We start from the raw sequence: 131,835 nt of genomic DNA, 5'->3' as shown, positions 1-131,835 counted from the left end.
GATAAGAGACGATGGAGTGATGAATAGACGAGGGAGTGATGAAGAGACGAGGGAGTGATGAATAGACGAGGGAGTGATGAATAGACGAGGGAGTGATGAAGAGACGAGGGAGTGATGAAGAGACGAGGGAGTGATAAGAGACGAGGGAGTGATGAATAGACGAGGGAGTGATGAATAGACGAGGGAGTGATGAATAGACGAGGGAGTGATAAGTGACGAGGGAGTGATGAATAGACGAGGGAGTGATGAATAGACGAGGGAGTGATGAATAGACGAGGGAGTGATGAATAGACGAGGGAGTGATGCATAGACGAGGGAGTGATAAGAGACGAGGGAGTTATGAAGAGACGAGGGAGTGATGAATAGACGAGGGAGTGATGAAAAGACGAGGGAGTGATGAATAGACGAGGGAGTGATAAGAGACGAGAGAGTGATGAATAGACGAGGGAGTGATGAATAGACGAGGGAGTGATGAATAGACGAGGGAGTGATAAGTGACGAGGGAGTTATTCAGAGACGAGGGAGTGATGAATAGACGAGGGAGTGATGAAGAGACGAGGGAGTGATGAATAGACGAGGGAGTGATGAATAGACGAGGGAGTGATGAATAGACGAGGGAGTGATGAATAGACGAGGGAGTGATAAGAGACGAGGGAGTGATGAAGAGACGAGGGAGTGATGAATAGACGAGGGAGTGATGAAGAGACGAGGGAGTGATGAATAGACGAGGGAGTGATAAGAGACGAGGGAGTGATGAATAGACGAGGGAGTGATGAATAGACGAGGGAGTGATGAATAGACGAGGGAGTGATGAATAGATGAGGGAGTGATAAGAGACGAGGGAGTGATGAATAGACGAGGGAGTGATAAGAGACGAGAGAGTGATGAATAGACGAGGGAGCGATGAATAGACGAGGGAGTGATGAATAGACGAGGGAGTGATGAATAGACGAGGGAGTGATGAAGAGACGAGGGAGTGATAAAGAGACGAGGGAGTGATAAGAGACGAGAGAGTGATGAATAGACGAGGGAGTGATGAATAGACGAGGAAGTGATGAATAGACGAGGGAGTGATGAATAGATGAGGGAGTGATAAGAGACGAGGGAGTGATGAATAGACGAGGGAGTGATAAGAGACGATGGAGTGATGAATAGACGAGGGAGTGATGAAGAGACGAGGGAGTGATGAATAGACGAGGGAGTGATGAATAGACGAGGGAGTGATGAAGAGACGAGGGAGTGATGAAGAGACGAGGGAGTGATAAGAGACGAGGGAGTGATGAATAGATGAGGGAGTGATGAATAGACGAGGGAGTGATGAATAGACGAGGGAGTGATAAGTGACGAGGGAGTTATTAAGAGACGAGGGAGTGATGAATAGACGAGGGAGTGATGAATAGACGAGGGAGTGATGAATAGACGAGGGAGTGATGAATAGACGAGGGAGTGATGAATAGACGAGGGAGTGATAAGAGACGAGGGAGTTATGAAGAGACGAGGGAGTGATGAATAGACGAGGGAGTGATGAAAAGACGAGGGAGTGATGAATAGACGAGGGAGTGATAAGAGACGAGGGAGTGATGAATAGACGAGGGAGTGATGAATAGACGAGGGAGTGATGAATAGACGAGGGAGTGATAAGAGACGGGGGAGTTATGAAGAGACGAGGGAGTGATGAAGAGATGAGGGAGTAATGAAGAGACGAGGAAGTGACGAAGAGACGAGGGAGTATTGCATGGCGATTATCCTACACTCTCCGAGGACCATATTGTTATTAGTACGACACAACACGGTTTGTTCTCCAACATGTTTCGTGGAGAAGTGAAGAGACTATTCAACACATCAATGTCTGCAACAAAACGAATGTATTCAACCAGTTAGTATCTGTAACAACATGAAATCATTAACACATCAATGTTGTTAAAAGCACGTGCATTCAACACACCAATGTCTGTCCGGATGCTTACATTCCACACATAAATGTCTGTAGCATCATGAATGTATTCAACATATCGATATCTGCAACAAAATCAATGCACTCAACGAGTTAATGTCTGTAACAACATGCATATATTTAACACGTCATTGGTGTAACACGTACATGCATTCAACACTCCAATGTCTGAACCATATGCTTTCATTCAACACATTAACGTCTGTAACAACCTGAATGTATTCAACTAACGATGTCTGCAACAAAACGAATGTATTCAACGAGTTAATGTCTGTAACAACATGAATGAGATAACTCTTACTGTTGACGAGAGCGGTACGGTCGGAATTAATGCTGGAAGAGAAGACAAGACTAGTGATATCACCACACTATTGAAAGACATTCATAACGAAGTTAGAGAAACGAACAGTAAGTTTGACGCTTTGAATTTGAAAGTCGAAAAGATGGCGACCGACTTGCACGTGCAAATTGAGAATGTCATGCAGGAGAACAGACAACTAAAACCCTCTCTCTCACGTTTGGAAGGGAAATTAGAAGATTCAGAGTGTCGTAATAGGCGGGATAATTTAGTATTCAGAGGTCTTAAGCGTACTAAAGGTGAGACGTTGGAAAAAAGTAAAGAGATAGTTCGAGAGTTTCTCGCTAACGACTTGGATATGGACAAGGCAGACGAGATTACAATTTTAAGGGCTCACCGTTTAAACCCTAGAAGAGAATCGTCTCCTATTGTAGTAAAGTTTCTGTTTCTGAAAGAGAAAAGTGACATTTATAAACGTAGCCGTGGAACACTCCCCAAGGATTCAGACAAAAGAGTATCCGAGGATTTCCCTCAGAAAATCAGGGAGGACAGGAGAGCTTTATCTACATTATTTGGTCTTGCTTTGAGTGATGGGAAAAAGCCGAAAATGCGTGTGAACAAGCTAATTGTGGACAATGATGTGTTCATGATTGACCGAGAGAAGAAAAAAGTTGTCAAGATTAATGATATTGCATGTGATATTACTGATAATGAGGCTGCTGCAGCTGAGGACTGGCCCGGTTATCAATCCGGTCGCTCAAGGGAGGTAACTCCACGGGACAATACTCGAAGAAAATGAAGAAACGCCCATGGCCCTTTTGACTTTCGTATTCTTTCATGGAACATTGAAGGATTAAGGAAACACTATAATGAACATTCACAGGTAAAACTCTAATGTCACGACTACAACATAATAGCATTCGGTGAATCTTTTGCTACAACTCCTGACGATTTCGCAACTTTCATGTACGGTTTTCGATCTTTTAACAGTGAACGCCGGAAAACTAAACGTCGTGGCCGACCTAGTGGTGGGGTGACTGTTCTTATAAAGGAATACTGGATTTTACATAACTAAATATCTAGAATTTATGATGGTTTCCATGACATGGTTGTTTTCCTTTTTAAAACCACTAAACTTTCATGGAACTCTGATACGGTTATGATATTCCTATACATTTCTCCGGCAAATTCCCCTATATATCACAACAACGATGATGGCATGGTTGTGTTTGAACAGTATTTGGAAACTATTGTAAGTGACCATCGTGATAAAGAAATATATATCGCTGGCGATTTTAATGCCAGAACAAAGGATTTTCAGGACTACATTCCAGATAATAATATTAATTTTGTATCTAGTAATGGTGATAGCATTGATGGATACCCAAAGGACGATTTTTGTATGCCTAGATCTAATAAAGATACTTCTCATAATAACTATGGTAAAACATTGGTCGAAACATGTTGTACATTTGGTATACATCTATTCAATGGCAGATTGTTTAATGACAAATGTGGTAATTTCACTTGTTTTACACATAATGGCCAGAGTATTGTTGACTACATGATGTCATCAACAGCTATCTTTTCTAATGTATCAGATTTTGGTATAGCTATGAGTGATGCATCAAATCATTTTCCATTGTACTGCTCGTTAAGAATTTCCTTGGATGATATTAATAATGAACATGAAGGTTGTGTAAGTGAGTTTTTTCTGATACTGATAAGGGTCCTAATGTTGTCAGTGAGTGGCCAAGATATATATGGAATGGCAATGAATGTCAAGTATTTATGGAGAACTTTATATGAAACCTATCAGATATTTATGATGTTTTGGGTGATCAGATTATCAATGATGCAGAAGTAGTTTTAGACTCTATTGTCAAGATATGTCAGTCCTCAGCAGAACAGTTTAAAAGAATATATAAAGGATGCCCTATAAGAATACGTAATCAACCACCATGGTGGGATAGCGATTTAGAAGATTTAAAAAATAGAAAGTATCATGCTCTTCGGGCCCATAGAGACCAGGGTTATGACTTTAGTGAATTTAGAAAGTTGCGCAACTTGTTTAAATCTAAATTTAGATTTAAGAGATATGTTTACCAGAATGATATGAGACAAAATTTAATTTACTGTAGAAACAATGCTAAATTATTTTGGAGAAGGCTAAAACAGGCTGCTTATGGTGAAAGCATTTCACAGCAAATTAGTAGCTATGATTGGATACAGCATTTTAGTAACCTTCTGTGTGTAGATAACATATTCACTGAGGGTTTTGATTGTGACATATGTAATACGGAGGTAGAAGAGGCGTCTACATTTAACTTAAATGGCCCTATTACTATGAAGGAAGTTTTGTTTCATATTGAAAAGTTGGGATAAAATAAATCCCCTGGTGCTGATGGCCTTGCTGCTGAATTTCTGAAAGCATCATCAGATTATATTCTACCTGTGATGGTCTTATTGTTTAACAACATATTTGATAATGGTGAATTCCCTAAAGAATTGGGGGAAATTATAATATGTCCTTTATTTAAGTCAGGAGATAAACACTGTATTGATAATTACCGTTGAATCTCCTTGATAGATATTATTTGTAAAGTTTTTTGCTCTACTCTTAACTCCAGACTGCAGCTTTGGTGTGACGAACATAATGTCATTTATGAAGCACAGTTTGGCTTCAGAGCTAATCGCTCCACTATTGATAGTATTTTCTGTTTGCAATCTATTGCCCAAAAATATGCCCATAGGAAAAAAGGAAGATTTTATTGTTTATTTATAGACTTTTCAAAGGCTTTTGATTCGATTAAACATGACGTTTTGTTAAAAAGCTTAAATGAAGTAGGAGTTAGTGGCAATTTTTTTAAGATAATAGTTTCAATGTATTCAAATTTAAGTGCTTGTGTAAGACTCTCTGGTGGTTTATCAAATTATTTTAGGTGCAACATTGGTACGAGGCAGGGATGTACCTTAAGTTCACAGTTTTTTTAATTATTTTTATAAACAGGTTAATGTACTTCATGCAAGAAACTGGTGGCAGGGGTATCTATGTTTCACCTTCCTTTAAAGAGATGTTTGTTTTGATGTATGCTGACGATGTGTCATCTATGGCAGATTCGTGTTTACAGTTACAAAAAAGTATATATGCCTTGGAACACTTTTGTGATGTAACGGGGATGAAAGTTAATTTGAATAAAACAAAGATAATGTTTTTTCGTAATGGAGGCCCTTTGTGTGCATATGAGAAGTGGTATTTTTATGGGAAACAGATTGATGTTGTATCGACATATAGATATCTGGGTCTGGTTTGTACGCCCAAACTTGTTTGGAGTAAGGCACATCTTTCACTTACCGCCCAAGAACAAAAGGCTTTATTGGCTATTTATACATATTCCAGGAAATTTGGTAATTTATCATGTAAAGATTTGTTTAAAATATTTGATGCTACAGTTGAACCCATTCTTTGTTATGGTGCAGAGATATGGGGTGTGAATTACTGCAGGAGAGTTGAAAGTGTACAGATAAAATTATGTAAATGGATACTTAAAGTTGATAAAAGTACTACAAAAAATATGGTTCTTGGGGAATGTGGAAGAATTCCTCTCCAGTATATTTGTATGACAAGAGCAGTTAAATATTGGACTAAACGTATTAATTTAATGTCAATAAATTACCATTTCAATGTCATAGCATGATGTAATCACAGGATGAGAGTGGAAGAGTAAATTGGGTCACACATATAAAACATATTCTGTTTCAATTTGGATTTGGATTTGTTTGGGTTGCACCGGATGTGGGTCATATTGATACATTCATTTCAACATTCAAGCAGAGATTGTTTGATAATCTCCATCAAACATGGGTTGCAGAACTAGGTAGTTCTTCAAAGACATATTATTATAGGCAGTTTAAGTCATTACTCAATGTTGAATTGTATCTATGCTATAATCTACCTTTATCTATCAGGACAGCCATGTCAAGATTTAGATGTAATTATGGACTTGCAACAGAAACGGGACGTTATAATAATATTGAATACTTAATGCGATTGTGCCCTTTTTGTCTCAAGGTAGGTATTTCACCTATTGAAGATGAACATCATGTATTACTTGTGTGTAAACAGTATGATACCTTAAGTGAGTGAGTGAGTATGGTTTAACGCCGCTTTTAGCAATATTCAAGCAATTTTACGGCGGGGGACACCAGAAATAGGCTTCACACACTGTACCCATGTCGGGAATCGAACCCGGGTCTTCGGCGTGACGAGCGAACGCTTTAACCACTAGGCTACCCGACCGCCCCGATACCTTTAGAAGTACGTACATTGTTAAGCACTTTAGATCAGCGTCATTACAGGCGTTTATTACTATTATGTCATCAGATAATTATAATGTTATTCATGATACTTGCCAGTATTTACATAAAGTTTATAAACACAGAATTGCATTCTTAAAGGAAGAGTGATATTTATAGTTCATTTAAACATAATGTTTAATGTTAAACAACTGTTGTCAACATTTGAAACATGTACCACACTTTCTTGCTTAAGTATTCTGTCATCATATAATTATGTTATTCATGATACCTGTCAGTATTTAAAAAAACAGAGCTGTACTCTTAAAGGATGAGTGATTTTTATAGTTCACTCAAACATACTATTTATAACGTTAAACAACTGTTGGTAATATTTGAAACATGTACCACACGTTCTTGCAAAAGTATTAGGTCATCAGGTAACTATAATGTTATTCATGATATTTGTCAGTATGTACATAAAGTTAATAAAAACAGAACTGCACTTTTAAAGGATGTGTGATATTTATAGTTCATTCAAACACACTATTTATGATGCTAAAGAACATGTACCACACTTTCTTGCAAAAGTATTAGGTCATCAGATAATTATGTTATTCATGATACTTGGAGGTATTTACAGAAAGTTTATCAACACGGAACTGCACTCTTAAATGATGAGTGATATTTATAGTTCATTGAAACATAATGTCTCGATGTCAAACAACTATTGTCAACATTTGAAACATGTACCAACTTTCTTGCATATGATTGACACTGTACATCAGTAAGCGCAGTACATGTTAATAAAATCAAGCATGTATTATGGGCCTTTGGCCTTTATACTGTAATAAAGAATCTGAATGTATTCAACACATCGATGTCTGCAACAAAATGAATGTATTCAACGAGTTAATATCTGTAACAACATGCATGTATTCAACACATCGATGTCTGCAACAAAATGAATACATTCAACGAGTTAATGTCTGTAACAACATGAATGTAATCAACACATCGATGTGGCGGGGACATCGATGTCTATACATTCCACACATTAATGTTCGTAGCATCATCAATGTATTCAACACATCGATGTCTGCAACAAACCGAATGTATTCAACGAGTTAATGTCTGTAACAACATGAATATATTTAACATGTCAATGTTGTAACACGTACATGCATTCGACACGCCAATGTCTATACATTCAACACATTAATGGTCTGTAGCATGATGGTATGTCTGATTATATACAATTTGTCAATGTCGGTAAGAATATGAATGTCTGTACAAACATTTCACCTAGGACATGTGAGCACCATGTGACACAAGAAGATCCATCAAGTCTCCTCGTCCCTGTGATGATGCTATGTTGGCTGCTGTTTTACGTTTCTTATTCTTGGCGTTGACGTCAACAATAACTTTGGAGACGATATACTTCACCACCTCCATCTGTCCCCTCTGACAGGCTAAGTGAAGGATGTTGTTACCGCTTTTATCCACGAGTGACGCATCAGCTCCTTTACTTACGAGTAACTCTACTACTTCTTTATGTCCTTTTTCTGCTGCCCTCATCATCGGTGTTCGCTTCATTAATCCTCTGCTGTTAACGTTCAGTGTGTCCTGTGAGAGCAAATACTTCACCACATCCACATGGCCATTAAAACAGGCCAAATGAAGGACGTTGCTACCAGCAGTATTATATGCTAGTGACAAATCAGCTCCTTTATTTACGAGTAACTCTACTATTTCTTTGTGTCCCTTTTCTGCTGCCCTCATCATTGGTGTTCGCTTCTTCCACCCTCTGCTGTTAACGTCCACTGTGTCCTGTGAGAGCAAATACTTCACCACATCCACATGGCCTTTAAAACAGGCCACGTGAAGGACGTTGCTACCAGCAGCATTATATGCTAGTGACAAATCAGCTCCTTTTTTAACGAGTAACTCTACCACTTCTTTGTGTCCGTTTCTTGCTGCCAGCATAACAGGAGTCTTCCTCTTCCGCCCTCTGCTGTTGATGTCAACTATGTCCTGTGAGAGGACATACTTCACAACCTCTATCTGTCCACATAAACAGGCCAAGTGAAGGATGTTCTCATGTCTTTTATCCACGAGTGACATATCACCACCTTTATCCACAAGTAGCTTAACAATTGCTATATGTCCTTTCTCTGCTGCCAGCATCACCGGTGTTCTCCTACAACTTCCTCTACCATTGATATCTACCATGTCATGTGAAAGGACATACTGCACAACCTCTACATCTCCTCCCCGACCGGCGGAGTGAAGGATGCTGTTACCGCATCTATCGACAATTGACACCTTTGCTCCTTTACTCACAAGTAACTCAACCACCTCTTTATGTCCATTGCCAGCTGCCCACATCACCGGTGTCCTACCAATCTTGTCTTTACAGTTTATGTCCGTCCCTCCCTGGGACAAGATGACTTCCACCCTTGACAGGTCTCCCATCTCGGAGGCACTATTGAGGTCGCAGGACAAAGGTACTGTAACACAAAGTTTTCCTTGATACACATCTTGGACATCATTTTGAGAGGTACAAGATTGATGTTGCAGGACATCATATGATGGCGAGAAAGCGATGGTATTTATAATTACCAAAAAGCGTCCTTATTTTCGTTGTTGAAAGAAATAACCATGACAATAAATATTGATTAACTGGTGTCCGCTTATAAACCGAATGAAAAGTATTATTGGACATTCAATCACATTGCAGCTTTATTTAAATGCAGGTGATACTGATGTTGTGCGGTGTGGTGCAGCAAAACTATGTACAACTCAGCTTTTTAATAATAGCATACGCGTTGATGTTTCACGGGGAGTGCATAATGTTTTCTGTTGAACCCAACTGAGGAAATCTTATTTGGCAGTTGAAGTAAGCAAGCAGATCGAGGAGTTGCAACGGTGACATGGGCTAATCGGCAACTGGGCTATATCAAATCATTTAGATCTCTCAATCATGACGTGCCAACCACACGGTGTTATGAAGGGGTCATTTTTTTATTCAGGGTGGTTAAAACAGACAATTACGAAGTACCAGACACAAATCGTCTTTAGTTTAAAGATAGTTTTTTTTTATAAAAGCATATATAAACCGCGTCCGTGGTCTAGTGGTAGAGCATCCGCCCAGTGAGCGGAAGGTCCAGGGTTTGATCTCTGGCCGCGTCATACCAAAATAAGTTAAATGATGGTACTTGTTGTTACCTTGTCTGGCGCTCGGCATTGAGAGCCTAAAACAAAGACTGTTCAGCATGGAGTCAGTACACTGTGTCTGAGTGGGGTATTTATTTTAAACTGAGGCTTGGTATTTCAGTGAGCTGACACCATAAATCGGCATTGGTCTGGACTAGTACAAGTGTCCTTCCATCTCATTTCAGACATGTTCTGTGAGGAAGAGGTCCGGATAAACAGCCTGCCATGGCAGGAAAGCAATGTTATGCTTTCTCTAAAAGTCTGTAACAACACGTTCAACGTTTTGGACGGGCATTATCCTGCTGCACAAAGGGGAGAACATGATCTGGAACCATATCGTCCTGGTAGCGTTTAAATTGCCATTAACAATGATGAGTTCTCCCATGGAAGTTGATGCCTCACAATACCATCACACTTTTACCCTCAAACTGACTTTCTCCTGGACGCCTGTAGACCCTAGCACGACAATCAGAGCTGTCAAGATGAAACCTGCTTTCATCTGTGGACAGCATACTTCGCCATTCTTGTCTTCTGAACCTCAGATACTGTATACATCAAACAAGACATGAAAGAAAAACTGGGCGAATTGCTTGACATCGGTCTGATATTTTGCTCCCTCAACAGGTTGCGTACATTTCTGCTACTGATTGGTCTCAACCCAGGCATTTTCCGAGCTGTTGGTGTGGCAGTTTGGTATTGATTCCGTAGATGCAACAATAGAATATTGATGTTTACTTGTTTATCACTTGTTTAGAGATGATATTGTGTTTTGAATTGTCCATCAACTTAGTTTTTCGCCATTCCTGTTTGCAGCATCGCACGGTGTGCAGACGTTGTGTTCAGCAAGCCTGGGCATTGTACCGTTACAATCAGTATTTTTGTGAGTACCTGGTAGCTAAACAATTAATGTATGCTGTTCACATTAAAAAACGGACTAGTTAGTGATAAAAAGACGAAGAGTGATGAAGAGACGAGGAAGTGAAGAAGAGACGAGGGAGTGATGAAGAGACGAGGAAGTGATGAAGAGACGAGGGAGTGATGAAGAGACGAGGGAGTGATGAAGCGACGGAGTGATGAATAGACGAGAAAGTGATGAAGACATTAAGGTTAGATGAAGAGACGAGAGAGTGATGAAGAGACGGAGTGATGAAGTGACGAGGAAGTTATTAAGAGACGAGGAAGTGATGAAGAGATGAGGGAGTGATGAAGAGACGAGGAAGTGGTGATGAGAGGAGGGAGTGATGAAGAGACGAGGTATTGACGAAGAGACGACAGAGTTATGTCAACATGAAAGAAGCCATCAGAAAATATCTTTTTGAAGACTGCCATTATATGATAGGATGGAACCAATGTATTGAGACTGCCAAATAATTCCATATGGAAATAAAATGTTCTTAATATGAACATCCGTCCGTTATAGAAGAACCTTAATAACGACATATCCTACACAATCTGCCTCTCCTCACCTATGAAAATTATAACTTGTGTTAATGCTGTCATATACATAATACATACACTTGTAACAATATACATGAAATGGAATAATAAAAGAACAAGGAGAAAAAGCAACATCCGCCTGTTTGCTGTATCTATGATATATATATCCTCATAACGATCTTCAGTTAAAACGAACTAAAATTAGTGGTCCCATATAAGTTCATTATAACTGTAGTTTACTGTATATTCGTCCTAATGGTGACTAGGAGTTTACTAATTGTGCAATTATTGTTATCTTACGATATCACTGTACAGTATTCGCAATTCATATGTTTGCTCTGGTAAGCTTTCCATTGTTGTTTTCCAGAAGTTAATACGTTGTTCTTGGTATTAATCATTTATATCTGATCCGAAAGGTGGTGAGGTGAGGTGAGGTGAAATTGGGTTTAACATCGCGTCCAAGATTATTGCACTTATATAGCGACGTGCATGCACGTGTGTGTGTGGCTGCTTGTACTATTCGGGACTGATGCTGATGCATAGTGCTCACTGAGATGCCGCAGTTTAACATGAATACACCACTCAGACACATTATTCTGACTCGGAGCCGGGCGGATGCTCTATCTCTAGACTGCGGAGGCGGTTAATAATGATTTACATTTTATTTGAAGGGTCACATAAGGGCTGACTACAGAACATATAACAAACGTTATTATATATCAAAGATGACACAAATAGAATGTTGTCATGAACATCCATAAACTCAAATGTAAGAGAAACTTGTAACATTAACATTCCATACCTGCCTGTATCAGGGTCATGTGGAGAATCTTGCCTCTCTATGACTACGAAGTGAATTATTTATTTAGGTGTGTGTTTTATGGCATATGTACAATGCACAGGGACATTTTGAGAATAAATTGATGTTGGTATGATAAATCAATGTTTCGTCTGCCTGTCTGTTTAACGTCAAATGTATAGTTTAATAGTTTGTAAATTGCTCATTCTTTACTGATTAAAATACTAGATGTAAATAGTCATTATTGTGGGAGAAAATTGGGAATAAATACATGATGATTAATTATAATTAAAGCATCAAGAGGTGACTGTCCTACAAATGTCATAGCGATTTATTTACGACAACGATTCTGTATGAACATTGATTTCCAAAGGCTAAATAATTACCCTAGAGCCATGACATCTATATGCACTGAAACACTTAATTGCCGTTATTTATCAGATGCTAATCCCCATTGTATTGAACATCAATTATCTGCCATCCTGGACGAGATGCGCAAGTATGTCACTGATAAATTATACAATAATCAACGTCAGAACAATGCAGGACATTATTCAGCCGGACATAAATCAGTTGGACGTTAATCAGCCGGACATAAATCGGCTGGACATACACCAGCTAGACATAAATCATCCAGACATAAAGTAGCTGGACATAAATTAGATGAACATAAATCAGCTGGACATCGATCAGCTGAACATAAATCGGCCGGACATAAATCAGCTGGACATAAATCAGCTGGACATAAAGCATGACATACATCTGCTAGACATAAATCAGCTGAACATAAATTAGCTGGACATAAATCAGCTGGACATAAATCAGCCGGACATAAATCAGCTGGACATAAATCAGCCGGACATAAATCAGCTGAACATAAATTAGCTGGACATAAATCAGCTGGACATAAATCAGCCTGACATAAATCAGCTGGACATAAATCAGCTGGACATAAATCAGCTGGACATCGATCAGCTGGACATAAATCTGCTGGAAATAAATCAGCTGGACATAAATCAGCCGAACATCTATCAGCTGGACATAAATCAGCCGGACATAAATCAGCTGGACATCGATCAGCTGGACATAAATCTGCTGGAAATAAATCAGCTGGACATAAATCAGCCGAACATCTATCAGCTGGACATCGATCAGCCGGACATCAATCAGCCGGACATAAAACTGTTTATTGTAAATAGGGTTTTGGATCGATGGTCAAGGTTTGTAACCCCAACTCTTGCTCTAGTGAATAAATTGATAGAGACACCAACCTTCCAGACAGACGTGTTTACATCCAACCATCACAGATCGGGAAGTCAGATTGCAGACCTCGTATCCACAGGGATTAGTGTGGACCTTGAGTAAGCAAAGAAAAAAATATATTGTGATATATAACTGTTTATGGAAGGTGTAACGTGGACCTTATATCGACATATAGGCAATGCAAGGGAATGCCTCTAGAATCGCCGTTCAGCTCTTCCACAATGACCCCATGATGTTGCAATGAAATGACAATCACACTGATATTTCTGCCACTAACGCTGGTCAACTGTACTCTTACAGTCATACCGACTCCGTGGTCAAGAAGATAGATTGAATGCAAGGTCGTTGGTTTGATCTCCGCTGTTCAACTGCCGGCATCGAAAGATTTCAGACTTTTCAAATTATAATTACTAATAGCACTGAGGTTAAGTGAAATGGGGTTTAACTTTGCGTTAAGGATTATTGAACTTAAATAGACATGTGCATGCACGCGTTTGAGTGTGGCTGCTTGTACTTGTCCTGACTAATGCTGATTTGATAATGCTTTCCCACTGAGATACCATACCAAGGTTAACGTGAATACCCCACTCAGACACAGTATTAATGATTCCGAGCCAAGTAGTCCTTGTGTGAGGGAAGGGTGGTGAGGGAAGGGTTGTGAAGGAAGTGTTGTGAAGGGAGTGTTGTGAAGGGCGGGGTGAGGGGAGTGTTGTGAGGGACGGGGTGAGGGGAGTGTTGTGAGGGACGGGGTTAGGGGAGTGTTGTGAGGGACGGAGTGAGGGACGGAGTGAGGGAAGTGTTGTGAAGGACGGAGTGAGGGAAGGGGTGAGGGGAGTGTTGTGAGGGACGGGGTTAGGGGAGTGTTGTTAGGGACGGAGTGAGGGACGGAGTGAGGGACGGAGTGAGGGAAGTGTTGTGTGTCAATCCTTGTTCTAGTCCCGACTAATGCCTATTTTATAGTGCTATCCCACTGAGAAACCATGCCGCAGTGTATTCGGCTGTATCATAAAAAAAAACAGGCAGTCATAACACATACATGTTTTAACAAATCATTATTCTACTAAATAACCATTTTTTTGTAGGTTTTTATTTCTTCCAAAAGAGCTCAGAATTGAATTCAGTGACATGACATGTGGTTCCTATGATGCTTGGCAAGATCAGCACGAGACCCACATACACACACATTCATTTGACCTAAATACAACTTACATGGGGATGACTCTTTGGACGGCCACTGGGTACGCCCGTATTCTCCTTGGATTCATCAACTGATAGACGACAGGACGCGAAAACGAAGGAATCTTGGATGCATTCAAGTTGACACAACTTGAAGTCAATATTTCTAAAAGTGACAGATCTGATCTTCAGTTTCTCTGTCATCTGAAGTTCACATTGGCCATTTGTTCTGTATGTTGAAAGTACCAACATGAAGTAAATAGCCAGCTGCAGACTGCTACTTAAACACAGTGGCATCGTCTTGACGTGTTCACAGAGCACAGGTTCAACAAACTGGTTAGACGAGTACCAGAGACTGTAACACAACCAGCTTGAATGACTCCTGCCCTTAAGCAGGACTGTTGCACATGACGACGATGACTCAAAATATAGCCTACGTGTCGATTTGCTGACATGGGTCGTTTGGGTCATGCTTTAATTAATACATGTTGTTGTACTACATTGGGGTCTACAGCTAGGTAAGTGAGGGATTTCAGTTCCATCATCTACACAATCAGACTACGATCCCATCACTTACACCACCATCAGCCTAACAGTCCCATCACCAACACCACCATCAGCCCAACATACCCATCACTTACATCACCATCACGTCAAAAGTCCCATCATCTACACCTCCATTAGCCAAGCAGTCCCATCAGCTACACCACCACCAGCCCAACAGTTCCATCACCTACACCACCGCCAGCCCAACAGTCCCATCACCTACACCACCACCAGCCCAACAGCCCCATCACCTACACCACCATCAGCCCAACAGCCACAACGCCTACACCACCATCAGCCCAACAGTCCCATCACCTACATCACCATCAGACCAACAGTCCCATCACCTACACCACTGGCAGCCCAACAGTCCCATCACCTACAACACCATCAGCCCAACAGTGCCATCACCTACACCACCATCAGTCCAACAGTCGCATCACCTACACCACCATCAACCAAACAGACTCATCACCTACACCACCATCAGCCCAACAGTCCCATCACCTACACCACCACCAGCCCAACAGTCTCATCACCTACACCACTATCAGCCCAACAGTCACATCACCTACACCACCATAAGCCCAACAGTCCCATCACCTGCTCAACCATCAACCCAACAATCGCATCAGATACACCACGATCATCCTTCACTACCAACTACCAACAAGGTCCACAATTTTTTTCCCAATGTTTCCATAAGTTAAAAGCTGAAATATCTTCGACTTCTCTACACATTTGCCGAACAGCTTTCTTTTATCTGAAAGTATACTATTTTAACTGAACATCACACTTTTCATGTACTTCACGAAGTGTTTTCTGCCATGCACATACTTTACATAGATCCACCATGTCCACCATTATTTCTTCATATTCCTCCTCATATTTAGCAGAAAAAATGGTAATTTCTTATCTACCTCAACATTATTGACAAAAACAAGTTCGTTAGACATATTATCGAAATATGAGTTCCAATTCATCTTTGTCAGCATGGAAATAATATCAACAAAGGGGGAGATATAATATAAACACTTCCAAAGTCATAGGTATGTTATGTGTGTAATGTGTTATTTGATATGGCATATGTGTTGTATCATGTGATATGTGACACGTGTTGACAAGTGTATGATATGAAGATATATTGTGTGTTTCCAAGTCTGTTCACATTAATTTATAATGCACTGTAATGTATATTCTATTTCTTGTAAAATCTAGGCAGTGAAAGTCATCGACATCCACAAAGTAGCAATCGATCAATTGTAAACACGCCCTAAAATTAACAATATTTTCCAAACAATCAATGTCTGTCTGCCACCCCTATTGAATTGAACTGGAGTATCTTAACACATATAATAGTATCATTTCAATAATTCAAAAATAATTATCAACCATTAAAAATCTTCTTGTCCCGTTTGACTTGGATTTTTAACCCCTCTCAATGTGTGAACCTTTTGTTTACTCGCCAAAGTGTCATAGTGACAACGTTTACGTTAACACTAAAATGTTCTTTTCCAAGGGAACAATCCCTTCATCATCGCTGACAAAAGTGAGGTGAGGTAAAATGGGGTTAAACGTTGCGTCCAAGATTATTGCACTTGTATAGCACGTGCATGCACGTGCGTGTGTCTGTGTGTGTGGCTGCTTGTACCAGACCGGTCTTTCCATGTGAGGCTCAGAATTTGTAAATTCATACTTATACATACTCCTCATCTACATGCATACAATGGTAATTTCATGGCTCTGCTGTTAGTGAAATAGTACAGAAATAAGACATAGAAATAAGCTAGTGATTTGTGTATACTTTCGATGAATATAATCCAGTGTATCATCCCGAGGAAGTGATAAGAGATGAGGGAGTGACGAAGAGATGAGGGAGTGATAAAGAGACGAGGGAGTGATGAAGAGGTTATATTTTGAAATAACGCAGGATGCACAAAACCCCATATATCCCGAGTGACCCTACTACAACTTATATTTGTTGACAACAAATATAAGGAAACTTGACGAATGTTGTTGCCAGAATTGATATTTAATATAAATCATCCCCAGAAGAAGCATACATGCAACAATCAAACTTCATCTGTCTGGCAATTTCAGAGAAGATGTTTTCAGTACAAAGAAATTCAGTTTGAGTGAGTGAGTGAGTTGGGTTTAACGCCGCTTTTAACATTATTCCAGTTATATCACGGTTATTCAGTTTGAAAAAGAAGATAACATCACAGTCGATGTGAGGGCAATAGGTGTATTTTCATCAAAGATATATTTAATCTCGAACAAATGGGCGAAAATGGAAATATAACAACCGTTTGGTAATTATGTCTTATGAGTGAAGCATTAATGGAAATGGGGCCCAGGTGGCCCAGTCGTCTAAGACGCCTTGATCTGCTGTGAAGAGTTGCGGCCCTTGGGCACGCCAGAAACCAATGATTGTTGGTTCGAAGCCTGGTTCGCCCCGATTAGGTTTCTAGTTTTGTCAGCACCATACCCGTGCTCGTTGGTTTCACTGAAGTGATAAACGTCTGAGACCTGCATCACTTCAGGCAGGAAGTATATAACTGGAATACTGTTAAAAGCGGCGTTAAATTCACTCACTTACTCACTCATTGATAGCTACACAAACGTCTAAGACCTGCATGACTTCGGGCTTTCCTCCCACATCAGATATGCCGTGCATAATTCGCAAGAAGGGCAATACTACCATGGAGAGACGTAAACGAAGGAAAGTGAAATTAAACTCCGGTTTGTTGTAACTGCCCTAAGAAAGAAGCCAGTTTGCCTTATAAGGTATACACAAATATATTAAGAACACTTTGCATTGATACTGATGACTAAAAACTTACACTAAAATATACTGAACCAAATTAAAAACTTCACAATCCTAAAATTTTTAACATTTTGACCAGGTGTCATTGTGAGCCCTTATTGTGTATTTATACAGTAATGGCCACGTATTGTCTTCAGATACCACCCGTTTTTGTGCAGGTGAAACGATCAAAATCATGTGCACAGCACTATAGTGGCAAAAGTGTTTTTTCACGTGAAACTGGCCATAATACAGCACGTGTTTTCAGCCATACTTGTTAGCAGTCATTAACAAAAAAAGAAAAACACAAGAAAACAAAAGTATTTAAGGCCATTTGCATGCCACGCCTTTCGTCCACCATTACCATCTGCCCAATATGTAGCGGAAAACATGGTCCAGGGGACTGAAGGGCAACTTCTGTTTGGTCAGTAGTGTATCTCACATGATTGGTCACTTTATGATAGGACGCGACTGCAGGAGTACACTTACTCGTGAAAACTACGACAGATGACTCGGGTTCTTTTGCAGTGAAAGAGGTATTGGATGGTGTATGTTGGAGTACAAACTAGGTGAGTTACTTCTCTTTACCAAATATATAAACATGTTGGATTAACATACTATGAATATTAACACCCTCGACAGAAATCAGTTATACAAGAACATGAATTTGTGAAAAATCGCCTCAGTTTATGATATGCAAGTTATTGTTGAAACAGCACTTTATGACCTCTACAACTCAGAAACATTCCCGACGGACAAAAAGCTTTGAATAACGACACAGCCAATGGACATTTATGAAACTCAGGAGATGAACATACACATGTAAGATCGATTACAACAAATACTGGGGAGAAAGTCTTAGTCACCCATTACAACAAACACTTATGAGAAAGTCTTTGTCATCCATTACAACAAATACTGATGAGAAAGTCTTTGTCACCCATTACAACAAACACTGATGAGAAAGTCTTTGTCACCCATTACAACAAATACTGATGAGAAAGTCTCAGTCATCCATTACAACAAATTCTGATGAGAAAGTCTTAGTCATCCATTACAACAAACACTGATGAAAAAGGCTAATATCTCATTTTATCTATCTGTTTATTGCAACCAGCACTGCCACAGTGCAATATCAGCAGCGACACGGACACCAACGCACTGGAACCTGGCACTAATCTCACTCTGACAGTAGACATCCGGAACTACTACTGATCTCACTCAACAAGCTGGATTTACACTGACTACTGGTGCCGTTACAAATTTACTCCTGGAGAATATATGACGTTAACAGATGGCACCGTACCTGGCGCTCTGCAAAAATAGTCTGAAACACGAACTGGTTGTTTGTTTGTTGTTTTACGTCGCACTCACCAATATTCCAGCTTTATGACGGCGGTCTGTTAATAATCGAGGCTGGACCAGACAATCCAGTGATTGACATCATGAACATAGATTCACGTATTTGGGATTGATGACATGAATACATATTTCTTTATTACCATTGTCTGTGTATTTGTTAATGTTTTCATGACCGATTTACTTGACTTTCCCAGCAATATTATGGCGGCTTCCCGCATTGTATCCATTTGGGGAATCGAACCTTGAAATGGGCGTTACCAGCGAATACATTAACCATTAACTTGTTTGACTGGTCCAAGCTCAGTCTATCGTTAGTACCTCACAATACACCAAGGAGCTAATCTACCGGGAATGCATACGGTGCTTGAGGTAGTATGTCAATACACCACGGCGTGGATACACTCTACATTCCTCCATCACTCGTGAATACATCAGTAAATCAGCCTAAAGAATAGCTAATAGGCTATATTAGAAAACTATTCCACACAATCTCTTTATCGCTATTAATTATGTTGTTCATTCATTCATGACTGACAATTTCATTTTTTAGATGGTACAACGTCCACGCCCAACAGATCGACGTCCACGCCCAACAGACCGACGTCCACGCCCAACAGACCGACGTCCACGCCCAACAGACCGACGTCAACGCCCAACAGACCGACGTCCACGCCTAAAAGACCGACGACCACGCCCAGCAGACCGACGTCCACGCCCAACAGACCGACGACCACGCCCAGCAGACCGACGTTCACGCCCAGCAGACCGACGTCCACGCCCAACAGACCGACGTCCACTCCCCAACAGATGTTTTTCACCTGTAGCGAGCTGTGTTACATTATCTCGACGGTTTTCGTTAAACGTCATTTGGTATTTGCTTGGAAGGCTATTTGGTACGAAAGCCTCGTCGTGCGAAAGCCCAATCAAGTTGTTTTTTTAAATCAAAATTTCGCGTTCTTGAAATAAACCTAAAATAACGAAAAACTAATTGCAATTACGTGAAACCAATCGAAGTATCGAGATAAAATAATTGGAATAACAAAAATGTTCGATTATAACCAAAACAAGAGAATGGCATCAAAGTGGGACCATTAGGCTTTCGTAATTTGAGGCTCAAAAAGAAGCTATAGTGTCGAATGTGGCCATGTTTAAATTATAATAGAAAGGAGGCATATTACACTGGATAATCGAGGGTGATATGAACTAGATATGTTTTGTTTGATCAAGCATCACACAGGGACAGGGTGCAGTTGTGTCTGTTTGTTAACACAGCTGTCAGTAATATTCCACCTCTATCAAGGAGGGGACAGCCTGGCTGTATTCGTTTGTTCACATTGCATTCCGCAATATGACAGCTGTATGAAACAGCGGGCATGGTGTGGCTACCTGTATGTTCGTTTGTTTACACCGGATTCCAACTCTATCAACTCTTTAAATAATCGACGACCCATGCCATCGGGGTGCGATGAAACGCAATCAGCCAAGTCAAGTCCGATCCAATATAGTCAACACTATCTTTGTTTGTTTAACGCCTCACTCAGCAATATTCCAGCTATATGGTCTGCGGTCTGTAAATATTCGATTATGGCCAGACAATCCAGTGATTGATATCATAAGCATCGATCTACGCAATTGGGATCGATGACATGCATCTACCAAATCAGCGAGCGTGACCACCTGATCCCGTGAGTCGCCTTTCACAAGCACCCACCCCTAACTACCAGCATTAAGCTGCTGATGGCCTGTTTCTAAGAGGTTTGAGGTTATCAAGGAGTTTCAATGAGCAGATTTTTGGAAGCGCAGCTGCTGTAAATGAAATAGGGCATCATAAATATAGATTGATATGCCGCGTGTCTATGGTGAAGTTGACATGAGGAAAAACTATTGCAAAATATAATTCATATCTAGGAAGCTAACGGGATATCGCCGCTTTGAAATGTACTTAAACTTTATGAATGAATTCACTTTCATATGGAAGGGAAGCCCGAAACGAATCAGTTCTTTCCTGAAACCAGTTATCATTGTTGTGGCTGGGAGGGGACATCGCGTTATTGAATTCCATTTCGGACGCTAAAAAGCGATAATACGAAACAAGAACGCGAAAGCATGGGGCAAATGAAACAAAACCACACAGCTTATTATTTTGTGTAAAAACATACCCAACAATCATCTGCTTCAAAAAGTATATTCAACATCAATAAAAAATCTCGACCTAATATAGCGATATTTTCTCTCGGTCAACATAGAAACAAAACCATACAGTTCATTATTTTTCTCGGTCAACATAGATCACACATATGACGCTGACCACTGAAAAAACATAATCTGAGAGGATCTGGAATTCATTGCCATAATCTTTGGATCATGGTAAGGGACACAACGCAGCACAGCCAATCGCGGCGCCTTTCGTGACTGTAGGACACATTGCCCCTTACAGGGCATTGTTTGTATGTTTATTGTTTACCTTAAAATATATGTAACGAAGACCTGTCAAACTAGGGATTGAGAGTATAAGGGACGTCCGACGGGATACGATCACACACAATCAGTGAGTCAGTGAGTCTGACCACCCGGTCCAGTCAGTAGCCTATTTCGACAAGTATATAGTCTTGTCACCACAGTATTTTACTATCAACTTGTTCTTAATACGGTCATCACTTCCACTATTCTCCTTGAAAAAAGATAAATTTCTTCGCTGATTCCACAGCATTGATCCAATGCCATGACCGGGGCACCAGGGAAGGGTTTGATTCCATGTATGGAAGTAAAAAGCTGGTGATCCACGGGACCAACTACCTCACGCTCTTCTTGATCTAATTCTGTGAGTTTCCACCTCATCTCTGCACATGCCAAACATGACTTTCTTAAGCCAACAGGAGTTACTTCCCCTGCTTTAGAATATGACTGAGCTCATCGGCCCATGCTTCAACGGCTTGAGTCGAGGCTTGACAAAGAAGCGTCTCAAATTAACTCAAACGAATAAAGGCAATGTTTTCTTCTTGAAGACGAGACACTCGCCCAAATTCCTTTCTTCCTCTTCTTTCTCATTGCTTCTTCAAGCCTTTGTCCCCATGGACAGGGCATGTTTCCTGTATAGTATATACTACCGACAAAAATAAAGCAACTCATGATTTGAATGTAGCTATGGCTAAGGTGTACATTTTCAAAACCGTGGCGTTGCATCTAAACACAACATCTAAGCACAATGAAATTTCGAATTATTGGTACAAGAGAGTTGAGGTGACGTGAGGTGATTTGAGGTGAGGTGAGGCCGCCTGAAAGCATACCATAGGCGGCAAAGACTGGGGTGGACTAGGCAAAACCAGGGACGGGCTGCGCGCAAGTGGTTCCGACTCAGATAGAAGAACACGCTGTTTGGGAAGTAGCAGTATGATCGGTACGGATTGGTTGTGTCATGGTGTGGGGCGGTGTCACATATGATAAACAAACAGATTTGTGTTTTTTGGGAACTGGACATTTGACCGGCCACCGACATGTTGACGACATTTTGCAAGGTAGACATTTTTTTATGGATAACAATACTGTAAAAAGCGACGTTTCGGTATAGATCCTTATACCGTTGTCAAGCAAGAATGAATGAGGGACTAGGTACAGAATATATATGGTAGGTGGAGGATTAACAGTAACAACAATGACATATATGATCGGGATAACACAGATAAGGTTATTTCATTCCACCCGCCTACTATGAACTTATAAAACAATAATCACTTATTTATTGGCTTCATGTCCTTATTGGCTTCCACGTATGTGTTCTCTGTCCAGTGTGTTGTGACAGCATCATCCCTTTGTTGTCAACACCTACACCTACCAATGTTATCCCATTCATGTACGCAATGACATGAAAACCACAAAAAACGTACGGCCAAAAAGAAAATGTGTATATAGATGACTCCCTTCAACAAATAGGGGAACTGATGAAATGATAGTGAAGATGTAAAGGCGATAAATGTCTGAATTAATTTTGGGCGTGTAGATCAATATCTGGCGTGTCCACCATGTTGTGCAAGACACCTTGATGGCATACTTTTGATTTCCTTGCGTACGTTCGCCCTTGGTATTGCCCTCCATTCCGCCTGAAGTCCTACCCAATGAGGGACATAGTGCAGAATATATATAGTAGGTGGAGGATTAACAGTAGAGGATTAACATTGTAACAGTGCAATTCATCTTCAGAGGGTCGGACGAAACATAACATGAAAGCAAAATAAACTTGAAAATGCAACTGATAAAGCCAGCGAATAAAAACGATATCCATTGGCTTCATGTGCGGATAGTAATGAAAATATCAAAGGTCAAGTAGGTACTTTCGGTGATCGAATCAGATTACGGATAAATCACTGGGATAATTGCTATTATTATCAAAGGAAGAGTCTGATATCCTGAATATCAGTGTCTAACTGTGACGTACACTACATTTCAAAAGTCACTTCCCCTGTATCGCGAAACTATTTCGCTATTCGTTCGCGATAGTGCCGTGAAAGTATCGCGAAAGTGACTCAAAAGTGGCGCGATAATACCGCGAAAGTTGCGCGCTAATGCCGCGAAGTTTCGCGTAAGTGGCGCAAAAGTGCCGTGATAGTGCCGTGAAAGTGGCGCGATAGTGCCGTGAAAGTGGCGCGATAGTGCCGCCAAAGTCGGTAATAGTGCCGAGAAAGTGGCTGCATATTTGTACACTGCATGTACACTTCAGAAATGCTGTCGTGCGTTACTTCCCCATGTATGTCGGATGTATGTTCAATCTAACCTGGAGCTATATAAGCATGTTGCTCGTGTTATATTTAAAGAGGTGTAGGTGCTAGGTCCATTAACAGTATAAAGCTTTACATGGATAAAAAAATATGTTCTTAAAACTGTATTTTTTCCGCAAGGATGCATGACCTATTCTATATTAATCAATAAGAAATTAATTGACAAATGTTTATATTCCCTGATGTGTGTAACTCATTTTTATAAGTTATCAATAGTCTTCTGAATTGGGAGAAGTGTATGAGAACGCAATTCCCAGTGGTGCCTGCATACACATTTTTTCTAGATTCACCCCGATTTTGGTCCTCAGTTCATCTGATTCATATACAATAAGGACTTGCGTTCGTCCGTAAATGCCTGAAATGCTGAGTGTTAACAGCGGCTATCACAGTCTCTGTTTAGCATTTAGCATTCAGGATTAAATATATGAAAATACATTTCGGTTTGATGTGCTTATGAAAACGGAATAACTTTCCTCAAAACGAAGTAGAAACCAGGTGATACACGGATGATACATACATGTAAGGAAGAGAATTTATGGATGGTAACTTTATTATGAGGAACTCAATGTTTCGAAGTAAAATTTACTCTTTCATCAGGTGAAGTAGTAAGTATAGACTCCAAAACATTGTGTTCCCCAAATTAAAGATGTCTTCCTCATGTGTTGAACTTGTAAATGATTTTCAAAGACATGTTCCATAGACGGTTGTAAAATGATAGGTCAAATACTGTGTTGTTTATCTGTTCCACATAGTGGTAAGTTGTAAGATGAGTTTCAGCTAGTTAATCAGACAAACTACTGCTACACGTGGTTTGTGCAAAAGTTGATGCATCTGTGGCATGTTACACGTTTTGGGAACTTTGGAGATATAAATTGCGAAACAATTGGGCGAGGACACTAGCCTAGCGCCAGCAGCATGATCACTTTCAATACCTTTGCTTGCAGACCTCTACGGCTTGGAACATTTCCCCCACATTAACACTGTTGGATTTGGCCGAAATGTGTATGAATTGTTACCTTGTTTCGTTTAGTTGATGTGTGTTCATCTGACTGCAACGTTATGACCGGACAGGCAGACTTTAAACAAACGTTACGTTTCATAGACTAGGGTTAGAGTAACTTCCCTTTGATAAAGGGCAGTTATTCTGACGGACAGACCAGTGGATTGCCGCGAAAGGAAAAGAGAAACAATTTGTGTAGGCAATTGTTGTTGTGCCTATATGTCGTTACGCTACTGTAAAAGAAAGAGGTTTCAGATGGAACTACATTGATTGTCGTCGCTGTCCGACGGACACGTCACTAACCTTCTGACGTACTACATAGTATTGCGCACATTCATGGAAAACGTTCAATGTTTCGGTAATGTTTGTGAGAGATGGGAAGAGAGTTTTCGAGGACAGAATTGGAAAATGACATTATAAGAGAAAGAGGTCATCAAGCCTGTGTGTTAGGCGATGGTAAATGTCCTGTATTAGGAATAAACACTATTTAGCTCGGCAAGGCTAGAAGATACAATGTTTATTCCAAATACAGAATATTATTATCATTAATATCTCCAAACACACTCACTCTGTGAAGAGAAACCCGTTGACTTATAATACAGGTTTAGTAAACAGCGTTTTATCACGTCATGTACCATGGGACCATGTTTTGCATCAGGTGGTCGTCGGAAGCACTGTACAACTGGAATCTGCAAGACCTGCTCTACTCCTAAACGGGCAATCTACTCCCGATCGACACAAATATTTTTCACTAGACACCAGAGATGCGTACTGAGTGAGTGACTGTGGTCCCTTCTAGTGACACGAGTGTAGTCACACAACTATTCTTGAAGAGGCCTTGTTTATTGTCCTCATTAGCTTGCTATACACATTTCTGTCCATGACCCTCAGCGTCAATCTGTCAAATAGTGACGCCAAAGTCAGATGTGATCTGGGCATTGCAGCAATGTCATGAGCAGCGGGAATTCCATAGAGCTGACTATTTCTTTAAGGCCTCTTGAAGAACTGATTTGTTTCTCGCCTGAAATATGCAAATACATACGTTCGGTAAATAAGCACATGTTTGACAAATTATGACTTGATGGATACAATAATGGTATATCTGAGGAATCTTAATGTGCCTGTGACTGGCAATTTGGGCAAAAGCTTTGTTTATTGGCCTTATTTAAAAGAGTGAGTGAGTTAAAATCTTAAGACACATCAGCACTATTTCAGCCACTATCAAGGTAGTGTGTGAATGAGTTGGTTTTAATGCCGCTTTTAACAATATTCCAATTATATCGGAGCGTGTCAGCTTTATGTGGGAGGAAAGCCCGAAGTGATGCAAGTCTCAAACGTTTACCACTTCGGTGAAACCAACGAGCACGGGTAAGGTGCTGACAAACCTAGAAACATAATCGGGGCGAACCAGGATTCGAACCCACAATCATAGGTTTCTGGCGTGCCCAAGGGACGCAACTCAGCACAGCGAATAGTTGCGCATTAGACGACTGGGCTAAAAAGTATAGACTCTAAATATAATGTTCAATGCAGACTGGTAATCAGAAGTTGGGAGAACATGAGAACATGCAAGTTTCATGGATAATACAAGTTGTGAGAATGAAGAAATAAACATTTACTTCCACAGCAAGCATTACATGTGCGGGATTCGAGGCAACAGGCAATGTGCGATAGAGGGGAGGTAACTATCACTATACAAGTGTGTCCTGGTTATCAGGACATATATACAGATAACTAAATGGTAGATGAATTCCCTGATGATTTCTTGCCGGGCAATTCAACTCAAACGGAAGATATTGGAGATATAATGTCAAAGATTAATTATCCTTGTGTTTGTAAACTTTGCAATAAATGTCTTATTTGATGTATGCAGTAGACATGGAAGGTCGGGAAATTGAACATTTGAACACATAATTTACCTGGCATGTCCAGGTAAGTTGCTCTTGCAGCTTACTGGCGTTGTTGAAATGGGGATCGTGTGTTTCAGCTTTTGGGAATCTTATGTTTTCTGGATACTGTTAAGTCGCAAAATGACATCTGGTGATGATGTCTGGGGCGATGATGGTGCAGAAGAAGGCGTCTCCATGCTGGTAATGATTGAAGAAGAGGCGATTGATAACAATGATGCTGACGATTGAAATTGAATAAAAAATCTTGATGACAGCTGCCTCCATTTTATTTGCAACCATGCTTCAAAATAGCGTGTTTGACCGAAGGATATAATGTGATCCATATTTCAAATTATGTTTAACATTGTACACACGATAATCTGCATATGTGTTAACTTTATTAAGACATATTTGTTTTTCATTTCTATGTCCAGTTACTTGTTACTGGGTGCCTTATACAAATCTGATCTAAATACATAGTCTACCCCCTGTGAAGATTCTGGGGTAGAATAGGTGTTCAGCAACCCATGCTTACCGTAAAAGGTGACTATGCTTGTCGCAAAAGGCGACTAACGGGATCGGGTGGTCAGGCTCGCTGACTTGGTTAATACATGTCATCGATCCAAATTGCGTGGATCGGTGCTCATGATATCAATCACTGGATTGTCTGGTCCAGACACGATTATTTACAGACTGCTTTCATATAGCTGGAATATTGCTGAGTGCGGCGTTAAACAACCAACCAGCCAACCAACCAACATAGTCTACAATAGAATCAGAATAATGCAGGACATTTTGACATCACTTATTGATAAATAAGATCAACAGGTGATCTGCTTCACCTAGACATTTGACATCATTGATGTTTGTCCACCTGGGGTTGTATAGGATGTCACGATGATGGACCAGACAATCTTGTGATTAACATCATGAGCATCAATCCACGCATTTTGGACCGATGACATGCATTAACCAAGTACTGACCATCAGCCTGACCACCCGATCATAGCTGCCTTTTGCGACAAGCATGGGTTGCTGAAGACCTATTCTACCCCGGATCTTCATGGGTTGAATATCCATTTGGAGAGGTGAGATACATATAATACTCAATCGATCAATAGATGAAATTAAGCGCTAAAGTTAGTTCGTAAACGTTCAAGTTATGAAATGCAAATATCTTTCAATAGGTGTATTTTTATCAAATATTCATTTATTCTTGAACTAATAGGTGAAAATGCAAATATGTCTGCTGTTTGGAAATCATGTCGATTGTTTGAAGCATTAATGGAAATAATCATAAACATGCAGTAAATCAGGGACTTATAGAAAGTAAGGCAGAAAAAGATAGACAGTATTTCATATATTTCGTACAGCGTATCTGGTAAAATCGTGAGATATACATGATACCATTTACATAGCAAGAACGTAGCCCAGATGCCATGGTCTCACTGTCTATACGATTTGTTTCTGTAGCTTACATTAGGAACAACATAATAATTCTTGACAATAGCATTGAGCCATTAAGTAGTCTTGCGCTAGTTTTGCTCTACCAGTGTGGGAGAATTCAACACCAAAACGTTATGCTGCGACCGCCAAATCTGTCGACCTACATATACAGCTGTCGGCAATACATGCATGTCAACATTGGTACACCCTGGTTCTCTGTTCATGTCGCCACATTATTATCCAGCATTGTATTGACACAGAACTATTCTCTTTCACTTTATACACTCACTCACTCACTCTGATAACCTGAGCTCGGCCAAATCAACAGCAGCACACCATGTTCGAACAGGACCGAAGGGTCACTTATTTATAGACAACAATGAACGTCACTCAAGGAGTTATTTTATGCTAGCTAGTCCCTGTAGACTGCACTTCCTCGTGAGGTGGACCACAGGGTAGAGATGTCGGATGGTTTATGTTGGAGTACACAATTTGTGAGTTATTTATTTTTTATCTAATATAGAAATATGTTTGATCAATATAATATGTTCATAAACAAAATCGACGGGAAATAGTCACACAAGTATATGAATTTGTGAAGGTAACGTTATCACGCTTAGCTAACTCTACAAGGTAGAAAGTATTCCCTAAGAACAAAAAGCTCACTGTATAGACTGTATATCTGGCTAAAATCTGTTGTGGAAGGAATCATTGATTTAAACAGAGAAAATGTTTTATTTGGATTTTAACCCATTAAATAATGTACTTTCAATAACAAAACAAGTAATATACAGACAATGCAGGAAAGGATTTAGGCCACATTTTGAACACATCCAGCATGAGATAAAAAGTTAGTACAATGCTACAAAGGTAATGTCATTCACAAATTGTAACTATGCAAACTTTTTCAGTTTTTGGTCTTCCTTCCACACTTTGTTAAAAACTGAACAGTGATACACTATTTATTGTATGAAAAAATGTACATTTTTTAAAACTTTAAAAACAATGTACCACAATTGTATTGACATGACATGTATATATAAATGCTGTACCTGCTGAGATGAATAAAGAGGGAAAATGAAAATAAAAAATATGCTCACCAGTGAAGATCCGGGGTAGAGTAGGTCTTCAGCAACCCATGCTTAAAAGGTAACTATGCTTTTCGTAAGAGACGACTAACGGGATCGGGTGGTCAGGCTCGCTGATTGGTTCAGGCATGTCATCGTATCCCAGTTGCGTGGATCGATGCTCATATCAATCACTGGATTATCTGGTCCAAACTCGATTATTTACAGACCGCCGTCATATTTCTGAAATATTGCTGTGTGCGGAGTAAAACAATAAACACATAACTATAAGTGTAGTTATGAAACTCATGAAATGAACGTACACAAATTCTATATAATTATCTAATAATTCATTTCCAAAAGTACCTACATGCCCCGAGGGTAAATTGAAAAGTCTCTTGGTTCTCAGATATTTCTTATTGTGGTGTAAGTATTCGACAATTGGATGTCATAACATAAGTTTACACTGATCACCATATCTGATTTCAACAAGTCAGCTAGACAGGGGTGAGAGAAACTTCGACAACAGAAAAGTCTGAGAAATGAGCTGTGATTATGTACCTGCCCAAATAGGGCATTTCACCAAAGGAAGCTCATGGAGATATTAGAGTGAGTGAGTGAGTATGGTTTTACGCCGCTTTTAGCAATATTCCAGCAATATCACGGCGGGGGACACCAGAAATGGGCTTTACACATTGTACCCATGTTGGGAATCGAACACGGGTCTTCGGTGTGACGAGCGAACGCTTTAACCACTAGGCTATCCGATCACCCCGGAGATATAAGAAAGCACGCATGGGATCAAAAGTTGAATGGGCTACAGTTGAAGAAAATAGAACAGCAAAGAAGATGACTTCGTTCTGGGGATCCGCCAAATTGACATCATGCCAAATCTAACTCCACCAAATGGTTATGGCTAAATCGACATGTTACTATTCAACGTATCAATGACACTGCTGGGATCTGACACATTCCACTGGAGGGAACGGTTTGCAAGGTGTCCGTCATGTTGACACTAGATTAGAAGGTGACCCAACAAAACAAATCCAGGGACTTTGTGACCTTTTTCATGCGAATTGTATATCACGAGCAAGCAGTGGAGATGTATGGCCCCAATCACACCAAACATGTGTATAAGCTGGTGATGTCCGTTGACAACTGACGAGCAAAAACTAGCAACATGGGATACAACGTCAGAGAATAAAGTCAAAGAAAAACGTCAAGGAGAGCTCTGTTCATATTATGCTCTACTGGTAAAGAACAATGTGTATGTGCACATACGTGGCAATGGTTTCAGTAGCAAATTGTGTCTTTGCGTTTCCACCACATGCACCGCCGCTGACTTTTTATCACTTCTCTAAACTCAAATCACACCTCTACGGTAGAGTTTTTACCTGAGGAGAGTGTAGCCATCAGACCTTGTTTGGAACCAAGATGACGTCTCCAACAGGGCAGCGATAACAAAGCTGGGGCATCGCGGGCACTAGGGATTGAGGTCAAGTTGAATTGAAATTGAAAAACAACGTGGATAAGGCTGTTTATGTGAGGGCACGAAATGCTTTGTTTATCGTGGCGCGCTTGACAAGAGCTGGCTCAACTAAACTGGAAATTCTTCCTGAATAGCACACGAGCAGAATTCATGTCCCTGGTATGATTGCATTTGCAAGAGGACACTCTGAAATTTAGTCTTTTTTAAACTGATGAAGTTGACATGAGTGAGTGATTTGGGTTTTACGCCGCTTTTAACAGTATTCCAGTTAGATCACGGCATGTCATCTTAATGTTGGAGGAAAGCCCGAATTGATGCAGGTCTTAGACGTTTACCACTTCAGTGAAACCAACGAGCACAGGCATTGTGCTGACAAACTTTGAAACCTAATCGGTGGGAACCTGGATTTGAACCAACAATCATAGGTTTCTGGCGTGTCCAAGGGACGCAACTATGCACAGAGGATCGCGGCGCCTTCGAAGACTGGGCCACCTTGCCCCCCGAAGTTGACAAGAGCATTTGTATTGCTTGAACAAAACTGAATTCTTGAAATTGTGTATTTTGTTCATGATTAATCTACTGAATTTGTATTGCAGAATATGTGCTTGTGTTATTGTCCTCTGCGTTTAATGAAGGCTAGATATTATTTTACTAAACAATAATTGTCCTTGTAATGACACATATCTTTAATATCAATCAAGGCAGAAAGCCACAACCAATTTTACCTCTTATCTTAATATATCCCTTATTCTTCATATAACGAATCATGAGCATTTGCTTCAGGCTGAAAATAAAATATATTGCATCCTGGAATATATAGCTCTGAATTTATAGACACACTATCCGCGTATCCTGCAGTGAAACCTGCTTCTCTGACGTTCTGTCAGATCTTTGGTTCTGGATTGACAAAATATATGGATGAAAATAGTCATTATTATCCCTATGTTTCAATTTGATATGGAGAACATATGTCATGATGATTTCACTCACTCTATACCATTGCTTACGTGATATAAAGACCAGTGTTAACGTAATAAATAGACCTTTTATGACGTAATGAAAATATCAGCGTTAACGTGACAAGGACAGGAGTTGACGTAATGTCAACGTATTTGAAATGCAATGTCACAGCCTGTCACTGTCATCGTATTTGTAATGCAGTGTCACAGTCTGTCATTGTCAACGTATTTGTAATGCAATGTCACAGCCTGTCATTGTCATCGTATTTGTAATGCAATGTCACAGCCTGTCATTGTCAACGTATTTGTAATGCAATGTCACAGCCTATCATTGTCAACGTATTTGGAATGCAATGTCACAGCTTATCATTTTCATCGTATTTGTAATGCAATGTCACAGCCTGTCCTTGTCAACGTATTGGAAATGCAATGTCACAGCCTGTCACTGCCAGCGTATTTGTAATGCAATGTCACAGCCTGTCACTGTCAACGTATTTGTAATGCAGTGTCACAGCCTGTCACTGTCAACGTGTTTGGAATGCAATGTCACAGCCTGTCACTGTCAACGTATTTGTAATGCAATGTCACAGCCTGTCATTGTCAACATATTTGTGATGCAATGTCACAGCCTGTCACTGTCAACGTATTTGTAATGCAGTGTCACAGCCTGTCACTGTCAACGTATTTGTAATGCAATGTCACAGCCTGTCATTGTCAACATATTTGTGATGCAATGTCACAGCCTGTCCTTGTCAACGTATTGGAAATGCAATGTCACAGCCTGTCACTGTCAACGTGTTTGAAATGCAATGTCACAGCCTGTCACTGTCAACGTATTTGTAATGCAATGTCACAACCTGTCATTGTCAACGTATTTGTGATGTAATGTCACAGCTTATCATTGTTAACGTAATTATGTCCCATTTAGCGTTTACAAATTAACTCTTCACAACAGTTGCAATAAGTGTTTATGATAAGGAGATTTATACATCCAGGTGAGTACTCGCACGCAAATCTTGTTCGAGTTCATGCAATAAAAAAATGATGTGCCTTACATTGAGTCATTTATTAACGTCTGTGCATATGCCACAGCATCATATCGAGATTGATAGTGGTATCTCTGAGGCGAGGGTTGTAAATAAATATGACAAAACCGTATAAATACTACAGAGCTACTCCGGGACTTACATTCCACCAAGAAAAACATTAACCCAGTTCAAGTAAATATACAACGCCAGAAAATAACCAGAATATCCTATTACTAAAAGGCTCGGTACATCTAAAGTCAAACAAACAAACTACAATTATTTCAACAACTACAGCACGCTCCAAAGTAAACGGAGCGATCGGGTAGCCTGTTGGTTAAAGCGTTCGCTCGTCACGCCGAAGATTCCCAACATAGGTACAATGTGTGAAGCCCATTTCTGGTGTCCCCCGTCAACTGGGATACTTGAACGAGGGTCACAATACAATACAACACTACAAAGTTTAGTTGGTTTGTTGGTTTGTTGTTTAACTCCGCTCTCAGCAATATTCCAGCTGTATGACGGCGGTCTGTAACTAATCAAATCTGGCCAAGACAATCCAGTTATAAATATCATGAGCATCAATCCACGCGATTGGGATCGATGACATGCATCAACCAAGTCATCGAGCCTGACTACCCGATTCTGTTAGTCGCTTTTGACGACAAGCATGGTCGCCTTTTACGACAAGCATGGGTTGCTGAAGACCTATTCTACCCCAGATCGTCACGGGTCTACTAGGTTTAGATTCATAAAGGTAATGCAGGGACTGGCAATCACAGGCAGGGAATTGATTTCAACAGGGACAGCAAGCTGCACCCAAGGCGTATGAACTTAACAATGATAAGAAGAAAGTTGGCGTGTAAAACTGTTAATTCGTGATTTATAATACGTTTCACTTCAGACAGGTGCTTGATAAAACTGTGAGTCACTTCAAGCGTCCTCGTTACGAATCTCTATGTTGCTGTTGCATTTCACCTAGAGTACGTGCCATGTTATAGCTTGTATATCACTGACTAAACCATTGTTTCTTTGTTTGGTCATTGATCTAATGACCATAGTAATCTAAATTTAACGCATTTTCGTGTTGCTTCTGACACCCCTATTTTTATTGAGGCAAACGTTGGAGTAAATATTCCAGAACTTGTTCCTCGTAAAGCTGACATGTATTTATTAATTAATGTTAGTCATAACAACAATTAGAGGACAGACTGACCATCTCGACAAAAGGAACATTTTAAGCTGTTAGAAACACAAGTTTACTTTTAAACAAACAAACAGTGGATAAGGCACATAATTTATAGAGAATCTCACCCGAGTGTCTTACAAGGTCAAATATATCAAGAGAAGTTGATTTATGTACAATATTCGAGGCTAGTCGGAGGTGGTGATATGTTTGAGTTTGGAGCAAACGAGGATGCACGTAAGATTATACACATCTGGTGTGCAAAAAACATTTATGGCTATTTTAGAACGATCAAACAATGGATAAGCAATTCATTTATTTAACTGTCTATTTGGTTAATTTGCATGGAGACGAAAAAGCTGGTTATTGTTGAAATTTTCTTGGCAAGTGTAGCCATGTTGTTTACCAGTCAGCCACTTGTCCACATACATTGTTGGAATCATAGGTTGGAATCCCGGTTCACCCTGATTAAGCTCCCAGATTTGTCAGCGTCATACTCATGGTCGTGAGTTTTAAATGTTTAACACCTCCATCTCACGCCGTCTTATAGTTAAAACACTCTTCACAGCAGTGTTCAACCGAACTCACTCACTCACTCATTTTATTTTTCAGTGGATGTCTCAATGACAATGATGCATAGAAGAAATCTAATCATGGTTCTGCTTAACCTTGCGGTGTGCTCTACTCATGGTAAGCACAGTTAATACGTATTCCTTCACAATGATCAGATGGTGGGTAGGTTAAATACCGCATTAGCAGTAGTTTTGTAAGAGCACGGTAGCAGACTCGGTGCAAGTCTCTGATTCGAAAATATGAATGGTTTAATTTTTGTTTACATGAAACAACATTCACTCACTCACTCTGGAGTTTTCCATTCCATTAGAAGCCCTTGTAGATACCACATGCTGTTATTGTTCAGTTCTCGATAAAATATTGGTATTAATGATATTCATAATTAGCTTACTTATTTACTTTTTGCTACGAAAAACAGGATACGGGACTGCCAAAGTACTCAATGAAACTATCCACGTATCGGTATTCACCCTTACTAATCAACTATGTTTAAATAGTCGCTAAATGCAATGTTTATTCCTAATGGATAATTACCATCCCCAAACACTCGCGTGATAACCTCTATTTATCATTCAATGTCTATTTATATAATAATAACTATCTTTTTCACTTCGCAATATGGCTGGAATACTGCCCATGCGATGTAAAATTTGAACACACTCACTCAATTTGAATATTGTTGACTGTGACATTAAACCACCCGGACGTGTTTTGTATTTAACCTGTATGTCTGTGTGATGAAGAATGCTATTGTGAAACTTGTTTTCGAGCAGATGGAATCCTTGTGCGGAGAAGTTACTCCGTTTGAAGTGATTGTACGTATGTATTGTAAATTGGATTGTTAGCATCACGTTATAAATTTTGACACATGAATCTCATTCACGTTTAATATGTTCTATACATAGTTCGTCTGTTAGCCGTTGATATAGCAACGTGCATGCACACGTGTGTGTGGCTGATTGTACTAGTCCGGACTGATCCCGATTTATAGTGCTCGAAACTATGCCGGAGTTTAACATGAATACCCCATTCAGACACAGTACACTGACTCCGAGCCGACCAGTCCTAGTTTCAGGGTAACAACAAGGGTAACAACAAGTACCATCTTTTAACGTATTTTGATATGACGGGGCCTGGGATCGAACCCCGGACCTTGCGCTCTCCGGGCGGACGCTCTACCACTAGACCACGGAGGCGGTCAGTTGGCGAATGAGGAAGATGGAACAACAAAACATACCACTGTAATACCAACATCACAGATCGTTGCTTTAAACGCCGAGGGTGGAGAACAATATACATGTACGTCCTAATCCACGTTCAAATACATCAAAATGCTTCATCTGCTCCACAACATTGAGGCTAAAGTTGACGATTTCATATGTGTTCTCACAAGTTTATTATTTTTACAAGCGTATTGCTTGCACATAATTGCTATTTTATATTCAACCACTGTATTTAAGATGACTACAGGTATTTTGTCATTTCAAAATTCATGGTATCTATTACAATGTGTTTTTGTGTTGATATTCATTGTTTTCATGAATTGATACTATTATTGTCCACGAAAGGGTAGCCAGCTGTTCGATGTGGTAACCTTACTCTGTCACTATTCTTTGTCGACAGGCATTTAACAATAACTAACTTGTTCTCATCGCGATCTGGCTGTAATATTACCGATTCGATGTCAAATCTCGTTTTGATATGTTTTTTTTTTATGTGAGGGGTCTCCTTTTTTCCTTCATTAAGGCCGCACTCCAACAGATAAATCGACCAGACAATCCAGTGACCGTTATTGCGTACAACGATCCATGCTATCGGGAAACGATGACACGCTATCAACCAAGTCACCGTGCCTGACAACCTTTTCTATCCCGGAACCCCGTGGTATATGCGATGTATATATTGTGAGATTAACAGTAGCCCCGACAACAGCAGTAACGTACTAATAGTAGTGATAACAGTACAACTCTCTTCCACGTTACAGCACTGACGGACACAGACTGCCCTGGGGGAGTGGCTCTTCTTGGATCAGAATACACAATAGAAGGTGACAGAAGCAACTATACAGGCTTTATATGGGTACGACCAACTGATGGCCGGTATGTCGTCACCTGCAACCCCAGCTGCAGCCCGGTGGCTGGGTACAGTGCAACAATGAACGACACACACTCTACACTCACTATACACAGTGTTGGGTTGCAAGATGTTGGAACGTGGAGGAATGTGGATGCGACCATAACTGAACCCATCCCTGTCGACGTGTGTCAACTGACGACAGCTAGTGAGTATATAATCATGGAAGTCTGGAAACCATTTGGTGACTTAGTGGATATCGTAAACCCTAATCCCTGAGATGAGTCAAGCAATATCAACTCACAAATAAAAAAGATAAAGCAAACGTTGTAGTACTTTTCCCCGCCAAGGACAAATATGGCCATGTTATAATCCCTAAAGTATTAAAGTCTTACCACGACCTGTTAATTTAGGTCTTGATGGGAGCGGTGTCTTTAGTACCCAAGATGTAACACAGTTAGAGATGTTATGAAGTTATCCCCAAGATGTCATTAATGAAGTTATTAACAACCACGGAACCGTGTGTACCTAGAGACTTAGGAAACATACAGGCTTACCCGTGTTGCTTAAGGTCATCAATTACTTACAATCATAAATAATTGGAAGGAATGACTGGAATGTAGCTATCATTGATGTGCATATTTACATTACCGTGGGCGATGCATCTGAACGCATCATCAAATCACAAGTAAATTTCACATCATGCATGAAGAGCGTGTGATGCACGTGCACACAGAAGCAAAAGCATGTACGCTAATAGTGGAGCTCACAATAACTAATGCATTTGAGCTAACACGCTCTTAAAGTATATATTATTATTACACAAAATATTTGGGAAGTCAAAAAGTGTATTTGTTTGCCTGAAGGACAATTGTCATCAAACGGCCTTCAATGCGACACCACGAAAAATCGTCTTGTCTCATTAATAACACTACGCAATAGATTCAAATCTACTCTTGTTATAAATATATAATTCCGTACAATGACAGGAAGGCGAATTTCAGCATCTTCCGTTCACATCCCCTGCTCTCCGTGGTAGTGTCATGATGTGGGGCGGTATCACACATGACAGGCAAACTGATTTGGTTACAAATTTCTTAATGGACATTTGACTGGCCAACAAAAAATTTGCGTCCTGTCGCTGCTATATTCGTGAGAATTATCAGCAGAAATATTGAATTATCAGACCACATTGTGCCCAGGTCGTCTCCGATTTACCCCAAGAGACAGCATGCGGATATTGGGCTGACATGTCCCCAATAGAGCATTTTCAGGATTTTCTTTGTCAAAGACCCAGCATCTGCGTTTGTAGAAAATCTGCGGCGGGCAATACCATTGACAGCCATATCCAAGTTAATTAACAGCATCGCTCAGCATGGTGAAGACATGAGATACTGATCTCCACGCCCGAAATTATTTTTACACACGTTTATCGCCATCAAACCTTTCCATATTGTGTATTCATATTGTTTGTGGGAAGTATGAATATTAGTGTGCTTTCGGTCCCATATGTCTTACATTTATGTTGGGAATAATGATTGTATTACACCAGCCTTTAATGATCAATGGATGCTGATATTATACGACCCGCTCCCTTTCAAAATCATGTCAGTTTTGTGTTGTTAAATCACTTTCTTCATATAATTATGCCACCAGGGATCCCACAATGTAACATCAGCAGTGACGAGGACACTGACTCCCTGGAACCTGGAGCACAGCTGACTTTAACAGTAAACATCACAGGCTACTACTGTTCTCGGGAGGCGGGCTTTGATCTGACAACTGGTGCTGTGACTGAAGCGTTGACCACGAAACACAACGTCAGTGATGTATCAAACTCAACCCTTAACACAACCTTCAACGTAGATATCACCCGATTAGGCGATGTGTCGATAAACTTCATATGTGACAGAAGTTGGACTCTTACTGGTAACGGTGTTCAGAAGCTACTGAAAAGTGGGTAGAAAAGTCCTTTTCCTTTCAATAAGAAATATCTGAGTTAGCGAGTTTTGTTTAACGCCTCTTTTAACAATACGCCAGCAATATCATTGCGTAACAGCCTGGTATAGAAGGAAATCGTGACACAAGTGACACAAGTCAGTTTTACCGTACAAAAACATGAGTTATGTCCGAGTCAGCGAGTTTGCCTTTACACTTTTTTAAGTGACACAGTTTTAGCTGCTTACCAATTGGGTGAAACCTGCGATCACGGGTGTGGTGCCGACAAACCACTGATCACAAGAGCTTGTCTGGAATTCAAACCAATGATCATCGAATCCTACCATAGCTAGGGGAAGAAATCTTGTTCTGAAAGTTACACATGACCAGTCTATCTGCACAATTCATATTATCTCCAAAAACGAACTACTGATGATAATTATGTTTCATATTTATTTCTTGATTACATTACATCTCAGTTAATGTTATTTGTACCGATGATATGTGTGTGCATTGTCAAAGTATTTTGTTCCTTCAACTTTTATGCATGATCCTCAGGAAGCTAATATGTAATTTCATCTATCTATTCGTTGCAACCAGCACCGCCACAGTGCAACATCAGCAGCGACACGGACACCAACGCACTGGAACCTGGCACTAATCTCACCCTGACAATAGACATCCAGAACTACTACTGTTCTCAACAAGCTGGATTTTATCTGACGACTGGACGCATAAACAACGCACTCCTAGAAAACCAGACAATGGACAATATCACTGATGCTGTCCTAGCCCAGCCCTTGAATGTCACAGCCGATCACTTTGGAGACGTCGATGTCATATTCCTGTGTGACAACATCACCAGAACACTTATCTGTGCCGGAGTTGACAAGTTGAGTGGTAAGTTCTTGTTTTTTTATGCATGTATGTCATGTATACTGAATCGCAAAAGAAACATCACCATGGATAGATATATGGGAAACCTTACTTGTCCAAACACTGTAAACATACTTTGAGACATATTACAAAGGAAAAAATTGGCAAAACTGATCATCAAGGTTGAAATAAAAGTGTCAAACAACACTAGTCTCTGAGCAAATGGCATCACAAGTCAGTATCTCGTGTGTCCGCCATGTTCATTGATGACTGCCGTGCAACGTCGATACATGGAATGAATGTGGCAGTTGATAAAGGCCCTATGCACTTGAGCCCACACTCTGAGGAATGCCTGATGCAGTTCAGCTGTAGTTGTCAGCCTTGGTCAGACGTCATTCAGCCGTCTTTGAATCTCGTTTCACAAGTGCTCAATGGGATTTAAATCGGGACTAAGGGCAGGCCACTGCATGGTTCTGATGCCATTCTGCTCTCTTGCTGATATTGCATTGTGGGCACGGGCGTTATCATGATGAGACTCGTGGTTGTGAAATATGGGGTATGGTCTCAAGACTTGATCAATGTACCGAGCTGCTGTGACACCATTGCCTCTCCCTGGACCGATGTTCTTGAAGACCACAGGGCCAACCCCTTTGCAAGACCAATATCACCCCACACCATGATGCTCGGACCACACCACGAGTCTTTCTCAACAACACAAACATCCGAATAACGTTCACCATTGTTGAGATGCAGTAACGGCTCTCATCTGAGAAGAGGACTCTTCTCCAATGCTAGTGGCACCAATGCTGGTGCTATGTTGCCCACTGAAGACGGTCCCGGTGATGGCATGATGGCAGAATGTGTCCTAGGTGTGGCCTGTGCCAGTTGAGCTGTCTGCTCGTCAATCGTCGACGCACGATGTCGGCACTAACGTGTCACTGGTGTGCCCCCATTGTCTTGTCGAGCAGTTCCCGCAGCCGCACAAAGCAATCTTGAAGATGCTGTCGCAGAATCTGACGATCCTGACGTCGGGTGATGACCCTTGGCCTTCCACTACGGGGCCGGTAATCTGTAGTGTTGGTGGTCTGGTACTGTTGCTGGAGCCTGTATATGGTCCTTACGTTTTTGACCTCAGACAATAACTAAAACAATTTGGAGCTGCAGGATTTAGTAAACGAGTTACGTTTGATGTTTCGTGTACAAATGTTCCTTAAAGTCTCTACTTGACATGACACGTGAAACAGATCTGAAGTGGTATGACCGCCACGTGCCCGGATGGCGCATTCCACCCTACGTCTCATGCCTCCAGTCAGACGTTGGATCTGATAATGGGTCAACAACAACCACTCCTGATGGAATGCTGCTTCCAATTGGCGTACATCTTGTACAGGAGGATCTCATGCCTGTATGCGCCGCCCAAGAATATCCCAAACATGTTCAAGGGGGTTCAAATCTGGGCTCATTGCTGGCCAGGGTAGAGTCGTTATTGCATTGGCCCTCTTGTAATCCACGATTGCATGCAAACGATGAGGCCTGGCATTGTCATCAATGTACTGAGGTCGAGTTGCAAGAGGGTGGTTGTCAAAATGCTAAGTTGCCCTTTATGGTGACCAAATTCAACCTGCAATCATGAGAGATACACCCGATCACCGAGCCCCGACTGTATGCAACAGCCTGTTTAATGTTCCTAGGGGTGTAGGCCGTGGTCCGGTGCCTCCAAACCCTCGTTCCTCCATCAGTGACGTGGAGCAGAAAGAGACTTACGTTTGACCAATGCATCCGTCTCCAAGTTCTCAGATTCCAGTTCAGTCGTGTAATACACCATGCTAAACGAGGTGCTTTGTGGTGATCTCGCAACAAGGGACGCTTTATGACTCGTCTAGCCCTCAGTCATGATGCTTTCAGCCGGTTCCTGACGTTTCTGGTGCTGAAACGACGATTGGGCAACCACAGCTGTTTCAGTCGAGTACATGTTAAAAAGGGTTATCGGCGATTTGTCGATTTGCCATCTTGGGGCGTTTGGTAATCGCCTTGGAATAACTGTTTAAAACTTAAGAAAGCAATTTTAACATTTGGATATACTGATTTTAGAGATACTCGTAAGTACACCAAAGAAGGCACGTGAGCTTTCGTCACGCATGACTGATTACATCATCTCGAGAAAACAATTCTTCCCGCAATTATGCCTCATTTACTGTAACAAACATTGGAACCAAACAATGAAGAAATATATAAAGGTGTGCTTAACTTTTTTCTTTGTGTATATATTTCTTAAACGTTTTGTTTTACTTACAAGCGGCCACATCTCTGCACTGGATATGCTAGGCGTGAATACCATGAACAAACCTTAAATAACGCAGTGGTTAACAACACATTAGTGATATGATTGGTGTGACTCCCTGTCACCTTTATGTGTCGAGCAACCCAGAACAATTGCACTACATTTTGATTTAGTGGAGAGGTGTGTCAACAACCTTGGCCTTATCGTATTACCTGGTAACGAGGTGTGACTATAACCTGGTCCTTATCGTATTACCTGCACGAGGTTTGACAACAGCCTTGGCCTTATCGTATTACCTGGCACGAGGTGTGACAACAACCTTGGCCTGATCGTATTACCTGACACAAGGTGTGACAACAACCTTGGCCTTATCATATTACCTGGACTGAGGTTTGACAACAGCCTTGGCCTTATGGTATTACCTGGCACGAGGTGTGACAACAACCTTGGCCTTATCGCATTACCTGCAGGAGGTGGGACAACAACCTTGGCCTTATCGTATTACCTGCACGAGGTGTGACAACAACCATAGCCTTATTGTATTACCTGGCACGAGGTGTGACAACAACCTTGGCCTTATCGTATTACCTGGCACGAGGTGTGACAACAACCTTGGCTTTATCGTATTACCTGGCACGAGGTGTGACTATAACCTGGTCCTTATCGTATTACCTGGCACGAGGTGTGACAACAACCGTGGCTGTATTGTATTACCTGGCAAGAGGTGTGACAACAACCTTGGCCTTATCGTATTACCTGCACGAGGTGTGACAACAACCATAGCCTTATTGTATTACCTGGCACGAGGTGTGACAACAACCTTGGCCTTATCGTATAACCTGGCACGAGGTGTGACAACAACCATAGCCTTATCGTATTACCTGGCACGAGGTGTGTCAACAACCTTGGCGTTATCGTATTACCTGGCACAAGGTGTGACAACAACCTTGGGTTTATCGTATTACCTGCACGAGGTGTGTCAACAACCATAGCCTTATCGTATTGCCTGGCACGAGGTGTGTCAACAACCTTGGCGTTATCGTATTACCTGGCATGAGGTGTGACAACAACATTGGCATTATCGTATTACCTGCACGAGGTGTGTCAACAACCATAGCCTTATCGTATTATCTGCACGAGGTGTGACAACAACCTTGGCCTTATCGTATTACCTGGCACGAGGTGTGACAACAACCTTGGCGTTATCGTATTACCTGGCACGAGGTGTGACAACAACCATAGCCTTATCGTATTACCTTGCACGAGGTGTGACAACAACCTTGGCGTTATCGTATTACCTGGCACGAGGTGTGACAACAACCATAGCCTTATCGTATTGCCTGGCACGAGGTGTGTCAACAACCTCGGCGTTATCGTATTACCTGGCATGAGGTGTGACAACAACATTGGCATTATCGTATTACCTGCACGAGGTGTGTCAACAACCATAGCCTTATCGTATTATCTGCACGAGGTGTGACAACAACCTTGGCCTTATCGTATTACCTGGCACGAGGTGTGACAACAACCTTTGCGTTATCGTATTACCTGGCACGAGGTGTGTCAACAACCATAGCCTTATCGTAGTACCTGTACGAGGTGTGACAACAACCTAGGCCTTATCGTATTACCTGGCACGAGGTGTGGTAACAACCTTGGCCTTATCGTATTACCTGGCACAAGGAGTAACAACAACCTTTGCCTTATCGTATTACATGGCACGAGGTGTGACAACAACCTTGGCCTTATCGCATTACCTTCACGAGGTGAGACAACAACCTTGGCCTTATCGTATTACCTGACACGAGGTGTGTCAACAACCATAGTCTTATCGTATTACCTGGCACGAGGTGTGACAACAACCATGGCCTTATCGTATTACCTGCACGAGGTGTGACAACAACCATAGCCTTATCGTATTACCTGGAACGAGGTGTGACAACAACAATTGCTTTATTGTATTACCTGGCATGAGGTGTGACAACAACCTTGGCCTTATCGTATTACCTGGCACGAGGTGTGACAACAACCTTTGCCTTATCGTATTACCTTGCACGAGGTGTGACAACAACCATAGCCGTATCGTATTACCTGGCACGCTTACGCGATTTGGATTAACTTCATAGAGCGAAAAGGTCCCAGCTTATTGTTATGTACCAAAAGGGCTTAGAAGGCTGGTGGGCGGCGGTGGGGCAGAATACTCCTGGTATCATAACTATCTGATAGTAACACATGTTCTTGATATAGCCCGAAAAGTTCGTTGGTTTTGAGATTGTGGAAATGGTTTTGTAGCATATTCTCAGAGTAAATTTACAAGTACAACATATTGGTAAAAGGTGAGTGAGTTGTGTTTACAGTGTGTGTGCGTGCGTGCGTGCTTGTGTGCGTGTGCGTACGTGCGTGCGTGCGTGCGTGCGTGCGTGCGTGCGTGATTGTTTGTTTGTGGCTGCTGTAGCAGTCTGGACTAATGCTGATTTTATAGTGCTAGCCCACTGAGATACCTTGTCGCAGTTTAACATGCATATCCCACTCAGGCACAAGCCCACCAGTCCTTGTTTTAGCCCCTTGATGCCGCCCGCCAGACAGGGTCATAACTAGTATTATATTTTAACGTCTTATGATATGACGCGGTCGAGGATCCAGGCCCGGACCTTCGACTCTCATGCCAGGCTCTCCATCACTGTGTGTCCATCGATCCCGAGTTTTGATCCTGATGAGTTATAGCCAGGCTACCACGATGTCCTTACTGGAAAAAAACCTGGGCGCTTTAAGCAGTCACATCATAACGATTATCGGAAGTCTATGTCTCATCGTTGATATTGCTTACAAGTAACTCCCTTATTTACTCACTGAACTGATATTGAAAATATAATCGCATGTTTTTCTGACCTTGTAGAAGCAGCACAGACGACAGAAACAACTCCAGTCACAGTACCCGGTAAGTTGAATATATATACTGAATTAACACTAACTTGGGGAATGTTGACGCAGATATATGCGCTACCCTACGGCTAGAACTAATAGTATCTACATATAGGAAAATCTTAAATCTTTCAAAATGTCTGGATTAGTGAGTACATTTTTACGCCAAGAGGGAAAACATTTTCAACCAAAACCTCGGAGGTAGACGACTGGGTCACCCGTGCCTCCCAACTTATGAACCGTCTAAATGCAAGAAATACCAGAAAAAGTAAGAAAACATCGACATACCTTATTGTCAAACAATACAGTGTATCGCGGTAATAAAGGGAATTCGCTTAAAGCGTGCAAGAGAAAAAATACGTGCAGCATGGTCTACGTGCAGCTGGAATATTTCTAAAAGCGGCGTAAAACAATCACTCACTCATGATTCACAATTTCTTGTTTAAGATGTAACGACCACCAGTGCCGACACCTCCACGGTACCAACCGAGAAACCGTCCACCTCCAATAGACCGACGTCCGAGCCCAGCAGACCGACGTCCACGCCCAGCAGACCCACTGCTACTGAAGACACAGACACTCCAACTGATGCTACTCTAGGCCTTGCTATCGGACTGTCTCTGCCTGCTGCCGTCTTACTTATACTCGCTGTCGTCTTCATTGTCCGCTATCGTAATTTAATAGGAAAATACATCGTCACAACACGTGATAGTGACTTCAAACAGACCGACGTCCATGCCCAACAGACTGACGTCCACGCCCAACAGACTGACGTCCACGCCCAACAGACCGACGTCCTCTCCCAACAGACCGACGTCCTCTCCAAACAGACCGACGTCCACGCCCAACAAACGACGTCCACGCCCAACAGACCGACGTCCACGCCCAACAGACCGACGTCCACGCCCAACAGACCGACGTCCTCTCCCAACAGACCGACGTCCTCTCCCAACAGACCAACGTCCACGCCCAACAGACCGACGTCCACGCCCAACAGACCGACGCCCACGCCCAACAGACCGACGTCCACGCCAAACAGACCGACGTCCACGCCCAACAGACCGACGTCCACGCCCAACAGACCGACGTCCACACCCAACAGACCGACGTCCACGCCCAACAGACCGACGCCCACGCCCAGCAGACCGACGTCCACGCCCAACAGACCGACGCCCACGCCCAGCAGACCCACTGCCACTGAAGACAGAGACACTCCAACTGATGCTACTCTAGGCCTTGGCGTCTTACTTGTACTCGCTGTCGTCCTCGTTGTCCGCTATCGTCATGTAATAGGAAAATACATCGTCACAACACGTGAAAAGGACCCTAAATATATCAAAATCAAATTTGTAAACTATTACTAACTGCAAAATGTTTGAAGTCAAATAACTGATTCGCGAATTATTTTTATTACAGACATTTCAACTTGCTGGCTGTACGAAGTGCTTGCACGGTAAAGTTCTAAACAGTTCAGCAGCATCAGTGGATGAATGAGTAAATATCATTTTAAGCAGCTTTTACCAATAGTCCAGCCACATCACGGCGGTGACAACAGAAGCAGGATTACCACAAAAATACGAATCAGGCTTTATTATTTTACCAGGACAGTGTGTTTTCTTTTAAGCAACTTTCATAAACTTCCCCCCATTAAGAAGACGCATATGATAAAAATGTGCCAGTCATGTGTGTTTTAAATTGCCTGAAACAATATATTGTTATTGCAGACATATATACCACTAAAGGAGTTCATGTCATCAACATTTGTAGGTAACTCACTGTATTTCATTATGTATATTTTCTGATGAAAAGCCATTTCGAACATTTAACATATATATTTTGTGTATACTCAGAAACAGATATGCAATTAAACTTGTTGTGTGTGCATTGTAGTTACTGCAAACTAGTTGTGTTGATTGGTCAATTTCTTCAGCATTCATTTCCAAAGGAATGTAAAATGATAAGCAATGTATATCGATATGGACTACTTTCATCGTACTGGGATGAGTGACTGAATATGGTTTTACGCCGCTTTTAGCAATATTCCAGCAATATCATAGCGGGGGACACTAGAAATCGGCTTCACTCATCGTATGCATGTCGACATGTCAACACCTACCAATGTTAATCCTCTACTGTTAATCTTCCACCTACTCTAGAAACTAATGTCCAAAAATAATGATACCAACTATTTATAATTCATTTTGAGTTATAAGTGATTTACTTTATATGAAAACATATTGAAACATACCCCACGTACCAAGCCAAATGTAATCGGTGGGAAAAGGCCGGAAAATTTGACAATTTGTGTAAAAAACGTATACTTTGCAAAAACGATGTCATGTGCCGTAGCACGACATCCACGTGGAGATCTACTGTTAAATCTGTTGACCCGACACGTTAGGAACACAATACCGATACAAATCTCTGCATGTTTAAATATGATTAAAATGAATTTTTGTACACATGATGTTAAAAGATTGCTCTAATGAAATATACCAATATGAAGTTTCTGGTTTTGTTTTTCCTCCATAACCTTTTGAACACTTGGTATCATTCCTTTTGGACATTAGTTTATGTTATGTACTATGTCTCTCATTCAGTCTTGCTTGTATAAAGATCTACACTGACACGTCACGTCAGTATTAAAGAAGTTGTTATTCATAAAATTGTGGCCATCTTGTCATCCGTCACTTTCTAAATGATGCCTATCAAACACTATATTGTGACAGCCAACACAACACAAATACATTATTGACACCAAGAACCCAATGAAAATGAGTACTCTGCTCTGCTCTACTTCTGCGCCCAGTCCTGTCATGGTCCGGCACCGGGTCAGGTGCAATTTAGTTTCTCGTGTTGTCAGGTGTGGTGTCACCAGAAAGTTACCACCGGCATCCTTTCAATGTGCCACTGGTGATCATAATTTTGAGTATGTATGAGCTAAAAGTGTGTTGTGGCCTGAGAGCTACTCCATCTCCGTGTATGAGCTGACAGTGTGTTGTGTCCTGAGAGCTACTCCTACACCATGTATGACCTGACAGTGTTTTGTGTCCTGGGAGCTACCCCTACCCCATGTATGTGCTGACAGTGTGTTGAGTCCTGAGAGTTATTCCTACTCCCTGTATGACCTTACAGCGTGTTGTGTCCTGAGAGCTACTCCTACTCCCTGTATGACCGGATAGTGTGTTGAGTCTGAGAGCTACACCTACTCCCTGTATGACCTGACAGTGTGTTGTGTCCTGAGAGCTACACCTACTCTCTGTATGACCTGACAGTGTGTTGTGTCCTGAGAGCTACTCCTACTCCCTGTATGACCTGACAGTGTGTTGTGTCCTGAGAGCTACTCCTACTCCTTGTATAACCTGACAGTGTGTTGTGTCCTGAGAGCTACTCCTTCTCCCTGTATGACCTGACAGTGTGTTGTGTGCTGAGAGCTACTCCTACTCCCTGTATGACCTGACAGTGTGTTGTGTCCTGAGAGTTACTCCTACTCCCTGTATGACCTGACAGTGTGTTGTGTCCTGAGAGTTACTCCTACTCCCTGTATGACATGACAGTGTGTTGTGTCCTGAGAGCTACTCCTACTCCCTGTATGACATGACAGTGTGTTGTGTCCTGAGAGTTACTCCTACTCCCTGTATGACATGACAGTGTGTTGTGTCCTGAGAGCTACTCCTACTCCCTGTATGACCTGACAGTGTGTTGTGTCCTGAGAGCTACTCCTACTCCCTGTATGACCTGACAGTGTGTTGTGTCCTGAGAGCTACTCCTACTCCCTGTATGACCGGATATTGTGTTGTGTCCTGAGAGCTACTCCTACTCCCTGCATGACCGGACATTGTGTTGTGTCCTGAGAGCTACTCCTACTCCCTGTATGACCTGACAGTGTGTTGTGTCCTGAGAGTTATTCCTACTCCCTGTATGACCGGACATTGTGTTGTGTCCTGAGAGCTACTCCTACTCCCTGTATGACCGGACATTGTGTTGTGTCCTGAGAGTTATTCCTACTCCCTGTATGACCGGATAGTGTGTTGTGTCCTGAGAGTTACTCCTACTCCCTGTATGACCTGACAGTATGTTGTGTCCTGAGAGCTACTCCTACTCCCTGTATGACCGGACATTGTGTTGTGTCCTGAGAGCTACTCCTACACCCTGTATGACCTGACAGTGTGTTGTGTCCTGAGAGTTATTCCTACTCCCTGTATGACCGGATAGTGTGTTGAGTCTGAGAGCTACTCCTACTCCCTGTATGACCTGACAGTGTGTTGTGTCCTGAGAGCTACACCTACTCTCTGTATGACCTGACAGTGTGTTGTGTCCTGAGAGCTATTCCTACTCCCTGTATGACCTGACAGTGTGTTGTGTCCTGAGAGCTACTCCTACACCCTGTATGACCTGACAGTGTGTTGTGTCCTGAGAGCTACTCCTACTCCCTGTATGACCTGACAGTATGTTGTGTCCTGAGAACTACTCCTACTCTCTGTATGACCTGACAGTGTGTTGTGTCCTGAGAGCTACCTCTACTCCCTGTATGACCTGACATTGTGTTGTGTCCTGAGAGCTACTCCTACAGCCTGTATGACCTGACAGTGTGTTGTGTCCTGAGAGCTACTCCTACACACTGTATGACCTGAGAGTGTGTTGTGTCCTGAGAGCTACTCCTACTCCCTGTATGACCTGACAGTGTGTTGTGTCCTGAGAGCTACTCCTACTCCCTGTATGACCTGACAGTGTGTTGTGTCCTGGGAGCTACTCCTACTCCCTGTATGACCTGACAGTGTGTTGTGTCCTGAGAGGTACTCCCACTCCCTGTATGACCTGACAGTGTGTTGTGTCCTGAGAGGTACTCCTACTTCCTGTATGACCTGACAGTGTGTTGTGTCCTGAGAGTTACTCCTACACCCTGTATGACCTGACATTGTGTTGTGTCCTGAGAGCTACTCCTACTCCCTGTAAGACCTGACAGTGTGTTGTGTCCTGAGAGTTACTCCTACTCCCTGTATGACCTGACAGTGTGTTGTGTCCTGAGAGCTACTCCTACTCCCTGTATGACCTGACAGTGTGTTGTGTCCTGAGGGCTATTCCTACTCCCTGTATGACCTGACAGTGTGTTGTGTCCTGAGAGCGACTCCTGCTCCCTGTATGATCTGACAGTGTGTTGTGTCCTGAGAGCTACTCCTTCTCCCTGTATGACCTGACAGTGTGTTGTGTCCTGAGAGCTACTCCTACTCCCTGTATGACCTGACAGTGTGTTGTGTCCTGAGAGCTACTCCGACTCCCTGTATGACCTGACAGTGTGTTGTGTCCTGAGAGGTACTCCTACTCCCTGTATGACCTGACAGTGTGTTGTGTCCTGAGAGTTACTCCTACACCCTGTATGACCTGACAGTGTGTTGTGTCCTGAGAGCTACCCCTACTCCCTGTATGACCTGACAGTGTGTTGTGTCCTGAGAGTTACTCCTACTCCCTGTATGACCTGACAGTGTGTTGTGTCCTGAGAGCTACTCCTACTCCCTGTATGACCTGACAGTGTGTTGTGTCCTGAGGGCTACTCCTACTCCCTGTATGACCTGACAGTGTGTTGTGTCCTGAGAGCTACTCCTACTCCCTGTATAACCTGACAGTGTGTTGTGTCCTGAGAGCGACTCCTACTCCCTGTATGACCTGACAGTGTGTTGTGTCCTGAGAGCTACTCCTTCTCCCTGTATGACCTGACAGTGTGTTGTGTCCTGAGAGCTACACCTACTCCCTGTATGACCTGACAGTGTGTTGTGTCCTGAGAGTTACTCCTACACCCTGTATGACCTGACAATGTGTTGTGTCCTGAGAGTTATTCCTACTCCCTGTATGACCTGACAGTGTGTTGTGTCCTGAGAGCTACTCCTACACCCTGTATGACCTGACAGTGTGTTCTGCCCTGAGAGCTACTCCTTCTCCCTGTATGACCTGACAGTGTGTTGTGTCCTGAGAGCTACACCTACTCCCTGTATGTCCTGACAGTGTGTTGTGTCCTGAGAGCTACTCCTACACCCTGTATGACCTGACAGTGTGTTGTGTCCTGAGAGCTACTCCTACTCCCTGTATGAGCTGACAGTGTGTTGTGTCCTGAGAGTTACTCCTACTCCCTGTATGACCTGACAGTGTGTTGTGTCCTGAGAGCTACTCCTACACCCTGTATGACCTGACAGTATGTTGTGTCCTGAGAGCTACTCCTACACCCTATATGACCTGACAGTGTGTTGTGTCCTGAGAGCTACTCCTACTCCCTGTATGAGCTGACAGTGTGTTGTGTCCTGAGAGCTACTCCTACACCCTGTTTGACCTGACAGTGTGTTGTGTCCTGAGAGCTACTCCTACACCCTGTATGACCTGACAGTGTGTTGTGTCCTGTGAGCTACTCCTACTCCCTGTATGACCTGACAGTGTGTTGTGTCCTGAGAGCTACTCCTACTCCCTGTAAGACCTGACAGTGTGTTGTGTCCTGAGAGCTACTCCTACACCCTGTATGACCTGACAGTGTGTTGTGTCCTGAGAGCTACTCCTACTCCCTGTATGAGCTGACAGTGTGTTGTGTCCTGAGAGCTACTCCTACACCCTGTATGACCTGACAGTGTGTTGTGTCCTGAGAAATACTCCTACTCCCTGTATGACCTGACAGTGTGTTGTGTCCTGAGAGCTACTCCTACTCCATGTATGACCTGACAGTGTGTTGTGTCCTGAGAGCTACTCCTACTCCCTGTATGACCTGACAGTGTGTTGTGTACTGAGAGCTACTCCTACTGCCTGTATGAGCTGACAGTGTGGTGTGTCCTGAGAGCTACTCCTACTCCCTGTATGACCTGGCAGTGTGTTGTGTCCTGAGAGCTACTCCTACTCCCTGTATGACCTGACAGTGTGTTGTGTCCTGAGAGCTACTCCTACTCCCTGTATGACCTGACAGTGTGTTGTGTCCTGAGAGTTACTCCTACTCCCTGTATGACCTGACAGTGTGTTGTCTACTGAGAGCTACTCCTACTGCCTGTATGACCTGACAGTGTGTTGTGTCCTGAGAAATACTCCTACTCCCTCTATGACCTGACAGTGTGTTGTGTCCTGAGAGTTACTCCTTCTCCCTGTATGACCTGACAGTGTGTTGTGTCCTGAGAAATACTCCTACTCCCTGTATGACCTGACAGTGTGTTGTGTCCTGAGAGCTACTCCTATTCTCTGTATGACCTGACAGTGTGTTGTGTCCTGATAGCTACCTCTACTTCCTGTATGACCTGACAGTGTGTTGTGTCCTGAGAGGTACTCCTCCTCCCTGTATGACCTGACAGTGTGTTGTGTCCTGAGAGCTACACCTACTCCCTGTATGACCTGACAGTGTGTTGTGTCCTGAGAGCTACTCTTCCTCCCTGTATGACCTGACAGTGTGTTGTGTCCTGAGAGCTACTTCTACTCCCTGTATGACCTGACAGTGTGTTGTGTCCTGAGAGCTACTCCTACTCCCTGTATGACCTGACAGTGTGTTGTGTCCTGAGAGCTACCTCTACTTCCTGTATGACCTGACAGTGTGTTGTGTCCTGAGAGCTACTCCTACACGATGAAACGAAACAGAAAAACAAATCTGAGCTGGTCTGAGCAGCGATGGCATTTGATGACAAACGCCCCGTCAATGCATTTTGGACCAACATAAACAATCATTTTTTTTCAAATTACATCAAGATCCACTCAGTTCCGCTTACACATACACCACCAGGTATACCACTTTTCGATAGAAATACCATGTCAAAACAACAAAGGGGCGGTCGGGTAGCCTAGAGGTTAAAGCGTTCGCTCGTCACGCCGAAGACCCGGGTTCGATTCCCGACATGCGTACAATGTGTGAATCCCATTTCTGGTGTCTCCCGCTCAAATATTACTGGAGTATTGCTAAAAGCGGCGTCACACCATACTCACTCACTCACTCAACATACTGAAGAATCAATATGTGAAGCCCATGTCTGGTGTCTCCCGCCGTGATATTGCTTGAATATTGCTAAAAGCGGCGTAAAACCATACTCACTTACTCACCGACGAATCCTGTAAAGTGTGTTGTATAGCGTGTCAGCTTGTGTTTTTAGGAACACAGCAGAGGGAATGTCTAGATATAGGAACACTACAAGCTGTGGCGGCGAAAGGATACATTTTCTTAATGATAAAAGAAAGGAGGTTTACTACCCTGGATCATCGAGGATGAGGTGAAGCAGATATTTTTCGTTTGATCAAGCATTTGTTCTCAAACAGGAGACATAGTGAAGCTGTGTTCGTTTGTCCACAAAGCGGTTAGCAGTTATCCAGGTAAATTAAACAGTTGACAGTGTGTATTTGTATTCGTTAGGAGCCTTGCTATCATTAATCATTTAAAGTGTCATAAAACTCCGAGGAGGGCTAAGCTAATATTAGGAAACATATTGCAATAAATAATGTATGGGTAGATTATGACAGGGTCGAACGTCACGTTGAATGCATATCAGCTGTATGATGGTCACCTTAACGTAGCGGGTGTGGTGCAGTTCAGCTTCCTATGTTGTCAGCCGTGGTGTCAGAAAAACGTTACCACCGACATCCTTTCAATTTGCCCTTGTTGATCACATCGTTGAGTTGGTAGCGCACACCTTCCTGTGATATAAAACACAGAAAATAATATCCAAGCTGAGGTTGAGACAAGTGTAGACAAATGTCCAGTCAATGCATTTTGTCAACTCATTGTGTTCGATAGTCAACAATGCAGTATTCCAGGTGTATTAAACAGCGGACGATGTATAGTTGCACGCTTTTGTTAAAATAACGATCAGGAATATTCCATGTGTATCAAACAGTCGACATTGTGTAGGTGTATTCCTTTGTTGAATTTTTAGTATGATGAAACGGGGTTTTTAGTACGATGAAACGGGGTGTTTAGTATGATATGATGGGTTAACGTACATAGGTAATGTGATATTGTATGATGAAACAGGCTCTTTTAGTATGACAAAACGGTTTTTTTAGTATGATGAAACGGGCTGTCTGGTATGACGAAAAAGGGTTGTTAGTATGATGAAACGGGTAAACGTACATGGGTAATGTTATATTGTTAACAAGTTTCATATGAAAATGATATTCTCCACTTGGTTAGGTGACGGTGAGATGATAGGGTGTATTGTAATAACAGAATACTGCACTTATGTTGGGACGGGGATGTACATATGCTTGTGTGTGTGTGTGTGTGTGTGCGTGTGGGCGCGGTGTGTGTTTGATTGTGTAGATTGTATGCGTGAGTGTGTGTTTTAGTGTTTATTTGTCTGGATGTGTGTGTCTGTGTGTGTTAGTGTGTACGTATGTGTCTGTGTGTATACTCATGTTTGTGTGTGTTTCTGTGTGTCTGTGTGTCTGTGTGTCTTTGCGTATGTGTACGTACATTGTATGTGTGAGTGTGTCAGAGAGAGAGAGAGACAGAGACAGTGTATGCATGTGTGTGTGATTGTGTATGTATACGTGTATATGTGAGTATGCACGTATATGTATGTATGTATGTGTGTGAGTGTGTACGTATATATGTGTGAGTGTGTATGCGTCTGTGTGCATATGCGTGTGTGTGTTTGCATGTGTATGCGTGTGTGCACACAGGGCCAAACACAACATACACACTACAACGAACAGGCCATACACATACGCACCCAGCCATATAAATGTGAGTGCAATAATCTTGAACGCAACCTTAAACCCGCCATTAACTCCACCTGTTTATTTGACATTGTATACAAATATAGTTCTTGCAACTGTCTAGTATCTAAATATGACGGTTATTTCGGGACAATACACAACCAAATATTCCAGAGAAAACTCTTGCGCAGCCTGTGTAACTGTGGTTCCCGATGACATCATTCAACAAGCTACTATATTATATGATTACATAATCAGTATTCCCGAGAGAGGTGTGTCGTGCAGTTGCCTGGGCTTAAGAGGACACGTTTCTAGGGGTTTTTTTGGTTTACTCCCGCTATACCTGCATTATCATGCCTCTACTGTAACAAGCTTTGGGGTCGTGTTAACGAAACATGGCGCTATAGCCCCGACGCTATATTTCACATAATAATTTAACATGGATAGACGTCTTTTACAACTACAAAGTGGATAATGTTTGTATGCATATTCATGATATGATATCCTTCAATGACTAATTGGGGGCACGGGCGGATGCACAAAAAGTTATTAAGGCCGATTATAACCGATACATGTTATACACACTGGCAACAATTAGTCTCACATTGTTACAATTATGACAAAACTTCCACATCCTTAAACACGGTAGTCCGTAAACAACCACAGATGTGTCTAGTCAAGGCAAACCAGGTGTAGGTGTATTCCTTTGTTGAAACAACAATCAGGAACATTCCAGGTGTATCAAACAGTCGACATTGTGTAGGTGTATTCCTTTGTTGAAACAACAACCAGGAACATTCCAGGTGTATCAAACAATCAACATTGCGTAGTTGTATTCCTTTGTTGAAACAACAATCAGGAATATTCCAGGTGTATCAAACAGTCGACATTGTGTAGGTGTATTCCTTTGTTAAAACAACAATCAGGAACATCCCAGGTGTATCAAACAGTCGACATTGTGTAGGTGTATTCCTTTGTTGAAACAACAATCAGGAACATTCCAGGTGTATCAAACTGAGGACATTGCGTAGTTGTATTCCTTTGTTGAAACAACAATCAGGAACATTCCAGGTGTATCAAACAATCGACAGTAGTAGTTGTGTACAGCGGTCTGGAACCGCTCCTGGCTTCTGATTGGTCGAGAGGATCTGTGACGTCACTTCCGGTTTCGGTTTGGTCACGTGACTGCGCATGCGCGCAGGGCATGATGGGTCCTGCTTGCGCCTCCAAGATGGTGGTACATCCGTTTCCGGTGGCGTACGCCTCCAAAATGGCGTCCCATCCGCTTCCGGAGGCGCGCGCCCCTTCAAGAGGGTGTCGCCTCTGTTTCCGGGGAGGAGGGGAAAACCCGGAGAAGCGTACGTAAAAGGTGAACGGATCAAAGGTTGAAAGAAGCGCGTCAAAAATCTTTGTTTTGTGTTGTTCTAAAAATAGACGTGTCGGCGGCGACGTCGGCGGCGGCAGCGGAGGGGAAGAGAGGAGGAGGAGGTGGAAGGAGGGAGGAGGCAGGAGGAGGAAGGAGGAGGAGGGAAGAGGAACGGGAGGGAGGAGGGATTCAGGGAGAGAGGAAGGCGGGAGGGGAGTCGGGTTCTTTGTTTTGTTTTGTTTTGGTGGGTGTGTGGCGATGGCATGTGGAGATGATAGTTCACTGAGACAGGCTTATCAAAGTTATCAAACACAGTCGACGACTCTGCCACTTTGTTGCTAGGTTGACGTCATATCGGCGAAGGATCTTGCAACAACATGTCACAAATCATGTCAACGTGTATGGTGATGTGTTTGTCAACTTTGAGGTGTAAGGTTTCGTTCCACAAGGCGATCGTGTATTGTAGCCCACGATGACAGTCGTTCGTCTAAGTTAAAAGTCGGTGACTGGCTCAAGGTGTTGGCTGAATTCTAACGGTAAATCGACAGGCACAGACATGAACGTGATGTAGGTATATGCCTATGTGAAATACTTCATGTCACCCCCATGCAAACGTGGTGCCACGCGTGACGACAAACAGGCGTTGACGTTGATCCATAGGATGATTATTATCATATACTTATTCATGATACCGAGGTGCTGGCACTCGTGTAGGTTGACAGGTGTACTGTCATTCGTGTTGCAAGGCACCCGTAGTGTTTCACGCGTGTTGCCAGGCAAAACGTGGTGTCCTCTGTGTGTGTGTGTGTGTGTGTGTGTGTGTTCAAACAGACGTTGACGTTGATCCATAGGATGAACATTATTATGAATGATGCCGAGGAGTCGGTACTCGTGTAGGTCGACAGGCGTACTGTCATTCGTGTCTTCATGCACACGTCATGTACGTCAAACACACGTTGATCCACAGGATTATTGATCCTATTTTGTATTTTATAAGGAGAGAGAGAGACCGATAGACATACGTTGTGTTTGACTCGTGTCTCCAGGCACACGTGGTGTCTCACGCGTCTCTATTTCTATATATTTATTTTATTATTTTGAGGGCCATGGTGGTGTCACGCGTAGGCGTGTGCCTCCCAGAGGACGAGGGGGAGGGTGTGGGTTCTTTTGGATGGTTGTTGTTTGTGTTGGCAAAGCAAGCAGGGTGGGTGTCGATTAGTCTGAACACCATGTGGACTCCATCATGTCTTACCAGGCAGCTGATCTTTCAAACATGGCCTTTTTCTTTTATCTATTTTAATTCATCACTTGTGCGTGTGCACTGACATGACAGACAACATAGACGACATCTCAACTCAACCTTTACCCTCGGTTCGGCACTCTATTGGAGTTGAGATCAATCAAGACACAAAGAGCCAGTTTAAGTTATCCCTGTTTAATAATGAACAACAACTTAGATACAGACAAACAAGGTCAAATAATGCGAATAATGCGAAAAAGTGGATGACAACCTTCGTCATCGTCATCACACAGGTAGCCTGCTCAATGTTGCAACGAGTGCTTCTGTGGCTGCTGCTGTTGGTGAAGGTGTTGCTGCTGCAGCTGCTACTGCCGCTCTGTATAGTGCTGAGATGATTTCTGGTGCTGCTGCTGCTGGTGAGGGCGTCGTTGCTGCCGCGGCTGCTTCTGCTGTTGCGTGGAGCGCATCGAAGAGTTCTGTTGGTGAGGGTGTTGCCACTGGTGCTTCTATGGCTGTGGGGGTGGTGTCTGCCACTGCTGGTGCCACTGCTGCTACCATTGCTGCTGCCACTGGTTTTGGTGTGGGTGCTGTTGATGAGGGTGCTGTGGTGACTGCAACTGGTTTTGGCGTGGATGCTGCAGCATCTGAGGTGTCCATCGGTGATGGTGAAGGTGGTGGTGAAGATGACTGCACTGAAGTTACTCCTGTTACTACGGCGACGAGTGCAGCTGTTGCTGCTTCTACTGCTGAGGGTGTGGCGGTTGTGGCTGTTGCTGCCGCCCAGGATAGTGCTGAGGCGAATGTTTTTGTTGCTGATGCTTCTCGGGGTGTCCCCTTCGATGCCCTCACACCTGCCGCGCATTGCGCCATCTGTAGTGCATTGATGTATACTTTTAGTGAGGGTGTTGTTGCTGCGTCTGCAGCTGCATCTTCTTCTTCCTGTGTGGTGGCTGCTTCTGCTGCTGCTACGGGTGTTGTTGATGGTGTTGTCTGCGATGAATACTGCTGCAGCAAGGGTGCATGTGAGGTTACTATTTCAACGAATGCTACTGCTGCCGCTTCTATGGCTGCAGGTGTTGCTGCGGCTGATGCTAGTATCGCTGTCCATAGTGCTGAGTCGAGTTGTTGTGCTGCTTTCACTGCTTCTGAGGGTGTTGTTGTTAGTATGGGTGCTGCTTCTGCCGCTGCTGACGCTGCAATGAGTGCTGAGGTGAGTACGTCTGTTTATTTTAACGTTCCCTCTGCTACCACTGTGGTAAGTGCTGCGACATGTGGTGCTGCTGCCTTTTGGGCTGCTTTGGGTATGGATGCTGTGAGTGCTGCTGCTTCAGGTGTTGGGGTTGACTTTTCCACGTAGAGTTCCATGCTGGGGATGCAGATGCCATACTCCGGAGGCAGAAATGTGTCCACAACACTCTTTAACTTCTCATGCATGCAGTCATGCTCGCTATTGAGAACGTCCTCGTCCTTGTCCCCCTTCTCCTTCTTCTTCTGTTTGATGATGATGCGGTAGTGGCCATTGTTGTCATACGGTAGTTGTAGTCGGAACATGATGATGTTGTTGCTTGGACCGTTCTGTGAAAAGTGATGGCCAGGGAACGTTGGTCGTATTTAAAGACACTGACACTCTGCTTTCTGATTGGTGGAAAATCCGACCTTCTGATTGGCTGGTTTCTGTCCCACACGCCACCCACCAGTGTGGTACGTCCTTACTGTTTCTTTTCCAAAGGGTCAGGCTTGTAGCGTGAAAGAGAAAGCACAACCTCGTTTTGGCCCATCAGAGTCCACCATGGCCCGAGCGCGGCCTCTGATTGGTCGACCCAAGCATTGATGGCGACGTTGAAATGAGAATGAGGGGTTTGGTATTCTTTCTTCTGGGTATAAGTCACTTCCACCATGTGCTCGTTGACAACGGTCACATCCTCGATGGTATTGCGTTCATCCCTCCACAAGGTAAAGTACTGTACAGGATCGCTCATTTAGATGTTCTGACTGTAGTCTAATCGTTGGCCAAACTTGCCCCAGAGCGATTTCAGTTGCATCTTGGCAATCGAGGGAAGTCCTGGATTTTTTTCGATGCGATCCTTGTCTAACACAATGCCTTCTTTGTCGTAGATTTCCTGGATGTAAGCGTCGTGATCCGTACATCCCTCGGGGTATCCGCTGGCTTCGAGCTTCTCCTTGAAATGCCAATCGATGTAAGTGTCAAAGAGTCCCACTTGCTGGGTGTCGGGGTCATGCTGTGCAAAAGTGTCAAAATGCCAAACGTCGTAGATCTGAAGCACCTGGTAGTCATACTTCTTCACAGCTTCCTGAAGTTCTATGGTGGCGTACGTCCCCACCCATGACCTAACTTCGTCCGTGTGCTGGCAGGGGGAGTCTGACCGGGTATCGGCACACGTACGGCACAAAGGACAGAGCAGTTTGCCACCCGATCTGTAAGGCAGTAGCGAATGGTAGAGGCGTTTCGGAGGTAGGACACGGGATTGGATCAGGCCTTTCAGTTCAAACAACGTGTCCACAGGGGGTTGATGAAGAAGGGTCGGGTGTCCCGTGGGAAATGCTCCGGTCTTACAAATGAAGGGGTAAAGGGAACAGATATCGATATATTTGATGGTTTCACCTTCTTGGGCTTTGTAGCATAATCGCGTCGCATTGGTGCGTCCTCCATAGAAGGCGTCGCGAGGGTTGAGCGGCCCAGGGACGTGGATACAGCGGGGTCCCTGCAAGAAAGCACGCAGAGCAGAGTCCTCCCGTTGCATTTTTGTAAACTCGTGCTCCCACAGGGTGACGATACGTTTCACCTCAGGGTGTTGACTCAAGAGACTCAGGCGGTAGTGGGTGTCGCTATAACGGGCTCCCAATGACGTCCCCAGGACGGGATGCGGTTCTCCACGTTGGGTCTTGTGACAGTTCTGGCACCCATGCCAGAAACAGCCCAGGAATTCGTAGACGGTGCCTGTCGCTGGATCGTAGCCATCCACACTGTACCGATGTTGGCCCTCTCCACACGTGAACTCTTGTTCACCCCCATTCCTGGCGTGCTGGAGGTGCAGATGGGGGTCCTTTTCCATCAGATATTGGAGCCAGTGCATACAGGCCTGGGAATAGTTTCTCTTGGGTTGGTAGCCTTGAGGTGGAAGAATGGCTATGGTATTGGGTTTCAGGTCGTGTTTTCAAAAGGATTTCATGGTGAACGCAACAGCTGTGATCACTTCTACAAATGGATCCATGCCAACCGAGTTGATGGCGTTCTGTCGGAAGTCAGCGCATCCCCGTCTCAAAATGTCCACATCGCTCTGGCAGTAAGCTAAAAGTTCTCCTTGTAAGTCAAACAAAGCTCCTTCTTGCACTTTTTGAGTATGCCACTGGAGGAAGACTGTGCGTTCCGCGGGAGACATGCCATCGGGATCGTACATGATGGCTGGTGGATAGGGACCTCTGTAGGTCTGGTTGGCTCCCGTATTGAAAAAGTGCGGAAAGTGCCCTTTCTTCATTTCTTTCAGCCCAAAGCTCTTGGGAAAGGCTTTCAGGGGGTAAGGAATGAAATTTAAGCTGTCCTCGAAACACAACCGACCCAGGGTCATCTGCAAAATGTGTTGACCATGTCAAATCTTGGTGGGGAGTGTCACCAGGAGAGGGGACAGGCTCTTCAGGATCAAGTGTAAATCATAGGATCGTGCATTGTGGGCCATCACATAAATGCGATCCTCCTTCTGCACTGTCGTGGTGCTGGTGGTGTTCTTGTTGTTCTTTGTCTTGTTTGTCTTGTTTGTCTTTTTTGTTTTCTCCACTTCCATGACCTCTTCCCCCTCCATCTCCTCTGCCTCCTGCTGGGATGATGCATGTCGTTGACGTTTGGAAGCGTGCTTTCTTGAGGGGGTTTCATCCCGTTTTATTTTTTTCCCCAGGGGTGCTGTTGATCCCTTGTGTGTGCTGCCCTCCTCTTCCTCTTGGTTCTTGTTCTTCTTGGGTTTTTCAGCTAGCGTGGTCAACCACACACACACATCATGTCGCGTGGTGGGGCCTTGGAACACGATCTCACGGCTGGGACCATACCCTTCCTCTCTCCATGGACAGTGTTGGCACAAGTCCTTGCTCACTTCACTGATGCACCGTCCACATCCTAGTTGCACCACGCACAAATTTGGAATGTGTTCCCCCGTGTCTTGGATACATTCAAAATCGTAGAACACGTATTGGACGTCGTCTCGTACGTGATGTTGTTCCTCTTCTCCCTCTTCTTCCCCCACCTCTGCTTCCTCCCCCTCTTCCACTTCCTCCTCCTCGTTTTCTTTATGGAGGGGCATCATGTAACAGCGATGGTCTGGGGTCATGGGTTCTCGGCACACCAAGCAGGGATGTTCTTCATCTGAGCACTCGTGATGAACCATGGGGGTCTCCAAGACGTGGACCAGCTGAAAACAGGTCGGACACCTGTGAATCGATTGACAGGCGCTGGGTTTTCCCTCTGACGGTGACTGGAGAAGTTGAGCATAATAGTGTTGATTGGGGAACCAACGTTGACATGTCAAGCAAGGGATCCCGTGCTCTTCCTGGGGCTTGCAATAGCTAGAGTGGAGGCAGCGGTGACAGCGGTATTCCTTGGTGCAGGGATGTTTTTCGGGATGGTCGTAACGGTGGTCGCAGCGATCGCAGTAATGGTTAGAGCCATAAAAAGCGGACATGGAAGTGATGACATCGTAGTGCTGATCATGATGGTATAAATGCAGCACGGTGGCGTAGGGTGGAGCCTCATCACACTTGTACAACAGTCTCTGGTCCACATCTTGACTGTAGACTTTCAGTTGATAATTCAGGGGGACCAAGGCGCGTCCCACGCGTGCGAGATCGTCCAGGCCCTGACAGGGACCTTCAGGCAGGCCAAGACGCCGAAACAAGTCCCGTGCCCGTATGCCTTGAACGTCGACGCGGTCCGTTCTCATCAGTCTCACTCGCTGGTTGGTCCATTCTTGGGTCAGAGGGTGGGGCTTCTGGGCATAATGCTGTGCCACCACCAGGGCCCGTGCCAAACAGGATTGATCTTCGTGTTTGATCCGTACAATACCCTTTTTGAGTGTTAAAAAGGTTTCGAGTCCAATCACCTTTTTCAGTCGGGGAGAACCACTGCCCGATCCTAGCCTGTCGGGATCTGTGACGTGTACTAAAGTCACAACCATGGTGGCATCGATGTTCAGGGCTTTGTTGGACTGTTGGACTTTTTCCACGGCATGCAAAATATCTAGCCCATGGAGATCTTCACAGCGACGAAAGGGAATCCGTATGGGAGTGTTCAAAGCCGTATGATCGATACCTAGACCAATACGATCTCCCTTCTGGCCTGACATATGTTGATAAAAGTCATCGATCACTCTGTCAAATAATGCCGGCAGTTCCATGGGAACGCGGTCCGGTGGTACGGTGTCCAAGTAGTCTGGGTTGAAAGTCAAACGATAGGTATGGTTAGCAGTTCTTAATCGTCTGGAGCGGGTGGAGTCTTTCCTCTCCAAATGATAGGGTGTACTCTGCGTGTCCGTCATGGTGGCGATGAGTGTCTGATGAACGTCAGCCCTTCCTTTATATATACACAAACAAGACGATCTATTTATAGAAGGTCTCTGATTGGTCGAAAATCTGACCAATCAGAAGACAGCACCGACCAATCAGACGACAGCACCCGAGCCGAGTTGTGCTATCTTTCCCATGGAAAATACATAAAACCAAACACAATCGGGCACATTTGAAAAACTGCGGCTCAGTCCAGGCATCGAAACGGATCCATCGCCGTGTCGCGTTTTTGAGCCATCAAAACAGGAGCCCTTTCGACCCACTCTAAAAGTTGAAAAATGAAATGTGTTGTGTTTTTAGGATGGAGAAACCAGCATGCTCACCCCAGGGATAAAAAACAGGATAAAAAATGGTTACCCATCAGAAGCTTGGGTTGTCGTTCAATCAGGAAACAGGGTGACAGTGTCTTAAATAAGATAGACACTCTCTGGTCATCACTTTTCCTATGAAAAAGAAGCACAAGGGCTGGGCCAGTTTGGAAAACCGAGGTGAGAGTCAGGCGCCGGAACGGACCAATCAGCGCGCAGCGTATTGGACCAATCAAAACAGGCACCATTTCGATCGCTCCCTGCATTCCTACATCTCTGTACCTGTCGATTCACCTTTAGAAATTCAGGCAACACCTTTAGCACCTTTTTGCCACTCATCCCCTGTTGCTTAAACGAACGATCGTCCTTGTGCTACAATACGCCCGCCTTGTGGAACAAAACCTTACATCTCAAAGTTGACAAACACATCATCATAGTCGATGACGTCATTTGTGGCAAGTTGTAGCAAGATCTTTCGCCGATGTGGTGTCAACCTAGCAACAGAGTGGCAGAGTCGTCGACTGTGCATGACAACTTTGATAAACTCGTCTCAGTGATCTATAATCTCCACACGCCATCGACACCCACCCTGCTTGCTTTGCCAACGCAAACAACAACCATCCAAAAGAACCCACACCCTCCCCCTCGTCCTCTTGGAGGCACACGCCTTCGCGTGACACCACCATGGTACGTCTCAAAATAATAAAATAAATATATAGAAATAGAGACGCGAGAAACACCACGTGTGCCTGGAGACACGAGTCAAACACAACGTATGTCTATCGATCTCTATCTCTTCTTATAAAATACAAAATAGGATCAATAATCCTGTGGATCAACGTGTGTTTGAAGACACACACGCATGACATCACGATTGCATGGCAACATGAAGTACATTACGTTTTGCATGACAACACACGACGTACATGACGTGTGCATGGAGACACGAATGACAGTACGCCTGTCGACCTACACGAGTCCTCGGCATCATTCATAATAATGTTCATCCTATGGCTCAACGTCAACGTCTGTTTGAAGACACACACACAAACACACACACACACACACACACAGAGGACAACACGTTTTGCCTGGCAACACGCGTGAAACACTACGGGTGCCTGGCAACACGAATGACAGTACACCTGTCAACCTACACGAGTGCCAGCACCTCGGTATCATGAATAAATAAATGATAATAATCATCCTATGGATCAACGTCAACGTCTGTTTGTCGTCACGCGTGGCACCACGTTTGCATGGGGGTGACACGAAGTACTTCACGTAGGCATATACCTACATCACGTTCATGTCTGTGCCTGTCGATTCACCGTTAGAATTCAGCCAACACCTTGAGCCCCTTTAAATTCGCCACTCACCGACTTTTAACTTAGACGAACGACTGTCATCGTGGGCTACAATACACGATCGCCTTGTGGAACGAAACCTTACACCTCAAAGTTGACAAACCCATCACCATACCCGATGACATGATTTGTGACATGTTGTTGCAAGATCCTTCGCCGATATGACGTCAACCTAGCAACAAAGGGGCAGAGTCGTCGACTGTGTTTGATAACTTTGATAAGCTCGTCTCAGTGAACTATCATCTCCACATGCCATCGCCCCACACCCACCAAAACAAAACAAAACAAAGAACCCGACTCCCCTCCCGCCTTCCTCCCTCCCTGAATCCCTCCTCCCTCCCGTTCCTCTTCGCTCCTCCTCCTCCTCCTTCCTCCTCCCTCCCTCCTCTCTCCTTCCTCCTCCGCCGCCGACACGTCTATTTTTAGAACAATACAAAACAAAGATTTTTGACGCGCTTCTTTCAACCTTTGATCCGTTCACCTTTTACGTACGCTTCTCCGGGTTTTCCCCTCCTCCCCGGAAACAGAGGCGACACCCTCTTGGAGGGGCGCGCGCCACCGGAAACGGATGAGACGCCATTTTGGAGGCGTACGCCACCGGAAACGGATGTGCCGCCATCTAGGAGGCGCACGCAGGACCCATCATGCCCTGCGCGCATGCGCAGTCACGTGACCAAACCGAAACAGAAAGTGACGTCACAGATCCTCTCGACCAATCAGAAGCCAGGAGCGGTTCCAGACCGCTGTACACAGCTACTGACACTGTGTAGGTGTATTCCTGTTGTCAAAACAACAATCAGGAATATTCCAGGTGTATCAAACAATCGACATAGTGTAGGTGTATTCCTTTGTTGAAAGAGCAATCAGAAATATTCCAGGTGTATCAAACAGTCGACATTGTGTAGGTGTATTCCTTTGTTGATACAGCAATCAGGAATATTCCAGGTGTATCAAACAGTCGATAAAGTGCAGGTGTATTCTTTGTTGAAACAACAATCAGGAATATACCAGTTGCATCAAACAGTCGACATTGTGTAGTTGTATTCCTTTGTTGTAACAACAATCAGGAGTATTCCAGGTGTATCATACTGTGGACATTGTGTAGTTTTATTCCTTTGTTAAATTAACGATCAGGAACATTCCAGGTGTATCAAACAGTCGACATTGTGTAGGTGTAATCCTTTGTTGTAACAACAATCAGGAACATTCCAGGTGTTTCAAACAGTCGACATTGTGTAAGTGTATTCCTTTGTTAAAACAACAATCAGGAACATTACAGGTGTATCAAACAATCGACATTCTTTAGTTGTATCCGTTTGTTTACGAACTTTTCAGTAATATTCCAGCTATTTCGAAAAGGTTGTCGAAGAGTTTCATGTATCAGGCTGTGTATATCAGCTGGATGAAGGTCATCTGAATGTGGGAGGGAAGACTGAAGTGATGCAAGTCTTTGGTGACACGAATCATCACAGATACGGTGCTGACCAGTCAAATCCCATAATCGGAGAGGACCTGAAACCCATTCTCACAATCATCGATCCGGACACAACGCAGCACAGGTTCGAATCCAGGTTCGTCCCAATTATATTTCTAGGTTTGTCAGCACCATACCCGTGCTCGTGGGTTTCACGAAGTGGTAAACATCTGAGACCTGCATCACTTCAGGCTTTCCTACCACATCAAGCTGACACGCCGCGATATAACGGGAATCCTGTCAAAAGCGGCGTTAAACCCAACTCACTCACTCACTAACTCACTCACTCAACGCAGCACAGTCAGTGGCGGCGCCTCTCATGACTCAGCGACTCGTTATCCCTGCACTGAGTGGAGTTTGTTTGTTTCTTAGCGCCACATTCAGCAATATTCCAGCTAACGGACGTGAAAAAACAGTGAGTGGTGTCATGAGCACGTCCTACTTCCGACGATGAGGTGCAGACTAACCGGACCACCCGATCCATTCAGTAGCCTCTTGCAATAAATCTACTTGCCTTAGGGATCCTTTCGTTTGTTTGTTTGTTTGTTTGTTTGCTTGTTGATTATCGCCGCCGCACTCAGCAATATTCCAGCTATATGACGGCAATCTGTAAATACTCGGACCAGACAATGCAATCACTGACATCATGAGCATCGTTCCACGCAACTGGAATACGATGACATACATCAATCAAGTCAGCGAGCCTGACCACCCGAACCCGTTAGTCGCCTGTTACGACAAGAATAGTCGCCTATTACGGCAACAATGCTTTGCTGAAGACCTGTTCTACCCGGGTGAGGATCTATCGAAATCCTGGGGATTGATATCATCCTTTGCGAGGGCGAAGTTTGCACAATCGAGCGTCAAATTTATGTTTTGTTAATCACCACACTATTTTACAATCTACACTCAGTAAGGGGCGGTCGGCTAGCCTTGTGGTTAAAGCGTTCGCTCGTCAAGCCGAAGACCCGGGTTCGATCCTGACATGGGTACAGTGTGTGAAGCCCATTTCTGGTGTCCCCCGGCGTAATATTGCCGGAATATTGATTGCCAAAAAACGGCGTAAAACCATACTCTCACTCACTTAAGCTCACAATTGTTACTCCCCTTGCTTCAGTGTTCTACTCGTGCTCCCCCACAAACAGACGAAGGGTTGAAGACGCAGTGAGATAAGTAAGCGGAAGCATGGCCAACACGTCCTAAACAGTTTTAGGTTCTTCAACCCCTGGAAGGGGCGGTCGGGTAGCCCAGTGGTTAAAGCGTTCGCTCGTCACGCTGGAGACCCGGGTTCGATTCCCGACATGGGTACAATGTGTGAAGCCCATTTCTGGTGTCCCCACGGGGTGATATTGCTGGAATATTGCTAAAAGCGGCGTAAAACCATACTCGCTCACTCACTCAACGTGTCCTCAAAATACCAAAGTACCCGTGAAGATCCGTACTGTGTTTTGTGGTGTGTCTCACCTCAATGCTCAACTTCTGAGGGCCGGACGAAATGGAAACTTCCCTTGCTTGAGGATGGAACTGATTACGCGTCTGATATATATTGAGGAAGTTCCAACAGTGTCAAACAGTATGAACCTTGACCCCAAGTGTTATGTGAGGTGAGGTGAAATTGGGTTTAACGTCGCGTCCAAGATTATTGCACTTATATAGCGACGTGCATGCACGTGTATGTGTGTGTCTGGCTGCTTGTACTAGTCCGGACTGATGCCGATTTATAGTGCTAGCTCACTGAGATACCATGCCAAAGTTTAACATGAATACCCCACTCAGACACAGTATACTGACTCCGAGCCAACCAGTCCTTGTTTAAGCCCCTTAATGCCGAGCGCCAGACAGGGTAACAACAAGTACAATCTTTTAACGTCTTTTTGTATGACGCGGCCCGGGATCGAACCCTGGAACTTCCGCTCTCCGGGCGGACGCTCTACCACTAGACCACGGAGGCGGTCCCAAGTGTTATGTAGTGTAAACAAATTTCAACACATTGAACTGAGCACGGATTATTGACCCTGAGTGCGTTAAGGGTGGGTCCCACCTTCAACATTATTTCGGCAACGTGACGGCGACTGAGCTTACTGTGTAGGGACCGCCTCATTGGTCTTGTGGTAGAGCGTCTACCGGGAGCGTAAGGTCGGGGTTCGATCCCACGCCTCGTCATACCTAAAGATGTTAAAAAGCTGGTAATTGATATTACCCTGTTTGGCGCTAGGCATTAAAGGGCTCAAACAAGGTCAGGTCGGATCGGAGTCAGTATACTGTGTCTGAGTGGGGTATTCATATTAAACTGTATCTCAGTGATAGTCATAGATTTCTGGCGTGCCGACGGGACGCAACTCAGCGAATCGCGGCGCACTAGACGGCTGGGCCACCCGTGCCCCCTTATTTTCGTTGAAGATCAATAAAGTCTTCGCCTCACTCCCTCAAACATCATATCTTTTGTCAACAGTCAACAGAGCAAGGATCATCTTGAACATATAGGGGCATCTGTGTTATGGCTTGCTGGCGATTTCTCCTGGACCTGAAATCACAGTGCGTAAAGGCAGTGGGTAGCCTAGTGGTTAAAGGATGACCCGAGTTCGAGTCCCAACATGCATAAAGTTGGAACCCATTTCTTCTCGCTCCGTGATATTGCTGGAATATTGCTCAAAGCGGCGAAAAAAACAACCACTCACTCACCGCCCAGCTTACGGTTGACGTTTTTAAAGCTGACATTACAGTTAGAAGAACGACTTTGTCCTATTCGTGAAGACGGAGTAGCAGACGAATTTTGTGTTCTAATGATCTGTACGATATATACCAACTTAAGAAAGTTCTATCGACCAACAGTATTCATATACACAAGCGTCCGCCCGAAGAGCGGAAGGCCCGGGGTTCGATCACCTGCCGCGTCACACCCAGATACGATGGTACTTGTTGTTACCCTGTCTGGCGCTCGGCATTAAGAGCTTAGGACTGGTCGGCTCGGAGTCAGTATACTGTGTCTGAGTTGGGTATTCATGTTAAACTTCGGTATGGTATCTCAGTGAGCTAGCACTATAAATCGGCATCAGTCCGGACTAGTACAAACAGCCACACACACACGTGCATGCACGTCGCTATATAAGTGCAATGATCTCACTTGACCTCATATGCACATCCAAGTAGATTTAAATTTGTCCAGTTAATGCATGATGCACGTCACAATATTATGTCCCGACAGGCAAAATGTATTTACTTTGTCATAAATGAAAGAAGGGCTGTAAAATTCTAACATGATACAAGTATATTGTTATTGAGAGTTACCCTTAGGCTGGTACCGATATGGGGCGGGAGGGTGTGGGAGTGGTGGGTCATGCCTCACGCCACTGTCAGCTTTTGTCCCCACATTGCGATACTTGGATGTAGGACATGTAACAAGGTTAAGGACAAGGGCCTATGAATAAACTTGGGTCTTTGTCAGAAGATATTACCGCGAGAAACACCAATAGGATTCATACAGTGGGGGATCGAAAGGGTTTTTTTTGTATGATGAAGCAGGGTTTTTAGTATGACGAAACAGGGTTTTAAGGGGTTTTAGTATGATGAAACAGGGTTTTAGTATGACGAAACAGGGTTTTAAGGGTTTTTAGTATAACGAAACAGGGTTTTTAGTATGAAGAAACAGGGTTTTTAGTATGACGAAACAGGGTTTTTAGATAAATGTTTTTTTTTAGCATGACGAAACGGTATTTTAGTATTACGAAACGGTGTTTTTAGTGTGACAAAACAGGATTTTTAGTATGATGAAACAATGTTTTTAGTATGACGAGCCAACGCTTCGCCACGAGGCTGCCTCACAACCTCACGTCATGACACTGAGCTTGGGTCACGTTTACGTAAATGGATAATGTGATATTGTTTACATGTAGTTTCATATATGAACATGATATTCTCCACTTCGTGAGGTGGCGGTGAGACGAAAGGGTGTATTTTTATAACAGAATACTGCACTTATGATGGGAGGAGGATGTACGTATGCTTGTGTGTGTATGTGTGTGTGCGTGCGTGCGTGCGTGTGTGTGTGTGTGTGTTCGAGTACGTAGATTGTATGTGTGAGAGTGTGTGTTTATGTGTGTCTGTGTCTGCATGTGTAAATGTGTGTGTACGCATGTGTGTGTGTGTGCGTGTGTGTGTACCCATGTGTGTGGGAGTGTCTAGGTATGTGTCTGTGTGTGTATACTCATGTTTGTGTGTGTTTCTGTGTGTGTATGTGTGTCTTTGCGTATGTGTACGTGCATTGTATGTGTGAGTCTGTGAGAGAGAGAGACAGAGAGTGTGTATGCTTGTGTGTTAGATTGTGTCAGTAGATGTGTATATGTGTGAGTATGTACGTGTGTGTGTGAGTATGTTCGTATGTGTGTGAGTGTGTACGTATATATTTGTTAGTGTGTATGTGTACGTACATTGTATGTGTGCGTGTCTGTGTGCGTGTGCGTGTGTGTGTTTTCATGTGTGGGCATGTGTGTGCGTGTGTGCACACAGGGCCAAAACACAACATACACACTACAACGAACATGCAATACATTTACGCACCTAGCCATATAAATGTGAGTGCAATAATCTTGAAAGCGAGATTAAACCCCACTTGGACCCCCCCCCCCCCCCCCCCCCCCCCCCCCCCCCCCCTCTCTCTCTCTCCTCTCCCGTATACATGACATTGTATACAGCTATAGTTCTTTCAACAGTCTCGTAACAGAATAAAATTTTTGGAAAATACCAAATATTCCCGAGAAACTCAAGTGCAGCCTGTGTAACTGTGGTTCCCGATGACCTCATTCAACAAGCTACTATATTATATGAACACAGGATCAGTTTTCCCGAGAGAGCTGTGTCGTGCAGTTACCTGGGCTGAAGAGGACACGTTTCACAGCCTTCTTAAGAAGTGTGTCAGCATTCCCTGGGATGAATCGAGTCACTGAACAGCAGAACAAAGACAACAAGTGTTTGCGTCACCTGTGAATCTTGTCAGCAAATAAGCAATCAGGCCGGTGAGCCATATGTCCCACGTATTGATTCCCGAGAATTCAACTTTCGTTAAGGCATGTTATTATTATACTCAAATAAATGTCAATGTAAACACTCTGTGTGTGTGTGTGTGTGTGTGTGTGTGTGTGTGTGTGTGTGTGTGTGTGTGTGTGTGTGTGTGTGTGTGTGTGTGTGTGTGTGTGTGTGTGTGTGTGTGTGGCTTAATTGTGTACCATCGCCAGCAGCTGAAGGGATGGTGTAAATCCTGCTGGGGAGCCGTGCAGGTAGCAGAAGTATTGTTTCCACGGCCCCCAGTAAGGTGGCCTAACTTTGGTTGCTGGCGATCTGTAGCCCGTTTTTTAATTGTTCTAAACTAGTTTTATTTATAAACTGTGATATGCTATTTGTTATACTGTCCGTCGGTGACAGATTTTTTTAATGTTTTAATGTCAGTATTATAAATAATTTCGTCACCATATGGCTGAGATTTTGCCGATGTGACGTTAAAATTTAACTCACTCACTCACTCATTTTTTTCCGTTTGGAGACAGTCATGTTATACATGTTACATTTGTTCAACTCGTAACATAATGTTCATAGATATGATCGGAAGGTCAGGCTCGCTGACTTGGTTGATGCATGTCATCGTATCCCAATTGCGTGGATCGATGCTCATGATGTCAATCACTGGATTGTCTGGTCCATACTCGATTATTCACACACCGCCGTCATATAGGTGGAATATTGCGTTAAACAACAAACAAACAAACAAACGAACAAACATTGATATGACATCTTGATGTTACACTGATTGCTTTGATATATGGGCGACATTTCGGTCAAAAAGTACATCAGTAGAAATAAAGGTAAACAAAAATACCCAATAAGAGTAAACTGGTTCGTGTAAAGTGTTTAGTCTTGCTTATAAAGGTCGAAACACAAAAACAAGAGATATATGAAAAGAAAGAACGTTCATGACGTCAACAGGCTGTTCGCATGTTCGAATCTCCAGAAATGACTTCATGATAAAACAATGTCTTACCATGTAACAAACCAGCCTACTTTTTTCATTGTTCTTTGCGCTGTATCGAGTAGCTACCATATTGTGGCCAATAGTCCTTCAGAACGAGTTGGGCCGTCTTTCACGACTCTGCCCCCAAGTGACAAAGGAACTGAGAGACATTGCGCGTGTTGCTGTCAAGGCGGGTACACATACCCTGAACGGTTGATTGAACGGCTGTGCGTGTCGCTACGTCTTGACTGGATGTTGTGGATTGCTACCCCAGCCACAGGTGAGATGCTTTGTTCTGCTTATGTATTCGTACATTATTTTAAATGGTACATGTCTTCGTCCAGCAGTTACATAATCACTTAGATGTCTCCTTAAACAGACAGACTGACAGACAGGCAGTTTATTCAGTAATTTAGGTACACCGGATGAACAGTTTGTACAAATAGAGTTCACAATATCACATTCTTTAGACCATTCACATACATTTACATTAAAATTGTGCAATGAAATTAAACTGTGCTTATAAAGGTGGTCAAATGGAAATCTGTGAATGCATTCCTTTAGATTGAAGTAAAGATGATAATACTATATTCATTGGTAGCTGAACATTTGAAATGGTTAGATGGGAAGTGTGTGTGTGTGTGTGTGTGTGTGTGTGTGTGTGTGTGTGTGTGTATGTCTATTTGTGTTTGTTTGTATGTGTGTATGTATGTGTGTGTATGTGTATGTGTATGTGTGTGTATATGTGTAAGTATAAGTATATATGTGTATGTGTGCGTGTGTGTGTGTTTATGTGTATGTGTGTAAATGTGTGTGTATGCCTATGAGTATGTCTGTTTGTGTGTATGTGTGTGTATGTATTTGTGTATGTGTATGTGTGTGTATATGTGTTAGTGTCTGTGAGTATGTGTTAGTATACGTATGTACGTGTGTGTGTGTGCGTGTGTGTGTGTGTGTGTGTGTGCGTGTGCGTGTGCGTGTGTGTGTGTGTGTGTGTGTGCGTGTGTGTGTGTGTGTGTGCGTGTGCGTGTGTGTGTTTGGTGATGCTTGCATAAGTATAAGCGTGAAATGTACGCTTGTAAAGTAACATAATTAATTCTCGCTGTGTTCATTGTAATTCATGCATTCTGATCAGCTGCATCGGTCATGCATACATTTCCCAAAGAATATAAAAAAATAAGCCACGCCCCAAGAAGCGGATTACTTTTTTTACAACGGAATGTCGGCATTGATTGACAGGTCCTATGAACTTTGATCATACTCTCAGTTGATTGGCTATTGACTTTGTGGGCGAGTCAATTTATGTGCATGAATTAAACAATCACCTGATTCAGGTCACGCACCTGGAATGTTTTTCAATCTCATCAATTTGTTTCTGCTTTGATAATAAAACTGTTGTTGTAGATGACACATGTTTTTCGTTGTCGAATTTAATTAATAGGATTGACTGTAGATGTTTTACGGTTCATTGAGGTATAACCGGAAAACCGATGTGCTACGCGGATTGATACAAATACCTCAATGAACCGAAAAACAAATAAATTCTAAAATAAAATTATGCATATTTCAATGCAACTTTAAGGTCGTGATTCACGATTTGCAGATGCATGTTAATGCATGGTGCCCAATGGGGATGTCTGAGTGTTTGTTGGGAGCATTGCACTCATATATACACGTGTCTTTTTTGTAAAAGATGGCATACTCATATACAGAACCTAATACACTGATTGGCATACGAGTACAACGTTTTCGGATTGTAATATTTGTTCTTAGAAAGCATATTTTTGGGGGGGAAATCCACGATAACCTAGAGTGAGTAAGTTGGGTTTAACGAGGCTTTTGACATTATTCAACTTTTATCGCAGTGTGTGAGCTTAATGTGGGAGGAAAGCCCGAAGTGATGCAGGTTTCATATGTTTACCACTTCGGTGAAACCCTAGAGCACGGGTATGGTGCTGACAAACCTAGAAACATAATCAGGGCAAACCGGTACTCGAACACACAATCATAGGTTTCTGGCGTGCCCAAGGGACTCTGGAGAGAGAATCTCGGCGCCTTATACGACTTGGTCACCCCTGTCCCCTGAAACACCAATAAAAATTCAGAGGGAAAATTAGGGAATCGTACCCTTGATCGGAAAACATGTAGAGCGCATGTATAAGAGGTGAGGTGAAATAGGGTTTGTCGCATCCAAGATTATTGCATTTATAAAGCGACGTACCTGCACGTGTGTATGTGTGTGAATGTGTGTGTGTGTGTTTGTGTTGCTGCTTGTACTAATCCGGACTAAAACCGATTTTATAGTTCTAGACCACTGGGATACCATGCCGCAGTTTAACATGAATACACCAGTCAGACAAAGTATACTGACTCCGAGCCGACCAGTCCTTAATATAGCCCCTTAATGCCGAACGCAAGGCAGGGTAACAACAAGAACCATCAATTAACGTCTTTTGGTATGACGCCGCCGGGGATCTAACCCTGGACCTTTCGGACGCACTACCACTAGACCACAGAGGCGACCGAACGTGTAAAAGAAATCCCTGCATTAAACAGAGTCGATTGTACGATTCCAACCATATCATGGGCATGTGTTTATGCATCACTATCAAATAGTGATAACACCAGGTGTTGTCAAAACGGTGAACGTATCCTGCCCCACCAGTGGCACCCGTCACAAACACATGCAAAGCAATTGTTCACCTACAAAACACGGGAACACATGATAGAAGAAAGTCATTGAAGAACAATTATCACGATCGGGTATGCGGCACGAGTATGGACATGAAGAATTCCTTCTTCATACCCGTTCTTGACACACATTCACCATACCCGTTCGTCATCCCCCTTCTCCACCCCAGAGTGCATACCCGTTCGTAATATATATTTCTCCACTGACTTTCTTCTTACACATGCGCTCCAGCCGTTTTGCGATTATGGGTTCAAATGCTTAATTTTCCCTCTTAATTTTTCATGGTGTTTTATCAAATATATGATGCGTTCAACATGTCTTGTCTCTCTAGGGACAAAAATGTTTCAACCCAAAATTAAATGGAGAACAAATAATAAGCCAAAGTATGCTGATGTGATTGAGTCGTTCAAATTTTGTTTAGACTAGATATGTTTTTGTACGTGATCGACATTTCATAATGAGTACTACCTAAAACATAAACGTTTAAACATTTGAAATATTTGTAGATGTCTACCGTTGGTTGGTTTGTTGTTTAACGCCGCACTCAGCAATATTCAAGCTATATGACGGCGGTCTGTAAATAATCGAGTCTGGACCAGATATTCCAGTGATTAATATCCTGAGCATCGATCCCTGCAATTGGGGTCGATGACATGCGTCAACCAAGTCAGCGAGCCCGACCACCCGATACGACAAGCATACTCGCCTTTTAGGGCAAGCGTGGGTTGCTGAAGACCTATTCTACCCCGACTATAGTTGTCTACCGGTTGATCATATTATTAAGAAGCGTGATGAGAAGAACAATAATCTCACTATGTATTTCTCTTTCCAGTTTGTAGAAAATGACGGTTAAACACAATCAAGTACTTATCTTACTGGTTCTGACTCTTTCTTTCATCAATGGTAAGTATGTTTAATATTCAAAAAGGTAGCCTTGCTGAAGACATACATTTTATATTTTCGTGATGATTAATTATGTTTTATCAACTTGCATTTATGTTTGTAGGTAATTTGAAAATATATAAATTGAAAGTAATTTAATTGCGATTTGCAACCAAATATTTGCATATGTTTCCATTGTTTCTGATAGGCTAATAACGATGTCACTGATCTTGAATATTTGTGAGTCTGTGAAGATATCATTGTTGACTTATTAATTTATAAGAATTTTAATATTATTTTGCATTGACGGAGATATTTTCACAGGGGGATCAACAGGTTTAAAAAAAGTGTACTTCATCCCTAATCTCTGAACAATATTGAATTAATTATTAGTTTGTGTGGTGTTTTTTTCGCATTACATGACAACTTGTTTATCTGTAGTGAAGGCTCGTGGCTAACACAATTAATTTGCTGCAGACAAATCATGTGTGATTTCATGGTAATTTTCCAAAATGTGGTGTAACATTAGTGATGAAATTGTCCAACTTTGTGTGTGTTTTCTATCCACATTCACGAGGGGTGTGCATCGTGGAGGTTCCAGCCGTTAACTTTCCAAGTTGTCTGATACGTCTGGTCCAGAAATATATGTTTACATTAAGCACAACCATCTGTTTTGGTTCAGGACTATCAGGTATATCTTTGATAATGTATTATGTAAACTGCAGAAAACTAAATGGACTATCACGATTGAAATGATAGTCTGCCTATCAGTTTGGAAGATACGCCATTTATCACCTCTGATCAACACCCAAAATGGATCTGTCAGCTGAATGATGGCACCCAGTTGACCGTGACATAAACAAAGATATAGAGGCATAAAGATGGCACACTCAACACTTTATCCACCGATCACTATGTATTCACATATCTTGGTTGTAATGTGTTTGGGCGGTCTGATAGCCTAGTGAGTAAAGCGCTTGCTCGTCACGCCGAAGACGCGGGTTCCATCCTCAACATGGGTACAATGTGTGAAGCCCATTTCTGGTGTTTCTCACCGTAATATTGCTGGAATATTGCTAAAGTGGCGTAAAACCATACTCATTTACTCGTAATGTGTGTTAACAATGAGATGATACGCCATCCTATGAAGCTTTGTATGAAAACATTTCTAGAGCGTGAAGGATGCTCGGTGTTTTCAGGGAGATAAGGAAGCAATTGGAATGCACGCTGATCTATTAACAAGACCAGCGCTTTGAACGTGCATCGAATGTATGCAAGCAAAGCGGATTAAGTTTAATGATGACCATGTATTATGCAGGTACATGCGGATGTTGTTGTAAATCTATTTTTTTTAAAGCTTGACCAGATATAGTATTAAATATATTTTAATTATCCAATTCTTTCACTAGTTTCAACGATATCTCTTGCGCCTGCATATAAACATGTAATTTTGACAATGGTCTCCAGCAGATGTCACTATTGTATCAGCACACCTACAATTGGAGCATAATATAATATATAAAATAGCTTTAACATACATTGTGTTTCATTTAGTCCTAAACCTTTGTACAAATTGTGTTCAAGACTCAGCTTCCACGTGTCCTGGGGGAGTGGCTCTTTTTGGAAGAGAATACACAATTGTAGGTGACAGAAGCAAGTACACACGTTTTCTGTGGGTACGACCAACTGATGGCTGGTATGTCGCCACCTGCAACCCCAGCTGCAGCCCCGTGGCTGGATACAGGGCAACCATGAACGCCACACACTCTACACTCACTATACACAGCGTTGGGGTGGCAGATGCTGGAACCTGGAGCATACGGGACGCAAACGATGCCAGTGCTAAGCCTGTCGACGTGTGTCAGCTAAATGCAACTAGTGAGTATTATGCACAGTATACTTAGATATATCATACATAATCAGATTACTGCCGAGTCAATGTATTTATAAAACCAGTCAAATGGCGTGCTGGTCACGCGGATTTGCTGTATAGAACTGTCTGAATTGAAGAAGAGATCCAGAATACAAAATAAACGATTGAACAATTATGAGAAGAAAGCAGAGACAAGGAGAATGCGGTGTACATGTCAGGCCCATGAAGATCCGGGGTAGAATAGGTCTCCAGCAACCCATGCTTGCCGTACAAGGCGACTGTGCTTGTCGTAAGAATCGACTAACGGGATCGGGTTGTCAGGCTCGCTGACTTGGTTGATGCATGTCATCGTATCGCAATTGCATCGATGCTCATGATGTCAATCACTGGATTGTCTTGTCGAAACTCGATTATTTACAGACTGCCGCGATACAGCTTGAATAATGCTGAGTACGGCGTTAAACAACAATTCAACAAACAAAACAAAGAAACTAAGAAAAAAATACATCCAGTACGCACTACCACGTGTAATCGAGACTATTCTCCTGAGAAGCTTTGTGTGAAAACAATTCTAGAGCGTCAATGATGCTTGGTGTTTATACTCTCCAGGGAGATGAGAAAGCAACTGGAATGCAGCCTGATCTATTGATCTCCACAATACATCGAAATTTGTACACTAGATTTGTTCATGTTTCCTGTGTTTTTACGAGGAAGAGGTTATCAAATAATTCAGTTGTGTGTTCCATATCTCTCGAAGGACATGTTTATGTCCTTGATAAATTAACCAAGTTCAATAATTACCATGTTTTACATGTACTGGTGAGTATTAGTTTTCGACATTGTTACTGGGAATAGCATTGACCATCTTTTAATTTTTTAGTCCATGTGGTTTCAATAGTTTCAACTCGCACCTGCTTTCACGAACATGTAATGTTGACAAGGGTCTCCAGAAGATGGTGCTCCTCGTGTCAGCAACACCCACAACCGAAGCAGGATGTTTGCTATACCTTAAATTTCACACCAATAGTTCCGTTTCATTTTGTAGCAACCATTTATATAACTAGTGTTCAACATGTTATCCCCACAGATTCCACGTGTCCGGGGGGTGTCGGTCTGCTTGGAACAGAATACACAATAGTAGGTGACAGAAGCAACTATACAGGCTTTAAGTGGGTACGACCAACTGACGGTCGGTATGTCGTCACCTGCAACCCCAGCTGCAGCCCGGTGGCTGGATACAGGGCAACTTTGAACGCCACACGCTCTACACTCACTATACACAGTGTTGGGGTGGCAGATGCTGGTACATGGAAGATCGTTGATGCGAATGTAGTGGGTGCCATCCCTGTCGACATGTGTCAGCTGACGACAATTGGTGAGTATTTGCCCTCTATACTTTGTCATAGTATAGATCATCAGATGATTTCCGAGTTAATGTATAGGCGATGACTAGCTATCCTCATGAACATTAATACAATAATTCCCATGAAAAAAATGGAAGTGATGTATTAATTCGTATGTGTATATATTAATTACATCAATTGTTCGTGTGTGTGTGTATGTGTGTGCGTGTGTGCGTGCTATCGTTTTTGATAGGCTAATAACGATGTCACTGATTTCGAGGTCCCAGACGTAAACTTTCCAAGTTGTCTGATACGTCTGGTCCCAAAATATATGTTTACATTAAGCACAGCCATCTGTTTTGGTTCAGGACTATCAGATATGTCTTTGATAATTTTATTATGTTAACTGCAGAAAACTATATAGACTATCATGATTGAAATGATAGTCTGCCTATCAGTTTGGAAGATACGCCATTTAGCACCTCTGATCAGTACCCAAAATGGATCTGTCAGCTGAATGATGGCACCCAGTTGACTGGGACATAAACAAAGATATATAGGCGTGAAGATGGCACACTGAACACTTTATCCACCGATCACTATGTATTCTCATATCTTGGTCGTAATGTGTCGGGGCGGTCTGATAGCCTACTGGGTAAAGCGCTCGGTCGTCTCGCCGAAGACGCGGGTTCCATCCCCAACATGGGTACAATGTGTGAAGCCCATTTCTGGTGTCCCTCGCCGTGATATTGCTGGAATATTGCTAAAGTGGCGTAAAACCATACTCATTTACTCGTAATGTGTGTTAACAATGAGATGATACGCCATCCTATGGAGCTTTGTATGAAAACATTTCTAGAGCGTGAAGGATGCTCGGTGTTTTCAGGGAGATAAGGAAGCAATTGGAATGCACGCTGATCTATTAACAAGACCAGCGCTTTGAACGTGCATCGAATGTATGCAAGCAAAGCAGATTAAGTTTAATGATGACCATGTATTATGCAGGTACATGCGGATGTTGTTGTAAATCTATTTTTTTTAAAGCTTGACCAGATATAGTATTAAATATATTTTAATTATCCAATTCTTTCACTAGTTTCAACGATATCTCTTGCGCCTGCATATAAACATGTAATTTTGACAATGGTCTCCAGCAGATGTCACTATTGTATCAGCACACCTACAATTGGAGCATAATATAATATATAAAATAGCTTTAACATACATTGTGTTTCATTTAGTCCTAAACCTTTGTACAAATTGTGTTCAAGACTCAGCTTCCACGTGTCCTGGGGGAGTGGCTCTTTTTGGAAGAGAATACACAATTGTAGGTGACAGAAGCAAGTACACACGTTTTCTGTGGGTACGACCAACTGATGGCTGGTATGTCGCCACCTGCAACCCCAGCTGCAGCCCCGTGGCTGGATACAGGGCAACCATGAACGCCACACACTCTACACTCACTATACACAGCGTTGGGGTGGCAGATGCTGGAACCTGGAGCATACGGGACGCAAACGATGCCAGTGCTAAGCCTGTCGACGTGTGTCAGCTAAATGCAACTAGTGAGTATTATGCACAGTATACTTAGATATATCATACATAATCAGATTACTGCCGAGTCAATGTATTTATAAAACCAGTCAAATGGCGTGCTGGTCACGCGGATTTGCTGTATAGAACTGTCTGAATTGAAGAAGAGATCCAGAATACAAAATAAACGATTGAACAATTATGAGAAGAAAGCAGAGACAAGGAGAATGCGGTGTACATGTCAGGCCCATGAAGATCCGGGGTAGAATAGGTCTCCAGCAACCCATGCTTGCCGTACAAGGCGACTGTGCTTGTCGTAAGAATCGACTAACGGGATCGGGTTGTCAGGCTCGCTGACTTGGTTGATGCATGTCATCGTATCGCAATTGCATCGATGCTCATGATGTCAATCACTGGATTGTCTTGTCGAAACTCGATTATTTACAGACTGCCGCGATACAGCTTGAATAATGCTGAGTACGGCGTTAAACAACAATTCAACAAACAAAACAAAGAAACTAAGAAAAAAATACATCCAGTACGCACTACCACGTGTAATCGAGACTATTCTCCTGAGAAGCTTTGTGTGAAAACAATTCTAGAGCGTCAATGATGCTTGGTGTTTATACTCTCCAGGGAGATGAGAAAGCAACTGGAATGCAGCCTGATCTATTGATCTCCACAATACATCGAAATTTGTACACTAGATTTGTTCATGTTTCCTGTGTTTTTACGAGGAAGAGGTTATCAAATAATTCAGTTGTGTGTTCCATATCTCTCGAAGGACATGTTTATGTCCTTGATAAATTAACCAAGTTCAATAATTACCATGTTTTACATGTACTGGTGAGTATTAGTTTTCGACATTGTTACTGGGAATAGCATTGACCATCTTTTAATTTTTTAGTCCATGTGGTTTCAATAGTTTCAACTCGCACCTGCTTTCACGAACATGTAATGTTGACAAGGGTCTCCAGAAGATGGTGCTCCTCGTGTCAGCAACACCCACAACCGAAGCAGGATGTTTGCTATACCTTAAATTTCACACCAATAGTTCCGTTTCATTTTGTAGCAACCATTTATATAACTAGTGTTCAACATGTTATCCCCACAGATTCCACGTGTCCGGGGGGTGTCGGTCTGCTTGGAACAGAATACACAATAGTAGGTGACAGAAGCAACTATACAGGCTTTAAGTGGGTACGACCAACTGACGGTCGGTATGTCGTCACCTGCAACCCCAGCTGCAGCCCCGTGGCTGGATACAGGGCAACTTTGAACGCCACACGCTCTACACTCACTATACACAGTGTTGGGGTGGCAGATGCTGGTACATGGAAGATCGTTGATGCGAATGTAGTGGGTGCCATCCCTGTCGACTTGTGTCAGCTGACGACAATTGGTGAGTATTTGCCCTCTATACTTTGTCATAGTATAGATCATCAGATGATTTCCGAGTTAATGTATAGGCGATGACTAGCTATCCTCATGAACATTAATACAATAATTCCCATGAAAAAAATGGAAGTGATGTATTAATTCGTATGTGTATATATTAATTACATCAATTGTTCGTGTGTGTGTGTATGTGTGTGCGTGTGTGCGTGCTATCGTTTTTAATAGGCTAATAACGATGTCACTGATTTCGAGGTCCCAGACGTAAACTTTCCAAGTTGTCTGATACGTCTGGTCCCAAAATATATGTTTAAATTAAGCACAGCCATCTGTTTTGGTTCAGGACTATCAGATATGTCTTTGATAATTTTATTATGTTAACTGCAGAAAACTATATAGACTATCATGATTGAAATGATAGTCTGCCTATCAGTTTGGAAGATACGCCATTTAGCACCTCTGATCAGTACCCAAAATGGATCTGTCAGCTGAATGATGGCACCAGTTGACTGTGACATAAACAAAGATATATAGGCGTGAAGATGGCACACTGAACACTTTATCCACCGATCACTATGTATTCTCATATCTTGGTCGTAATGTGTTGGGGCGGTCTGATAGCCTACTGGGTAAAGCGCTCGGTCGTCACGCTGAAGACGCGGGTTCCATCCCCAACATGGGTACAATGTGTGAAGCCCATTTCTGGTGTCCCTCGCCGTGATATTGCTGGAATATTGCTAAAGTGGCGTAAAACCATACTCATTTACTCGTAATGTGTGTTAACAATGAGATGATACGCCATCCTATGAAGCTTTGTATGAAAACATTTCTAGAGCGTGAAGGATGCTCGGTGTTTTCAGGGAGATAAGGAAGCAATTGGAATGCACGCTGATCTATTAACAAGACCAGCGCTTTGAACGTGCATCGAATGTATGCAAGCAAAGCAGATTAAGTTTAATGATGACCATGTATTATGCAGGTACATGCGGATGTTGTTGTAAATCTATTTTTTTTAAAGCTTGACCAGATATAGTATTAAATATATTTTAATTATCCAATTCTTTCACTAGCTTCAACGATATCTCTTGCGCCTGCATATAAACATGTAATTTTGACAATGGTCTCCAGCAGATGTCACTATTGTATCAGCACACGTACAATTGGAGCATAATATAATATATAAAATAGCTTTAACATACATTGTGTTTCATTTAGTCCTAAACCTTTGTACAAATTGTGTTCAAGACTCAGCTTCCACGTGTCCTGGGGGAGTGGCTCTTTTTGGAAGAGAATACACAATTGTAGGTGACAGAAGCAAATACACACGTTTTCTGTGGGTACGACCAACTGATGGCTGGTATGTCGCCACCTGCAACCCCAGCTGCAGCCCCGTGGCTGGATACAGGGCAACCATGAACGCCACACACTCTACACTCACTATACACAGCGTTGGGGTGGCAGATGCTGGAACCTGGAGCATACGGGACGCAAACGATGCCAGTGCTAAGCCTGTCGACGTGTGTCAGCTAAATGCAACTAGTGAGTATTATGCACAGTATACTTAGATATATCATACATAATCAGATTACTGCCGAGTCAATGTATTTATAAAGCCAGTCATATGGCGTGCTGGTCACGCGGATTTGCTGTATAGAACTGTCTGAATTGAAGAAGTGATCCAGAATACAAAATAAACGATTGAACAATTATGAGAAGAAAGCAGAGACAAGGAGAATGCGGTGTACATGTCAGGCCCATGAAGATCCGGTGTAGAATAGGTCTCCAGCAACCCATCCTTGCCGTACAAGGCGACTGTGCTTGTCGTAAGAATCGACTAACGGGATCGGGTTGTCAGGCTCGCTGACTTGGTTGATGCATGTCATCGTATCGCAATTGCATCGATGCTCATGATGTCAATCACTGGATTGTCTTGTCGAAACTCGATTATTTACAGACTGCCGCGATACAGCTTGAATAATGCTGAGCACGGCGTTAAACAACAATTCAACAAACAAAACAAAGAAACTAAGAAAAAAATACATCCAGTACGCACTACCACGTGTAATCGAGACTATTCTCCTGAGAAGCTTTGTGTGAAAACAATTCTAGAGCGTCAATGATGCTTGGTGTTTATACTCTCCAGGGAGATGAGAAAGCAACTGGAATGCAGCCTGATCTATTGATCTGCACAATACATCGAAATTTGTACACTAGATTTGTTCATGTTTCCTGTGTTTTTACGAGGAAGAGGTTATCAAATAATTCAGTTGTGTGTTCCATATCTCTCGAAGGACATGTTTATGTCCTTGATAAATTAACCAAGTTCAATAATTACCATGTTTTAAATGTACTGGTGAGTATTACTTTTCGACATTGTTACTGGGAAAAGCATTGACCATCTTTTAATTTTTTAGTCCATGTGGTTTCAGTAGTTTCAACTCGCACCTGCTTTCACGAACATGTAATATTGACAAGGGTCTCCAGAAGATGGTGCTCCTCGTGTCAGCAACACCCACAACCGAAGCAGGATGTTTGCTATACCTTAAATTTCACACCAATAGTTCCGTTTCATTTTGTAGCAACCATTTATATAACTAGTGTTCAACATGTTATCCCCACAGATTCCACGTGTCCGGGGGTTGTCGGTCTGCTTGGAACAGAATACACAATAGTAGGTGACAGAAGCAACTATACAGGCTTTTTGTGGGTACGACCAACTGATGGCCGGTATGTCGCCACCTGCAACCCCAGCTGCAGCCCCGTGGCTGGATACAGGGCAACTTTGAACGCCACACACTCGACACTCACTATACACAGTGTTGGGGTGGCAGATGCTGGTACATGGAAGATCGTTGATGCGAATGTAGTGGGTGCCATCCCTGTCGACGTGTGTCAGCTGACGACAATTGGTGAGTATTTGCCCTCTTTACTTTGTCAAAGTATAGATCATCAGATGATTTCCGAGTTAATGTATAGGCGATGACTAGCTATACTCATGAACATTAATTAATTCGCATGAAAAAGGTAGTAACTGACTAATTCTTATGTGTGTGTGTGTGTGTGTGTGTGTGTGTGTGTGTGTGTGTGTGTGTGTGTGTGTGTGTGTGTGATTCAAATCTAACACATTTGGGCATAGAACATGTCATGTCAAATTAAACAAACACAATCTATGACATTCAACGTACCCTTTAGGGATTGATGTATGTTGAAAAGACACAACGAAAGTTTTCGAAACAACGTCAGCATAGATTGGGCATCCACAGACATATTGTCAGTTGTGCAAATCACTCCATCCTTTGCATAAATGCTAGGACATTAGAAACAAGTAGCATGCATCTAATAGCTTTAAATCTTTAAATGCAGTCGACGGATAATTATGAAAATTATTCGTTTCGACGGTTGTGTACATCAATGTCGTGTGAATGTAAAGACAAAACAGACTGCCAACCATCTAACTGCCAAAACAATGTATTGAGTCTGTATCTGTTACGGTGCTGGCACAGCCATGGTCATAATACTGTTGGTCATTTATTCACGGGGGCACGGGTGGCCCAGTCGTCTAGGGCGCCGCGATTCGCTGTGCAGAGTTGCGTCCCTTGGGCACGCCAGGAACCTATGATACCGTAATACCGTAAGTGGCAGTTTACATTTAACCCAAATAAGACCGAAACCATCCAATTCTCACGTAAAGCTAAACCGTCTCTAAAGCCGAACCTACTTATGGACGGAACAATCATAAAAGAAGTCAAAAGTCATACACATTTAGGAGTGACACTCCAAAGCGACTGTACATGGACTGATCACATTAATGATATTGTACAAAAAGTTCGCCCTATGATCAGTTGTCTGATTAGTTTTAAATACCAATTATCACGCAAAACCCTGGATACTATGTATAAGTCCTATATCTTGCCAATATTTGACTATTGTTCGCATATTTGGGATAACTGTACGTCTTAGCAATCGCGTATATTAGAAAGCTTACATCTTGATGCCCTGAGAACTATATGTGGTGCCGTTCGTGGCAAAAGTCATAAGAAACTTTATAATGAAACTAAATCTCAATCCTTGCAAGATAGAAGACACTACCAAAAAATAACTTTTTTTCTTTAAAATGTATAACAACGAATTCCCAAGCTATCTTTTTGATTTGATCCCAAACTTTGTCTCCGAAACTACAAACTATAACTTAAGAAACAGTTCTGAAATACAAGGAAGTTATAGCCGTACTTCTACTTACGCCAAATCCTTTTTACCAGACACAATACACTTATGGAATGCTTTACCAAAGTCCAAAGAGTCAAGTAGTCTGTCAGAATTTATAAACCTAATTACGAAAACCGAAAATATGCTAACCTTAGCTATGGCATTCGTGCTGTCAAATTGTTCACTGTCGCCTCAGACTCGGTTGTAGCGACCTAAACGCTGATAAGTAGTATAACAGACATCTAATTGCCAGCCCGTGTTGCTCCTGGATATCAGAGTGAAAACGCCATACATTATGTTTGTACTTGCTGTAACTTTACTCAGATAAGACTAAATATGCATTTTTACACTACCGGTTTTAACCTGGATACTATTATGAATGGAAACAATGAACTTGCTCACTCTGAAAACCAGAAATTAGTTGAATCCTTCCACGATTTCATCTTCAAGACAAAACGTTTCAGCTCTTCACAAATTAATAATTAAATTAACCGGACAAAAACCTCATGATTGACTATTACTTTTGTTACAAACGACTTGTTAGACACACACAAGCTGTAACTTTCTATTGATGTTCACTTTGTATTTGTTATATTTACAAACTTATTATTTAAGTAATGTCTATATCAATGACGTCACATCCTTCATTTCAATATGTAACATATGTTGTATCGGAGCGGTGTTAACATAAGCTGTAAAGCTTGTTCACCAATCCCAACTCATTTCAATGAATACAAATATGTTTAAACCAATAATGTTGGTCATATATTCACGGGGGCGCGGGTAGACCAGTCGTCTAGGGCGCCGCGATTCGCTGTGCTGAGTTGCGTCCCTTGGGCGCGCCAGAAACCTAAGATTGTGGGTTCGAATCCCGGTTCGCCCCGATTATGTTTCTACGTTTGTCAGCATCATACCCGTGCTCGTGGTATGTCAGCACCATACCCGTCCAGGGAAGTGGTAAACGTCTGAGACCTGCTTCTCTTCGGGCTTTCCTCCTACATTAAGTTGATACGCCGCGATATGACTAGTATACTGTTGAAAGCGGCGTTAAACCAAACTCACTCATATAATCACAGGTGCCTTCGCTATTGTTGACAATAACAACCTTCGTCAGCTGTTCAAATATGGCCCAAAATATCGCGAGCAGCCTTTTATCAGTTGTAATCATGGTTTTGGATGTGTCAAGACGTGTCAAGAATTGGTCCAATAGAGAAGATGAACTGTGTGAATGTCTTTAAGATCGAGCTAAGTCTGTGCCTGATATTGTCACTGTTAAAATGCACAGTCGGATAATTAGGGAGCAGACTTTAAAGCATCACTACATTAATGTGTTGCTCAAATTGTACAATGAACTCTTTTAACTTTTGGCATATACTTCTCAATATTATGGTAAGTGTTTTCTAACTTTGTTTATATAATAGACGAATGTTAGGGTTCGTAACGTGTGCAGCTATCATTACCTACAAAACTATACTGCTTTCCCCTGTTGTAGGATCAACAAGCTCGGACACCGCCATCACGTCATCGTCCAGCCGTCTCTCTTCTTCAACAACTCCAAGGTCCACGACTGTTGTTGAAGGTTGGGTTTCTCCAGGTGCTATTGCCGCAATTGTGATCCCCATCGTGATCGTTCTTGCTATAATGGTCTTTTTAATTATATTACTCTGAGAGGAAATCATATTAACGAAAGGTTGGAGGTTTGTGTTGGTGCAGAAAGTAGAAGCAACTCCTATACTGATATCTTGATTCAATACTCAGTACTTGTACCCACAAAAGCTTGTGTAAGATAAGAGGTATCTAGATATTTAAATCTCAAGATCAAAAACTGTTTTCCCGAATATCCAATGCATATGTAAAGTCCTGTCTACCAACAACAACAACTGGCGACAAAGGAAACTACAAGAAGCCATTGACGTCAGGAGACACTAGCCAGTCATGAACCGTGACCAGGGAACCTATCTGCCTGGTGCTTAGGACTTGTCGGGGCTAATTGTCTAGCTAGCTTCAATTCTTACGCCTATCACCCCCCACCCCCCACCCCTATTTGCCAAGTGTCCATTACCAATTACTTAACTTAAGCGTTGGCTTACATTATCTATTGCTAACTTAAGTGTTGGCTTACATTATCTTTTGCTAATCATCTATCAGCGCCAATCATCTGTTTTGTTGGCTTCCTTTGTTAGCTTGTACCCTTTGTTATTTTCCACCTTTTGTTATTTTATTCATTTTGTTGTACCTACAAATACATATATATGCTCTCTGCCTCATGGCATTCATTCACCTGATGAAGGAGTAAGCATACACTCCGAAACGTTTTGTTCTTCATAATAAAGAAGTTTACAATCATATATTTTTTTTTCTTATGTGAATCACTTTTAAATGCCTTTCAAAGACCATATGTAAAGTGTTTAAATCTTAAAGTTATTAAATATTTCTTGAAGCCATATAGTCAGTGTTTATCTAGATCAAATGTCAACTAACTTTCTCAAAATAGCCAGGATGCAAGAGTGTAAACACGAAATAGTCCCTGACAAACATCGTTGTTATCACTCAAAATACATCATGAATCCAAACGGTGAACAAATATAATGGCAAGATACCATGGAATGCATCAACCTGAACAAAAATCGTGCATAATGACAACAGTAGGTATATTATTCATGGATGTAAATAGCGTAGTGACACACAGTGGTAATTATGTTATGTCTGACAAGTGCTGCTAGCGCGAACATTCAGTGATGGATGGACATAGCCAACATCAAACAGTCCCCTCTAAAGTTGACTATGATATTAAACCCAATAATTAGTAATATAACGAAAACAGGTGACTCTTGTGATTGACACGGTTTACTGAGTATATTGTGATTACAATTACTGCTAATCTTAAACTTCTGTAACAAGATTCAGGTGCGTTCAGATAAGCATGCACTGCGATGAAGTCAAGTTTACAACTTAATGAAACACATCCCAATACGATTACCGATCCCCCACCAAATAGATGGGTTTCTAGGATGTTGCGTGCAGCCACGGCTGTATTTGTGTTTCTCCAGACACGTGTACGACCATCTACCATGTGTAACAGAAACCAGCCGTCATCAGAACAGTGGACTCTCGACCACACGAAACGAGCCACTGTATGACCCTGAGTTACCGAGGGACGTTTGGTTCGTCTTCTGGCTCTGTATCCAGCTGTTTTCTGACGATGTCTGATGTTTCTGATTGAAATGAATATGCCTGGCAGCAACTGTGCCTTTAAAGCTGTTCTTTTGTCAAATGGACGTCGCCTTACGAGCCTTAATAATCTTTTCTCCTGGATGTCTTGCGAGGCTGACCTGGGCGTGGCCTGGTCGTACCTTCATTTGTCCGTCAGTATTTCTGCACTAATCTTGAAACAACAGTATGGTTACGTCAAAGTTGACGTAACGTCCAAACATGACATCCCTGCAGTTTGCTTTGTTTTGTTTTTTTGTTTCCTTGTTTGTTTCTTGCTTAACGCCGCACTCAGCAACAATCTAGCTATATGACGGCGGTCTGTAAATAGTCAAGTCTGGACCAAATAATCCAGTGATTGACATCCTGAACATCGATCCACTGAATTGGGATTGATGACATGCATCCATCAAGTCTGCGAGCCTGACCACCCGATCCCGTTAGTTGTCTCTTACGACAAGCACAGTCACCTTTTACGACAAGCATTGGTTGCTGAAGATATATTCTTTCCTGGATCTTCACGGGTCCCCTGCAGTTTCCATTCCAATAATTGGCCGTCTTAACGCTTCAGACATTCTACAATTAATATGCCACGATAATCCTTAGTGACGAGCATGCAGCCTGTGTTGAGAAAAGTACACGACAAATATGTGTTCTTTAGACATTTCCTGCGTGTTATGCTTCATGTACGGTGTGTACAACATCAACCACGTTGACTGGTATTTAATGACATGGTGTTGCAAAAGAGCCATAATGTATGTATTGATTCAACTTACTCATTTTCAAACAATCCGCAATCATAAAGAAGACACATGTTAATTTATCAGAAATAAAAAATAGGATCTGAGTTTCTACACTTCTGTTTTGATTATCGTCTCGGACTCTATGCAGCTGGAGTGTTGTGAAAAACAGCACTCAATTGTTTATTCTGTTTGTCCACCTTCATGAATATTCATTTGGTCCTGTTGTAATTCTGGGGCAGAGAAGCTAATGTAGTCCGTATGGTTATATTTCGAGACGGTTCAGGCTCCCTCCCGCCCACTAACTCCATCTCGCTCACTTACTCTTACTTGCTCACTAACTCAATCCCTCTCACGACCTCCATCCCACTCACAAACCCCATCCTGCTCACAAACTCCATCCTGCTTACAAACTCCATCCTGCTTACAAACTCCATCCTGCTCACAAACTCCATCCTGCTCAAAAACTCCATCCTGCTAACAAACTCCATCCTGCTCACAAACTCCATCCTGCTTACAAACTCCATCCTGCTTACAAACTCCATCCTGCTAACAAACTCCATCCTGCTCAAAAACTCCATCCTGCTAACAAACTCCATCCTGCTCAAAAACTCCATCCTGCTCACAAACTCCCTCAAGATCACAAACTCCCTCAAGATGACAAACTCCATCTCACTCACAAACTTCATGCCGCTCACATACTCCCTCCCGCTCACAAATTCCATCCCTCTTACAAACTCCATTCTGCTCACTTACTCCATCCCACTGACAAACTCCATTCAGCTCACTTACTCCATCACGCTCAATAACCCCGTCCCACTCACCAACTTCCATCCCACTGACACACTCCATCCCACTCACCAACTTCCATCCCACTGACACACTCCATCCCACTCACAAACTCCATCCCACTGACACACTCCATCCCACTCGCAAACTTCATCCCACTGACAAACTCCATCCCACTCACAAACTCCATCCCACTGACAAACTCCATCCCACTGACACTATCCCTCCCGCTCACACACCCCCTCCCGCTCACTAACTCTTTGTCGCTCACTAACTCCATCCCGCTCACAAACTCCATCCCTCTCACAAACCCCATCAAACTCACAAACTCCATCCCACTCACAAACTCCATCCCTCTCACAAACTCAATCCTACTCACTAACTCCATCACGAGTCATTACTCGAACCGTTCATTATGAACAAATAACCCTTGATCTCATCCAAAAATAGCCCCACGTCAACCAGTTAAACAAAAATCTGTCGCAAGATAATATCGCAACCAACAACAGTGAAAGTTAGTGAATAGCTTAGCATTGATATCTTATATCTAAATGCAGCTCTCGTTACACTCTATGAGTGAGTGAGTTGCGTTTAACGCCGCTTTTAACAGTATTACAGTTATATCACGGCGTGTCAGCTTAATGCGGGATGAAAGCCCGAAGTGATGCAGGTCTACCGTTTATCACTTCCCTGAAACCTACGAGCACGGGTATGCTGAAACCTAATCGGGGCGAACTGGGATTCGAACCCACAATCACAGGTTTCTGGCGTGCCCAAGGGACGCAACTGTGCACAGCGAATCGTGGCGCCTTGGACGGCTGGGCCCCCTCAACTCTATGACTATTAATTAGTCAAATGGGAAGTAATTTTACCATCTTTGCAATTATTCGGGGCCTCATGGCGTGCATGTGGGGCTAGCCTAGAGGTGAAAGTGGTCTCTACTCACGCCGAAGCCCGGCTCGATTCCGAACGTGGGTACATGTGTGAACTATTTCTGGTGGCCCCCACCTGGATGTTGCTGATATAGTAATATGAGCTTGAAAACCCCTGACTCACAACAAATACTTCCAAATATGTTCTCACTAATACCTTCAAAAACAGCGTGTCAGGGTAGACGAAACTTCAACACCCGATGCTTAGTGTAAGCAAGTTGTATGATGTAGATATTGGACGTCATTTGCGAAAAGGGATTATGTGACCACATTTTTCTCTCCGTGTGTATAATGGGGAATATTATTCACTCTTGCGAAAAGCACACACTGTGATCCCTACAAAGGATATGCTTTCTAATGTTATTTATGCTCAATCGAAACATGGACAGCTATATTCCTATCTGTATAATATATAGTACATTACAATATGACGCGTCTAATGGTGTCTTACAATGCTATACCTTTGGTTAGAAACTATATACACATTGTATCAAGTTGTAAACAATTCAGGACTTGTATGGAATCATTTGTTGGTAGATTTTAGTTATAATATAAATACCTAATATTTTTAATCTGTTACGCCGTTTTATACCCAATCTGTATTGTTTGTTTGTTTGTTTGCTTGTTGTTTAACGCCGCACTCAGCAATATTCCAGCTGTATGACGGCGGTCTGTAAATTATCGAGACCGGACATAGTGATTGATATATGAAACATCGATCTACGCAAATGGGATACTTTGACATACATCAACCAAGTCAGCGAGTATGACCACCGATCACTTTAGTCGCCTCTTAAGACAAGCATGGGTTGCTGAAGACCTATTCTACCCCGGATATTCATGGTCAACCGTATCTGTTAGGTTGAATGTAAAAGTATATAAAAATTATGAAACTTGAAAATTATTGTAATTAAATGTTATCAGCTATTGTTGGGATTATTCCTACCATCGAGTGTGAATGGCAGGCCAAATAGCCTAACACACCGTCTTCATTGAACAGAGTTGATTTCATGAGACCTCGGTCCACTTTTAGTGGGTTCGAATCCCAAATTCGCGCATTTGTGTTTGTTGATTTGTCGGCACCATTTCCGTTCTCGTGGCTTCCAACCGAGTTGCAAACGTGTATGACCTGCGTCACTACGGGCTTTCCTCCCACGTTACGCTGGCGCGCCGTGGTATACTTGAAACACTGTCAAAAGCGACTTCAAACCCACGTCACGCAAACATTATATTATTGAGCCTAAATACGCTTTACCACTGATAATACACAACGAGGTTTGGGCTCTAGACTACATAGTTCAATCGACAAGTTTTCACTTGCTTTAATCACCAACAAACAGCAGGGCGTGCAGAGCTACGGTGAACTCAACGTCATAGCTTGAGTATGTCAAGCATGTGTACTTAATATAAGGCGCATTGTATATAAACGAAGTCTCATGCCTTGTCTGAATGTGCTCAAGTGGTATCGAGATTATTGAAAGCAGTTCACACATTACATGCCTTGCGTTCATAACATATGATTTCGCATTGATCTAATAATATCTATTTCGGTGAAATCTAGCGCTCTGTGGCCTTATAACATATGGCCAAGTAAAATCAATATTCCTAATAAGCGATGACATAAGATCGACTTATAATAATTGTACACATATTATAACATAGAGATAGCACCACTGCACATGTGGGTAGGCGAGATTACTAAAGTTTGTGACAGGCCGCTGTATGCCTTGAAAGCTATTGATATGTCAACTGTGGATGTAGCAGGTGATAATTTGAATTAAATAGATAGCATACACCTATCCACACCCATCCACATAGCATAGGGCTCAATGAGGATGCCTCAGCAGAAGGCATAGCAGCTCCTGTCGTGGTCCCAACATGTAACCATCGGAAACCTATGTTTTATCGTACAAGATTGATTGGTCGATCAGATTTGGTAACTAGGTCGATTGCGTGGCATCGCACCCCGACGTGGATCATGATATCAATCACTGGATTGATTCGATTATCTACAGGCTCGTTTAACATTAATGAAATAATAAATATATCATTATCATTTGATAACCATCCCCAATTACCTAGCGGCGGCAATGACGAGGATTTCTGGGTCGCAACTTCTTTGTTATGAGGGACACAACGTTTTGGAGGAGATGCATACTCCTTCATCTTCCTTATGTGTATCACTTTTAAATGCCTTTCAAAGACCTAATCATGAAATGGTTATTGAATTTGTGACACTCATAGCATAATGGTTATAGATCATCTGGATATCACATTATGTGATTGCTGTGATTCACGAGGTCTGGCGCCTGGTGGAGATACGGGAGGTGTGTTCACCAAAATCAACACCTACCACCCCACACCCACGACCACACTCACACCCACACCCACACCCAGAAACCCACACGAACACCTACACCCATGCCCACACCCACACCCACACCCACACCCACGACCACACTTACAACCATCCACACCCACACCCTAACACACACCCACACACATCCGCACACCCACACCCACACCCACACCAACACCCACTGCCTAACACACACCCACACCCACACCCACACTTACAACCATCCACACCCACACCCACACCCACACTTACAACCATCCACACCCACACCCTAACACAAACCCAAACACATCCGCACACCCACACCAACACCCACACCAACACCCACTGCCTAACACACACCCACACACATCCACACAACCACACCCACACCCACACCCACACCCACACCCACACCCTCAAACTTTCTTCCAACCACCCTCACACGCACACCAGTGTGTCCGATGTCAGTGATATACATAAACAGTGCTGAACAGTTCAGGAACATTGAAGCGATATACATAAACAGTGCTGAACAGTTCAGGAACATTCAAGCGATATACATAAACAGTGCTGAACAGTTCAGGAACATTCAAGCGATATACATAAACAGTGCTGAACAGTTCAGGAACATTCAAGCAATATACATAAACAGTGCTGAACAGTTCAGGAACATTCAAGCGATATACATAAACAGTGCTGAACAGTTCAGGAACATTCAAGCGATATACATAAACAGTGCTGAACAGTTCAGGAACATTCAAGCAATATACATAAACAGTGCTGAACAGTTCAGGAACATTCAAGCGAAATACATAAACAGTGCTGAACACTTCAGGAACATTCAAGTCGACTTTCCATCTAACAAAAAGGAAAACACTCCTGTATCGTGATGGAGTCAAACGTATGACTCGGTATAATCATGACCATCTGCTATAAACTGTTACACCCCTCCTACATTCTTCCCTTGTAATGAAAGTGTCATATTTGGTTAGTACTGTTTTAAAATCGATTAAGAAATGTTAATGTTAGTTTTACAGCAAAATTGAAAGATCTTATCACAGAATATTAAAACATAACTGTTCTGTACCATTTAAACACGACCACAGTGCTAACACACCTAGAAACATTGTCAGGGTGACTTTGGCAGATTCGAACCCAGAGTTACAGATCTCTGGTACACCTGACGGGCACAGTGCTGCAGAGAGAATAGCGACGCCTCCTACGACCCTGCTACACTGGCCCCCAAGTAGCAGTTGTCATGTTCAACATGCCTATGCACATATCGATGTCACGCACATGACGAGACAAAACCCCAACATGGTGGATTGATCTGAACGGGATTACTTGACAGTGCTTGGGACTACACTTTGAAAAGTATAGTTTGGTTCGTTACATCAGCCAAAAAGGTGAGACGCTTGCAATTATGTATTTACATTCGTGCACATGATCGATTGTGTACCTATCTATCATACTGAATACAAATAAATACGAAGGCCGTATTGTGTAAGTTGACAGACGGGTGTTTTATGAGGTAGCTTGCACAATGCATGACGGTCCACGGGGCGCATTTACGCCATTACTATCACTTCAACGCTTTTCTATCTGGTACTTGTAAGTTTATGTGTATCATTTTGTTATGACTTGTATTGAAATGAAAGGGTCAGTTATGTTGTATATTCTATAACATCATGCACCATGGTGGGTGTTCGTGCATTCGTGTCTTGAATGGTTATGACATGATCTAAAGTGTGAATTACATTCAGCTTTCAAGTGCGATTGATGAAATTGGTCAAAGTTACGTGAACTATATGTGATGCATTGCTTGGGACTGAAATAATCATATATATGTTTATTGATGTGTGTGGTTGTGGGTGTGGGTGAGGGTGTGGGTGGGTGGGTGTCAGGGGTGTGGGGCGGGGTGAGGTCGAGTGTGTGTGTGTGTGAGGGTGTGGATGTGGGTGAGGATGAGGGTCTGTGGGTGTGGTGTGTGTGTGTGTGAGGGTGTGTGTGTGTGTGTGTGTGAGTGAGTGTGTGTGTGTGTGTGTGTGTGTGTGTGTGTGTGTGTGTGTGTGTGTGTGTGTGTGTGTGTGTGTGTGTGTGTGTGTGTGTGTGTGTGTGTGTGTGTGTGTGTGTGTGTGTGTGAGAGGCCGTGTATGTGTGTGTGTGTGTGAGGCCGTGTGTGTGTGTGTGTGTGTGGGAGGGGGGGTGGGGGGGGTAAGGGTTTGGGTCAAAGTGAGGGTGACCCTGTATATATATAAACCTGTAAATAGTTTTTTCCGAACATTAAAATCGAATAATGCAGTGGCGATAACGTGACTGTGTGTTGTATGTTAAAACATGACTCAGAAGACTCCCGAATGTTCCTTGCAAGGGTCCGAGATTTGATCGATTAAATTATTTGGCTAGAGCTATTTATATCAATGACCAGGTGAGCGAAACAGGTTAGGCATTCGGACGGATTATTGAGGAATAGATTAGTTGAGTCACGTATCCACATGCCGGGTGAATCAATAAACTGGGATTAAACACTTCAACATGTACAATTTATTTATGGGTCCAAAGCTGATGCAATGCTAAAACATGGATCTCATCAAGAAAGAAAAAATGTCTTTCATACTTGTTCTGTGCACAAGGATTCAAGATAGTGAACATTATAACACGAGGGTTCAAAACTCTGGCTGGCAAATGTTAAATGTCCCTTCTTGTACCATGTAAGCTGCACTCTCTGTACGTTACTGAAGCTGATTGGTCATGATTGTTCATGTACAGTAAACCACGGTTATAACGAATTCAAAGGGACCAATAATATTAGTTCGTTATAACCGTCGTTTGTTGTAAGCACATTTTAAGCATATATACAGCAAATGTCCGGGACCAAAAATAAGTTCGTTATATCCGTCAGTTCGTTGTAAGAATGTTCGTTATCAACGTAGTTTCCTTTTGAATACAATTATTGTTGCATGGGATAGGTTTGGGAAATATTTTACAGCTCAGTGTACATATTTCTTAAATGATTTGTTTTTCATTATTTACTTTCAGATATTTCTACGACAGCAAGTAGTACAATCACTACGTTATCATTTTTTTTCAATTTAACCAAATTTATATACAGAAAGTGCTTATTTACTTTTTTTTTATGTCAAACAAGGATATATTTTTGTTCGTAACCTATTTGCGTAATAAAGTGAATGAGGATTGTTTTACGCTGCTGTTGGCAATGGCACTACAAAATCAATGCGTTGGACACAAGAAATGAGCTTCACACATTTTACACATGAGGGAATTGATCCCGCTCCTTTGGTGTGATGAGCGAACACATTACCCACTGTGCCACCTTCACTTCTCATAAAAGCACATACTTTCAAAAAACGATATGATGATAGTTAATGTTTGCAGACGCCAAAAAGTTAAATATACCAAATATTGTCTTTATCTAGACTGAGTTGAGAAAAATATAGCAATCTCGCTGTGTATTTCTCTTTCCAGTTTGTTGAAAATGATGGTTAAACAAAACCAAGTACATGTATTACTGGTTCTGACTGTGACTTTCATCCATGGTAAGTATGTTTAAATGTCAAAAATGTTTAAAAAGAAGCCAGGTTAAATATATATCATTTAAGTTTTTTCACTTAATGTAACGATTAAGTATGTGTCATCATCCTTCAAAATCATATGATTTAGATTTGCTTTTTACTTCACATTTATATGTCAAATATTTTTTACCCAAGCAACTGTGTAAAGCCAACAAGCGGATGCTGTTTCCTATCGGCTAAAAATAGAATGAACGATGTTACTGATTTCGAAGAGGTGTCTACAGTTGATGTAAATTTATTACTGTTGACTTATTTATTTATAACAATTTAGTAAAATAGAATTGTGCATTTAAGGAGGTAACTACACAATATGAGCACCGGTTTTACTTAAATACCTCCATAAACTAAAAACAGTTACTGTGGTAAATTCTGAAGTAGATCAGCCTTGTAGTTGTTGGTGTTTCACTGCTACTGTAGGTGTATCCCCTACACAAGCCCCGAGTCCAGGTGGAGTGGCAACCTTGAAGACAGAATACACCATAACTGGTGCCAGAAGCAACTATACCGGCTTTATATGGGTACGACCAACTGACGGTCGGTATGTCGTCACCTGCAACCCCAGCTGCAGCCCCGTGGCTGGATACAGTGCAACTATGAACGCCACACACTCTACACTCACTATACACAGTGTCGGAGTGAATGATGCTGGAACATGGAGGATACAAGATGCAATAAATGATACAAGTGCGCCGCAAGGCGTGTGGGAAGTGATGGTCTCCAGTGAGTACAAGGGGGATTCAAGTCAAATATTGTAATTGTTTTCTACGTATTACTATCCCATTTTAAGGGCACACACTCTACACTCACTATACACAGTGTTGGGGTGGCAGATGCTGGTACATGGAAGATCTTGGATGCGAATGTAGGGGGTGCCATCCCTGTAGACGTGTGTCATCTCACCGCAGCTAGTGAGTATTTACACAAAACATTTCGACAGATTATAGATCATCGGATCTAGCCATAAACCATGTAGTTTCCTGGTAACAAAACAGCTTCCTAGGAACATGTTTTTGCTGTTCGTAAGTGTCACTGACGTAAGGGGCAACTAAATGGATCGGGATGCCAGGCTTGGTGACGACATACATCAACCAAGTCACTGACCAAGCGATCCTTTTAGTCACCTCTAACGACAAGCATAGGTTGCTGGGGACCTATATTATTTCCCGTGATCCCCGCCGGTGAAGTCAACATTGTCAAAAGAATGGTTAAATTCCATAATCAACGGTTCCTTGGTGACTATATTCCAACAAATGCGAATTTAAAAGGTTAACCATCAGTAACTTTTCAAGTAAGCATTTGACCTCTCTCTCTCGTTCATTATTGATTTACGTTTTACTATGTCTGTCCTCAAGTCAAAATTGTTCAGCTACTGCTATTTTCGTTTGGTTGTTCATGTTATCTACCGCGAAGGCTCAGGATAAAACATAATGTTATGCAATCACACAATGAGTATGTATTGTTACAACGTCACAATACATGCAGGTATCCCTATCAAAATGTTCTGAGGGGATAGGCGAAAACAAATTCTTAGCGCTGACATTCGGACATTAGACAAGTTACATTAATGAATATTGCTTTAATATGTAAAACTGATCAGCCAATATGTTATCAGCCGGTCAAATATATAAATTGTAACTGAAATATATATACATGTAACTGTCTACCAACACCCAATTGCGTGGATCGATACTCATGTTTTCAATGACTTGATTGTCTGGCCCAGACTCGATTATTTACAGACCGCCGTCATATCGCTGGAATACTGCTGAGTGCGGCGTTAAACAACCAACAAACCAAACAACACCTGAATTGGTTATGTTTCCAACGGAATTTTAGTGGTGACAAGTTGATAAAGTCATTTTTGGTATCATCAACACTTTGAATTTTTTCTGTCAAAAGAAACTCCAGAATGTAACATCAGCAGTGATGTGGACACAGACGCCCTTGAGCTCGGCACAAACCTGACAGTCACAGTGTACATCAACGACTACTACTGTTCCCAGGAAACTGGCTTTAACCTTACCACTGGTGCTGTCATGGAGACGTTGTCGACAAAACACAACGTCAGTGATGTCCAACCTGACGTCATTAACAAAACTATCAATATTGTCCTTTCACGTTTTGGTGACGTCACGGTGTCGTTTGCATGTGACATCATGAGCAGTGATCTGAGCTGTAGTGGAGTTAAGAGGTTGTTAAAAAGTGAGTCTAAATTTAGGGTTGTTATAAGTACAAATCAGTATCTATTCACTGAGAAAATTGAAAATAAATATATTTCTTTAGATATTTTCAATTTTGGAAGTAAATGCATTAATGCTTTTTGCTGGGTGACACTTATCTCTTTTAAACACCAGAAATTAGAGTGACATTGACATGCACATGATTTACTGACCAGGTCCCCCACAGTGCAACATCAGCAGTGATACAGACACTGATGTACTGGAGCCAGGTACAAATCTCACCCTGACAGTAGACATCAGAGGCTACTACTGTTCTCAACAAGCTGGGTTTGATCTAACTACAGGCAGCGTCACAGACGTCTTGTTGCAGAACCAGACCACGCACAACATCACCGACACTGTCCAGCACCACTTCTTCAACGTCTCATCTGATCGTTTTGGAAATGTCAGTGTTATGTTTAGATGTGACAACAGCAATAGATCAATTACGTGCGATGGAGTTTCCAAGTTGAGCGGTAGGTATTTATCTTAATACAGTTATCCTCAAAGCATTCCTCCAGTTCAAATATTTACTGCTAAGGTTGACGATGGACATCTAGCATTTGTTTTCCTTTGGCTGATAACTAAACAAAAATATATGTCAAGGGAAACCGAAAAATGACATTTTGAAGTAGGTGACTTAACAGCAATAATCACTTTTTAAACGACCTATTAGAAAGAGCCAATTCCTTTTCGAACAAAATTGTATCCACAAAATCACATGACGTCTTGTACAAATATTACGTGTCTGTTGTTCTCTTTCTAGCTGCTTCTTCACCAACAACAGCCCCCACATCGACAGGTACGTAACAACCATCCTCAACCGTTTCCGTGTCGATTCCAGGCTAAAATAGGTCCTCAACAACCCACGAGTCGGTGACTTGGTGGATTTCATGTTCTGTTTCCAATTGCGTAGATCGATGGTCATAATGTTAATCACTGGATTTTCTGGCCCAGATTGGATTATTTTCAGACCAGCATGGAGCTGGGCTAACAAACAAAACTGTCTTCACACCATTCCTTTAGTTCAAACATGTACTGTTAAGGTTGGCGGTGTTGTTTGTTTTGTTAAGATTTGTTGTGGGTAGCCTGAAAATTGACATTTTGCAGTGAAGTAGCTTTAAAGCAATAAAAGACCTATTAAAAAGAGAGAACTCGCCTTTTGAAACACATTTGTATTCACAAAATCACATGACGTCTTGTACAAATAGTACGTGTCTGTTGTTCTCTTTCTAGCTGCTCCTTCACCAACAACATCCCCTACGTCGACAGGTACGTAACTTCCACCCTCACCCGTTCCCTTGTCGATTCCAGGCTAGAATAGGTCATCAAAAACCCATGCGTGTTTTGAGAGGCGACGTTGTGGATCAGAGTCGATGACATGATGGATTTCATGCTATTGTTTTCAATTGCGTAGATCGATGCTAATACTGTTAATCACTGGACTTTCTGGCCCTAATTGGATTATTTACAGACCAGCATGTAGCGCGAATATTGCTGAGTGCGGTGTTAAACAACGTACACACAAACGAAACTGTCGTCAAACCATTCCATCAGTTCAAACTTATGCTATTAAGGTTGGTGTTCTTGTTTATTTTGTTAAGATTTGTTCAGGGTAACCCGAAAATTGAAATTTTAAACTGAGGTAGCTTTACAGCAATAACCACTTTTTAAATGACCCTTTAAATAGAGCGAAGCCCCCTTTTGAAACTAAATTATATCTCCACAAAATCACATGACGTCTTTTACACATGTGACGTGTCTGTTTTTCTCTCCCAGCTGCTCCTTCACCAACAACATCCCCCACATCGACAGGTACGTAACTACCATCCTCACCCGTTCCTGTGTCGATTCCAGGCTAGAATAGGTCCTCCACAACCCAAGAGTCGGTGACTTGGTGGATTTCATGTTCTGTTTTTACTTGTGTAGATCGATGGTCATAATGTTAATAATTTGATTTTCTGGCCCTGATTGGATTATTTACAGACCAGCACGGAGCTGGACGAACAAACAAAACGTTTTTCAGTCCACTCCTATGGTTCAAACATATACTGTTAAGGTTGGTGTTGTGGTTTGTTTTGTTAAGATTTTTTTAGGGTAAACAGAAAATTGACATTTTGCAGTGAAGAAGCTTTACAGCAATAACCTCTTTTTAAACGACCCATTAAAAGAGCGAACTCCCCTTTTGTAACAAAATTGTATCCACAAAATCATATGACGTCTTGTACAAATAGTACGTGTCTGTTGTTCTCTTTCTAGCTGCTCCTTCACCAACAACATCCCCTACGTCGACAGGTACGTCACTTTCACCCTCACCCGTTCCCTTGTCGATTCCAGGCTAGAATAGGTCATCAAAAACCCATGCGTGTTTTGAGAGGCGACGTTGTGGATCAGAGTCGATGACATGATGGATTTCATGCTATTGTTTTCAATTGCGTAGATCGATGCTAATAATGTTAATCACTGGAATTTCTGGCCCTAATTGGATTATTTACAGACCAGCATGTAGCGCGAATATTGCTGATTGCGGTGTTAAACAACATACACACAAACGAAACTGTCGTCAAACCATTCCATCAGTTCAAACTTATGCTATTAAGGTTGGTGTTCTTGTTTATTTTGTTAAGATTTGTTCAGGGTAACCCGAAAATTGAAATTTTGCACTGAGGTAGCTTTACAGCAATAACCACTTTTTATACGACCCTTTAAATAGAGCGAAGCCCCCTTTTGAAACTAAATTATATCTCCACAAAATCACATGACGTCTTTTACACATGTGACGTGTCTGTTTTTCTCTCCCAGCTGCTCCTTCACCAACAACATCCCCCACATCGACAGGTACGTAACTACCATCCTCACCCGTTCCTGTGTCGATTCCAGGCTAGAATAGGTCCTCCACAACCCAAGAGTCGGTGACTTGGTGGATTTCATGTTCTGTTTTTACTTGTGTAGATCGATGGTCATAATGTTAATCACTGGATTTTCTGGCCCTGATTGGATTATTTACAGACCAGCACGGAGCTGGACGAACAAACAAAACGTTTTTCAGTCCACTCCTATGGTTCAAACATATACTGTTAAGGTTTGTGGTGTGGTTTGTTTTGTTAAGATTTTTTTAGGGTAAACAGAAAATTGACATTTTGCAGTGAAGAAGCTTTACAGCAATAACCTCTTTTTAAACGACCCATTAAAAGAGCGAACTCCCCTTTTGTAACAAAATTGTATCCACAAAATCATATGACGTCTTGTACAAATAGTACGTGTCTGTTGTTCTCTTTCTAGCTGCTCCTTCACCAACAACATCCCCTACGTCGACAGGTACGTAACTTCCACCCTCACCCGTTCCCTTGTCGATTCCAGGCTAGAATAGGTCATCAAAAACCCATGCGTGTTTTGAGAGGCGACGTTGTGGATCAGAGTCGATGACATGATGGATTTCATGCTATTGTTTTCAATTGCGTAGATCGATGCTAATAATGTTAATCACTGGAATTTCTGGCCCTAATTGGATTATTTACAGACCAGCATGTAGCGTGAATATTGCTGATTTCGGCGTTAAACAACGTACACACAAACGAAACTGTCGTCAAACCATTCCATCAGTTCAAACTTATGCTATTAAGGTTGGTGTTCTTGTTTATTTTGTTAAGATTTGTTCAGGGTAACCCGAAAATTGAAATTTTGCACTGAGGTAGCTTTACAGCAATAACAACTTTTTAAACGACCCTTTAAATAGAGCGAAGCCCCCTTTTGAAACTAAATTATATCTCCACAAAATCACATGACGTCTTTTACACATGTGACGTGTCTGTTTTTCTCTCCCAGCTGCTCCTTCACCAACAACATCCCCCACATCGACAGGTACGTAACTACCATCCTCACCCGTTCCTGTGTCGATTCCAGGCTAGAATAGGTCCTCCACAACCCAAGAGTCGGTGACTTGGTGGATTTCATGTTCTGTTTTTACTTGTGTAGATCGATGGTCATAATGTTAATCACTGGATTTTCTAGCCCTGATTGGATTATTTACAGACCAGCACGGAGCTGGACGAACAAACAAAACGTTTTTCAGTCCACTCCTATGGTTCAAACATATACTGTTAAGGTTTGTGGTGTGGTTTGTTTTGTTAAGATTTTTTTAGGGTAAGCAGAAAATTGACATTTTGCAGTGAAGAAGCTTTACAGCAATAACCTCTTTTTAAACGACCAATTAAAAGAGCGAACTCCCCTTTTGTAACAAAATTGTATCCACAAAATCATATGACGTCTTGTACAAATAGTACGTGTCTGTTGTTCTCTTTCTAGCTGCTCCTTCACCAACAACAACCCCTACGTCGACAGGTACGTAACTTCCACCCTCACCCGTTCCCTTGTCGATTCCAGGCTAGAATAGGTCCTCAACATCCTACGAGTCGGTGATTTGCCGGATATATAGTCATAATGTTAATCACTTGACTTCCTGATTGGATCATTTACAGACCAGCATGTAGCTGCACAAACAAACAAAACTATCTTCATTCCATTCCTTAAGATCAAACATATACTGATATGGTTGAAGTGGTTATTTTGTTGACATTGATTAAGGGTAATCCCAAAATTGACATTGACAAATTCCAGTTGTGTCGTTTTAGTGCTTCACTTGAGTGGAGGACGAGAACGAATTGCGAATTTTTTTTCTCCCAATTAAATTAACATTTCTTTTCTATTTAAGGAAGCAGTAACACGTCACCAAGCTCACCAACAGTATCTGAGAGGTCGTCAACACCAACAAGTCCAACTACGACAGAGTCATCACCATCCGACCTCACCTTAGGTCTTGCTATTGGACTGCCGCTGCTCTTTTGTGTAATTGCACTTGCTATTGCATTACGTTTCCACCGGAAAAAAAAAGGAAAGTACATTGCATAAGGAAACCTTTTTTTTCTGGTGGGAGTCGTTTTAAAACCAAATCACAGTGCGCTCGTCTGTCCCATAGAGATCCCACCACAGCCACCATCCTGCTGGCTCTGCACTTATACAGAAACCACACCGTACGGCCACAGACAAGATCGACACTGGGGACTTAGTATATGGTGTGTACTTTAATCGACACCGCCCAGTATATATCATGTGTGTTTATATGTGTAACTGAGTCATGTATATTTCATCATAGCCAGTATGGTATTACCTCAATGTGTCTTTCCGACATTCGGTATTTTTATGTGCACACTGTACCCCAAATGACGTATTTGGTCAAGCCTTTGAATTTATTTGTGTTGGGATTCTTTCAAATGTCTCCAGTCGAAGACGGACATGCAGATACCGGTGGCGCCCAGACAGTCCGAGACCGCCTCCGTGGTCTTGTGGTAGAGCGTCCGCCCGGAGAGCGGAAGGTCCGGGGTTCGATCCCCGACCGCGTCATACCAAAAGACGTTAAAAGATGGTACTTGTTGTTACCCTGTCTGGCGCTCGGCATTAAGGGGCTAAAACAAGGACTGGTCGGCTCGGAGTCAGTATACTGTGTCTGAGTGGGGTATTCATGTTAAACTGCGGCATGGTATCTCAGTGAGCTAGCACTATAAATCGGCATCAGTCCGGACTAGTACAAGCAGCCACACAAACACACACACGTACATGCACGTCGCTATATAAGTGCAATAATCTTGGACGCGACGTTAAACCCAATTTCACCTCACCATCACCTCACCAGACCATCCGACGCTGTATGGGTAGCAAGTCACAGCGAGGCTCATACATTTGTCATTTATTTCAAGTTACAAATATGCACACTATTGGTGTACTGAAATTATCTTTGAATACAAATTCACAATGTATTAGTGCTAGATGGTTGTATGAGACGTCACAGCTCCACATCCGAGACTGATTACAATCTAATAAATAAATCCTCAGCTGGATATGAAAAACACAAAAGTGCGTTGTGATGGCAAACCAGATTCATGACTTCTTTCTGTGAAATACTTGTTGCACAGTACAGAGTGGACAGTACCAGTAGTGCACATTTACACAACAAAGTTCATGTGGTAATTTCTAATACTGCCACAGTCTGCCTCCGTGGAGGGCGGAAAGTCCGGGGATATATCCCCGGCCGCCTCATACCAAAAGATGTCTAAAGATGACACCTGTTGTGACCCTGTCTGTCACACGACATCAAGGGGCTAAAACCAGGACTGGTCGACTCTGAGTCTGTATATTGTGTCTGACATAATCGTAAAGATGTGACCGCTTTTAGGATCCAGATTGTATTTCCAGTAAGGACATCCTGGTAGCCTTGCAATAACTCATCAGGGTCACAACTCGGGATCGATGGACACACTGTGATTGAGAACCTGGCAGGAGAGTGGAAGGTCCGGGTTTGGATCCTCGGTCGCGTCATATCATAAGACGTTAAAATATAGTACTAGTTATGACCCTGTCTGGCGCTAAAACAAGGACTGGTCGACTCGGAGTCAGTATACTGTGTCTGAGTGGGGGATTCCTGTTAACTGTGGCATGTGAGCTAGCACTTTGAATCGGCATCAGTCTGGACAAGCAGCCAGACACACACACACGTGCATGCACGTCACTATATAAGTGCAATAATCTTGAATGCAACGTTGAACCCGTATTTCACCTGACCTCATATGGCCACAAAATAAAAACTGGCTCCATAATCATGTATATAACTTCGATGTATATATAGTTGGTTCACAAGGTGGCACTGATTTAAGTATCCTGCCCACGGATATATAATAACTTACTGACTGCTAGGTTCACGGCCTAAGATGAGTGGCTCAAAGTAATGCACTTCACTCTCTCAGTCTCCACAATCATTACTAATATTTTGACTGAAAATATTTAGATGTGACACAGAACCCATTGTCACTCACTAGATATAGTTTGACATGTAACATACAACCCAAAACAAAATATAAACAAAATGTTTATATCCGTTGTTATTAAATCGTTTGACAAACGAGAGGTACCAACATATCCACTACATGGTCCACGCACATTACATCAGCCGCAGAGGTTAACAAAGGTATCTGAAAAAAGGTGGACGGAGGGGATTTATGAATAGGCAATAATCATAGTCAACGTCACGTCATCCAAACGAAAAACGCATTGTTGCGTACACACAAAAGGGATTGTCATTGTGAATATGTATGGATCAATTATCAAACTAATGTTCAACACGTACGGCTGGGTTATATCATTTTGACTGTTGTATGGAATCATCATTTGTATGAACTACTGATATTGTTCTTTGTTCAACTTCGACACAACCATGTTGGACTGCATAACCTTTTGGTTGACCACATACAGGTATGACCTGAGCGTCCAGTTTCTATCACATTATCTCGCACCAGGCGACAGTCAGCAGGTGAGTTATGCAGAAGATGAACTCAATGCTTTTTAACGTGTCAATTACCAAATAAACCAATATGTTAACCCAAAAGTCTGTACGAAAAAAAAAGCAGCATCGATCAGTATCAAACACAAAAACTGTCCCAATGGCAAAATTGATGATATTGTTAGATTCACCCAGTAGAGACAGTGGTCAAGCTTCCGAGACCGCAGAGGATGGGAAGCATCCGTTAAGACCACTTTTCACCCTGGATTCCTATCCTCTGTTATCTCTAACCACTGTCGCTGCTGGGTGAATCTAATAATATTATCACTTTTAGCTATTGGGACCGTTTCTGTGTTTGATACTGACCACTGCTATCATATTATCATTATTGTACTTCCTGTCTGTTGTGTACTGCCATTGTAATTAATGTGCAGTAATTTGTATTGATTTGTAAACCTTGAGAATGTCAACTCGAATCATCCGTTCAGATCCCTTTTCACTCTGGATTCCCATCCTCTGCTATCTCGAAAGCTTGACCACTGTCTCTGCTGGGTGTATCTAATAATATTATCACTTTTTGATATTGGGACAGTTTTTGTGTTTGATACTGACCACTGCTATTTTATTATGATTATTGTACTTCCCGTTTGTAATTAATTGTAATTAATATGCAGTAATTTGTATTGATTTGTAAACCTTGAGAATTATGCATTTGTTGATTGCACACCATTTGTTGTTTCTTTGTTGCTTTCATACTTAATTAATTTCCGTACAGATTTATGGGTTGACATATTGTTTAAATTGAGGAATCAACACATAATAAGTTCATCTTCTGCATAACCTGTTGGCTGTATACCTTGCGTGATATAATGTGATTGGACGTTCAGGTAGATGCATATTACATATTACCAAAAGGTAATGCAGTTCAATACTGTTGTGTCGAAAGTGAACCAACCCACGTAAATATGCAAAGCTTTGACACAAACGAAAATTAATAATAAAGAATGAATGCTCAAGGACCAAGTATTTTTTACAACGAAACAACCACACGTTCGAAACAACAAACGACGTTTGACTGTATATGAATTGACTGGGGGTCAAGATCAACTGATCTGTTTGCCGCCGATGTCTGGCTCGCCCCCTTTACACATGGTTGTTGGCCCACGAACATTTGCAACAAGTCGTCCACTATGAATCATTCTATTCAAGTTTACTTTGGTAACTAACCTGACACAAGTGATGACGTTTATCATGTAGTCAAACTGTATCGTTATAGCAGTATTAGGGGATAGTTGTGCTGAAATATTTGAAATAAAAGGTGTGATAGAGGTGTGAATGTTGAGTTGATGGTGTTGATGTTGATGATCTTAGGAAATTTCTGCTAAAAGTAGGGTCCATTACATATGATTAATTCATGTGTGTGTTTGTATGTGTGTGCATATTCATGTGTGTGTTAGTATGTGTGGGCATGTGTGGGCATGTGTGGGCGTGAACACTAAACCCTACCCCCCGCCATTACCCCCCCCCCCCCCCCCCCCCCCCCCACACACACACACACACTCCCCTCGTATACAGTCTCGTAACTGAATATAATGCTTATTTCGGGACAATAGACAACCAAATATTCCCGAGAAACTACTGCGCTGCCTGTTTATCTGTGGTAACCGATGACATCATTCAACAAGTTCCCATATTATATGATAACATGGTCAGTTTTATCATGAGAGAGCTGTGTCGTGCAGTCACCTGAGCTTAAGAGGACACGTTTCTAGGGGTTTTCCCTTAATTTACTCCCACTAACACGGTTGTGAAATCATGCCTCTACTGTCTCAAGCTTTTGGGTCGTGTTCCCCAATAGGACGGTATGGCCCCGAAGCTATCTTTCACATAAGAATTTAACATGGATAGACGTCTTTTTCATTTACACAAACTACAGCAAGCAAACTGGATGTTAGTGTGTGTGCATATTCTTGATATGATACGGGCATCATCAATTAGTTATTGGGGGCACGACAGGCCCAATCGCCGCGATTCGCTGTGCAGAGTTGCGTCTCTTGGGCACGCCAGAAACGTGTGATTGTAGGTTCGAATCCCGGTTCGTCGCGATTATGTTTCTAGGTCTGTCAGCCCCGTACCCATGCTCGTGGGTTTCACCTCGGCTTTCCTTCCACATTAAGCTGACACGCTGTGATATAACTGGATTACTGTTAAAAGCGGTGTTAAATCCAACTCACTTACTCACTCACTCACTCACTCAAAGACTAATGAAGTTACGACCATCGCGTCTTTTTGAAACAAATCGTACATTAAGGTGAACATTAAGGAACTAGAAATGGAGTGAACATCATCAACGACACTGAACTTTCTGTTAACCCGGCACCTATTGTTATGGTATGAGGAAATCACCTGGGTGCTTCAATCCCCCACAAAACAAAATTTGCTCTCTCTTCGCTGCACCCTGTAGGTCAAATATTTTAGGACGTCGTTGCATCAAAGGTAATCATACGCGTCGGTCAATCTTGATTTCAATCATAATAATAATAATAATAATAATAATTAATATAAATTTTCCCAGTCTGCCGTGATATAACTGGAATAATGTTAAAAGCGTCCCTCATGTTTGACAACTCACACTTTATTAAACAGCCGAGATTATTGTGTGACCAATATTGTTTTGATGGTATTCTTGGTGGAAACATAATCACAGGCCCGAGAAACAATATTTTCGTAACACTGTCCCTTTTAAACACGGTGAGAGAATGATGAGTTTATTTCGTAAAGGGGTCCATGGCCCATTATACAAGGTACATTGGTTTGACCAGTTCAACTGTACAGGGGACGGCGGAGTAGTCTTATGGTTAAAGCATTGGCGCATCTCTCCGAAGACCGGCCGGGTTCGATTCCCTACGTGGGTACAATGTGTGAAGCCCATTTTCCGGGGTTCCCCGTCGTGATATTGGTGGAATATTGCTAAAAGCGGCGTATTACCATACTCACTCACTCACTCACCGGTAATGTGCTCTGACTATTACATCAGGGAACTGATTCACAAAGTGCCCGTAAACCACGGACGTTGGTGATTCTAGTGGTCAACACGCATCGGAGTCATGAGAAGGATACACACAAGCTTATTAAGGCCGATCATAACCTATGATACATGTTATACACACTGGTAACAATTAGTTTCACATTGTTACAATGGCATAGCACTACAAAACTTGCACATCCTTAAACACGGTAGTCCATAAGCAATCACAGAGACCAACTTTAGGACCTGCTCTACCAAATCCAAACGCGAACATTTTAAAGTTATTTTGAACATATTTTCATTGATTTGGTTAAGTTTGTTGTTTAACGACACGCTCAGCAAAATTCCAGCTATATGACGCGCGGTCTGTAAATAATCGAGTCTAGACCAGACAATCTGGTGATTAACATTATGAACATCGATCCACGCAATTCGGACCACCCGATCCCATTAGTCGCCTGTTACGTCAAGCATAGTCGCCTTTTACAGCAAGCATGGGTTGGTGAAGATCTATTTTAACCCGGATCTTCACGGGTCTTTGATGTATTGAAATTGACTAAATCTGGTATATGATCAACACTTACATATATGAAAAAGTGGCTTATTTTTTAACGTTTTCACACGCTTATATTCAATAGAACTGAAAGTATTATTGACTGGAGAGAAAAATAGCGGAATGCGCGTCTATATGTTTATGGAGCACTATGTCAAACATGTGTGTTTACATGGTTGAATAAGAGAATACACGATGTCATATATCACAGTTTTCTGTAAGGAAAATCGAATATGAACCATCCAGACCAGTGGCTGATGGCACGGTGTATGTTACGTTGGGATACGATGATACACTATCAACCAAGCCATATGATAAATGTAACAAACGATGAAACACAATCAACCAAGCCACATGATAATTGTAACAAATGATGACACACAATCAAACAAGCCACTTGATAATTGTAACAAACGATGACACACAATCAACCAAGCCATATGATAAATGTAACAAACGATTACGACCATCGCGTCTTTTTGAAACAAATCGTACATTAAGGTGAACATTAAGGAACTAGAAATGGAGTGAACATCATCAACGACACTGAACTTTCTGTTAACCCGGCACCTATTGTTATGGTATGAGGAAATCACCTGGGTGCTTCAATCCCCCACAAAACAAAATTTGCTCTCTCTTCGCTGCACCCTGTAGGTCAAATATTTTAGGACGTCGTTGCATCAAAGGTAATCATACGCGTCGGTCAATCTTGATTTCAATCATAATAATAATAATAATAATAATAATTAATATAAATTTTCCCAGTCTGCCGTGATATAACTGGAATAATGTTAAAAGCGTCCCTCATGTTTGACAACTCACACTTTATTAAACAGCCGAGATTATTGTGTGACCAATATTGTTTTGATGGTATTCTTGGTGGAAACATAATCACAGGCCCGAGAAACAATATTTTCGTAACACTGTCCCTTTTAAACACGGTGAGAGAATGATGAGTTTATTTCGTAAAGGGGTCCACGGCCCATTATACAAGGTACATTGGTTTGACCAGTTCAACTGTACAGGGGACGGCGGAGTAGTCTTATGGTTAAAGCATTGGCGCATCTCTCCGAAGACCGGCCGGGTTCGATTCCCTACGTGGGTACAATGTGTGAAGCCCATTTTCCGGGGTTCCCCGTCGTGATATTGGTGGAATATTGCTAAAAGCGGCGTATTACCATACTCACTCACTCACTCACCGGTAATGTGCTCTGACTATTACATCAGGGAACTGATTCACAAAGCGCCCGTAAACCACGGACGTTGGTGATTCTAGTGGTCAACACGCATCGGAGTCATGAGAAGGATACACACAAGCTTATTAAGGCTGATCATAACCTATGATACATGTTATACACACTGGTAACAATTAGTTTCACATTGTTACAATGGCATAGCACTACAAAACTTGCACATCCTTAAACACGGTAGTCCATAAGCAATCACAGAGACCAACTTTAGGACCTGCTCTACCAAATCCAAACACGAACATTTTAAAGTTATTTTGAACATATTTTCATTGATTTGGTTAAGTTTGTTGTTTAACGACACGCTCAGCAATATTCCAGCTATATGACGCGCGGTCTGTAAATAATCGAGTCTAGACCAGACAATCTGGTGATTAACATTATGAACATCGATCCACGCAATTCGGACCACCCGATCCCATTAGTCGCCTGTTACGTCAAGCATAGTTGCCTTTTACAGCAAGCATGGGTTGGTGAAGATCTATTTTAACCCGGATCTTCACGGGTCTTTGATGTATTGAAATTGACTAAATCTGGTATATGATCAACACTTACATATATGAAAAAGTGGCTTATTTTTTAACGTTTTCACACGCTTATATTCAATAGAACTGAAAGTATTATTGACTGGAGAGAAAAATAGCGGAATGCGCGTCTATATGTTTATGGAGCACTATGTCAAACATGTGTCTTTACATGGTTGAATGAGAGAATACACGATGTCATATATCACAGATTTCTGTAAGGAAAATCGAATATGAACCATCCAGACCAGTGGCTGATGGCACGGTGTATGTTACTTTGGGATACGATGATAAACTATCAACCAAGCCATATGATAAATGTAACAAACGATGAAACACAATCAACCAAGCCACATGATAATTGTAACAAACGATTACACACAATCAACCAAGCAACATAATAATTGTAACAAACGATGACACACAATCAACCAAGCCACATGATAATTGTAACAAACGATGACACACTCAACCAAGCTACATGATAATTGTAACAAACGATGACACACAATCAACCAAGCTACATGATAATTGTAACAAACGATGACACACAATCAACCAAGCCGCATGATAATTGTAACAAACAAAGCACACAATCAATCAAGCCACATGATAATTGTAACAAACGATGACACACAATCAACCAAGCTACATGATAATTGTAACAAACGATGACACACAATCAACCAAGCTACATGATAATTGTAACAAACGATGACACACAATCAACCAAGCCGCATGATAATTGTAACAAACAAAGCACACAATCAATCAAGCCACATGATAATTGTAACAAACGATGACACACAATCAACCAAGCCACATGATAATTGTAACAAACGATGACACACAATCAACCAAGCCACATGATAATTGTAACAAACGATGACACACAATCAACCAAGCCACATGATAATTGTAACAAACGATGACACACAATCAACCAAGCCACATGATAATTGAAACAAACGATGACACACAATCAACCAAGCCACACGATAATTGTAACAAACGATGACACACAATCAACCAAGCCACATGATAATTTAAACTAACGATGACACACAATCAACCAAGCCGCATGATAATTGTAACAAACGATGACACACAATCAACCAAGCCCCATGATACTTGTAACAAACGATGACACACAATCCACCAAGCTGTATAATAATTGTAACAAACGATGGCACACAATCAACCAAGCCACATGATAACTGTAACAAACGATGACACACACTAAACCAAGCCACATGATAATTGTAACAAACGATGGCACACAATCAACCAAGCCACATGATAATTGTAACAAACGATGACACACAATCAACCAAGCCACATGATAATTGTAACAAACAATGAAAAACAATCAACCAAGCCACATGATAATTGACACAAACGATGACACACAATCAACCAAGCCACATGATAATTGTAACAAACGATGAAACACAATCAACCAAGCCACATGATAATTGACACAAACGATGACACACAATCAACGAAGCCACGTTATAATTGTAACAAACGATGACACATAATCCACATAGCCACATGATAATTGTAACAAACGATGACACACAACCAACCAAGCCACATGATAATTGTAACAAACGATGAAACACAATCAACCAAGCCACATGATACTTGTAACAAATGATGACACACAATCAACCAAGCCACATAATAATTGTAACAAACGATGAAACACAATCAACGAAGCCACGCACGCACGCACGCACGCACGCACGCACGCACTCACGCACTCACTCACTCACTCACTCACTCACTCACCCACCGACCCACTCACTCACTCACTCCAAGCTGCCGTCATCTTGTTTTGGTTGCCATGTTTATACAACAAACAAAATAAAGGGACTATTTCCTCGGGAAACGTTTACGTCGCTGCTTGTTCCTCAAGACTGCTCCTATATTATTCGGTAAACGAGTTGATCTGGAAGGCACATCTATTGATATATTGTATATCATTTACATACCCTGTACTATCACCGACATGCTGCAGCGCGATTCAGCCAGGAAAACCAGAGATGGTTTTCACTCATTGTACATATATAGGAAACGAGCCTTTGTAGTGACAAGCGAACACTTTATTCGCAAGGCTACCCCATCGTCCCCTATATCAAAATACCACCATTGGCCTGTTTCTATTGTGTAAGATTTAGAACTGACAATTAATTCCCCTTCTTATACAACAGTGTGACGTGTAGGGGTAATCCCCCTATATCCCAGTTAAGACACACATTTGAGTGCTACGATAGACATTATCTCCAACTCAAAAGGACACTTGACTAAACAATTTCTCGGAGAGCAATTGTTGCTTGTAATTGGACTTCGTGACTTTTTGTAGTCTGCACTCAGCTCAGATCAAACCCTACAGCCTTCTTAAGAAGTGTGTCAGCATTTCCTGGGATGTATCATGTTACTGAACAGCAGAACAAAGATAACAAGTGTTTGCGTCACCTCTGGATCGGATCGATCCCACGAATCAGATTCCCCGAGAGTTCTACTTTCGTTTTGGTATGTCATTATTATCATTAAATAAATGTCAATGTAAAATAACTTATACTGTATATTTGTTGCAGGTTTTCAGGTATAACGTTCGGTGTATGGACAGGTGGGATCCAGGTTTGCCCAGATCTTTGGACGGTCAATTCTTTCTTTGACGAGCGAATGAAGAAACAAAACTGAACAGCAGCGGGTTCGTCATTCAGATAATGTTCGACAATTCTAACAAAACTATAACATCTTAAACTATTGCCCAACAACGGTTAAGGCTACATTTTTATTAAATGAGTTAGAGGGTATTTGGTCACATTATTGTAATTATTAATATACATCCGTATGAATCACGAGACTTATGATTAAATAAATGTCAATATAAAATAATTTATACAGTTCTTTTTGTGCAGGTAAAAGGTTCCAGGTACGGACAGGGCACAGACAGGAAGACACCTCTGTTGCAGGTAAGTTCTGAATCGTAAAGTTCCTTTGTGGGTTGATGAAATGGGGTTTAACGTCACGTTGAAGAATATTGTAATTTTTAAAGAGGCGTGCCTCGTGTGCGCGCGTGCGTGCGTGTGCTGATACTAGTTTGGACATTGAGCTTAAGTAATAGTGATGATCTGATCCCTTTCAAATATGATCAGTTCGCTTCATACTTTTCACTGCTTTACCAACCAAATAAACGAGACAAATGAAACCGCCTCATCTTTTTCATATCTAGATCGGGGCGGTCGGGTAGCCTAGTGGTTAAAGCGTTCGCTCTTCACGCCGAAGACCCGGGTTCGATTCCCGACATGGGTACAATGTGTGAAGCCCATTTCAGGTGTCCCCCGCCGTGATATTGCTGGAATATTGCTAAAAGCGGCGTTAAATCAAACTCACTCACTCACTCATATCTAGATCTATACATCGACATTAAGACATACAATAACACATGCACAAAGCTGCATGACAAGAGGGATTAGTACTAGTTAAACATACCAAGTCAACAGTACTTCAGCATGCTCTGTCCACGGAGATTTCAAACATCGTCAGTCGGCTCTTGCTCAGAAGTTTGTTGATCAGGATTTCAGCTTTCACGGCCTCAGGAAATGTTCAAACTGCTGTAACATGGACATGTAGAGGAAAGATCCAAATTTGTCACATCACGGACACAAGTTTATCCTTAGTTCAATTTGTACAATAAATGCTTCTTCCCGTGTTTGTTCATGTGTACACTTTATATACCCTTTTCGCCTCCGTGGTCTGGTGACAGAGCGTCTGCCCGGAGAACGGAATGTCCGGGGTTCGAGGTCGGTTGTTGTTTTTCTGTTGGCTCGGCATTAATGGGATAAAACAAGAACTGTCAGCTCGGAGTCAGTATACTGTGTCTGTGTGGGGTATTCATGTTAAACTGCGGCATGGTATCTCAGTGGGCTAGCACTATACAGGGATAGAATAAACTGCGGCATAGTATCTCACTGGGGCAACACTTTAAATTCGGCATCCATCCGGACTAGTACAAGAAGACGCACGCACGCACGCACGCACGCACGCACGCACGCACGCACGCGAAACTCCCATTTCACCTCCCCTTTTAGCGAACACCAAGTATCATCACTATTTCATAGTGATCCATCAACACATACTTATTATATAATCGCAACACTGAACTGTTAGTTTCTAATGTTTATTTACACATTTGTTGTGAATAGGGTGGGTGAGTTAAAATACAAATTTAACATCGCATGGGCAGTATTTGAGTCACATAGCTACTCTCCCAAAAAGGGAAAGTCAAGATGCAGATGGCGAAATGTGTAACACCTTGCTATTTGTATGCACAACAGGCACCTTCAGATGTGAACGATGAAAACGATGACAACGAGTCTGTTCCTACTGTGTGAGTATGGCTTCATTCCTTGCATCAAGATATTCGAGATGGTGTCCCATGTCGCCAGCTGTCAGATAAGTTACACATCTGGAACTTCTAACAATTGCGAATAATTTGATATGTTTGGGTCATATCAACACGAGACATCTATCAAGTAGCGAATAGTACCGAGCATATCCGATACGAATGTAAGGACTACAGCTCTAGATGTCCATGAAACAGTTCACAAGTCATAATTCCGACCATACGGGCCAAAATTATGTCGGTAATACCGGTTCAACAACCTGAGAATATTGTTAAATCTGTAAATGTGTCTTTCAATGTTTTGTTCTTAGATGAATCCTGATGGAAGTGGTCTAACCTAAACTGAATAATCAATAATAAACTTAAAAATTAAATGTAAACTCATTTCATTCGAATCGTAACGATTGCATTATTTTATGTTCCAGTAGTTTTCATATGCCATTCGTCTGCTTATTCCAACTGTCTGTGGGCCACGGAAGAAACACCGTGCCCTGAATGTGTGTCGGGATGGTATGGAAGTCGCTGTGACAACAGATGTATTGGTTTTTGTGACAACGGTGGCTGTCACAGGGACTCAGGACAATGCCTGCAGTGCCAGGGTGGCTACTATACCTCCACCTGTACAACAAAGTGCCCCCCACACTGCAGGGAGAACGATGACGGGCATGCATACTGTGACCGAACGACGGGACATTGTTCACAATATTGTAAAGATGGTTGGTGGGGAGACAGGTGTGAGCGAGCCTGCAGTGAAAGATGTGTGGACAACTCCTGCTTCTCCTGGGATGGGTATTGTAACAAGGGCTGCCTCCAGGGTTGGACTGGTGACGATTGTGGCACAAGGTGTCCAAGCGGCTGCCATCAAAACGCATGCGAGCAAGCTAAAAGAGGTAGATGTACCCAAGGGTGTCGCCTTGGCTTCCACGGCCATCACTGTGATCAGCCCTGTGATAGTCGCTGTAGGGAGCAGGACTGTGTTTACGACCACCACATAAAGTCTGCAGTCTGTAGACAGGGCTGTGTGGACGGATGGATGTCTCCTGACTGTCGAAGGAAGTGTTCTCGCAACTGTGAAGCATGTCTGCAAGAGTCTCGAAATTGTTCTCGATGTTCGCAAGGCTACTGGGGAGTTGACTGCGCCAGTGTGTGTAGTTCCACGTGTTCTCACGGGACATGTGATATGGATGGAAAATGCTTTGCATGTCAACCTGGTTACTTTGGCAACACTTGTGAACGCCGTTGTGGGACTGATTGTGCTGGGTGCGAAATGACGAATAAAGACGGGCGATGTGATGACGTTTGTGTAACACTTTGTTCAAACAATACACATGGACGTCCCGGCCCTAGTTATGCTGTACCTACAGGTGAGTTTCTATGTCATTGACAACTTGTAGCGATCAAAGCCAAAGTTATTATTTAAACTCAAATGCCTTTGACCTTCTGTACAGCTACATACATGCGGTACATATCACGTGACCATCCACTTCAATAAAATGAACACATCTCCATTCTATTAGTTATTGATATTCTATTGAAGCTAGTCACATCCCCAGCCACAGTCAGTTACACTTTGATGTGATTGTTTTTCGTTTTTTCTCAAATTAGTGTGGCCCCCCTCGCATGTTTAAGACAAAAAAGGCTCTCCTTGTCCAAGTTGTGCTAGACTTCTATGACAAAAGGCTTTGAATCCCGATTCTCCCTGATTCTATTTCCAAATGAGGCTGGGATAAATTAGTTTAATAATGAAAGGGGCGATCATGTGTCGAATGATGCGACAGTTAGAACAGTGACATTACTATTTTCATAGAGTTTCTGAAAAATGTTGAAAAGTAGCCATGATTTAGTAAGTTTTGGACATCTCCATCAGAAAGGCTAATATTTCATTAGTGTTTCACGAAAACGTGGTTCATAATTTTATATATTACTCATAAGGGTAGACTGATCGTCTGTAACAAATTTCCGATATTTGCTGATTGATCAGTTGAAGCCTAAGGCTTGTTGAGAAAAATACATGATGTCATCTTAACAATAGCTTGCCTTCATTGAGTGAGTGAGTGAGTGAGTATGGTTTTAAACCGCTTTTAGCAATACTTCAGTAATATCACGGCAGGGAACACACGAAATGGGCTTCACACATTGTGCCCATGTGGGGAATCGAGCCTGGGTCTTCAGCGTGATGCTTTAACCACTGAAGTTTATCAGTAGGGTTGACATTTCATAAGGGTTTTTTTCACTTAAAATGTCTATGTTGTATGTGTCTATTTGTTGTTGAATGCCACACTCAACAATATTCCAGATACATGACGGCGATAGTAAAATAATCGAGTCGGGACTAGCCAATCTTCTGATTGATATTATGAGCATCGATCCACGCATCTGAGAAACGATGCCATGCATCAACTAAGTCAGCGAACCTGACCTGCCGATCCCGTTAGTCGCCTCTTACGACGAGCTTGGTTATTGAAGACCTATTCTAACACGGATCTTCATGGGTTATTTTTAACTTGTAATATATAGAATAACCTACCTGAAACTGATCACTTATCCCTCGTGAATGAATATTGTTACGAACTGATATAGTCATAATGAAACAATAAGTATTTGCCATAGATTTGAAGATGTTCCATGGCAATATGTATTTCAAGAAATTGTTATTCTCTTGAATCCAATAAAATAAAAAATGTTTTCATCATTTGTCAAACTGAGATCCAACTCGACTATGAAACTTGAAAAGTGCATTTTTTGTTTCAGATGAGAGGAATACATCAGGCCGTTGTGGAGATGGATTCCTGCAGCTTCCTGTCCCACTTCTCCTCATGAACCTGTCATTCCATTTATTATGTAGATGAAATTGTGATGCATTAGAGATGGCCCTGTTAAGGTGGCACTGACCATCTGTGAAATATTTGTGTTGTCTGTTTGATTTATATGGTCATGAGGGACTAGAATAAGCCCAAAACATCCCATGCTGTCAATACGACACCCTCCTTTGTTGGGAATCAGATTATGACATATAACAGCATCTCATATTGCCCTTGATATTATTGCACCCTACCGATAACTGTTTACGCCTCCTTAGCAATTAGGCAAACAAGTAGTAGATATTACACTTACGAATTTAAAAAATCCGATACAAACCAGTTAATCCTTTAGCAGGAATATGTCCAGTTACGCTCTAAACATAATTCTCACCATCCATCTTCACAGATGGATCCAAGGGTGGCGCCAAAGGTGCAAGTGCCGCCATAATTGGTTAAAAAACTAATTCTTCAAGCTTACCAGATGCAGCTACATACTTACTGCTGCAGCTGAGGCTATTCAAACAGCCTTGACATATATTCAGAAACAAACTGCAAGTTAAGTCTTCATCATTTTCTCTGATTCTTTGTCATGCCTTCAGGCACTTTGGAATGTCAACTCGAATCATCCGTTAAGATCCCTTTTCACCCTGGATTCTTATCCTCTGTTATCTCGAAAGCTTGACCCCTGTTGCTGCTGGGTGAATCTAATAATATTATCGGTTTTAGCTATAGGGATTGTTTTTTGTGTTTGATACTGACCACTGCTATTATATTATGATTATTGTACTTCCCGTCTGTTGTGTACTGCCTTTGTATTTAATGTGCACTAATTTGTATTGATTTGTAAACCTTGAGAATTTTGTAATACATTTGTTCATTGCACACCATTTGTTGTTCATTTGTTGCTTTTCATACTTAATTAATTTCCGTACATATTTTTGGGTTGATATATTGTTTAAATTTAGGAATCAACAGATAGCAAAGCTCATCTTCTGCACAACTCACCTGTTGACTGTCGCCTGGTGTGATATAATGTGATAGGACGTTCAGGTAGATACATATAACATATGACATATAACCGAAAGGTAATGCAGTTCAATACCGTTGTGTCGAAAATGAACCAACCCACGTAAATATTTCGCGATATCCAAAGCTTTGACACAAACGAAAATTATTAATAAAGAATGAATACGCAGGGACCAAGTATTTTTTACTATGAAACAACCACACGTTTGACACAACAAACAGTGTTTGACTGTGTATGAATCGACTGGGGGTCAAGATTAACTGATCTGTTTGCCGCCGATGTCAGGCTCGCCCCCTTTACACATGGTTGTTGGCCCGTGAACATTTGCAACAAGTCCTCCACTGTGAATCATTCTATTCAAGTTTACCTTGGTAACTTACAAGACACAAGTGATGACGTTTATCATGCAGACAAACTGTATCATTAGAGCAGTATTAGGGGTTAGTTGTGCTGAAATATTTGAAAGAAAAGGTTTGATAGAAGTGTGAATGTTGAGTTGATGGTTTTGACGTTGATGATCATAAGAAATATCTGCTCAAAGCAGGATCCATTACATATGATAAATTATGACTACTCTCAGTTTTCACAGCACGTTCACATATAGTGTATGTATGTGTGTGTGTGTGTTTGTGTGCATATGCGTGTGAGTTTGTATGTGTGGGCATGTGTGTGCGTGAACATTAAACTCCACCCCGCCAATATCACCCACCTCCCCCACAACCCCACCACCCAGTCCCCCGTATCCATGACATTGTATACAGCTGTTCTTCTAACAGTCTCGTAACTGAATATAATGCTTATGTCGGGACAATAGAAAACTAAATATTCCCGAGAAACTATTGCGCAGCCTGTTTATCTGTGGTTCCCGATGACATCATTCAACAAGTTCCCATATTATATGATAACATGGTCAGTTTTATCAAGAGAGAGCTGTGCCGTGCAGTCACCTGAGCTTAAGAGGACACGTTTCTAGGGGTTTTCCCATAATTTACTCCCACTAACACGGTTGTGAAATCATGCCTCTACTGTCTCAAGCTTTGGGGTCGTGTTCCGCAAAAGGACGGTATGGCCCCGAAGCTATGACACGCATATACGCCCCAAGCCATACACGTGAGTGCATAAATCTTGAAGGCGACATGAAACCCAACTTTACCCCCACCATTACACACACACACACACACACACACACACACACACCCCTCCTCCTCCCACGTATACATGACATATAGTTCTTCCAACATTCTTGTAACTGAATATAATGGTTATTTCAGGACAATACACAACCAAATAATCCCGAGAAACTCTGTGGTTCCCGATGACATCCTTCAACAAGCTGCTATATTATATGATTTCATGATCAGTTTTATCCAGTTTTATGTGTCGTGCAGTCCCCTGGGCTTTAGAGGACACGTTTCTACGGGTTTCCCGTAATTTACTCCCGCTATGCCTGCATAACACGGTTGCGAAATCATGTCTCTACTGTTTCAAGCTTTGGGGTCGTGTTCACCAATATGACGGTATGACCCCGAAGCTATGTTTCACATAAGAATTTAACATGGATAGACGTCTTTTTCATTTACACAAACTACAGCAAGCAAACTGGATGTTGTTTGTGTGCATATTCTTGATATGATACTGGCATCCATCAAAGACTAATTGGGGCATGGTAGGCCCAGTCGCCGCGATTCGCTGTGCAGAGTTGCGTCTCTTTCTGCACGCATGAAATATGTGATTGTAGGTTCGAATCTCGGTTCGCTCCGATTATGTTTCTAGGTCTGTCAGCCCCATACCCATGCTCATGGGTTTCACCGAAGTGGTAAATGTCTAAGACCTGCATCACCTCGGCTTTCCTCCCTCATTAAGCTGACAAGCCGTGATATTACTGGATTACTGTTAAAAGTTGCGTTAAATCAAACTCACTCACTCACTCAAAGACTAATGAAGTTACGACCATCGCCTCTTTTCGAATCAATTTGTACATTAAGGTGAGCAAGGTAGGCCCAGTTGCCGCGATTTGCTCTGCAGAGTTGGGCACTCTCTTGGGCACGCCAGAAACATCTCATTGTAGGTTCGAATCCCGGTTCGCCCCGATTATGTTTCTAGGTCTGTCAGCCCCGTACCCGTGCTCGTGGGTTTCACCTCGGCTTTCCTTCCACATTAAGCTGACACGCTGTGATATAACTGGATTACTGTTAAAAGCGACGTTAAATCCAACTCACTCACTCACTCAAAGACTAATGAAGTTGTGACCATCGCGTCTTTTTGAAACAAATCGTACATTAAGGTGAACATTAAGGAAAAAGAAATGGAATGAACATCATCATCAAAACTGAACTTCCTGCTAAGGTATTAGAAATTACCTGGGTGGGTCAATCCCCCACAATAAAAATGTGCTCTCTCTTCACTGTACCCTGTGAAATAATATCCGTGGATCAAATACTCTAGGACGACGGTGCATCACTGGTAATCCTGCACGTCAGTTAATCTTGATGTCAATAATAATAATAATAATAATAATAATAATAATAATAAATATAAAAGCATATATATATAACCTAACTAACTAACTCCCCCGTGTGCAAACTGTCACTCATGTTTGACAACTCAAACTTAATAAAACAGCCAATATTGTTTTGATGGTATTCTTGGTGGAAAATAATACACTGTGCAGATCCCCGCTCATAATCACATGCCCGAGAAACAATATTTTTGTAACACTGTCCCTTTCAAACTCGGTGAGAGAATGAAGAATTTTTTTCGTAAAGGGGTCACCGGCCCATTATACAAGGAACATTTGTTTGACCAGTTCGACAGTACAGGGGGGCCGTGGAGTAGCCTTATGGTTAAAGCATTGGCTCGTCTCGCCGAAGACCGGCCGGGTTCGATTCCCTACGTTGATACAATGTGTGAAGCCCATTTCCGGGCTCCCCCGCCATGATATTGCTGGAATATTGCTACAAGCGGCGTATAACCATACTCACTCACTCACTCACCTGTAAGAAAGCTGACTATTACATCAGGGAACTGATTCACAAAGCGCTCGTACAAGTGGTCAACGTTCATTGGAGTCATGCGAAGGATGCACAAAAAGGGTACTAAGGCCGATCATAACCTATGATACATGTTACACACACTGGCAACCATTAGCCTCACATTGTTACAATGACATAGTACTACAAAACTTGCACATCCTTAAACATGGTAGTCCGTAAGCAATCACAGATGTGACTTGTCAAGGCAAACCTGGGACCAAATGTATGATGAACGGCATCAGGGTGCGATGTGTGACCACGCCATCCCATTCTGGTCACCTCACTGGAAAGACACCGGATGGTGGTGACCTACTCTATCGAATCTTAACGCGGACATTTTAAAGTAATTTTGAACATATTTTCATTTTCAATGTATTGAATTTGACTAAATCGGGTTTATGACCAACACTTCCATAGTTGAAATAGTGGCTCATCTTTCCGCATAGTCAATAGAATTGAAAGTATTTTTCACTCTAAAAAAGCCCCCGCGGAATGCGCGGCAATATCTTTATTGAGCACCATGAATGAGTGAGCACATGATGTCATATGTCACAGTTTTCTGTGAGGACAATCGAATATGAACCAGCTAGATCAGTGCCTGATGGCACAGGAATATAATAAGTCGGGATATGATGATACACAATCAACCAAGCCACATAATAATTGTAACACAAGCACCCTCATACAAGACAAGCATAGGAACATTAAGAAAACGTACCTGAAAAAATGCCAAAAAAATGATCATAACCAGAAAGTGTGTTGTACGCCCATCCGGTCTAACACATTTGTATTGCAGGTACATCTAGGCCAGCTGTGCTCATGCAGTTACACCTGGTTCAGCAGGGACAGATATCAAAGACTCACTCACTCCTGCCGCTCACCCATCCATAAACACCCCCATCCACCCACCAACTCACTCACTCACTCACTCACGCACTCACTCACTCACTCTCTCCTGCCCGCCTACCCGTGCCAAACCATACACAGCCCCACCGTCCCACTCACTCACTCACTCACCGACCAAACACACACACCCTTCCACACACCCACACACTCATTCACCCACGCAGTGTGAAGTGAAGGGGTAATCCCCCTATATCCCAGTCTAGAGTGCTACGACAGACGTAAAGAACATTATCTCCAACTCAAAAGGACATGCGTCAGCTCTACACTTGACTAAACAATTTCTCGGAAAGTCAATGGTTGTTATTGGAAATCCGTTACACCTATATACAATTTGACGTCTCCACTCACCTCAGAAGAAACTCTACAGTCTTTTTAAGAAGTGTGTCAGCATTTCCCGGGGATGTATCGTGTTACTGTACCTTAGAACAAAAACAACAATTGTGTGTGTCACCTGTCAATCTTGTCAGCAAATCAGGCCAGCGAGCTATTCATCACACGTGTGTGATTCCCCGAAGATTCTATTTTGGTTTAGGCATGTCATTATTATAATAAAATATTTGGCAATATAAAAGAATACAGGTTTTCAGGTATAACGTTATGTGTATGGACAGGTGTGATCCAGGTTCTCTAATCCTTCTTTGATGAGCGAATGAAGAAACAAAACTAACCAGCAACTGGTTTGTTATTCAGATAATGTTCCACAATTCTAACAAAACTATAAGATCTTCAGACTATCTAACAACAACAATTTCGGCTATTTTTTTATTAGATGAGTTAGAGTGTATTTGGCCACATTATTTTAATAAACTGTACAGTTTTTGATGCAGGGTTTAAGGTATTAGGTTTGATGGTGTTGATGTTGATGATCATAGGAAATACCTGCTCAAAGCAGGGTCTATTACATTATTAATGATTAATTATGACTGCTCTCAGTTTTCACAGCACGTTCACATACATTGTGTGTGTGTGTGTGTGCGTGCGTGAGTGCATGCGTGCGCGCGCGCGTGTGTGTGTGTGTGTGTGGGCGTGTGTGCGTGTGTGTGTGTGTGTGTGTGTGTGTGTGTGTGCACAGGGCCAAACACAACATACACACTACAACGAACATGACACGCATATACGCACCAAGCCATACACGTGAGTGCATACATTTTGAAGGCGACATGAAACCCAACTTTACCCCCGCCATTACACACACACACACACACACACACACACACACACACACATCCCCCTCCCACGTATACATGACATTGTATACAGCTATAGTTCTTCCAACATTCTTGTAACTGAATATAATGGTTATTTCAGGACAATACACAACTAAATAATCCCGAGAAAATCTGTGGTTCCCGATGACATCCTTCAACAAGCTGCTATATTATATGATTTCATGATCAGTTTTATCCAGTTTTATGTGTCGTGCAGTCCCCTGGGCTTTAGAGGACACGTTTCTACGGGTTTCCCGTAATTTACTCCCGCTATGCCTGCATAACACGGTTGCGAAATCATGCCTCTACTGTTTCAAGCTTTGGGGTCGTGTTCACCAATATGACGGTATGACCCCGAAGCTATGTTTCACATAAGAATTTATCATGGATAGACGTCTTTTTCATATACACAAACTACAGCAAGCAAACTGGATGTTGTTTGTGTGCATATTCTTGATATGATACTGGCATCCTTCAAAGACTAATTGGGAGCACAGGTGGCCCAGTCGCCGCGATTCGTTGTGCAGAGTTGCGTCCCTTGGGAAGGCCAGAAACCTGTGACTGTAGGTTCGAATCCCGGTACGCCCCGATTATGTTTCTGGGTTTGTCCCCAATATATCTGTGCTCATGGATTTCACTGAAGTGGTAAACGCCTAAGACCTGCATCACTTCGGGCTTTCCTTCCACATTAAGCTGACTCGCCGTGATACAACTGGATTACTGTTAAAAGCGACATTAAATCCAGCTCACTCCCTCACTCAAAGACTAATGAAGTTACGACAATCGCCTCTTTTCGAAACAATTCGTACTTTGAGGTGAACATTAAGGAAATAAAATGGAATGAACATCGTCAAAGACACGGAACTTCCTGTTAACCCGGCACCTATTGTTAAGGTATTAGAAATCACTTGGGTGGGTCAATCCCCTACATAACAAAATGTGTTCTCTCTTCGCTGCACCCTGTGAAATAATATCCGTAGATCAAATATTTTAGGACGTCGTTGCATTACTGGTAATCTTGATGTTAACTGGAATAATGTTAGAAGCGGCGTTAAACCAAACTCAATCACCTGTCTGCAGACTGTCATTCATGTTCAACTCACACTTTAATAAACAGCTGAGATTTTAGTGCGACCAATATTGTTTTAATGGTATTCTTGGTGGAAACCTAATACATCGTGAAGCTCCTCACATGCCCGAGAAACAATGTTTTCGTAACACTGTCCCTTTTAAACACGGTGAGAGAATGATGAATTTATTTTGTAAAGGGGTCCACGGCCCATTATACAAGGTACATTGGTTTGACCAGTTCAACTGTACAGGGGGTGGTGGAGTAGCCTTATGGTTAAAGCATTGCCTCGTCTCGCCAAAGACCGGCCGGGTTCGATCCCCTACGTTGGTACAATGTGTGAATCGATTTTCCGGGGTCTCCCGCCATGATATTGCTGGAATATTGTTAAAAGCGGCGTACCATACTCACTACCATACCATACTCACTCACTCAGTCACCGGTAATGTGCGCTGACTATTACATCAGGGAACTGATTCACAAAGTATATGATCAACACTTACATATATGAAAAAGTGGCTCATTTGGAACGTTTTCATACGCTTATATTCAATAGAACTGAAAGTATTATTGACTGGAGAGAAAAATAGCGGAATGCGCGTCTATTTGTTTATGGAGCACTATGTCAAACATGTGTCTTTACATGGTTGAATGAGAGAATACACGATATCATATAGCACAGGTATATGTTATGTTGGGATACGATGATACACAATCAACCAAGCCACATGATAATTGTAACAAACGATGACACACAATCAATCAAGCCACATGATAATTGTAACAAACGATGACACACAATCAACCAAGCCACATGATAATTGTAACAAACGATGACACACAATCAACCAAGCCACATGATAATTGTAACAAACGATGACAAACAATCAACCAAGCCACATGATAATTGTAACAAATGATGACACACAATCAATCAAGCCACATGATAATTGTAACAAACGATGACACACAATCAACCAAGCTATATGATAATTGTAAAAAAACGATGACACACAATCAACCACGCAACATGATAATTCTAACAAACGATGATACACAATCAACCAAGCCACATGATAATTGTAACAAACCATGACACACAATCAATCAAGCCACATGATAATTGTAACAAACAATGATACACAATCAACCAAGCCACATGATAATTGTAACAAATGATGACACACAATCAATCAAGCCACATGATAATTGTAACAAACGATGACACACAATCAACCAAGCTATATGATAATTGTAACAAACGATGACACACAATCAACCACGCAACATGATAATTGTAACAAACGATGATACACAATCAACCAAGCCATCTGATAAATGTAACAAACGATGAAACACAATCAACCAAGCCACATGCTAATTGTAACAAACGATGACACACAATCAACCAAGCCACATGATAATTGTAACAAACGATGACACACAATCAATCAAGCCACATGATAATTGTAACAAACAATGATACACAATCAACCAAGCCACATGATAATTGTAACAAACGCACCCTCATTCGCTTGACAGAGTAGCGTAGGAACATACAGAAAACGTACCTGAAAAAATGCCAAAAATTGATCATAACCAGAAAGAGTGTTGTACGCTCATCCGGTCTAACACATTATTATTGCAGGTACATCTAGCCCAGCTGTGCTCGTGCAGTTACACATGGTTCGGCAGTGACAGATATTGAAGACTGACTGACTGACTGACTGACTGACTGACTGACTGACTGACTGACTGACTGACTGACTGACTGACTGACTGACTGACTGACTGACTGACTGACTGACTGACTGACTGACTGACTGACTGACTGACTGACTGACTGACTGACTGACTGACTGACTGACTGACTGACTGACTGACTGACTGACTGACTGACTGACTGACTGACTGACTGACTGACTGACTGACTGACTGACTGACTGACTGACTGACTGACTGACTGACTGACTGACTGACTGACTGACTGACTGACTGACTGACTGACTGACTGACTGACTGACTGACTGACTGACTGACTGACTGACTGACTGACTGACTGACTGACTGACTGACTGACTGACTGACTGACTGACTGACTGACTGACTGACTGACTGACTGACTGACTGACTGACTGACTGACTGACTGACTGACTGACTGACTGACTGACTGACTGACTGACTGACTGACTGACTGACTGACTGACTGACTGACTGACTGACTGACTGACTGACTGACTGACTGACTGACTGACTGACTGACTGACTGACTGACTGACTGACTGACTGACTGACTGACTGACTGACTGACTGACTGACTGACTGACTGACTGACTGACTGACTGACTGACTGACTGACTGACTGACTGACTGACTGACTGACTGACTGACTGACTGACTGACTGACTGACTGACTGACTGACTGACTGACTGACTGACTGACTGACTGACTGACTGACTGACTGACTGACTGACTGACTGACTGACTGACTGACTGACTGACTGACTGACTGACTGACTGACTGACTGACTGACTGACTGACTGACTGACTGACTGACTGACTGACTGACTGACTGACTGACTGACTGACTGACTGACTGACTGACTGACTGACTGACTGACTGACTGACTGACTGACTGACTGACTGACTGACTGACTGACTGACTGACTGACTGACTGACTGACTGACTGACTGACTGACTGACTGACTGACTGACTGACTGACTGACTGACTGACTGACTGACTGACTGACTGACTGACTGACTGACTGACTGACTGACTGACTGACTGACTGACTGACTGACTGACTGACTGACTGACTGACTGACTGACTGACTGACTGACTGACTGACTGACTGACTGACTGACTGACTGACTGACTGACTGACTGACTGACTGACTGACTGACTGACTGACTGACTGACTGACTGACTGACTGACTGACTGACTGACTGACTGACTGACTGACTGACTGACTGACTGACTGACTGACTGACTGACTGACTGACTGACTGACTGACTGACTGACTGACTGACTGACTGACTGACTGACTGACTGACTGACTGACTGACTGACTGACTGACTGACTGACTGACTGACTGACTGACTGACTGACTGACTGACTGACTGACTGACTGACTGACTGACTGACTGACTGACTGACTGACTGACTGACTGACTGACTGACTGACTGACTGACTGACTGACTGACTGACTGACTGACTGACTGACTGACTGACTGACTGACTGACTGACTGACTGACTGACTGACTGACTGACTGACTGACTGACTGACTGACTGACTGACTGACTGACTGACTGACTGACTGACTGACTGACTGACTGACTGACTGACTGACTGACTGACTGACTGACTGACTGACTGACTGACTGACTGACTGACTGACTGACTGACTGACTGACTGACTGACTGACTGACTGACTGACTGACTGACTGACTGACTGACTGACTGACTGACTGACTGACTGACTGACTGACTGACTGACTGACTGACTGACTGACTGACTGACTGACTGACTGACTGACTGACTGACTGACTGACTGACTGACTGACTGACTGACTGACTGACTGACTGACTGACTGACTGACTGACTGACTGACTGACTGACTGACTGACTGACTGACTGACTGACTGACTGACTGACTGACTGACTGACTGACTGACTGACTGACTGACTGACTGACTGACTGACTGACTGACTGACTGACTGACTGACTGACTGACTGACTGACTGACTGACTGACTGACTGACTGACTGACTGACTGACTGACTGACTGACTGACTGACTGACTGACTGACTGACTGACTGACTGACTGACTGACTGACTGACTGACTGACTGACTGACTGACTGACTGACTGACTGACTGACTGACTGACTGACTGACTGACTGACTGACTGACTGACTGACTGACTGACTGACTGACTGACTGACTGACTGACTGACTGACTGACTGACTGACTGACTGACTGACTGACTGACTGACTGACTGACTGACTGACTGACTGACTGACTGACTGACTGACTGACTGACTGACTGACTGACTGACTGACTGACTGACTGACTGACTGACTGACTGACTGACTGACTGACTGACTGACTGACTGACTGACTGACTGACTGACTGACTGACTGACTGACTGACTGACTGACTGACTGACTGACTGACTGACTGACTGACTGACTGACTGACTGACTGACTGACTGACTGACTGACTGACTGACTGACTGACTGACTGACTGACTGACTGACTGACTGACTGACTGACTGACTGACTGACTGACTGACTGACTGACTGACTGACTGACTGACTGACTGACTGACTGACTGACTGACTGACTGACTGACTGACTGACTGACTGACTGACTGACTGACTGACTGACTGACTGACTGACTGACTGACTGACTGACTGACTGACTGACTGACTGACTGACTGACTGACTGACTGACTGACTGACTGACTGACTGACTGACTGACTGACTGACTGACTGACTGACTCACTCACTCACTCACTCACTGACTCACTCACTCACTCACTCACTGACTGACTCACTCACTCACTCACTCACTCACTCACTCCACTCACTCACCCATTTCCTCGGGAAACGTTTGCGTCGCTGCTTGTTCCTCGAGACCGCTCCTGCCCGCCTACCCACCCACCATACACAGCCCCACGTCCCACTCACTCACTCACTCACTCACTCACTCACTCACTCACTCAATCAATCACTCAATCACCCATTTCCACCCACCCATTTCCTCGGGAAACGTTTACGTCGCTGCTTCTTCCTCGAGACTGCTCCTATATTATTCGGCAATATTCGACGAGTTGATTTGGAAGGCACATCTATTGATATATTGTATATCATTTACATACTCTGTACTATCACCGACATGCTTCAGCGCGATTCAGCCAGGAAAACCAGAGATGGTTTTCACTCATTGTACATATATAGGAATCGAGTCTTTGTAGTGACAAGCGAACACTTAATCGCAAGGCTACCCCATCGTCCCCTATATCAAAATACCACCATTGGCCTGTTTTTATTGTGTAAGATTTACAACTGACAATTAATTCCCCTTCTTATACAACTGTGTGACGTGAAGGGGTAAACCCCCTATATCCCAGGCAAGATACACATATGAGTGCTACAATAGACGTATAGAACATAATCTCCTACTCAAAAGGACATGCGTCAGCTCTACACTTGACTAAACAATTTCTCGGAGAGCAATTGTTGCCTGTAATTGGACATTTATGACACCTATAAACC

The 131,835-nt window shown here is 42.4% G+C and overlaps 7 protein-coding genes and 1 long non-coding RNA gene across 48 annotated transcripts; 4 read left to right on the top strand and 4 right to left on the bottom strand.

Moving 5' to 3' along the window:
- Positions 1-7,853: 7,853 nt before the first annotated feature.
- LOC124126706 (ankyrin repeat domain-containing protein 50-like) lies at positions 7,854-9,023 on the bottom strand. Its single transcript, XM_046490208.2, has one exon. It carries the CDS (start codon positions 9,021-9,023, stop codon positions 7,854-7,856), a length of 1,170 nt encoding a protein of 389 aa, XP_046346164.2.
- Positions 9,024-25,483: 16,460 nt separating this feature from the next.
- LOC124119027 lies at positions 25,484-30,775 on the bottom strand. Of its 2 annotated transcripts, none has more exons than XR_007222813.1 (3): positions 30,722-30,775; positions 26,845-27,012; positions 25,484-25,946 (listed from the first exon to the last, which is right to left on the bottom strand). It is a non-coding gene; the product is annotated as an uncharacterized LOC124119027 (long non-coding RNA). The 2 variants fall into 2 exon arrangements; XR_006858573.2 differs by lacking the exon at positions 30,722-30,775 and adding an exon at positions 29,361-29,408.
- LOC124119025 (mucin-5AC-like) lies at positions 28,651-46,531 on the top strand. Of its 3 annotated transcripts, XM_048402043.1 has the most exons (7): positions 28,651-28,754; positions 34,599-34,676; positions 36,544-36,840; positions 38,289-38,588; positions 39,171-39,470; positions 44,624-44,665; positions 45,097-46,531. In XM_048402043.1, the coding sequence occupies exons 1-7, from the start codon at positions 28,736-28,738 to the stop codon at positions 46,011-46,013; spliced, it is 1,953 nt and encodes a 650-aa protein (XP_048258000.1). In that variant the 5' UTR covers positions 28,651-28,735; the 3' UTR covers positions 46,014-46,531. The 3 variants fall into 3 exon arrangements, with proteins under 3 accessions (XP_048258000.1, XP_048258001.1, XP_048258002.1); XM_048402044.1 differs by lacking the exon at positions 34,599-34,676 and having other exon boundaries at positions 28,659-28,754; XM_048402045.1 differs by lacking the exons at positions 28,651-28,754; positions 34,599-34,676 and adding an exon at positions 35,354-35,374.
- Positions 46,532-57,203: 10,672 nt separating this feature from the next.
- On the bottom strand, positions 57,204-58,469 carry LOC124119014 (ice-structuring glycoprotein-like). Its single transcript, XM_046481367.2, has 2 exons — positions 58,167-58,469; positions 57,204-57,923 (listed from the first exon to the last, which is right to left on the bottom strand). The coding sequence occupies exons 1-2, from the start codon at positions 58,467-58,469 to the stop codon at positions 57,204-57,206; spliced, it is 1,023 nt and encodes a 340-aa protein (XP_046337323.2).
- A 428-nt stretch (positions 58,470-58,897) lies between these two features.
- LOC125383523 lies at positions 58,898-60,013 on the bottom strand. The gene has a single exon (XM_048401850.1). It carries the CDS (start codon positions 60,011-60,013, stop codon positions 58,898-58,900), a length of 1,116 nt encoding a protein of 371 aa, XP_048257807.1.
- An 11,751-nt stretch (positions 60,014-71,764) lies between these two features.
- Positions 71,765-87,804, top strand: LOC124119024. 3 transcript variants are annotated; one of them, XM_048402006.1, is made up of 9 exons: positions 71,769-71,916; positions 75,161-75,231; positions 76,795-77,088; positions 78,171-78,458; positions 79,698-79,991; positions 81,074-81,361; positions 82,600-82,893; positions 83,976-84,263; positions 87,053-87,804. In XM_048402006.1, exons 2-9 carry the CDS (start codon positions 75,171-75,173, stop codon positions 87,226-87,228), a joined length of 1,983 nt encoding a protein of 660 aa, XP_048257963.1. In that variant the 5' UTR covers positions 71,769-71,916; positions 75,161-75,170; the 3' UTR covers positions 87,229-87,804. The 3 variants fall into 3 exon arrangements, with proteins under 3 accessions (XP_048257964.1, XP_048257963.1, XP_048257965.1); XM_048402007.1 differs by lacking the exon at positions 79,698-79,991 and having other exon boundaries at positions 71,765-71,916; XM_048402008.1 differs by lacking the exon at positions 82,600-82,893.
- Positions 87,805-94,740: 6,936 nt separating this feature from the next.
- On the top strand, positions 94,741-104,772 carry LOC124122847 (uncharacterized protein YMR317W-like). 35 transcript variants are annotated; one of them, XM_048402016.1, is made up of 17 exons: positions 94,741-94,978; positions 96,612-96,640; positions 97,058-97,129; positions 97,583-97,885; positions 99,065-99,367; positions 99,561-99,860; positions 100,151-100,186; positions 100,621-100,656; positions 100,859-100,961; positions 101,164-101,199; positions 101,644-101,679; positions 102,187-102,222; positions 102,667-102,702; positions 102,905-103,007; positions 103,210-103,245; positions 103,690-103,725; positions 104,096-104,772. In XM_048402016.1, exons 3-17 carry the CDS (start codon positions 97,069-97,071, stop codon positions 104,195-104,197), a joined length of 1,563 nt encoding a protein of 520 aa, XP_048257973.1. In that variant the 5' UTR covers positions 94,741-94,978; positions 96,612-96,640; positions 97,058-97,068; the 3' UTR covers positions 104,198-104,772. The 35 variants fall into 35 exon arrangements, 34 of the variants coding, with proteins under 34 accessions (XP_048257973.1, XP_048257972.1, XP_048257994.1 ...); XM_048402010.1 differs by lacking the exons at positions 94,741-94,978; positions 96,612-96,640 and adding exons at positions 95,007-95,183; positions 97,953-98,073 and having other exon boundaries at positions 97,059-97,129; positions 97,583-97,764; XM_048402015.1 differs by lacking the exon at positions 96,612-96,640 and having other exon boundaries at positions 94,742-94,978; positions 97,059-97,129.
- A 9,633-nt stretch (positions 104,773-114,405) lies between these two features.
- On the top strand, positions 114,406-120,132 carry LOC124119016 (scavenger receptor class F member 1-like). 2 transcript variants are annotated; one of them, XM_048402003.1, is made up of 5 exons: positions 114,406-114,785; positions 114,997-115,050; positions 116,416-116,468; positions 116,912-117,847; positions 119,235-120,132. In XM_048402003.1, exons 3-5 carry the CDS (start codon positions 116,435-116,437, stop codon positions 119,330-119,332), a joined length of 1,068 nt encoding a protein of 355 aa, XP_048257960.1. In that variant the 5' UTR covers positions 114,406-114,785; positions 114,997-115,050; positions 116,416-116,434; the 3' UTR covers positions 119,333-120,132. The 2 variants fall into 2 exon arrangements, with proteins under 2 accessions (XP_048257960.1, XP_048257959.1); XM_048402002.1 differs by having other exon boundaries at positions 114,409-114,785; positions 116,909-117,847.
- Positions 120,133-131,835: the final 11,703 nt, after the last annotated feature.

The sequence above is a fragment of the Haliotis rufescens genome, unplaced genomic scaffold (genome assembly GCF_023055435.1).
Source record: "Haliotis rufescens isolate VD_foot unplaced genomic scaffold, xgHalRufe1.0.p SCAF_24, whole genome shotgun sequence".
Lineage (NCBI taxonomy): Eukaryota > Metazoa > Mollusca > Gastropoda > Lepetellida > Haliotidae > Haliotis > Haliotis rufescens.
Note: the sequence above shows the minus strand (reverse complement) of the source record. Positions and strands in the feature narration are given on the sequence as shown.

Bases quoted from the DNA above. Each gene is read 5' to 3' on its own strand.
- LOC124126706 (XM_046490208.2), bottom strand. From the start codon at position 9,023: ATGGGAGACCTGTCAAGGGTGGAAGTCATCTTGTCCCAGGGAGGGACG.
- LOC124119024 (XM_048402006.1), top strand. From the start codon at position 75,171: ATGACGGTTAAACACAATCAAGTACTTATCTTACTGGTTCTGACTCTT. The intron at 78,459-79,697 runs GTGAGTATTTGC...ATTGTGTTCAAG, and splicing joins GTGTCAGCTGACGACAATTG to ACTCAGCTTCCACGTGTCCT. The intron at 82,894-83,975 runs GTGAGTATTATG...TTATCCCCACAG, and splicing joins GTGTCAGCTAAATGCAACTA to ATTCCACGTGTCCGGGGGTT.
- LOC125383523 (XM_048401850.1), bottom strand. From the start codon at position 60,013: ATGCACTGGCTCCAATATCTGATGGAAAAGGACCCCCATCTGCACCTC.
- LOC124122847 (XM_048402010.1), top strand. From the start codon at position 95,116: ATGCATGACGGTCCACGGGGCGCATTTACGCCATTACTATCACTTCAA. The intron at 98,074-99,064 runs GTGAGTATTTAC...TTCTGTCAAAAG, and splicing joins GTGTCATCTCACCGCAGCTA to AAACTCCAGAATGTAACATC. The intron at 100,187-100,620 runs GTACGTAACAAC...TTCTCTTTCTAG, and splicing joins AACAGCCCCCACATCGACAG to CTGCTCCTTCACCAACAACA.
- LOC124119025 (XM_048402043.1), top strand. The intron at 34,677-36,543 runs GTAAGCACAGTT...TCCACGTTACAG, and splicing joins TGCGGTGTGCTCTACTCATG to CACTGACGGACACAGACTGC. The intron at 36,841-38,288 runs GTGAGTATATAA...TTATGCCACCAG, and splicing joins GTGTCAACTGACGACAGCTA to GGATCCCACAATGTAACATC.
- LOC124119014 (XM_046481367.2), bottom strand. From the start codon at position 58,469: ATGTTCCGACTACAACTACCGTATGACAACAATGGCCACTACCGCATC. The intron at 57,924-58,166 runs GTAGCAGAGGGA...CCCTTGCTGCAG, and splicing joins TCGCAGCACTTACCACAGTG to CAGTATTCATCGCAGACAAC.
- LOC124119016 (XM_048402002.1), top strand. From the start codon at position 116,435: ATGAAAACGATGACAACGAGTCTGTTCCTACTGT. The intron at 116,469-116,908 runs GTGAGTATGGCT...TTTATGTTCCAG, and splicing joins AACGAGTCTGTTCCTACTGT to TAGTTTTCATATGCCATTCG. The intron at 117,848-119,234 runs GTGAGTTTCTAT...TTTTTGTTTCAG, and splicing joins TAGTTATGCTGTACCTACAG to ATGAGAGGAATACATCAGGC.